General features: G+C 41.9%; 5 protein-coding genes across 7 annotated transcripts; 1 reads left to right on the plus strand and 4 right to left on the minus strand.

Annotated features, from left to right (window-relative positions):
* Nucleotides 1-17992: 17992 nt before the first annotated feature.
* Nucleotides 17993-19459, minus strand: gdf6b (growth differentiation factor 6b). The gene is made up of 2 exons (XM_071522771.1): nucleotides 19093-19459; nucleotides 17993-18885 (listed from the first exon to the last, which is right to left on the minus strand). The coding sequence occupies exons 1-2, from the start codon at nucleotides 19454-19456 to the stop codon at nucleotides 17993-17995; spliced, it is 1257 nt and encodes a 418-aa protein (XP_071378872.1). The 5' UTR covers nucleotides 19457-19459.
* A 708-nt stretch (nucleotides 19460-20167) lies between these two features.
* On the minus strand, nucleotides 20168-73987 carry pkhd1l1.1 (PKHD1 like 1, tandem duplicate 1). Of its 2 annotated transcripts, none has more exons than XM_071522727.1 (77): nucleotides 73963-73987; nucleotides 73457-73569; nucleotides 72941-73018; nucleotides 72264-72408; nucleotides 71936-72044; nucleotides 71316-71373; nucleotides 71128-71221; nucleotides 70678-70731; nucleotides 70242-70315; nucleotides 70100-70142; nucleotides 69722-69792; nucleotides 69474-69584; nucleotides 67907-67996; nucleotides 66606-66871; nucleotides 66184-66275; nucleotides 65921-66080; nucleotides 65056-65191; nucleotides 64240-64383; nucleotides 63323-63477; nucleotides 62772-62882; nucleotides 62050-62199; nucleotides 61619-61743; nucleotides 61367-61530; nucleotides 60719-60897; nucleotides 58988-59120; nucleotides 58325-58479; nucleotides 57644-57766; nucleotides 57122-57227; nucleotides 56607-56714; nucleotides 56224-56388; nucleotides 55545-55666; nucleotides 54647-54779; nucleotides 53791-53983; nucleotides 52787-52929; nucleotides 52369-52473; nucleotides 51748-51933; nucleotides 50956-51129; nucleotides 49884-50092; nucleotides 48376-49351; nucleotides 47389-47637; nucleotides 47089-47238; nucleotides 46252-46426; nucleotides 45807-45963; nucleotides 45319-45475; nucleotides 44589-44798; nucleotides 43648-43777; nucleotides 42804-43045; nucleotides 42336-42472; nucleotides 41114-42143; nucleotides 40227-40418; nucleotides 39915-40066; nucleotides 39404-39563; nucleotides 39119-39290; nucleotides 38554-38642; nucleotides 37879-38045; nucleotides 36857-36986; nucleotides 35862-35980; nucleotides 35471-35600; nucleotides 34833-35006; nucleotides 34303-34406; nucleotides 33161-33287; nucleotides 32294-32415; nucleotides 31528-31618; nucleotides 31116-31264; nucleotides 30075-30197; nucleotides 29620-29731; nucleotides 28524-28640; nucleotides 27894-28059; nucleotides 26930-27162; nucleotides 26028-26192; nucleotides 25087-25244; nucleotides 24548-24683; nucleotides 23511-23855; nucleotides 23122-23273; nucleotides 21980-22126; nucleotides 21579-21732; nucleotides 20168-20785 (listed from the first exon to the last, which is right to left on the minus strand). In XM_071522727.1, the coding sequence occupies exons 2-77, from the start codon at nucleotides 73500-73502 to the stop codon at nucleotides 20520-20522; spliced, it is 12675 nt and encodes a 4224-aa protein (XP_071378828.1). In that variant the 5' UTR covers nucleotides 73503-73569; nucleotides 73963-73987; the 3' UTR covers nucleotides 20168-20519. The 2 variants fall into 2 exon arrangements, with proteins under 2 accessions (XP_071378828.1, XP_071378829.1); XM_071522728.1 differs by having other exon boundaries at nucleotides 73457-73566; nucleotides 73963-73982.
* Nucleotides 73988-78127: 4140 nt separating this feature from the next.
* Nucleotides 78128-80055, minus strand: LOC139646960 (transcription and mRNA export factor ENY2-2-like). Its single transcript, XM_071522767.1, has 5 exons — nucleotides 80024-80055; nucleotides 79850-79924; nucleotides 79663-79733; nucleotides 79339-79413; nucleotides 78128-78404 (listed from the first exon to the last, which is right to left on the minus strand). Exons 2-5 carry the CDS (start codon nucleotides 79915-79917, stop codon nucleotides 78328-78330), a joined length of 291 nt encoding a protein of 96 aa, XP_071378868.1. The 5' UTR covers nucleotides 79918-79924; nucleotides 80024-80055; the 3' UTR covers nucleotides 78128-78327.
* Nucleotides 80056-80383: 328 nt separating this feature from the next.
* On the plus strand, nucleotides 80384-107262 carry nudcd1 (NudC domain containing 1). 2 transcript variants are annotated; one of them, XM_071522769.1, is made up of 10 exons: nucleotides 80384-80538; nucleotides 81370-81524; nucleotides 83129-83314; nucleotides 85848-86035; nucleotides 87576-87754; nucleotides 92011-92218; nucleotides 94322-94466; nucleotides 95330-95455; nucleotides 103555-103714; nucleotides 106682-107262. In XM_071522769.1, exons 1-10 carry the CDS (start codon nucleotides 80424-80426, stop codon nucleotides 106969-106971), a joined length of 1752 nt encoding a protein of 583 aa, XP_071378870.1. In that variant the 5' UTR covers nucleotides 80384-80423; the 3' UTR covers nucleotides 106972-107262. The 2 variants fall into 2 exon arrangements, with proteins under 2 accessions (XP_071378870.1, XP_071378869.1); XM_071522768.1 differs by having other exon boundaries at nucleotides 85848-86031; nucleotides 87566-87754.
* Nucleotides 107263-116202: 8940 nt separating this feature from the next.
* On the minus strand, nucleotides 116203-118389 carry LOC139646955 (thyrotropin-releasing hormone receptor-like). The gene is made up of 2 exons (XM_071522762.1): nucleotides 117616-118389; nucleotides 116203-116631 (listed from the first exon to the last, which is right to left on the minus strand). Exons 1-2 carry the CDS (start codon nucleotides 118387-118389, stop codon nucleotides 116203-116205), a joined length of 1203 nt encoding a protein of 400 aa, XP_071378863.1.
* Nucleotides 118390-120500: the final 2111 nt, after the last annotated feature.

Raw genomic sequence — 120500 nt, forward strand, 5'->3', positions numbered from 1 at the left:
AGTGTGTGTGGAGTGGAGGAAGGGCGGGAGGTGAAGATGAGGAGAAAAGGAGGAGGTGGAGGAGAAGATAAAGCCTGTCTGAGAGAATCATATATTACACTCATCTTTTAGTTCAGAGCTTTGCATTGAGATAAACAGACGAATTAAGGAGCAGATCTCCTTATGAAACTCAATCTCTTTCACATGCCAGAGAATTCGGCGCGCACACCGACCCACCCACCACTTAACAGAGATTCCATCTCAAAGTATGCAGGATGATATATCACAGAGACTCCTTGAACTCACTCTCCAACACTCAGTTTGCTTTTGTTTTATTCAGCTTCGAAAGATTGATTAAGTCAGAATCTGGAGATTTATGGTCGCGATTAACATCAAGGGGAAGAAAGCATGCTAGTATTTCAAGGAGCTTGTAGTATTGGAGGGATCAGGGGATAAACGTTCTGTTTTTGCTTTGTTCATTAAATCAATTACACACAAAGGATTATAGTTCCATAAGTCCGTAAGTTGCTTAATGTGTCCAAACAATAGATCCTGCCCCGCTCTGAACTTTTGAACTCTGTTTGGTGCAAGAGGCCTGGAAACCACGTATGCAAAAGAAAGAACGTACTAGACCCTGGAATAGTGGATTAAATATTAGATTAATTGAGAATTTGCCTAATTATAGTAATTTTTAAACAAGAATGTAACGACAAACGCAGTAGTCTAGGATAAAAACAAATGTACCGACAATAAGCTTTAGACTCTAAAGCTTATAGTAAAGTTTTGAAGAATTCCTGAGAGCGTTATTAGATGAGCTGGGTTTTAGTGTTAGTGTTAGTCGCAGCAAATCCTAAATGTCTTGACTAAATGACTTGACGGGTTCCTGGTAAATAAGGGGGGGGGGGTCTGTCTATCTTTTCACCTTAATAAAACAACTATGCTTGTCTTAATATCCGATTCTTGATCTAAGTATCTGTGTATGTATCTTTTTATCTGGTCCGTTCTGGAAGGACTAAATATTCATTTGTTTACCTCTGAGAAAAAATTTTCATTATTGAATAACTATTTACTGAAAAACTGATTTCCTCACTGGCGTTTTCAGTGAAGGTCTCTGCATCATTGCAGCTGCTTCAAGACAGGTTTCATATTCCATTACAACAATAAGAGGAAAACTAAAATGGTTATGTTTAATTAGTGTCTTACTTCATTATGACCTTATAGGTTTGGCTGCTGACTTGCCCTTTGTATTGGCACCCCTCTTTGATTGCCAGGGATTTGCTGTAGGATGGACCGCAGCCAATAAAATCCAGTGAGGTCATCAGTTTAGGTAGAACCCCAGATGGTTACAGACCCGGGAGAAAAATCCACTTCAGCTCATTAATCACAGCCTTTTTCTTTGGCCGAGCAATGGCAAAGATTTATACTAAAGCCATTAAATTCACCAATATTTCTCCCTGCCTTCCCTCCTGATTAGTCACTTTCACAGTGCTTGAATCAGCCTGGAACAACCGAGGTTTAATGTAGTTTGGCTGCACGTTGTAAACGGCATTAGTGCCTGCTGGGCTGATGCTTGGGTGCGCTGGCGAGGGCGGGTAATAGTGTTGATTACTCGTCACTCATTAGGTTGCTTTCACTGCCGCCGCTAAGCCCTCATCAGGAGGTTTTTGGCTGAGCGGCCGAGTCGGGGCCCTGATCCAATTCACCTTTAAAGTTCAGTGGAGCTGTCTGGGTTGCCGCGGGTCAGTGCATCGCTATACATGCTGTGCGCTCCCAGAGAGGCCCTCATTACCTCATTTCCTGTTACTACTGTACCAGACATGCAGTAGAATCTCAGGGTTGGTTATATAAAGTTTACGATATTTATCACAGACCGTGGGCGAAAACTCTTGAATAAAATGCTTGAATTCCCATGTGCCAACATTTGAATTTACGTCGGGGAAGAGAGAACCTTAGAATCAGCCATTATTAACAGTTTTTTACAAGACACATTTATTAGTCTGTATAGAGAAATGAAGCCCAGCTTGAAAGCCGGCCTGGCAGCACAGCGTTTAGGTCATTAACCTTTCTTCTTAGCACCTTGCTGCAGTTAACAGTCCCTGGCCTCTTCCCCACCAAGACACATTCACCTACCCGCTAATCAGGTCAACGCCACAATTAAGCAACCCTTTAAACTTGGTCAGTGGTGCTTGGAGGCCGTAAAAATACTTCCGTTTGAGTGTCAGTGGAGCCCGTGGTGGTTAAGGCGGCATTCATGGGAGAATACATTGTCTCTAGTTAATGTAGCTGGTCTGGTCACTGGGTCAAAAGGGCAACTTGACTGAAGGATACAAGGAGGTTCAGTAGCTTCCAGAAATTATTCAAGTGATTTTGCACAACCTGGACGCAAATATTTGAGTTTAATGAACGAGATAACTCAACTGTTTGAGATAAACATTGCCAGTTTAATGACGCATACTGATAGTACCAAATGGGTTTCAAAACTTTTCTTCTCCTTCACTGGTCCAACATCCAGCATTCTAAAGCAACTAAGAATTTACGGTCGCATTTCCTTGTTTGTCTGTGACCAGATGGACCGAGGTTTATTAGTGTGTGGTGCATGTCGGACACCGACATCCAGCTCTGTGTACCAGTCAGTCGGGACAGGCGTCATCAATCATGTCCTCCGGTGAATGGCAGATGGGCTGCCATAAACCGGGCCTGATTGCCGTGTGCTGTTCCCAGCGGAAGAGTTTTCACCAAGGGGAGGCATGGAAACGAAACCCGGCAGATACAAACAATGTATGTGAGGTCCTGTTGTCCTCGTGTGACAGTATGAACTGTGAAGCATCTATAAGGTGCTGTAATGTCTGTCTACTTGTCAATTAAAGTGATCCTGTTCTTTTTTTATGTATAATTCCCAACCATCTCTGAACCATTAGACACCAAATTGTTTCAGATGATTTCAGACGTACTGGTAAAAATAAAGAACAAGAAATAAAGAACCCTAACACTAACATTACAAAGAGAAAATGTAAAAAATAAGTCTGATCCATAAATGAAAAACAATCGGAAGGTCTAACCACTTAAACAAATCCGAAGTCTGATCCCTGAGAAAGAACAGTAACAAACGCTTGTTTTAGCGCAGGTAAGCTTTGGTTTTCAGATGAAATACTGAGCAGGTGTGGTTCCTGTTTGTGTCGGACAGCAGCATTCAGACACCAACATACAACACTGCCAGCACCCTCTGAAAATGGACCTGTGTTAAATATGTTTGGGTGGCTTATCGGGCTGGATGATATGAACAAAATGAATATGAGAAATTATGAAGAAGTTCTATGATGGCTTTTTAATTCTCCCAAAACAGACTAGCCGGTGAATAAAGGTGATAAATGATAATATTGAATTATTGCAGATCTCCAATTCCTTACCAGTATGCTCTTATATATCCAAACATTATGGAACATACTATATAAGTTACACTTATACAGAGTAAAAAACCTATTTGGCACAGACAGCACAGCGGGCCAGGTGAGAGCTCAGTGTGGGTATGAGTCACCTCCGTTGTCATGGTTACAGAGCATCGTCATTTGTTTATGCGCCCAAGGCTGGGTCATTAATTACAGAGTCAATTTGGGACAGCCTTAACAAATCATGTAAAGTAAATGGCAGGCATTTGTGCCAACATCTCTCATTTATGGGGCTGAAGGAGAGAAACACGAGGAAGAGGAGGAGAAGAGGGAGGAGGAGGAAGAGGAGGAGGAGAGGGAGGAAGAGGAGGAGAGTGAGGAGGAGGAGGAGAGGGAGGAGGAGGGGGAGATGGAGGAGGCAGAGGAGGGGGAGGAGGAGGAGGCAGATGAGGGGGAGGAGGAAGAGGAGGAGACGGAGGAGGAAGAGGAGGAGGAGGTGAATGTGATCCAGCTATTCTTGATTACAATTACAATTACAATTTCCATTTGGCAGACGCTTTTATCCAAAACGACGTACACATGAGATTTTAATACAACACAAGCAAGGTTCTAGTCAGGAGAGAACAACGAGAGTAAAGTGCCATAAAGCTATGAGGCAGATAAAGAGTTGGGTTTTTTTTGGTTACACAGTCCATCAGGTGAGAAGGTGTTCACTAAAGAGCTGGGTCTTTAACCTTTTCTTAAAGATTGAGAGGGACTCTGCGGATCGAATGGAGTTTGGCAACTCGTTCCACCACCAAGGAACCACAGAAGAGAAGAGTCTGGCTAGAGACTTAGGGCCTTGTTGTGGTGGCAGCACCAGGCGCTGTTAGTGGGCGGGAGGGAGCGTAGACCTGAATGAGGGAGTTCAGGTAGGTCGGAGCCGTTTTGGTTGCTGCTTTGTAGGCGAGCATCAAGGAACTTGAACTTGATGCGGGCAGCAACTGGGAGCCAGTGGAAGGAGATGAACAGCGGAGTGACATGTGCTCTTTTGGGCCGGTTGAAGACCAGACCGCGTTCTGGATCATCCGCAGAGGTTTGAGCGTACATGCCGGGAGCCCTGCTAGTAAGGAGTTGCAGTAGTCAAGGTGTGATATTACAAGCGCTTGTACTAGGAGTTGTGCTGCATGCTCAAACAGGTAGGGTCTGATCTTCCTGATGTTGTACAGGGCAAATCGGCATGACCGAGCAACAGAAGCCACATGCTCCTTAAAGGTTAGTTGGTCATCAATCATGACACCCAAATTTCTGGCAAACTTTGCGGGAGCTGAGCTGATTCGAGCTGGATACTGATCTGTTGTTGTACAGAGGGACTGGCTGGGATGACAAGGAGCTCAGTCTTTGACAGGTTAAGCTGAAGGTGGTGTTCCTTCATCCATGCCGAGATATCGGCGAGGCATGCCGATATCTGTGCCGAGACTGTGGGGTCGTCTGGCGGGAACGATAGGAGGAGCTGGGTATCGTCAGCATATGAATGGTATGAGAAGCCATGTGAGCGGATCACTGCACCAAGTGAGGTGGTGTATATTGAAAAGAGAAGGGGTCCAAGCACTGACCCTTGAGGTACCCCTGTGGACAAGCAGTGGGATTTAGACACTTCCCCTCTCCAAGACACTCTGAAGGATCTCCCTGAGAGGTAGGACTCAAACCAACGGAGAGCAGATCCTGAGAAGCCAAGCTCAGCGAGTGTGGAGAGGAGGATTTCGTGGTTAACCGTGTCAAAGGCAGCTGATAGGTCTCGGTAAAGTGTCCACGCTTGAAGCCAGACTGGTTAGGATCATACAGGTTGTTCTCAGAAAGGAATTCAGAGACTTAATTAAAGACTGTACGCTCAAGTGTCTTGGAAAGGAAGGTGAGGAGTGAAACCGGCCTGTAATTTTCAACCTGAGATGGGTTGAGTGTAGGTTTCTTTAGCAGCGGGGTAACCCGGGCTTGCTTAAAAGCAGTGGGGAACACACCCGTTGTAAGTGAGGAGTTGATGATGTGCGTGACTGCAGGGATAAGTGTGGGCGAGATGGCCTGCAGGAGGTTGGAGGGTAGTTGGTCAGGCTCAGAGAACTGATTACTGATGGTAGAAACCTTATCAGTAAAGAAGGATGCGAAGAGGTCAGCCGTGAGCAAAGTTGAGGGTGGAGGTGGTGGAGGGTTGAGGAGTGAGTTAAAAGCTGAAAATAATTTCCGAGCGTCTTTGGCGCTGCTGATTTTCTCCTGATACTAAGTGGTCTTGGCACTTTTTAGATGGGAGAAGACTGCAGATAGGAGAGTCTGATAGTCACTGAGGTCAGTGGGATCTCTGGATTTGCACCATTTTCTCTCAGCTGCTCTGAGACACCGGCGAGCCATGGACTAGTGGGGGTTTTACGAGCAGATTTGGATGAGAGTGGGCAGAGATGTTTAGAGATGCGGCTAGCGAGGAGCAGAGTGTGTCTGTGAATTGAATAAAGAAGTAGTCTGACAGATGTAAGGGGATGACAGTCAAATTTGCCGTGGAGCAGTTTCGAGTCACAATCAGATCGAGTGTATTGCTCGCTTTGTGTGTGGGAGCGGTGGAGACCTGTTTGAGGTCAAATGAGGACAGAAGTGAAAGGAAGTCAGCCGCCTGGGGTTTGTCAAGATGGATATTCATGTCCCCCATGACAATCAGTGGGGTGCCATCTTCAGGAATGGCTGAGAGTAGCATGTCCAGTTCAACTACAAAGTGCCCCAGTAGCCCTGGGGCGATATATGACAACCACAAATACTTTGACAGGAGCGGTAATCATGATTATGTGGTATTCAAAGGATGAGTTATTGCTTAGAGCAGTGATTCTCAACCTTTTTCATATCAAGGACCCCTAATTTAGTCCACATTAGAGCCATGGACCCCCATTTGGACAGTCCACCATTGAGATTTTGTCTCTCGGACCCAAATCTGAGAATATTTTTATTGCTAGATAGGATTTTGTCCAGAATTCCATGACTATCTGTATTGTAGGTAGAGAGATAACAGAGAAACTATGATCAAAACAGTCATTCTTCTACATTCTCTAAGTGTGTTAACTTCTTGTAAATGAAGTTTAACGATTCATCAATTTGCTGGGGACCCCCTGGGACCCCAGCAAAAGAGAGAAAGTAGAGTCAGCTGAAAGCGCAGCTGGTGTGGCTGTGTTTTCTGGACAGATCCAGGTTTCGGTCAGGGCTAGTACCTGAATGTCAGATAGGTTTTCAAGTGCTTGGATAAATTCTGTTATATATATATATTATTTACAGCAGACTGACAATTCCATAAGCCAAAGGAAAAAGCGGAGGAAGTAGCTGAGGCTTTTCTGAGAGAGTAGTGGTTCTCAGGATTGCGCTGTCTTTTATGACTGATGCGTTTTTTTCGGTTGCCCTGGATGACAGGGATATATTGGTAGCACATGGTGAGTGAGAAGGCAGGCCAAGAGAGTAAATAAGAGTAGCTTATCTGTGTCCTTGCTCAGTGATTCCATCCACACAGCTCTGAGAATAACTGTCGTTTCTCAGATTGAATGAGGTCACTGCAAGATTGATAGCATAGCGCAGTAGGTGGTATAGGTGATGGTGAGTGAGCTCGGCCAGGAACTCTGTGTGTGTGTGTGTGTGCATGTGTGTGTGTGTGAGAGAGAGAGAGAGAGAGAGAGAGAGGGAGAGAGAGAGAGAGAGAAAGGGAGAGAGAGCGAGAGACTGAACCAGCTCCAAATTGAAGAACTTTGTGTGTTTGTAGTCTGTGTGTGTGTGTGTGTGTGTGTGTGTGTGAGAGAGAGAGAGAGAGAGAGAGAGAGAGAGAGAGAGAGAGAGTGAGTGAGAGAGAGAGAGAGAGAGAGAGAGAGAGAGAGAGACTGTGTCTGGTCTGCTCCAGCTTAACCTCTGGATTCTCCACATTCCAGCCCAAAGTCAGGCACAAGTCTCGCCGCTGGTCCGTTTAAGGTGATTGACGTTATTTGCTACCATTAGGCACTACTATGTAATTGACCTCTGACCCCTCACAAGCGACCTGTTGAAACAGCTTTAAACCAGATCGTCTAATCTCCATGGGAAAAGCCCTCAATCTAGACTTAGGGCTCTAAAAGCAATCAACACCTAAAGGTGAAAGAGGGGAGCTGGGATCACTGCCACCAGATCGCTCTGATCAAGTCGGCGGTGATGATGATGATGATTTGTTCATACTCTTCTCACCGAGCTACAGACGCACGTTTGGTTTATCAGAAACTCTTCAATTCCATAATGTTCCATATCCTTTTTGCCAAAAAATAATCACTACCTTAAGTTTGTTATTCATTATTTCAAAATCTTTTATTTGCTTTTATTTTGTGCCATTAATCATTTTGTAGGAGTAGGTGTCATGTTTTCTCGGTGTTAATCATGCTGTAAAAAAAAACACCCCTGTTGTTTGTTTGTGGTAAAACTGAGATTCCTTCTTCAGGTTGGCATAGTAACAAGGGTATTTCAAAACATCTCGACACACTTGCTAGTTCTGGCTGGAGAGCCTTCCTCAGCGTGTGACTGTAATCTACTTTTGTAAAGTTTTTTATCGGTGGATGTGATACAGTCTGACACTTAGGAGAGATTAACAGAGGTTTGACAGCAAGACATTGTTTAAATTGATATTGATCAAAGTCCACCTCAATCCTGTTAATTAAAGAAAAGAATAACATTGAGAAAATCCACAACTTAAAAGAGAGACCGGATAAAAGACTTAATAAAAGAAAGATTTTGATCTCATAATTCTCTGTTAATGCTTTGGTTTCTGATTGCCTGGTTTAGCCTCAGTAATGCTGCCGCTTCCAGGCCGACCTCCAGAAATGTGGAGCTGATTGACAACCTTATCAAGGCCCGAGGAGCGCAGGACCTCCACCAACCTGCTTTATTAGATGAATGCAGGCGTTGTGGGAGGTCCGTCTGACTCGGCGTTAATGCCCATACACGCTGACCTCTCCCATGCCATGTGCCTCTCAAATCCAAATATGAAAAGTGGCTTACAGATTGAGTAGATCAAAACATGCTTTCATCACGGCTCTCACAGAGCTAAAGGTTGGGAGAAAGAGGCAATAAATATGTTAGACCTAAAAATGGCGTCTTTCCCAATCAATTCCATTTAATAGTGCAGCCACAGTTATGACAATAATCACTTTATAGTATAATAAGTACAATAAGTACGAAAAAGTACAGGGATTTGTCTTGATGTATATACTAGCTCATATATACAAGGAGAACAGCACCTCACATACTTTAAATAGAACTCTATACTGCAGACAATTACATGGGCACAATGTCAAACAGAGAAGATAAAAACATTATACAATCTTATACTAAACATAAGACACGATAAAGTAAGATAAGTTAAGTAGAATGTGTGAAAAGTATGAGAAAATGTATGGAGTACAGCATTAAGAGCGTGTGCAGAATAACAGCAGGAGAATTTACTGAGGCAAGAAAAATGAATCCAGAATATGTGCAATACAATGAAACATATACAGTAGGAAATGAGTGTAAAATGATAACAATATAGCTATATATGCAAATGAGATGGATACGAGAATATGAAGAAAACAAATATGCAGATTTACAGCATATATATAGTTGGCACAAATATATGCATTGCATTCACATTAACAGGAAAAAAGACTACTCACCTTGTCAATATATTCAATGTGCAGATGTTAATAACACATGTACAGAATGTGCAGATTGGTTGGATGGAGACACCACATGTTATTACATTACTGTCTGTTCTCAGTATCAACATCTGGACCATATTACATTAGGAAAACAAAGCAAAAAATGCAGTCTAAAAATTAACATTGAACATAGTGAGCTTTGCGTGAGAAGTTCAGGTGTGTGAGGCGGGTCAGGAGGCGAGTCCAGGTTCGCTTTAAGGAGTTCACCAAACAGCTTCCAATATTACAAAGACACCCTACAATTGTCATGTGAAAGTCTAACTGCTCTTGCTGAAAGTCTAAAATCTTGCTGTCTAAAAAGGTGTTTCTTTATTGTACAGGAATGTTCCAGCAACATGGGATATTATTACATGTATTATCTGGGCACTGTTTTGTGTTTTGACCCCTCAGTTTTGCTTCTAATGTTGCTGATCTAGGAATTTGTTGCATTCCTTGTAAGTAATTCTGGATAAGTTCGTTAAATACCAAAAATGTAAATGTACTAAAAAAGTGAACAATCCTCATTTAAATGTGTTTTTTTTTTCTCCTGTTCTGCTGTTCTACATCTGGCTGCTCTCCTGTCAACACACCCTCTGTAATTACTTCTTCTGTTTTTTCACCAGTGGAGAAAAATCCCAGATCCAACAGTTTATATAGTCAAAGCTATATAGCTAAAGCATAATGCTCCACTATTACAGCTATGACATGTAAAATATTTCCTCTTGAAGTTGCCATACATTTCCTCAAACAGCTTAAAAAAAAGCTGTAATTGGAAACAGGCAGCATGTGCACTGCTGAGTTACAGTAGCCTGAAATATGTTTGAATCTCTGTCTTTTTTTTTTTTTTCTTCTTCTGAGCCGGGGGAACGATACACATTTATGGATTCATGCCTTTAATTAAAGCTTTGTTTCATTCTCACATTTTGTTCTCTGGGAAACGTTGAAGTGCAGCAGCAGTCCATATCCATACTTCAAGCTTCAAGTTTGAACCCAAAGTTTATGTATATTTCTCGCAAGTATGCATGGGAAAGTGCCAGGACAGACTGAATGTGCTCTGTGAATAAATGCATGAATGTATGACTGTGTGTGTGTGTGTGTGTGTGTGTGTGTGGCATAGCAGCGGGGCTTTTCCGTCTTGTCAATGGAAAACATTAGTGTCACGGCCCCCACCCCCACCCCCCTCGCCCCCCCCCTCGCCCCTTTCCCCCTTGTTTAATTCAGTCCATCAACACTTCCTCCTTCAGCCTGTTAGTGTCACAGTGCATTTCCTCTCCGGCCTCAACCGGCCCGCCTCGCCACAATCGGCCCGGTTTTGGGTTTCCCTCAAAAGGCAAAAGGGCTTCAAAGTCAATAACTGCTTTTTTGATTTTTATTGACCCAAAGACTCACTTTTATTCCCCACCCCCCACCCCCTTCCCCAAATACCACTTGCCCACAGTTCTTTAAGGGGGAAGGAGGGGGGTTAGGTTATATATATATTACAGCAAAGGGAGGCGATTACGGCGAGGCTCGAAATCGGCGTTGCCTTGCTTATTGCACCTGCAACTAATTTCACTAGGTGTTCCAAAAATGTCCAGCCTTCAGCACCTTGGAGGACTCCTATACATGGCTGAACTGTGCTTGATTTTCACACAGAGAAGAAGAAAAAAAGCGGCAACCAAACGGGACAAACTATTTATTTGAAAAAACCTGATATAGGCCTATCCTATTGGGGAGCCAGTGTAAGGCGCCAATGAAGCTTTATGCCACTGAAGGATGATAAAAAAGCTCTCTCTCTCTCTCTCTCTCTCTCTCTCTCTCTCTCTCTCTCTCTCTCTCTCTCTCTCTGCCAGGGAAAAGGTGGAGAGAAAACAGACAATCTGTAGGTAATCAACCGCCCAATGAATGCCTGTGATCTTTTTGGGGAAATCGACTCACTAATGGTTTGCCTTGTGTCCTGTGTCATTTCCTTTTGATGTGAACGGGCAGTGATGATCTGTGATCTGGCCGCGCGCAGTAAAGAGCGCTCAGCAGGCAGTTTTAATTACCGGGGGGACTGATTTCGCCGCGGAGCCCGCGCGCCTCATCTGGTTCGCATTTCCAACGCAGACTGACTGTAAAACAACACTACCGCCGCTGTCACCGAAAACCAAGCTTCTAATGTACAAAAGAAGTCCAGGCCCTGATTATCATTCGGGCCCAAACACGTGAACGACAGTTGCCCTGTTTTTACTTACACCTCCCCCCCTCCTCTCTTCCTCCCTCCTCCTCCTCCTCCTCTCCCTTCCTTCTCTAAGTATCTTTCTCCACACATAAAAACGAATGTCAAGTGCGTACGCTACATACACTATCTCAGGCAAATCAGAGCCAGGTGCGCGCATATGAGAGAGAGTTCATAATAGAGAGAGCTATTGCAAACATGTGCGTGTTCTGCATGTCCTCATGGTTGTGATCCCTGTGTGACAGTAAAAGGCTGCAGCGGCGGGGTTAACGCTGCGGACCGGGAAGGGAACACCCTTTATAACTCTGCCGGTTTGTTCTGCTGCCAGCACGCTGACTGATGGGGCTCTCCTCCGGGACAGGGAGCTCTCGCTTGCTTGCGCACGCACACGCGCGCGCAGACACACGCACACACACACACACACTCTCTCTCTCTCTTCCTCTGTCTCGGTCCTGCACTCTCTTTCATTCTGTCTCTTTTTCACTCTTCACCCTCATCTCTTTCGCTTTCTCTCATTTTGTCTCTGCCTTTCTCCCTCCCTCTCTCTCTCCCTTTCCTCTGCTCTCTCTCTCTCTCTCGCTCTCTCATACACACACACACGCACACTGTCTCTCTCTGTCCAGCACTCTCTTTCATTCTGTCTTTCTCTCTTCACCCTCATCTGTCTTGCTTTCTCTCTTTTTTTGTCTCTTTGCCTTTCTCCCTCTCTCTCTCCCTTTCCTCTGCTCTCTCTCTCTCTCTCTCTCTCTCTCTCTCTGTTTCTCACCCCCTTTCTTTCTTGCCTCTCTGTCCCCCCTGTTTCCATCCCTCTCTCGGTTTTCTCTGTCCTTCCCTCTTTCTCTTTTTCTCTCACTCTGGTTCTCTTTCCTTCTTGTGCATACGCTCCCTCTCTCTCTCTCTCTCTCTCTCTCTCTCTCTCTCACACACACACACACACACACACACACATACACACACACACTCTCTCTCTCTGTCCCAGACGCTTTCTTTTTGTTGCTTCCTTACTCTTTTGCTTTTCCTCTTGACCTCTCCCTCTCTCTTTCTTTCTCTCTCTCTCTCCCTCTATCCCACACTATCTTGCTTTCTGCTTTGCTCTCTTACCCTTTCCCTCCCCTTTATTTCCCTCCTTATCTTTGCCTTTCTCTCTCTCTTTCACTCTTTCTGTCTCTCCCCCTCTCTCTGTTTTTCTCCATTCTCTTTCCCACTGTCTCATTTTTTTTTCTGGTACACACACACACACACACACCTCCCTCGCTCTCCTCCCATCCCCTCAGGTGGATCACGGAGAGAGGGAGGAGTGGAATCAAGGCTTTCCCTATCTCTATAAAACTTTAGCATTATGAGGTGTTGTGGATAATGTGTGTCTTTAAGCTGTCGAAAAAATGTGGATCCGCGCCCGCCGCCCTCGCATGAAAACCTTCACCCCGGGCCACAGTCTGTGAGAGACAGAAGAGATAAAGTATGGGAACGCGCAACGTGGCTGGGGCCGAACGCAAGTCCAGTAGGATAGAGAGAGAGAGAGAGAGAGAGAGAGAGAGAGAGAGAGAGAGAGAGAATTAGAGACAGAAAAAGACAGAGACAGGGCTCCACTCCATTTAATATCTCTGGGGACGGACAGGAATGAGTGGAATCGTTGCACAATGAGTCTGAGTTGTTTTGTCCTTTTAACTTCAACGGACAATAAGTGAGAGTTTTACTGCCCCAAAGCACAAAATGACCATCATGCACCTGCAGGGGGTTGATGGGGCTGTCGATCAATACCAATGACTCAATCATCACATGGCCAGGTGCTGAGGTTTCTGGCTTCCAAAACTCTGTCCTGCACTCTGTTTTGGAGCAATAACTCCAAGCTCCCTGGAATTTAAAGTCCCAATGAAACTGCAGTTTGAGAGCTTCCTTAATGTGATGCATTTCCTGTTGAAACAGGATGTTGAGGCGGGATATAATGCAGGGAGAGATCATTCAAAAGTGTAAACCAATGGGAGATATCTAGCCTGGTATCCAAAAATTCAAACCAAAATACCGTCACACATTTTTGAACTCCCCTCAAATAAAACTGCCTTTCTCTCCCTGATATCTCCTATCTCCTATTTGCATAGCGATTCATAAGGAATGAATCCCCTTATGAATTGCTATGCAAATTCGAAGAGTGCTGAAAACTGCGATTCATAGGGGCCGGATACCAGGCTAGGAGATATCAGTTAGGGAGAGAAAGGCAGTTTTATTTGAGGGGAGTTCAAAAATGTGTGATGTTATTTTTGTTTATGAGGTCATGAGGTGTTTTCCAGGAAGTAAAGGTAAAGGGATTTTGACATAAAAATACAAAAAAAGTAAATTTTTTGGCATTTATTGTTACAGTGGTGTATATTATGGTATTTGTCACTTTAAAGACCCCAGTTGTTAATTTGTACAAATTTCTGTAGATTTATTACCTCTGCCAAGGAGGTTATGTTTTCGGTGCCATTTGTTTGTTTGTTTGTTTGTGTGTTTGTTAGCAGGATTACGGAAAAACTACTGGCCCGATTTTCATGAAACTTTGTGGAAGGGTGTAGCATGGGCCAAGGAAGAACCCATTTAATTTTGGAGCGGATCTGGATCTGACTCACGAACAAGCAATAATAGCACGAACCTTGGTGGAGGTCTGCGCTCTCTGAGTGCCTTTCTAGTTTCTGTTTCTGACAGTGGCAGAACACTCAGAGAGGGCAGGGTGTGAACTGGGGTGCGTTCAAGGAGACACTGTTTGCCAACTGCACCGACCCGTGGAGGACACACCTCTCTCCCAGGATGAGAGAGAGAGAGAGGGAGAGACAGTCGCCCTGACCTCCTGCTCCTCCATCACTTTGCTTACTCACTCAGCTGTGTAATCCCTCTCTGAAACTATCAGATAGCACAGGTGGAAAAAGCACTGAAGGATTTTACTCAAATAAACAGAAGCACTGCTACTTCTATTAAATTTCTCTCATGTCATGGCTATGTACTTGAGCAAAAATCACTCACATGTTTATATATATGCACATATTTTGTACATGTTCCAAAATCTTCCCTTCAAAATGATGCTATTCTGTGCAGATAATTTGATGGATCACTTTCAGCTCAGGGTGTGGGATGCTTCCCTTTGAGCTAATATAAAAGCTATGGGATGTATAGTCCAGAATGACAGGTTTACCATAAATGCCAGATGTCTCTGCACCAGTTTTATGTTTAATAATAAATTTTCCCAAGTAAAAGGAGTAGGAGTAAGGGTGGGTCACGTCAACAAGGATTAATTTTTAACCTGGTTCAAATCGTGGTTTATCAGTAAATTCTGTTGCACCAAACCTGGTTTAAACTTTAGATTAACTTTAATTCTCTTGCTCCAAATCTTAGAAGGATCCTTAGAAAGATACTCAAGCAGAAGAAGACAAAAGCTAAAAAAAAAAAGAGCAAAAGCTTGAGGAAAGAATACAGCTTTTTAAAAACACTCATTCCTCTAGCATTCCTCTAAATGTCTAGTCAGCTAGAAGACTCACTGGTCACTTTCCTTCCTGTCAGTCAGAAGCTGCTGCCATCCGACTCCTCAGCAGAGCGGAGAGAGAGGATTTCCACTCTAAAGCCTTTCACAAGCGGGTTTACTAGAGCAAACACAGAGGTCAAGACGACAGGACGTCACTTTTGCCCGTGACTAAAAGCTAACAAGGGAGACACGTGTTGGAAATACACAGTGTCAGTGCTTCAGTGTCAGAGTGTGTGTGTGTTTCTGCCCTGAATTTCTGGGGCTTTCTTGGACATTCACCACACATCGTAAACTTAATTTGTGTGCGAAACTCCAGTAAATATCTCACTGCAGATTCTGACTCTTCCCCTTGCCTTCCGCGCTTCCTTTTGTGTTCACTTCTTACCCCTTGACTGCAGCACAGACACGTTTGACACTGTAAATGTTACGGGAAAAAGACACTTCTGGGCAAACTCACACAGAAAACGCAAGAACACACTGTATCTGTCGGGTGAAAACCTTGTATCTCCAAAAGTAAACTTTCCAGGAACTAAATAAAATAAAAACAGCCTTGTTTTAGCTGGATGGCAATGCATCTCTGACATTATCAGAAACAGGTTTTGAAAGGATGAGAATTTTCTAAACCCAAAGAAGACCGTGTAAAACCTTCAACTGAAGTGAAAATTGGAGTTACAAGGTTTTCACACAACAGCGCAGGATTGCAACCCGTTTCGTTTCCCGGCAAAATATTTCCCCATCTCACAGCAAATCTGCCACGGAGCAGAAAGGCCTCCATATGCCGCTATAGAGACTTTACATTCCAGTCTTTTGTTCTGCAGTGGCTGTTCAGAGCAGCTGCTTTAAACCGCCTCCCCTTTTTTATATCTTACCTTGTTGTATGGGGCCGGGTGTGACGGGGAGGGAGAGCATCACACACATTCCTTTCCCCTGCCCCCCCTCCACCCCTCCTCCCCTCTTGATTGCCATCCTTTTCTAAGAGGATGTGTACGCTGTTTAATGTCCACAGCCCCCAGAGACAATGGGCCACTTGACCTCTGACCCCGCGAGGAAAAGGCATGCTTAATCTGATGTTGAGATCCTCTGCTGCCATTGTCTGCGGGGCCGGGGACCCAGTGTGGCTCTAGACTCGGGGTCAGTCATTGCATCTGCCCACCAATTTGTTTGTCCCGTTAACTCCCTAACACCCCCCACTCCCCCGCGCCTTACAGACAGACAAACCCAGCCCACCCATGGAAGATGGAGCTCTCCCCGGTTGTCTGCTGACCCCGCTTTCACCCCACAAACTGTCACTCAGCCTGCTCATCCCTCTCTGCCAGAGAAGGAAAACGCATGACAAGTCTATCGGTTCCCAATCACTCAAATTCACATAGATCAATTAAAGGTACAGTACACCCAATATTCTACACAATGTTCTGCCCTCTGTGTCGGGGCAGTTTCGGTAGAATATTGGGTGTACTGTACCTTTTAGTGATCGATGTGAATGAGTGATTGGGAGCGTGATTCAGAACTTTGCCTAGATCACTTAAAGGTACAGTACACCCAATATTCTAGCTAAATCACCTCTACACAGAAGGTGTTAATGATATAAGCCGCCTGACATCTGGTTTGATAAAGTGCTGCTTTGCAGGTAAGACGTGTATCTGGTGGGAAACAGGTTTTTTTTTTTAGGAAAAACCTTTAGTGCAAGTTACTATGATTTCACAACGCCAACCAGAAAACACTGGTGAAGAATTAAGAAAAAGTAACATAAATATTATGCGATAAGCTAAAATGAACAAAATAGCAACCGAAGAATCAAGAAATTTGACATTATAACCAGAAAGCATAGTTAAAAAGACACTTTAATTTGTCTATCGCTCTAGATATCTTACAATTCACTGGCATGAAAATAGCATCATTTGGTTAAACAATTTCATTGATTATCTTACTGTGGAAAAATTCATTTCTCTGCTGTAAAAACAAGTCAAAGTTTGTATGTACTGTATTCTGATGGTACAGGAATTTCTTATTTGGTTTGATGCAAGATAGCAATAAGATAAAATAACAAAATTAAAACATATTGTGGCATAACACTGCATTATCTTTTACATTTCTGACAATCAGCGTAATATATTATTTTTGAATTCCAGTAAAATAATGTAAGATACAAACAAAATATGAGGCTAAAACATCTATCTAAATATTTAAACAACAGTATGCCCTAAAAATTACAAAAAAGGAATGCTTTGTTTTTCTTTGGTGAATAATAATTTCCTGTTTATATATACAGCAAAAACACTGACAATACTATTTCACAGTCTGTGACTAGAACAATTGTCATGTTTCGTTCCAAAACATTACTCATATGTTTATTTGAGACGTAACATCCAGATGTCTAACACATGCAGTCTTGAAATCGTAAAGGAACAATACGGACAATAAAAATGCAAATAACTTATTCATAGAACATAAATTATAATTTCCATATCAAATATTTACATATGGTAACTTTGAACATCAGTGCATTACAGACAAAATTATGTATCTCCTCCAACCCCTAATGGTGACAACAAATGAGCCGGTAAGTAACCTTGTGGTACTTCTGGTGGAAATGTACTTGAATCAGACTGGTGTTTCATCAGAAAAGGACTTCACATTCTCTCTAGCGCTCAAGTACGTTCCCTGAGTCAAAGGCCGTGTCAAGTGCTGAAAATCCTCCGTCTGAACCTGGCAGCCCAAGAGATAGAACCCAAAATACTGCATTTTGGGAAGAAAAAAAACCCAAAACATTACCTGAAGTTTATCATTCAATATCTTTAAAGTACAGAAGATACAGTCTGCAAAAGCGTAATCATTAAGTCAGCTATTATCCTTTAAAAAGAGGAACAATTGGTTTTATGTTTGTGCAACCAAGAATTTTGTAAGAGCAGATGTCTTTTCTTTTTCAAACGTTGGATATCTAATTTTGGATCAGAATGCTTTAAACGCCCAAGAGTCCTTTTTAAACCAGTTGTTGCTGTTTTGGTATTTATTGATAATAAAAGGGATAGTTCAGGTTTTTAAGGAGCCTGTCTTATTATGCATCCATGAACTGGAACTAGACCCTAACAGAACGAACAAGAAAAAAAAATCAATAAATAAAATCCATGAGGTAATAAACATGGCCTTGTTGGTACATAGTTATGAAATGCATCGGTAAATTCAAAATGTCAGATCTGCTCTCTTCATGTGCAGCCTGGTGGAGAGCCAAAGTCTGACTCTACCGACACCCGCAGGACTCCACCACCATGTCCTCATACTGCTTGTAGACCACGTTGTTTCCTGAGTCGATGTACAGGATGCTGATGGGGCTGAGTTTGGACGGGGCGCAGCAGCTGGGCGGCATGTTGCTGGGGTTCATGGAGTTCATGAGGGTCTGGATGATGGCGTGGTTGGTGGGCTCCAGGTGGGACCGCAGGGGGAAGTCGCACACGCCCTCGCAGTGGTACGCCTCGTAATCCAGCGGGGCGATGATCCAGTCGTCCCAGCCCAGGTCCCTGAAGTTGACGTGCAGCGGCTTCTTGCTGCACCTCGACTTGGACTTCTTGCCGTGCCTCTTCCCGTGGCGGTTCTTGGACGCCGCCGTCCTGCGTCTCCTGCTGGCTTTGGCGCGGGGCCCCCTCTGTTTCGCCTTCCTCTCCAGGCCCAGCAAGGCCATGCCGTCCCTCCTCTCGCTGAAGAGGGTCTGCCTCTTCCTGGACCGGGTGAACACCACCAAGATGGCTTTCTTCTGCTGGGGCCGGCCGTGCCTGTGCAGGCCCAGCAGCTGCAGGTCCAGCTCCCTCTCGGGGTTGTCGAGCACGGCCCGCAGCTCCAGGCAGAACTGCTTCCCCTGGCTCAGCCGCCGCCGCTCTTTGAATATTTCCCACACGTCCAGCACCTCCCATTTCGGCCGGTGGGAGTCCTGGAGATCCAGCGTTCTGGAGTCGAGCAGCTGCTGGTCGTGGCAGGAGAGGAGCTGGACCTCGACGGGCTCCGTTTCCGATATCCTGAAATTCCCAGACGCTTTGGTGTATATCCTGAGCTCGGCCCCCAGCACCTCCGCTTTCTCCGAGAGGGTTGAGACGTCGAACAGATACTGCTGTCTCCGCAGAGGGGAGAGTGGGAGGTCATCTGTGGAAGGCATTAAAGCAGCGGGGTCAGATGAAGATGATGCACAAGCCATGGAAATGTGGAATTTGACAGAAAAAAATCCGCTATTGTGTTGAAGTCATCTGGGAGACAAACTGTGAATCATGGGTATTTGATCCTACCTGCACGCATGCACGCACACACACACACACACACACACTTACAGTAAATAATACCAGGTCCACATACCTTGTCCATTGTCCACAAAACTTGCGATAGTGTTTGCAGCTTTTGACGACCGAAAGAAACTTGCGTTGAGTCCCAGTTTCTCCGCCGTGGAAAAAGTCTTATAAATAGAGAGCATGTAGTCGTGAGGCTCAACCAAGTCTTTAGGAGTGGCTTTATTATTATTATTATTATTATTATTATTATTACTATGTCTCTCACTGTGAAACTCCTTGAAGTATTTCGACGCCTCTTGTCCATCAAACAGCTTCGTCACCTTGCCGCTCTTGGGGGCCGACGGGAGGAAGATAGCCAGCGTCTGGAAGCAGGGGGTTTCCCAGGCAAACACGAGAGCCGCGTAGAGGAAAGAGACGCGAAGGAAATCCATTCTCCGCTCTTCTCCTTTAATCGATGCTGATGCCTTGAGTTGCGGCCGACGGACCGAGCTGCAGCTGGACTCTGCATCCACTCGCAGCAAGCGGCAAGCTCTGCCAGGAGTGAAGTGAACTGCTCGGGACAGGACAGGCGGTCCAAAGTTAAAAAAAAAAAAAAAAAAGGGGGGAGAGAACACGCCCACCTTGTCCCGTTCTTGTTAAGCCTAAATGGTGGGCGCAAATTAAGGCTGTAAAACTAATTGTTCCTCTGTCGCCCGTCACCTCTCTGCTCGGGGCAGATGTCCAGGGCGGGACGTCCAGAGAAAAGATGCCTGTCATCTTCTGCGGCTTTTTTTTTTTTGCTCTCTCGCCAAACACAAAAACCTCTTGCGCAAAAACCCAAATCACTCAAATTATTCTCAGGATTTTCCCCTCACTGTAGCCCAAGATTACAGGTTTTTCAGCTCAAATAGGAGGTGAAATCTCACTCAGATTGTGCCTCAGTGCATCATGGGTTTAGGAGAGCGGCGCGTCATGGAGTCTTCCGCCCTCTAGTGAATCACAAAAAAAAAGCACGCGCTCGTCTTAACAGAGCAAGCCTGACAGGAGGCAGCCAATCAGCCTCCTTCAGCACCATGGAGAGAGCCAGCTGCTTCACTCAGTATGAACAAACCTAATTGGATTGATCAAGTAAAACACCGATACAGCACGGGAGTATTTGACTAAGAAAAAATAGAATTTATTAGAAAGAGGGCATAGTTTCAACAAAATACAAGTTTGCATAATAGTTTCAAAACACCTGTTACAGAAACACAATTGCACCTGTTACACAAAAAGAGGTAGTGTATATGGATCGATAGAGCTCAATATCTTATATCTAATCTGCAACACTATAATATACATTTACACATAATGAAACACAGAAAACCCAAAAAGGAACAGAAAAATAAAAATAACGAAGCCAAACAATAATGTGCATAGAATTTCAAGGAATGTAATTCTTCATTTTGCCATCTTTGACATCATGTTCTGATGCGTATGAATCCGTCACCAAACCCTCCTACAGTCGAGCTCGTTTCATGGCTCCAGCAGCAGGCTCAGAGCGTAGACGAGGCTCAGCAGACACAGAGCGCCGGAGGAGAGGCCGGGGGCGGAGCCGAAGATGCTGGGGTCGGTGGTGGACTCCGGATCCTCTGTGGTGCCGCTGGTGGTGGTGGTGGTGGGCGTGTCGGTGGAGTTGGCGGTGGTGGTGGGGGGCTGGGTGGTCGGGGTGGCCTTGACGGCGAAGGAGCGCGACTGGGCGCCCCACTCCTGCAGAGTGAAGGCCATGGTCAGGTTCTCACCTGCAGGGAGGGGAGAGCACAATGTGTTGGGACGGGACATCATGGCTTTTCATTCAAATAAAAGTTAAAGCTGCACTAGGCAAGATTTTGATGTAAAAATAAGGTCTTAACATAAACACACATTAGATATTAGATACATTGGATAGATTTATAGGTGACAAAACCAGATAAAGCTTCCTTAGGCAAGAGTTTTATGTAAAAATACAACTGTTTTATCTGCCTAAATCATAAAGAGGGGCTGAAATAGAGAAGAGCATCCCATCCCCACTAACTGAGCAGCCAATGTGTGAAGTTGCGTAGTAGCCTACAACTTTAAAGTATTCTTTGGCAATAATAATAATAAAATGATATATGCTTCATTTCATGCAAAAAATTGAAAATTTTTGAATCTGTCAATAATCAACGTAATGAGAAGCCTTCCTAGCCAATGGAAACTCAGCATGATGAAGATGTTAAAGATCTTTCATTTTCAACTTAAAAAGTATTCATGTTTTTTCATTGATTGTATTTTGTCTATTTCTCTTCTTTACTGCTGCAATAACTCAATCTCCTCTAAAGTCCTCCCAATAAAGTTAATCTTAATTTGACACTTTCATAAATGAAGTTGTATAAGCCAGATAAGAAAATGTAATTCATTGTCTGTCTTACAACATATGAGTGCATACATTCTCAGTGATAGTGATAGTGCAATACTCCATTAAGCTACACAACCCCAGTTCATCTGACACAGAGTATGCTCCTAACTCTGCTTGTTGGACAGAGGCAGCAGGTGAGCTGCAGGACGAAGACGTACCGCTGTTGAGGATGGAAAGGTCGGTGTAGTTCGCCCAGCAGCCGCTGAACAGCATGGTTGTGTTTCCTGCCAGTCCGTCCACGCTGCCGCCGCCGGAGTCCAACAGGGCGGCGGTCACCGTGAGCGACGTCACTCCCACCGACACACAGTTACCCTGGAGACAAGGTCACAGGTCAGCGTTTACTCCAGGACTCCAGCCTAATGTGACTTGTATTAGTGTGCGTTCCCGCTATCTTCCCATAGTTTTACTTAAGTTTTTAAGTGTTATTCTATTTCTGGAGGTGCTCAAACTCGTTTTCACACACCTCCCTTTTACTCTAACATATAAACCAGGTTTATTGTACATAAAATGCCTTTGAAAGCTGGTAAAATGTGAATGGAATTAAAAATGAAAGCCTCACCTCCTCATCCACAGCCATGAGACTGGGCTGCTGGTAGAGAGGACCCACGTATTCCCCTGCTATCGGCTCCTCCACCAGCAGCAGGTTGGACACGCTGGACACAAAGCTGACTTTAGGCTCCTCCCTCGTCACCTCGGTGGTCGCCACCTGGGATTTAAAGATGAAAAAGCCTTCAGAAACGCCAGCTGTTATGAGTTCAGTGCTCATTATTCAACGCAAAAATGACACTGTAGTATGGTGGCCTCCAGTGTGACTTTCTTTTACATTCTTAACATGGATTTTTCCATTTTGGTACATGTGTAAATCATGTATATCGTATATAAAATTGAGTGTTTCCTGGATTTATATGTCTCCCTACACACTGTGTCTCCTAATCTGTGTTGTAGTCCAGTATTACTGGGTTTGGGACTACAATTCCCTTTTGTCACGACTGGGTTACACAGATGTTTGCATATGGCAAATTAAGAGAATATAATAATAGAATATAATATTTTTTGTGTTCTTTGTTGGCCAAGTATGCCTTGAGGAAGGTCTGTTGAGAACGAAAGCTTGTAAATGAATAAAATTCAGTGTTCGGATATTCCACTTTTTTTTTCCGGAGGATTCAGACTCTAGCACCTTAGTTAAGCCTTCAGCAGGTTGTTCTACATTCATGCAAGAATGACACTATAACACATAAAATAAATCAAGATATCTTTTTGAGTGTGGATTTCCCCTTTTTTTGGTTCCTGAATTAAGCGTATTTGAAATTGACGCACTAGAGAAGCCTTTATTTTTTATTTCTTTAGCCATTTATGGACTTTCTTAGTCATTTGCAAGAATGACTCGCTAAAATGCAACCAGACTGCATGCTGCTTTACCAAACACACCAACAGAATGATGGGTGTAAATATGTAGAGTGATATGTATAGTGCACTATCCACAGTATGTCTTGCATTGTCCCATTGCACGGCATATAAGGTCCCGTTGTCGCCCCGCATCGCCCCGCTGGATTACGAGGCGTACCACTGCTCCTGTACAGTTTTTGTATTTGGCGATTAAACTCTTCCTGATCCTGATATGCCTACTATTATGTGGCTGAGCATTTTTGTAGTTCACACTGAACAGATGTGGTTATACTTCAGTGTTGAGAGGAGCCTCACCTCGTTCCAGTCGGGGTCGGATGACGGAGGAGGAGGAGGGACGACGCCCATAGAAGAGACGTTGAAGCCGATGGACCGACTGAGGTTTCCAGAAACCGCCGCCTGGCCCAGATCATCGGCGATGGTCTTCAGCACGGAAAACTGCTCCTCATCTGAAAAGTCATGGGGAATAGCGATTATTACAAAAATCTTAGTGTTTTTCATGTCTAGACGAAGGTTAGATTGATAAATTGCCTACAGTATGTGACAAACCCCGCCCATCTGGTACTTAAATGCAAGGAATTATTAATTATTAATTATAAGTCTGATCCTTTTTCAGTAGATCTGTCACAAAATGTCTCAATAGATACCCAACAACAAATGGGACTTCTGTCTTTATCCCTACTAACCGTTGGTGGTGTTGGTGGTTTGCTGGACCGGAGGCTTCTTGATCTCCACCTCCACCGTCAGGCCCGTGGATCTCTTCCTGCGCCGCGAGCCTCCGTCCTCCCGCACGATTTTGGTGATCCGGATCATGTTCGCGGGAACCTTGAGGAACGTAGCCAGGTTCTGGACCAGGCTGTCTCCGAAGAACTCCTCCACAGTCATGGCGGGCAGCTGGAAGGCGATGAGGAGAACCGGCGAGGTTCGGATCTCCACCGGTTCGGAGCCTCTCACCAAGACCTTCAGCATCTTGTAGTCCTGGTCGAAGTAGTTGGTGCCCAGAGAGGAGTTCAGCTGGGGAACGTATTGACCTGGAGAGACAGCAGAGCAGAAAATGGGAAAATGGTGTTAGAAAAATGGCTTTTGTGTCTGGCTTTTATTTTTTTTTACCTCGATCTTTTCTATTACACATGAAACAGGGAAACAGGGATATTTGTTACATCTGTGTACTCGACTAGATCATTCTACTGTTTGCGCTTATTGTAAGAAGATCTGGGTATGAGCATTAGTTAAATAGCTAAAACAAAAGGTCAGTTTAATTTGACATAAAGATGATTTGTTTGTATGCAATGTTTTCATAAGGAAATCACTGGCTGTGTTTACATGCACAGGGAACAAAAAAGTAAGGCGCAACACGTCATGTTTTTAATGCAATAGAGTCTATATTTTTCTACTGCCTTACTGTTTTGTTCCCTTTACTGACATTGTTATAGGCAACACCTTGATTCTAGCTGTTTGAACACAACTTAGTTCATCTCAATGTGTTTACATGCACACAATAATGCAACTAGTGCCAAAAGTCCAAGCAAGACAATAGTGAGATTAAGTCATTTTCATGATTTTATAAAGTGAGACTTCCCCTAATAATCCAGTTGGTTGGTTATTATTATCAAGTTTTATGTTTTCGAGCTAGCCGCCTCTGAAAGTCCAACATGAGCTGCATCACCAAAAACACACAAACAGCTTGACATGATCAGAATAAGGTGTGCAGAACATGTTGTACCTGGGAGGACCGGCTCCTTCAGGGTGTAGTCGGAGTTGTCAGCGTTCCAGTCGGCGTTGGTCGGGGCGACCAGGCTGTTGTCGACGTACACATCGAGCCGCTGGGGGTTGGAGTAGAAGACTGAGACCACGATGCTCTGCAAGGATAAAAAAACAAGTTCATTTAATGCAAAGTGAAGAGAGTGAATAAAACACACTAAAATGCCTGCTGTTGATGTAAACAATAACACTGTATATTGATGCTGTGACAGAAAAAAAAACTGGTACTGCAGTTCTTATGATTTTCATGTTTTACTTTTGTTTTACTGAAGATTTACATTTTATTTTATAAGCTTCATGACACGAGAGCCCAGGAAACCCATTAAAAACCATTATAAAACTTAAAAAAAAAATGCATGGCTGTCAATCTGAAACTAAGGCTACTGCTTTCCTAAAATCCTTAAAAGATGATTTTATGAAAATGTAAGGTTTTTATTCAATAGCAGGAATATACTGTCTACTATAAGGAATAGCATAAGAGTGTAACATAAGAGTAGCGACCTCGGAGGGGTCGGCGTTGAGCATCATGAGGCGAAGTTTCTGCGGGGAGACGCTGGTGAAGTAGACGTCGAAGGAGCGACCGGTGGCCACGATGCTGTGGAACAGAGACACTCTCTTCTGACAGGTGTAGCCTGAGCACCAGCCGTGGTCCTGAGGGCCTGGAGACACACACACACAAACACACACACACACACACACACACACACACACACACACACACACACACCACAGATAACGGCATATTGAATCTGTTTGAATGCATTTTTGGAGCATTTTAAACAGTTATTGAACATTAAATAGTTCCACTGGTTACGAGGCTAGTTCAGTCAGTTCCCCCTCTTGGTGTGATGTTCCACTTGTGAAATGAAAGCTGTTTGGAGTTGATTAAATGTAAACATGTTAAATTCTCAATGACCAACGACTGACTCCTCCTACTGTTAGAATAGTGTGTGAAAGGAAAACTGACAGTAAAGTCAATAAAGTCAACGTTTTTTAAGCATTTTTAGGCTTGTCACAAAGTGTTTTACAGTGCAACTTAACACATAAATACAGATAATAATAAAGAAATAAAGAGAACAAACACACCACAGATTTTAAGATAGGATACCAGAGCTTTTGTGTGTGTGTGTGCGTATGCTCGTATCTGTGTGTGTGATGTGTTTTTGGACTATAGTTTTCCTATCAAGCATCTGATGGACGGCGATGTACAGGAGTGAGCACAAAATTTTCACAATGTGATATTATGATCTGGTAAAAATTCATATTAAAATAGGTTTGGATACTGTATTGAACTGATATAAAGATAATTAAATAATCTCAACTTTCATTTTGGTGCTTTTAGACGGGTTTTCAACAACGGTGCAGGCCATCGTATCAGCATCTATTCAAAGTGGACATGTTTACTGGTTATTATTGTATTAGGACTCAAACACTCGTCCTACCGTTGATCAGATCCACGAAGCCGTCTCCCAGCACGGCCACGGGGGACAGACGTCGGGTCTCTGTGTCCGAGTCCAGACTCTCGATCGCCAGCATCCTGTAGTTGAGTCCGAAGCACTTGTAGCTCTGCCAGGGAGCCATGTAAGTGCAGTTTTCCCTGATCACACCTGACAACAAACCAGTCAACAAGGCATTTAGGGATCTGGCTCTTCTCATGTCCCTCAAGAGATCCACATACATCAGCCAGAAGGTTTGAACCCTTTGAATACAATGGCTTTGAAACTGAATGTGGTGATTACTGAATTTACCTTTAAACTATAATTCAAAATTCAGTTTTCCAAATTCAAATTCAATTTTCTCAATTCAAATTCAGTTTTCCACATTCAAATTCAGTTTTCCAAAATCAAATTCGGTTTTCTCAATTCAAATTCAGTTTTCCAAATTCAAATTCAGTTTTTCAATTCAAATTCAGTTTTCTCAATTCAAATTCAGTTTTCCAAATTAAAATTCAGTTTTCCAAAATCAAATTCAGCTTTCTCAATTCAAATTCAGTTTTCCAAATTCAAATTCAGTTTTCTCAATTCAGAGCTCGCTGAGAGGCACATCCTGGGACTTAAAAAATGCAAACAAGCAAAGACTCAATCCAACTCAATCCAAAGTCATACTGGTACTAAAACTACTAATTTTCACAAGCTAGTTGAATTTTTTTTGCAGTGCAGTTCTGTGTGCGATTTTAGTGCCAGTTGTGGCAAAAATGCAAAACCAAAAAATTATTTTCTCAGCCCCAGTAAATCGCACTTAAGAGAAAATCATTCTTTTCTCTTTGAGTTGTGTGTTTCTGTCTAGTCCAAAAAAAAATGCACTGGCTTGGATTCACACTCTATCTGTTGCTCTGGTTCTGAACCTTTGTGTGGAGCGATCTGGTCCACTGGGATGCGGCTGCCGTTCGGGTAGGTGAGCATGACTTTGGGGATGCGGTAGTCGCCCAGCCCCCTCCTGGGATCTCCTCCCCACTCGAACTCTGACTGCGGCACCACAGCACCCGGTGCACCCAGGAAGGACCCATCCAAGTCCTTCAGCAGGCTCTTCTTCTTCGCATCGCAGTCCATGTCCACACAGTCAGCTGGGTTCACCTTACTGAGATATAAACACATTAACACACAGCATTTATCTTATTCTACATTATACACTTTACTGAGGTAAAAAAGCACAAACGCACAGTAGAGATCTTGACATAAGCACACATTTGATCTTATTATCTTTATAGGCGGCAATTCCAGTTAAAGCTGCACTAAGCAAGATTTTTATGTAAAAATACAACTGTCTTATCAGCCTTATCATCCCTTTCATTTCCTTTGTATAAAGCATCAAAGACTGGGTGGGTTGGAAAACATGAGCGTGCTGTGTGCAGTTTACTGACGTGAATCATTATTATTTCATGATTTCTGAGTATTGAAGTTCAGCTTTTTACATCTTGCTGCCAGTTGGAACAGCTAAGGTTGCCGAGTGCAGCTTTAACTCAGAATACCGTAAAAAAAAAAAAAAAGCAAATATTTTCGAAAATATTTTGGAGACCCTCCTGTCATTACTGGAGACATGTATAGCATTATAATATGTTAATGCTCATTAAAATATCATGATCCTTTGTTTGTAAAAGACAGAAATAACAGAGAAAACAGTTTCCGTTGTTGTCATTGCATTAGAGAATTAACTAGGCGTTTCATTTTTCAACAAGTGGCAAATATCTAAACTTTTTGTTTACATATCACTGATATTCATGCGTTAAAATTGAATCACAGAGTCTGCCAACCTGATGTGTGTTCATGTAAAGGCCCTGTGTGTTGGTAAGACATCTTGGTACGACTTACCTCAGATCAGCCCTGTGGATGAAGACTTTGGCTTCCTCTGTGCTGTTGATGGACTTCAGGCCCCAGACCTGCACCGGGTGCTGCAGGTCCTCGTTGGCCGGGTTGGTGATGAACATCACGTTGGTCTGGTTGGAGCAGACGTCTCGGAAACCAACAAACGTCGAGTCTTGATAGGGAAGACAAAGAGAAATGAGGTCAGAGAAGATTACAGGTGAACTTCTATCCCACGGCTCCACTGAGCATATTTGTTGTCTTGTCCTGTGGCTTCATATGGAGTAATTGCAGATATATCTATGTAGTTGGCCATATGGAAAAGTATGCACACACACACACACACACACACACACATCCCAGCATTCAATTCTACTTGGACAAATTGAAAGTTGGATTGATTTTTTTTTTATTGAAATGCAATGAAATGCTCTTTCATTTATTTCAGACTTTAGCTTAATTTTTTCCTCAAATCATACCAAATTCATGTTCTACGGCAAAGATCACTTGACTCGGCAACATCATATAAACTACGACAAAGGGCCGTTACGTACTGTGTAAGCAACCGCACACCTCTTATTTTCAAAACAGTAATCTAATTAGTCTAATATTATCTGCTGATCCAAAGACCAAACTCACCGAAGACTTTCATCAGTCCTTTGATGGCGTTGTAGTTGTTATTCAGGTGATGGTTCTTCACTGGAGCCGTGTTGTGTTTAGAGCCAAAGGTTCCCCAGCTGACTCCAGACCTGCCGCCTGAGTGAAGAGAATGTCAGAAAGAAAGAAGGAGATAACTGTAATCTTAGGGCTATGTTGAATTTTCCTTCATCAGCATCATGTACACTATAAATATACCATAAGTACCATATCACTGCTGTCAATTTAAAACCTCATATCTCCTTTCAGGAACTTAGAGCAGTCTTGTTTTCAGCTTGACCACCAGGCATGTTATAGTTTATCCAGCAGCGTTTAGAAAGGGTTTAATAAGATCAAGGGTTATATAATCTGGGTTCCAACGCCCACTTGGACATCATTTGGACATCAAGGACTTTTCAATGACTTTCAACGTCTTGTTTTGTGAAATTCAGTGACTCAAAATTGGCATGCTTTGGAGTAAGAGGTCAAAATTAGAGAGGCCTTATTTTGGCTTTTTTTATTGCATTTATCAGACACATGAAAGTGGAGACAGACAGGAAAGAGAGAGAGGTAACATGTGACAAAGGTCTTCAAATCCGGATCCAGATTCAAACCCATGATGTCACAGTGACATGGCATGTGCCTTAGACCACTGACCCACCAGGACTAGGATTGAAATCATTAATTTTAAACCTGCGGCTGCATCAAAGCAATTCTCCATCCGAGGGTTTTCCTCAGGATGTGAAGTGGGATGGAGAGCGAGCCAGAGAGCTGAGTGCTTGGGGGCTATATTTTAATTTAAAAAATAAAGTAAAGTGTGGAAAATTGTCTTTGGCTTCACCACAATCAACATGGATTTACAAACAAGACAACTGTAGAAAATGTAAAAACATAGAGACATAAGAAGACATGAAAAACACAAAAAGAGACAGAGCCACAGAAGAGTATATCGTTTTCTCAACCCATAGAAGAACACAGAATCCTTCAATTGACGTTATAAAACATGAAAACCAAAAGCGGAGTTACAAGGTTTCCACATGACAGTCAGCAGCGATGTGTCTGCATGTGTTTCAGTAACACCGGAGAGGCGGGGCCGTACCGTTGAGCGGTCTGGGCGCTCGGTGGCCGGAGCTGATGTGCAGGTTGAAATCACTGATGGACAAACTGTCTGAACAGTCGAAGTTGGGGCTGCTGCCAACTATTAAGGCATTCTGGGAATAGAGGAATAAATGTAAAAAAATAAGAGTTTTGTCACAAATGAGATTTCATAGCCACCTCTTGAAAAATGTAACACTCACTGTCATGAAAATAAAACTTACTATTATTATTGAAGGGATTAGCTATCATACAGCATTAAATTTTCTTTCATTTTAGCAAATATAATTACATATAATTAAGCTGAAACGGATAAGGATATACTATATAGGCTATACAGTTTTGGAATGATGCTTTTGATATAGTATGGAACAAAATAACAAGAAGACATATAGCACTTGGGCTTAAGGATGAGAAAGACAAAATAAAGGTTGAGTGAATTAAAATAAACCCTCTCACCTGGATTTGTACAGTTTTATCAGCGAACATGTGGGAGAGAGAGGGAGGGGCGAAGATGAGCGGCATGACGCCCATCCCGTTGTCCACCAGGGTCACGTTGGCCACAATCACATCCATCACCGTCTGTGAGGGCGGAGGAAGAGGAAGGAGAGGGGGATGAGAAGAGGAAGAGGAGGATAAATAATCTATATTAGATTATATCAGGATCAGGGTTTGATAACCTTTACTTTCATCTTTCATCTTGAGAAAACATTTATACATTCTCACTGTATGCAACTTGCAATGAGTGCAGAAGTAGAAGAAGCTTAAATTCCTTGACTGTCAACAACAACAAAGCAACATAAACAGCCAACAGTGAGAAGCACAAGACTCAGAGCTGCAGCAGACTGACAATAAATGGGAGTAAATATTCCTGCGTCCCTAGAAAGTTCATGTATCGTATAATAAACTTTATTTGAATAGCATCTTTCATACATAAAATGCAGCTCAAAGTGTCTCACAATTTAGCAATAAATCAAAAACAAATAAAAAAAGAGAGTGTAAAAAGAAGAATTACACATGAAATGAATACAAAAATAGTAAAAAGGAATAACAAAACAAGGGGTTCAACTAGTGATAAAAGAGCAACGAAACAATTTAATTAATAAGAAAGGGAAGACAGTACAAATAAAAGAGTTAAAACAATAAATAAAGATAGCAAAGATAGAAAATAATATAGAAGTGTTAGGAAAAGTAATTAAGAGCCATCTAAATTGACTGGATTACAATGCAACAATACTCAGAAACAATACTCATTTTGTATTGTGTGTGTATTGTGTTCTTGGTCTCGCTTTGATGTGACTCCTTTAGCTCAGAGTGTCTGAGGCCTCCTGACCTTTGACCTCTCTGGATCCCAGGTTGGGAACCACAACTCCACACTCTCAGTGCAGTCATGTTATGTCAAAAAATCATCTATGAAAGCACTTACAAAGTACTTACAGAGGAACAAAGTACATAAATATAGATAAAACAGATAGGAGGACTTGAGGTCAGTTCTCATACCTGGAAGTAGATGCCGTAGTCGAAGCTCCTCCAGACGGTGAAGCCTTGGATGAGCGTGCAGCCAGGCAGACCGTCTTTGTTCAGATAAACTCCGAACAGACCGCCATGGGCCTCGTTGTGACTCCACTGCTCATTCTCATTCCAGAAACCTGCACAGGCAAAAGTCCAGGGAGAAAACCTCTTTGAGCACTTCTCTCCTACATCCTTTTCCTCAGTTTGAGTGTTACTGCTTCAATACTGTAGGTATTACATGACTGATATACGATATGTTTATGGCTCTGAAAGAAATTAAATTTGCAAGGCCAGCACAGGAAATATTATTCACATCATACACAACATCAAACAAAATATAACAAGTTCACAAATATCCACTATTACTTTGGTTAAATCATGAACATCCCTCCTGTGTTACCTGGGCATGGTTCACCATCGATGCGATAAGCGACTCTCTCATAACCCGCCACAACGTTATGCTGCAACACGATGTTTGTTCCCTCGTTCACCTGATATCACACAGAAACAGGCAATGAGGACACATCAGGCTCAGTATACAACAGTGTTTCTCTCATCACAAAATTAACGACTAAATTGCTCACTGATGAAGGCTTTTTGCAATTATGTCGACAAAGACTATGACGAGTAAATATTCTGTCCCATGACCATGTGTGAAATTATTTTTATTTCAATGTAGTATTGATGAAAATGTTTGAAGGTATATTGATAAAGAGATTGATAAAGTTCCTGGGTCTGTAGGTACAGTATGGTATGGTCACATGATGTTTTTTTATTACCTGTACTTCTGACATTATTCTCACAAAAAAATGATTTCATTCATTAATTTTATAAGGTTGAGTGTAGAGTTCAAAAACAGAAAATCCATGTTGCAAATGTAATCTACACTAAAAGATTATGCTATTTTTTTTAAGTTGAATTGTTGAAGTGGATTTGCTTTTGTTGACTATAATGTAACTAGGCCTATTTTAATTGACTAAAATCCAGGATCATTTTAGTCAGTAAAGTGACTAAATTTAATCAATAAAGCTTGACTAAAAGCTATGTGAATCTACTAAAATCTTCGTAAATCTAAGTGTCTGCTACTACTATGACTGAATTTAAAAAAACACAGTGAAAATGAACACTAGACTAGAGCAAGGTAAGAGCAGAAGCAGATGCTGAACCTCGATGGCGGCGTTCCAGTCGTAGTTGAAGGCCTCCTCTCTGTCCTGGTAGGATCCGGGCCACAGAGTCAGAGTCACCAGGTTCCTCCGCACCGCCACCTTGTTGCCCCACACTCTGATACCTGCAAACAGTTTGAGATTTTCCATGTCAGTAGCTCCTGACCAGTGTTGAGGAGAGTTACTTTTAAAAGTTATTAGTTACTTTTCATTGTTACTAACTAGTTACAAACTGTTACAAAGTTAGAGTACGTTTGTGTTACATGCTGTAGCAATAAGGCTTATGCTGCCAAGTGTGCTGTCAATCATTCTTTTAAAATGCAAGACTGTTGAAACAAAACAATCTAATTTATATAAGCAGACTAATTGCGGTTTTTTTCAATTAGCAGCATCTTGTCTGCACAGAACAACATGCATTTTCAGTTTTTTTGTGCTTAAAAAAATACAATAAAAAAATAATGACATTCTGATTTTATAAATTAACAAATAGTGGGTTACAAGAATTGAAAAACAAATGTGTTAAGTTACTACAAAGTTACTAAAAAGTAATCTGAGTACTCTAATGCATCACAAAGTACAAAGTAACTCCTTACCCACCAACACTGCTCCTGACCTAACCTGACCTAATGTAGCCTAATCTCATATAACACAGTATAACATGACATTTGGCAGGTAGACACTTCCATCAAAAAAAACAATCTTTCTTATCAAAAGTTAGATTTTTAGCGTGGTTGGCCCCAGTGTGAATTGATCATCTAACACTGTGTTGGTGCATTGACCTGCACAAGACTACCTGATCAGCTTTGACTGAGATACAGAAGGTCATGAAATAGAGCTGTAAGAGTACAGTATTTAAACGAGTGAGTCTACCTTCTCCGACGGTGTGGTGGATGACGTTATCGTCGACGTTCAGCCCGTCGGTCCCGAAGACCCCGATGGCGGGAGAGAAGCCGTAGTGGAACGCACAACCCTGAACGTACGAGTCGTTTTCTGGAAGCTTCCAAACACACACACACACAGCACAATGTTTTACTACTGCATCGTGTTTAGACACTGAAGGCCTGTTGTTTAGTGTTAGAGCCATGGTGGCACCTAGTGGCTGTGGAAACTCCTACTGGATGTAAGGAGATAAAAAGGGACACGTTATTCTTCAGTTTGATGCTGAAGAAGAAATACTTTTCAACCACTTTTCCCTTTGCACTTGTGATTTTTGTACAATTTATTTACTTTTTTTTTTTTTATTATTCTGATGGAATTTTGTTTGATTAAAGGGTTTTTTGCTTTATTTGAACTTTGTAGGAACCAAATAATGCATCATTTGTAAGATTCATAATTCACCTATTCACCTATTCCTGAAATATACAGCGTACTGCCATTGAGACTAACAGCAAACATCAAATCCTGAGGAAATCTAAATGTGCAAAATATAGAAGCTTGCATGTTGCATGTCTACTGGCCACAACAGACAGAGATTTATCATTTCTACTGAGGATAATGTCCAGGGATTGGAAGTCCAGAGGCCTCAAGGTACAGGAGTATTCACTTAACATATGTATAAATTAACAGGCAATTTAGTGGACTCTTTTCACTGCAAAAAATGGAAAGCTATCAAGTGATTTTATCTTGTTTCCAGACCTATCAAGCTTATTTTGTGCTATTTTTAGTCAAATTATCTCACTGCACTGGCAGATAACCTTGCTGGTTTCAATAAATTTCACTTAATGCATGCCAATATGACTTCTTTCAAGAAATTATCATAAAAGTCAGATTTGTTGAAACCGGTGAAATTATCTGCCAGTGCAGTAAGATGATGTCACTAAAAAAATCCTAAAATGAGCTTGATCAATCAGGATAAAAGTGAATACAGTTTTAGTGTGGGTAATCGACCTCCCTAGTCCTCTCAGTCTTACTACCACAAGCTACCAGTTGGACCACGTCTAAATTTGATTTTGTCTCTGTCCAGTCCTCAAGGTTTTCATGTGATTCATCTTAATCTGAGCGGGTGTCTGTACCTGTCCCAGGTTGAGGAAGGCCACAGAGTAGCGGGGGTCGCTGGAGTCGGTCCAGCCCTCCTGACCGGAGCGGTAGAACTCCACGTTCCTGATCTGGGCGCTGCCTTCAGGACAACAAACAACGACACACAGCTATCATCTATCTGTTTTTATGTGTTGTTTCACTAACAGATTTTGTGAGACTTCATACTTTTACTCCACTACATTTCAGAGGGAAATATTGTACTTCTTACTCCACTACATTCATCTGATGGCTCGAGTTACTAGTTACTTTGCAGAATAAGGTTTTACATGTGAAACATACAATAAACTCATAAAATATGTTGCATTGTTAGAGTTTTAACTCCCCAACAGTATATATATATAACATTAAAATACCTCTTACAGGTTAATGCATCAATACTTTAACTCTCTGAAAGGGGCTGTTCTTCAGAATGAGTACTTTTACTTCTGATTCTTAACAGCTGTAAACATTATGCTACTTTTACTTAAGTGAAGGATTTGATTTTCAGTAAAAATAGTCGACCTACCCCTGTAGTCGATTCCAGCCGAGGAGTAGCTGCCGACCAGCAGCCTGGCGCCGAACGACTCCTCCATCATGCCTGGATACTGCTGACCGATGATCCTGATGTTTCTGGTCAGCAGACCCACATCAGCAGCCAGGCGGTAGGTCAGCGGAGAGCCTGGGACACTGTGAGTCTCACCTGCAGGGAGAGAGGGAGGGAGCCAATCACAGGTCAGTAAGACTGAAACAGACTGACAGATACAGTCCCGTCAAGATCAGACGGCAAGCTGTGGTCCCTACTCAGGAAGTTAGATTTTAGAAAATAGTCACGTTTGACACTGCTGTAAAAACAGTTTAGTATAATTATTTTGACAAATACAAAATGCAAAGCACGAATATGCATCTAAAAAGATTGTCAAGGATAAACTCATAGGATTATTTCCAATGAAGTCCTTGATTGTAGATAAAAATCGTGGCAGCAGGTTATCACATATTTTTATAAAAGTTTGATCAAAATAAAGACAGTCAGTCCATACTAACAAGCTGACTTAAATATTAATGTGCTGACCGAATTTCAGCTTCAAAACAGAAATGCATTTATACGAAAATATCACAAATTCTGAAGACATCTGCTGTGTCTACTGAGGTAGGTGTTGAACTGACCAACGTGAGTGTGGGTCAACGACTGGTTCAGGGTCAGGATGCGGGCGTTTGCCGACACAGCAGTGATCTGATGGGTCTCTGTCTCCAAGGCATTGTAACCAGTGGTGGAAATGACGATCCTGTCTCCAACCTGCACACACAACAAACAAGCAGACAAACAAATAACTGAGTACTAGCAGTAGCATTGGTAAAAGTAGTAGTAGAAATAGCAGAAGAAGTGGTTAATTTGATAGCTGAAAAATATATGCAGCCCCATGTAAAGGTAAGATTTAAACGTTAGTGCCACTGTAATATGTAAAGAGATGATTCCTTAAATATATTTGATTACTTCTGCTTTAACCCTTACATCTGCTTGTACATTTCATTGAGGTTAAGTGTGAGAGAAGCAGACCTGCCAGTCGACGGGCTCCTGCAGGCTGAGGGTGTTGGAGCCTGCAGCAGCAGTGGAGGCCAGTTTGGTGTGGTAAACATTATGAGGCTGTCCATAGAGCTCCAGTGTGCCGAACACACCTGTTGTACAGCAGCAAACACACTCAGTCAGAGCTCCAGCATGCATCGGCACATCAACACACAGGCTGGAATTATTTCTTCTATTTCTTCACATTACTTTTTTGTCGACCATACAAAAGACAATTCCTGTCAATATGTCTGTTAAACACAATGAAGCTTGAATTATATCTTTCCCTCTATTTATTTCAGTGTCATCAGTCACAGTCTTAACTGAAATGAGCATGAACTCTGAAATGCAGATTACATGTTGTGGACACGAATAATGTGAAGACTTGCGTTTCTCCACTATGAAAGGATTACAAATTGGCAACGGCACTTTCATGTGTTCGACATGTGAAAAGAATAGCCAACCGTTAAGTTTAGGCTAAGTAATTATTATTTGTTTAAGGTTAGGGATAAGTTTAGGCAACTTAAACAATACAGTTACAGTCAGGGTCAGGTTTTGGTCATCATTAAATAAGAAAAACTTGCTAAAAATTTCACTCACAGGAGCAAATGAATTGGGAATTGAACCCGGGTATGTCAGAGTTGCCTTCCACACTTTTATTTTCCACCGCACTATTTCAGTGTCAAACTGTCTCCTACATATTTCTCTCACTTTTTGTCCAAGAAACACATTATTTGCATTTTAACACCATTTAAGACACCAGTGGTCATTTTTCTTGAGTTTACTGAGCCACCAGTCAGTCAGTCTGGGGCTTCAGTGCCTTGCTGAAGGGCAATCTGACAGAAGTTATTGAGGGTGCAGAGAATAATGCTCATTTACTTCCCCCACCCACATTCTCCCAGCCGGTCTGGAGATTTGAACCAGCGACCTTCCTCCTGTCTTCAGGCTCCTGCCACCACACAGAACTGGACATCACACTGTTTCCTTACCCAGAACCTTGGATCCCTGGTTGGGCCCGTTAGGCAAAGGCCAGTCAGGGGTGCGGTGATTCCCCCTCAGTTTGATGTGTAGCTGACCTCTGAACGGCTCATCAGCCCATCCTGCTATCACCCTGCCTCCCTGAAACAACAGGAGACACACACCTCACTTCAGGCTGGCATTATGGACTGTCAGAGGTAGGCATAGTTACTATAATCAAAGCCATAATTAAAGTGGTAATCTGCGAGATCCTTGTTTTTTTTTAATTTTTGTGACATCTTGGGTGCTAAGCAGCTCATTGCTGTGGTGTTTATGCACTGCACTTCTCACAGAGCACCTGTCAATCAAACAGTGTAGGCGGGACTCATGCTAACTGCCCAGTTCTTCTTCTATTGATTCAAAATAAACCGCTGTTGCTGCTGCCGGAAACATAAAACGCATCACTTTTCCCCAGGGAAGACCGATCCAATACCAGGTGTTCAGAACAGAAAATGTAAAAGCTTTCATGAACTGGATATATAGATTGAATCACGATTGTGTGATATCCATCTGTGACAGAGGCTAGAAAAAATGCTATTTACTAGAATTTATAACCTCCTCCTCTCCTTGTCTCCTCTCTCCTCTCCTCTCCTTGTCTCCTCTCCTTTCCTCCTCTCCTCTCCTTGTCTCCTCTCATCTCCTCTCCCCTCTCCTCTCCTCCTCGTCTCTTCTCCTTGTCTCCTGTCCTCTCCTCCTCTCCTCTCTCCTTGTCTCCTCTCCTCTCTTCCTCTCCTTGTCTCCTCTCCTCTCCTCTCCTCATCTCCTCTCCTTGTCTCCTGTCCTCTCCTCTCTCCTCTCCTCTCCTCTCCCCTCTCCTCTCCTTTCCTTTCCTCTCCTTCTCTCGTCTCCTCTCCTCTCCTCCTCTCCTTGTCTCCTCTCCTCTCTCCTCTCCTTTCTCCTCTCCTCGTCTCCTGTCCTCTCCTCTCTCCTCTCTCCTCTCCTTGTCTCCTCTCCATAGTCCCATATTAAAGATAAAGTTGAGCAGAGCACTGACCTGGATAGAGATGTAGGTGGCGTCCAGCACCACAGTCCTGTACTCGGGTGCGGCCCGACGGCGTCTGCTGCTGGACGAGTCGTTCAGGGTGTCGGGGATCTCCAGAACGCCGATGACCGTCAGCTTATTGAGTGGAGGAGTGTCTCCGTCCAACACCACCCATTTCCCTGTGGTGTGGTGGAGAAACAGAGGTATTGAACGAGTAGTAAACTACCAAGGAATCCCTCTGAAACTGAATTTGTGGTTGTTATTGTGCATTTTCCTGAATTTTCCCCCTTTTTAAAAAAAATGTATTTTGAATTATTGGCTCCTGAGATAAAGGCAAATACAATCTTTTGTCATCATCTGATTGCATTGCCTGAGATGGTTGAAAGATGATCTAATAGACAACCTCAAAATGTCAATTTTGGTGGGATTTCCCTTTAATAAAATGTGTGAGTTATTCACTATTCACTATATTATTTACCCTAAAGCAAAGGGAAATTATATCATATGAATCATGACATCATACTGTATGTATAAGGATAAAATCAAGCACATCTCTGATATGCACTACAAAAAGGATGAGAGCTCATATATGAAGAAAGAAACAAGTGCAACATAATTAACACTTCCCAATTCATTCTATCTTTCACTTGAGTCCAGATGAATTCTCTGCAGCGCTGAACCCATTACCTGATGGGACGACCACATCGGCGCCCTCTGCTGGGGCAGTGAAGTTATTCTCTGCTGAGCTTTGCCAGAAAGAGGCGTTGGACCACAGACTGGAAACGAAAGAGAGAAGCAGGTAAGATATTTTAACACTAGAGAGACCGCAGTCAAGAACTGAAATATCTCAGTTTTTCAAAGTGTCCCTCCATGACCTTTCTTCAACCCACATTCTGTACAAACCAGTGTAGTACGATTTCCAAAATCAAGCAAGGAAATAGTAGCTGTAATTATATTCATCTCCTTCAGGTAATGGCTTGTTGATCTTGTTTTGTGTCCTGTCTTAATTTTTGTCTTTTCTGTGATGTTGCAAATGGAGCTGCTGTGATGCAAGAAAAATTTCAGACTGGATCTGACAATAAAGTATTATCATCATCATCATCTATCTATCTATCTATCTATCTATCTATCTATCTATCTATCTATCTATCTAACTGTGTGACCTCAAATCACCAACACTATCAGACTACAGCTGGTGAGTGTGAATCAGTCTGGTCCCGCTAATGAGTGACAGTGTTTGCCGTATTCGTACATGAAGTCGTCGGGCCGGCGGCTGGGTACGGGGGCGAGCGTGGCGGGGGGAGGCGGCGGGGGCGGGACGCAGTTGGGGAAGAAGCAGCGGTAGACCCTGAAGTTCACTCTCACGTCGACGGTGGAGCGGTCGGCGCTCGAACGCCGCCTGCGCTCGCTTCTCTTCCCGGACACTACAGGAGCAGAACAACGAAACCTTTGAACTCTTAATGTTTCACCCATGGGATCACTGATGTGTCTCTGATGTGAGGAGATCCATATTAAAGTGTCTAGTGAAGAGTCTGACCCATGTAGTAGAGGTTGTTGGAGCTGTCGTCGAAGTACCAGTCTCCGTTCTGGTTGTCGCTGTAGTTCAGCGGTGCAGCTGAGCCGTTCCTCAAGTCCACGATACGGAACTTGTCTGGACTCTGGGTGAAGTTGTGGTTGATGATCACATATTGATCTGGCTGTGAAGAGGGAGAAAGTACATGCAAAACATTAGTGTAAATAAACTCTGTGGATCGCTGTAGCTTCAGAGGAGCTGAACTATTGCCTAAGGTTTAAAATCTGGTCTGAAATTTTAAAGATGTGTAAATATTAGCACCAAAGTAGTGAGGTTTATTGCATCTGGGCAATTTTATCATTCTAATTGCACTGTACTATGTGGAAAACCCCACACATATAGCATTCTAGTAATGTCAAAACAAACAGGATTATTTACTATAATTTCAATATTTGACCCAGATCTGACTGATTCAATTTTTATACAAATTCTAAACAGGGGCATTAGACAAACATAGGAATGATCTTGTATGTACCTTGAAGCTGTAGAACTTTGCATTGTAAGTGATGTTTGTAATCTGGTCCACATCATCAAAGTACCAGTTGTAGGTGTGTGTAGACGGCAGCAAGGCCATCCAGCCGAACTTATGGGTCAGTCTCTTCTTCAGATAGGGAACCACACTGCTGCCTGTAACAGTGACAGATTTTAACAATCACAACACAGGCTCCACAGCATATAAATAGATCTGTGTAAGATTTGTGTAGACTTGTGTAGGAGGAGATCAGCTCTATCAATGTTGTTAATGTATGGATTTTTGGTTAGTAGTACTTCTGTGTGTTCTTAATACCAAATGAGTTGGTCAGGATGACATCCTTGGCCTTCAGAGAGGAAGGCGAGGGATTGTTGAACGACAGGCGGTGGAAGTCGACGGTGTGGTCGCACACGGCGCCGGGGAAAGCCACGCTCCACTCGGCGCTCTGGGAGCAGTGTGCCGGGTCCAGCAAGGCGCTCAGAGGCACCACCTTGTGGCCGGCGGTTCCTACGGGCAAGGTGACACCGGTAACATGGAGGTTAGGGATGCAGGAAGATAAACCCTTAAGCTCCATTAACCCACGTATTAAAGCTGATATAAACCTTTATGATATGAATTCATAGTAAGTAAGTGCCATCAGTCTGAGATGAGTTACACGAAAACCAGAAGTTTTCAGTAAAATTAAACATCAGTTATTGCAGTTTTGAGAACACATATTTGTGCTTGTTTGCTATTTTGTGATCCTTGATTGGACTGCATAGTTTGTTCACAATGTATTTTACCTCTGCATTGGAAATGAGTTTACTGTACCAACACTTAACTAACTAGACAACACTGTTAGTAATTGGACAGCACCTGAGATCATTCTGAATTCTGAGGATGTGGCATTCCTATAATAAGAGTTTCATCATATATAATTCCTTTAATGGTAAGTCTTGTTTTCTGTCTCACTGATGGAAATCTGTTTTTACACCCTGGCTATTAACCACCTTGAGCTGCATTCACTTTATGAACTGTGCTGTATAAGTAAAGATTGATTGAGACTGATTGATTGAGGCAGTGTTTAAAGATATACAGTTTAAGAGACTAATAGGAATTATATGAGACTAATGTGACTGATGCAGACTACAATGACAAATAAGAGGTTGATGTGACTAATATGAGACAAATATGAGTAATAAGAGCCTAATATGACTCATTACCTGTGAGGGAACCATCAGTGTCCACCAGCTGCACCTCATGCTCCCATCTGAAGCCGGCCTTGTTGGGGGCGTTGAAGTACTGGACCCCACTAAACCTGACAGCCCAGCCCCCACAGTCATGCACGCATGTCCCGTCGACCGCGGTTACCCCAATGGATGCGCAGGAGCTGCGGTCGAAGTTGATGAACTTGGTGTTCAGGACGCTCATGCCGTCGTCGAACGGCGTGATGACGCCTCGGTGCGTGCAGTAGTCGTCTCCCAGGCCGAGCTCGTCCACGTGGCCCACGATGGTGCTGTCAGACACCGTCGCCCCTCCGTCTTCTCCGAAGCCGCTCACCGCCCACTGTACGATGCGCTTGGCCTCAACGCCGGCTTTCTCGTTATTGACCATGACGAAGCCGCTGAACTGCACGGCGCCCACGTTCACCCACTCGGCGCCCTTCTCACAGTTCCAGGTGGTGAGGCCGCGGAAGACGGCGGGCTCGGGCGTCCGGGAGCGACAGCCGCCGTCCTTCATGGGGAAGAAGTCCTGGAAGATCCAGAGGCCGAACCAGCCTTGAGAGTGCACGGTGTTGTTGGCGAACTCCCCCAGGGGAACCTTCTTCTGGCAGATGTTTCTGTCGTAGGACGGGCCGTCCGGGTGCTCGTGCATGCGGTACCAGAAGCCGAAGTGGGTGCCCCCGGCGGCGGCGTTGTGGCGGATGATGTTGTTGGGATTGGTGACCCAGTAGGCGGCGGGAGTGACGTCGTCGTTCAGCAGGCTGGTGCTCTGCTTGACAAACACAGCCAGGTTGTACTGCAGGATGTTCTCCGTCTCGATGCCGTCCTCGATGAAGAAGGCCCCGCCCATGATGTTGTAGATGACGTTGTGCTCCACCAGCAGGCGGTGGGTGTTGTGGATGGTCACGGCTCTGTTGAAGGTCTGATGGATGGCGCAGCCCCTCACGTACGACTTGTAGTCGATGTTTCCCATCAGATGCCAGTGGATGGGATAGCGCCCGAGCCTAAAGGCCTGGCCTGCATGGAAGATCTGTGGGAGAAAAGCATACATGAGGAGTTTAGAGTTTATCATTTCTATATGTGTAAATAAATAAATAAACAAGGCGGAACAGAGAAAATAACAGATTGAGAGGGTGAGAAGAGGTTTATAAAAACATCTCAAAAGGATCAGCATAGGTTAGGAAAGCAATCTTAGTAAATGCATGTGTAAAATGTATTTTACCTCGACATATTCCAGTCTTCCAATGGCCAGATTCTCATTTGGCCTGGGTGCGTGGAACATGATGCAGCCTCCAAACTGGTCGCTGCCGACCTCCTCGCCAAACCTTCCCTGGAAACAGGTCTGGGTGGCAAATTCACCTGAAGCACAAATACATTAACATGACACTGTTATTATGTGACCCTAAAATCTGTTAATTGCTAAAAATGTGCAACAGTATAATAGGCCCAAATTATTTGATCGCCAACATTATGAGCAACTAATTGGTGCAAGGAGTGCAAAGGTCAGACTATAGCACCCAGAGAATAGATGTAACAAATATTCGTGTCCTAAAAGTATTCTTATAGCATAAAGAAATGTAAAGGAATGAGAGCCACAAAGAGTTAATGCGCATATTTACTAAGAGACATACAATATGCTTATACAGTATGTTTATGTCACTTGTCTTAAATGTTAACCACCATACAGCACCTGTGTTAAAACCTTCAGGGCAGGCCTCTATCTTGTCTTCCCACTCCTGGTGCTGGGAGCCTCGCACCACAATGTTCCTGGTGAGCAGACCCACCTCCGCCCGGCCCTCGAACACCGTGCCGTCGGGCAGCGTGACGGACACCCCGAGGTGAGTGTACTGGAGCGGCTCGGTCAGGGTGAGGGTCCTGCCGTCACCCGACACGGAGGCGATCCTCCTCACCTCGTTCTCTCTCTGGCTGTGCCTGGAAAACATACCAAACAGAAATAAATGAGAGCAGAGATAGACGAGTGGGCAAGTTCCTGTGGCTTGCCTACTGTCTCACCCTCTCTACTTTATGTGTCTAAATAAGCAATAAAAACTAGTTAAGGTGAAAGGTCTACCCACTATCCTTTATAAAAAGGAATTAAATGAAGCCATACACTTTTAACTGCCTTTCCAATATTTCTTGTGACAAAAATGCACAACATTTTCATCCAAAATGGTAAAATCATTTAAAACTAAAATTGCCTGTGGATGGGGATGTGATTATACGCACTCTAGTTGTGTGGGATTTTTAATCTTTATACTTTATGGGAGGCAAGTGGGGATGAAATGTGGTTATTTTTTTCCACATTACACAACTTCCCTAAACATTACCAAGATTTATTTCTACTTCATGGGATTTGATTACACAGATTTAATCCTGAAATCTTTTCAGCCTCACACACTCTGTTATACAACATCCTCTGTCACACTTCAGCCTGCAGGTGTGTGAATGTGCATGCATGTGGGTGTGTGTGCACATATAGTACACATGTATAATAATTTTAAATAATGTAACATAAATCTGAGGCTCTGCTGCACCTGTGGCCGGTGGAGGCGATGACGATCTGGTCCCCGGCCCTCCAGGTCACCTGCTTCATCAGGTTCAGGGTGACGGAGCCGTTGGTGGCGGTCTGGGCCAAGTGGGTCCAGGGAACGGGAACCGGAATACCTGGAGAAACAGGTTCACAACAATGACTGGTACCTGAGGTGGGTGGGTGGGTGTCACTAATAACAGCATCCCTGCAGGACACTGAGCTCAAATTACTCTGTTACCTGCCCATTATGTGACATTATGACATGCAATCAGGGGTTTTTAGAATATGTGTCACATCTATTTCAAATTCTCTGCTGCTGAATTTTTAACATGGGTGAATATGTGACATTTTTGGGTCTGCAGGAGATGACTGTCATTATACAGTAAGCTCTGTAGGTTTTTGCTGAGCGGCATGTTGTTTGATGCTTTGACTCCATACTATTCATCATTTTGTTGGGAAATGACACAGTTACTGCAAGGATAAAACTGCAGACTGTCAGGTTTAATATGAGGGTATTTTCAGCCATATTGAACGGTTAAACATATATATATATATATAAATATATGTATATATATATATATATATATGTTTATGTATATGTATGTATATATATATATATATAAACAGTATATATCTATTTTGAAAACAAAACAAGCAAAAACAAAAAATCATAATTTCAAGAAAATACATGTTTATATCCTCTAAAATGGTATGATTTTAAAGGAAATGTATTATGGTAGGTGATGATCTTCATTAAAATTCAATAGTACCTTTAATTTTCAAGTATCTCCATTTGGAATGACATTTTTCAACTTTTCAAATGTCATAAACCTACTGTACATGGATAAAAGATGGAAAACATCTCTCAAGATGAGTGTATGTATGTCTTGTATGTGTGTGTGTGTGTGTGTGTGTGTGTGTGTGTGTGTGTGTGTGTTTCCATACCATGCAGATCCAGCACCCCTTCTCTGACAGCCAGTGTCTTGGTTCCATAGACAGGGAGTTCCTGGGACCGGAGGTTTCCGTGAAGTGTGATGATGGCTTTGTGCTGGAACGGCGCCCCCTCCTGGCCGATCTGCAGCCGCCCGCCGTCTGTGATCAGGATGTTTTCTGCCTGCAGCTCGATGTCCGCTTCGTCAAAGACCAACGTCCCTCCTGACAACACAGAAAGAACAGCAGGGTACAAACTGAATGTTGATTATAGAAATATATATATATTTTTCATCTTAAATTTCCCCTTAAGTAGCTTCAAAGTTATAAAAAACATTTTTTCCATACTGTGTGACAATATCACATACATATTCTGTATCTGCTAGTTCCAACGCTTCATTGAATCTATAGCTGCTTATACTGAGTGAAATATTCAAACCCAAGATGCCATTTCTGTATGGTTGCACCATTACATCAATTGGAAAAATTTGACATGTCTTGTGCATCATTTTATACACATTTTGCTGTAATTTAGCACGACATATCTAATATCTTTGGAAACCTTGGGATCTCGACTAGAATTTAAAATAAAGTTCTGTGGGTTTGAATAAAGCTTGGCTGTGCAACATGCGTTTGTAATGATGCCGGTGGAACCAACAGGGTGGAAGATGTTACTCCTAAGAAATAAACAACTTCCCAAGTAGGCCTACAACCAGAAAGTGTTATTGAGAAGGTTTTTTAATACCTTGAATGAGGAGCATTTTCAGCACGGGGGTGCTGGTGTCCAGCAGGATGGTCTGGCCTTTAGTGATGACAGCGAATGTGCCTTTCTCTGGAGGAGACAGGCCGCCCCATGTGTACCGGGACGACCACACATCGATGTAGAAGAAATTTGCATTATCCTGAAAGAAGAGGCAAATAATAGATCATGATGGGAAAATAAACATACGCCGAAGAAATGAAGAACATCAGATTATTTTATGAGTAACATGAAGATGAAAAGACACAATATTTGGAGAAATTGTGGTCCAAACACTGAGAGGTGATACGGTAATGTGATACTTCATTGATCCCTGTAGGGAAATTCCCTTTTCTCTTGCTTCCTCTTGCTGACACCGGAGCTTGAACAAGGCCGCCCACACTAAAAATCTAGACACTCATGGTACTGTATGACACTTTGCATAAAAAAATGTCCACCAAACAACATATTTACGTTTCTCCGTCCTTTCTTACCATCTTGGCGATGCCTCGGTCTCCGATGCTGACCCGGACCTTGGTTTCCTGGGACCTCGGCTGAGCGTTGGTCACGCAGACGATGACTGTGTCGTTGGCGGACTGGACGTCACAGACGGATCCTGCGATGGTCACTTTCACCTCACTGCTGTTGGTGCTGCAAGGTGAGAGGACGAGCCAACAGAATGAGATTCAATTGTGAAAGGAGGTGCATGAAAACGAGTGAAAAGAAGGAAGGAAAGTATTTATTCATTATGACTGAAAAGCAAAAGCAAGAAAACGTTGAACGCAATGAAAGCGGAGTAGACCCGTGCAAAAAAAAGTGATTGTGTTGTGTAAGTTGAGCGTTTAATTCTGAACCAGTGGGCCATAATCTGGGTGTGCCGCTCCATTGTGCCATTTGCACACTGTGTCATCACTGCAGAGGCTCTTCCTGCACACTAACCTGAAACCAGAGCCGGTGATTGTGAGTCTGGTGCCTCCAGCGGTGCCGCCCCTGCGTGGGGAAACCTCAGCGATCAGCGGAGTGAGCTGGGACTTGTAGGTGAAGCCATTTGATATGTTGACGGCATCCAACTGGTTAACGACAGCTACCACACAGCTCACCTCCGACTCAGTGCCTGAGGGTAGACAGCACGCACACACACACACACACACACACACACACAAAGCACAGGGAGAATCAAGATGCGTGCATGCAGAGAACAAGCAGCCTGAGACGTCTCGCCATCTGTGACGAGTTATTGTCTTATCTGACATGTCTGTCATTTTCCGCTGCGTTTTACAGGCCAAGAACATTCCTCACAGAAAAATTCAAGCTCCATTAAAGCTTTTAAAGTTCAGCTAAGACAGGACTGGTTGGGCTCAAACCGTAATCAGATGGTATCTAGAGACCAAAAATAAACCAGCAGGAATGCATTGTTTCCAAACAAAAACTTGCAAAATTATAGCTAGGTATGTTGCAAGAAGGGTGGGAAAGGAGTTTCTTAGAAGATGAACAATCTCTTCTATTCTAAGACACAATTTGGCTGGTAATTCGTCTCTTGCACGCATATATTACAGCATTATCTTGTTGATTGTTGTCTGATGAAGGCTTCCTTGGCCGACACATCACGTTTTTAATATTCTCTAGGTAATAAACACTACTTTTAAGGAAGAGAGTGTGGCGCCCATCCATTTTGTACTTCAACAATAATTAAAATGGCCATAAAATTTTGGAATCCACCAGTTAGTTTCCTGCTATGATACATGTATCATTTGTAATAAATCCCGCCATACTCACCATTGTTGAATGGAGAGCGGCAGTAGAGACGGGTGGATGTGGACATCTCTCTGTGGACTTCACATTCCTCCCCGCAGATGAGCACAGTGGAGTTGTGAGGGTCAAACCCAGAGCCTCGGACCGCCAGCAGAGCGCCGCCGCCAAAACTGCCTGGATCCCAGACAGAGACAGAGCGCTTATTAAAAACACTTTAAGATAAGATGAAATGTTTGATGATCACTATGGGGAAATTGGGTCATTCCAGCAGGAAAGAATAGGATATAGAAAACAACAAGTAAAACATATTGTCTCACTGCTTACCCTCACTGGGCTGGACCCCGCTGAGAAGCAGCTCGTAGGTGAAAACAGCATCCGACTGGGCGCGACCTTTGACCCGGTGGTGGAGCAGGACCGGGTACGGCCCCCCTGGGTTTTCCCCCGCGGTGCACTGAACCTCTGTGTCGCTGACGGCCGACACGTTGCAGGACACGTGGTTTACGGTCACAGAGACGAGCTGCGGGTCGGTGCCGAACCCTGATCCTGTCAGAGTGATCACCGAACCGCTGGAGCCTGTGGGACGCAAACAGAGGAGGGGGGAAAGGGGAGAAGGGAGAGAAAAGGGAATGAGAGAAAGGATAAATGTAATATGAGTATGATATATTGCCTCAAAGACATTATTTAGTTCCTGATACTGTATGTTGTTGTCCGCCAGATCCTCTGATTTATGGGTGTTGTCAGGAGAAAATCTTATGACTAAATACGGTGACTTGATCATGTTTTTACTGGAATTGTAGGATTACATGATGCTCTGTGGGTTGAGAAAATATTCTGGCGTTTGAGTTTATGAAACCCTTTTAAAACCCCTCTATCGTTTCGAAAAACACCATCATCAATCTACAATAAGATAATTTTTTCCTGATCTCTGAAATGCTGGCATTTTGGAGACACAATGTTTTCTCCTGACACTGCATTGCAAAAATCTCCATCTTAACAAGTCATTTAGTCTATTACTGAGCCCTAAAATCGGAATTTTCTTAAAATACGTGAAAAAATCTGCCAATGGGGTCAAGTTTTATTTTCTTCATAGCAGTGCAGTGATCTGCTTTATTCTGACTTGTTTCAAGATATTGACACTCATTTCTCGGAAATTCTTGAAACAAGTAAAACTGCAACTGGAGTTATCTCACCTCATTGGCAGAATTGATCTCTTGTTTTAATAAAAAATTGATTTGAAGGCTGACTGTGAGACTAAATGACTTGTTAAGATGGATGTTTTTGGCAGTGTGAGACATGTTGGACCCTACTCACCGGTGTTGGGGCTGACGGAGCTGATGCTGGGGGTGTGAGCCTGGGAGTAGGTGAAGTTGAGAGGAGGATACTCCACGGAGAAAACCTGGACGCTGACGGTCACCATCCCCTCATCGTGAGGCGGGGTCAGGCAGCGCAGCCACCCTGGGGTGACCTCCTGGATCCTGCAGGGTGCGCCGCCAACCATCACACTGGTGTTCCCCGGGGCAAAGCCGTTTCCGGTGAGGGTGAGAGGGGTTCCTCCCGCCACGCTGCCCACGTCTGGGCGGAGGGCCGCCTGGGCACGGCTGTTCAGGACGGCTTCACCGGACGCCAGGCCTTTACTTCTCACAATCACTTGGATGTCGTGGGTCCCGGCAGGCAGAGCGCCGACCCTCAGCATGATGTTGGCGTCTGTTACCGCGGTGACCTCCAGCTCCAGGACGCCGGCGAACACCGCCACGTCGTCCACGCTGCTGCCGAACCCCGCTCCGGAGACGGTGACTGTGGTGTAGTTGCCGTCGACGCTGTCGGGGGAAACGCCGGTGACCGCGGGGGTGACAGAGGAAGAGTAGAGGAAGGAGCAGTTTGAGTGACAGGAGCTTCTGATCCCGTCTGCCCGGAAGACGGCGTCGCCGGCACGCGGCTGAGAGGGGGCGGTGTCGCAGATAATGAGGGTGTAGTTGACTGACAGGACGGAGCAGGGCATGTCGGCTACAGTCACCGCCCCCTCCAAGAAGCCAGAACCACGGATGTGGAGCCTGGTGTGGCCGGTGGGGCTGCCGACGGGCGGCGTGACGGAGTCGATCACGGGCAGAACCACGAAGCGGCGGCCGAGCTCGTGCGGCACGGTGACGATGCCGCCGCCCAGGTTTTTGACTCGGACCGCCACGGGGTGCGGGACGCCGACGGGGGCTCCGCTGTCCGGCCCGAGCCTGCAGCTGATCTCAGAGTGAGAACTGTTGATCACGACGCAGGGAAGACCGCCCACTGTCACCTGTACGGAGGAGACAGGTGAGAAACACAGGAAGCACCAACTGAACACAGAGCTCAGATGAACACAGCTTGAATGATACCAAGCAGAAGTCATATTTTTTCAAATATCTTTGAAAGAACAAGTGAAAACTACACACAGAAAAATAAAGGTGCAAACTAGAACCGGAAATGGTTGGATGGAGTGAAGCCATAGAAGAACCATTTGAGGAACCTATTAATATCCCAATAAGCATATATGCTTCTTTGGGATATTAAAAGGTTCTTCATTCTTAGTTATTGGATGGTGGGTGATGACATAAATGTGGAAAATATTAATGGATTTCCCAGACATGGATACAGACATATTGAGATTGAAAGGGTTTGAAGTAGAAAGATGTCAGTAGAAAGTCAGTATTTACAGTAGTTTACAGTATTGGATAACATCATGACTACTGAGTGACAAGATCAATAGTTTGGGCATACAGAGCAACAAAATGTATTGATAATCTAATTTATGAAACCCTAATAAAATGAGCCATTAAAGCCCGCCTAACCTCGTTGGCGCAGGCGGTGTCGCTGAAGCCCGCGCCCTGGATGTGGATGAGCTGGTACGCTGAACCCTGGCTGGGGGAGATGGAGTGGACCTCGGGGGTGGCGCAGGCAAGGAAGCTGAAGGAGAGGCCGACTGAAGTCTGATTGGACGGCTGGCCGCACTGCGGGGAGGAGACGCACTGCGGGACCGACCTGCTGACTCGACGTGAACCTGCAGGAGAGAGACGCCTCTAATGTGAGTCATGAGTTCACAAGCCTGAAGATCGATGGAACAATATCACACTTCAGGATTGACCCATATAGATAGGCTGTAGGATGCTGAATGCATATTGGCAGGGTCGTTACCACTTCAGTTCTCAAGTCCATTATTCTGATGTCTTGGACTTGTCTCGGCCTTGTGCCTATTTGGACTCGGATCTGTCTTGCTCCAACTTATTATCTTATCTAAAAATGTTCAAAGATATATTTTTTTCTCCACCTGGTCCACCTTTGTTTATTTTCTCCTTGGCACTACAAACATTACATCTGGAATACATAATGCTATGCACTAATCAGTTGCAACTTTTAAGCATTAGTTTTACATTTGGAAAGACATTTACACTGTTTACTGTTTATTTTGGTCTTTGTCTTGATTAGGACTGTATTTGCTCTGGTCTTGGTCTCAACTTGGTCTCGATTCAAACTTGACTGGACCTGGTCTTGGAATTGACATGGACTCAACTAAGATGGACCACAGCCCCACATTTTGGGGCCTGATTTGTACAGTCTACAATCTATTGTGTGTCTTCCACTGACCCTCTTGCACTAGGTCAGGTCCTGTTGTCCCTGTACCATATGTGCAAAAATGTACTGTGTTAATTGTCTCTGCTCCAATGCCACCAAGACAAATTCCTGCATATTTACTGTACTGTAAATTAAATGATTCTGATTCTGAGCATCAAGGACCTGCTGATGATGTAGGATCAAGGGCCCAAACTGGGAGTTCATTCATTCTCATTTGGCTTCTTAATGCAGGAATCCCCCTACAGCTGACTGTCTGTATCTATCTATTATCTATTGTATCTATATATTTACCGCCTGTCATGTGTCTGGCCTCCATGCCTCCCACGCTGACAGAGACTCTGCTGCTCCTCTCCTCCAGAGGCTTCACTCTCACAACGCCCTGCAGCAGCCTGTCGTTGGCATCGTCTATGTAGCCGCTGCTGTAGTAATACACACCGGGTGCAGTGAAACGGTAACCGAAAAAGCCTGAGGGCAGAGAGAGAGAGAGAGAGATAGAGAGTGTAGAGCAAATAATATGTAGCATACTTGGACACAGTGTGCTCTTGTCCTGTTCTGTCTGTCACACGTTTGGATGGGTGCCACTTCCCACCACAATAAATCACATTCCTGGTGTGACTGACAATCATGCCAATGTAAAAATCCACCCTAAAACACTTTACCACTGTTGTTTGGTGGTGTATTTTTTCTTATTCCTGTGGATATTCGGCCAAACGTAGATGACGCGACTGCAGCTACAATTTGAGTTTGATAACACAAAAATGTTCAACTACTCTAAAACATCAGCGGTAAACGTCAGGTTTTGGTGTCAGAATGAAACCATTTTGAACCGACATTCAACAATCACACAGGGAGAAATCCATATGTAGAAGAGGCAGAGAGATCAATTTCTCCACTGACAGTAGCCTCAATAGACCAGAATGCAATGCAGCCGCAAGACATTTTGCGTAGAAGCGTAATTCTCACTTTTCTTGACTGGAAAAACTCGCTCTCTTGCTCTTACTCATGTTGCTATCGCTTTTCCTCTCATGACCTAGATGTATAACTATAACTCTATGGGGGCGGGGTGGGGGCTCTGTACTGCACCTTTTTCGGTCTTGGTCTCTCCGCTGGTGAACGGTCCCCCTTCATAGGTGTTGCCGCTCGGGCTGGAGACACTGAAGACCCGGTAGCCCACGTTCTGGAAGGCCGGTGCCTCCCAACGCCAAACCACCGTATCTCCAACAGACACTGTCAGTGCGGCAGGTCTCCATGCAGTTCCCTCTCCAAAATCTGGACAACACAGACAGAAATAGACAGAAATAGAGTAAGACATATACAGTCCTGTCATATAGTATATACAGTATATACATGATACATACAGTATACACATACATACAGCAAAATAATAAAAAAGAAAATAGGTTATTGTCTGTGGGTGTGCAACATGTAATCTAAATAATTACAACTCCTATTCAACATAGGAATACTTATGGAAGAACTTAAAGAATGGAGCAGTCAAACTAGTTCTGTAACACTTGTTGTTTTCCCATATCACATATTGTCCCCTTGTTCATCCTCACAAGTCACATTGTGCTCGCAGCCACAGGTGACAGTTTCCTCCCTCACAGCAATTCTCCACAAGTTAATCCTGTTTCTGTTGTTCTCAGTTTTAGCCTGCTGAGCTTTGGTTTGACAGGTGCACAATGGGTGGAGACGTGAGCCTACCGCGGTGGGAGCCTCGGTTGGTGACGGTGTGGGTCTGCTCCTCCGACTGCACGACACATTCCAGCTCGTTCTCCGAGGCGGCCGTCACTTCACACTCTGCGTCTCCTGGCACGCCCATAACCCCCCAGAAAGATGTGTGAGATCATGTATGAAACCACCAGCAATTAGTTAGATAGTTTCACTTTTCCATATCTGTGTGTGTTGCTTCACTGTAGACTCATGGAGGGAAATTACCAGCAGCTAGCCGCCAACATGCAAATTGTGGTTGTGGCTGGGAATTTTATCTCGCTGCCAACCATCTGATTCATAACAAATCTAGTTGGCTGGTAAAATCATGAAAGTGGCTGGTGATTTTTGGGGTACAGCAGCCTCGGTGTGAAATAGATTATGTTAAATTGCTTGAACTCATGTTGCTTACCGACAGAGACTTTGTTGTCAGAGGTGTTGTTGCTGAAACCAGAGCCGGTAACGGTCAGCCTGGTTCCTCCCAGCAGGGAGCCGAGCGCCGGGGAGACGCTGTAGATCTCCAGGATGTATTCAATGGTGGCGTTCACGCCACTGCTATGAAACGGAAACCAGAAAAGAATCCAATAAATTCCTGATTGAAGGATCCACCGGTAACACTTTACAATAAGGGTATATTAATTAAGGGTTAGTTAATACTTAATAAGCATTAACTAACCCTTAATTAACAGTTAACTAATGTATCTGGTAATAATTTACTAATGGTGTTCATGTTAACTAAGGTATTAATTTATACATTATTTAAACTATTAAATAATGTATAAATGAATACTTTAGTTAACGCTTATTAAGCATTAACTAACCCTTAATTAATGTACCCTTATTGTAAAGTGTTACCGATCCACCATTTGAAAAACATGCTTCCTTCTCTTACAAAATGTTAGCTGTCTTGATGGTAAAACTGACTATGGAATATTTTCTGAATTATTAGAGGACTGAAGACCTATGCTTATAAATACATAATATTTTAGAGGGTATAATCGGTTGTATTTGTGAAACACTGATCAATAAACATCAGGGAACCTTTTTTCCCTAATTTGATGTGTAGAATTTTAGAAAGAAACCTTTGTCTTCTAATCAAAGTCAAGTAAAGACAAGATGACAGAAGGAAACAAGCATCACTACCTTCTATTACATCTTTTTTCATGTACAACACCAAAGACAAAACACGCAACAAAAGAGCATATGTCACTTTTTTGACGTGTACACAAATATTCAAAACACTTGGGGACTGTGTCTGTCAGCAGCTAACGATCACTTGATAAAAATAACATGCATGGTTAGCTCTCAGTGAGAAAGCACAAAAGCAAGTGTTATGTTTTCTCTGTTGCCTGACAGAGTATTTCCAAATGAGGAAACTATGTCTGGGAAACATCTTTTAGTCTAGAGTGATAGTACCTTGTCCTGGGGTAGCCGTTGTTCCCCACCTGTACGTCCACCTCATACAGGCCGGGGGGAAGCACAGGGAGCAGACAGGTGATGTTGGTTGCTGTCCACTGCACAATGGGACACTCCTCCCTGCCGACGAACACAGCGCTGTCATTGTCTTGGCCTCCGAGGTTTGAACCCAGGATGGTGAGAACGCGGTGTCCTGCACAACAGAAGAAGAAGAAGAAGAAGGAGAACGGAAATGTCAACAACACATCTTTCCGTGTAGGAGTTCAAGCCATTGAAGTGCCAAGATAATTAACACTTTACAACTGGTTTGACAATGAGGCTGGGTAATTCCAGAGCTTTCAAAAGTGTCACTAATGGTCCTCTGGTTTAACAAACACGCTTGTTGTGTGGACACTTCTCTTTTGAATACTATAATTAGGTTGGATGACATGCATCCATTATCTAATAGTTTCTGATCTCCAGCTCCGTCGCTCAGGCTCTAGCAAGAGAAACGGGCACAAACAGAGAAAAATAGGTTGGGAAACATTACATAAACAAAATGAACAAATGTTGAATCCTATTATTTTCCTAAACAAAGGAGCTATAGGCCAAACGGACAATGGATTTTGTACCAGTGCATTCATTAGACATATAAGATTTCTATTGACCTTTGGACAATAGATGCCCATCCCGCACATTAAGCTTGATTCTCTATGTAACCACATCAAAGAACATAATCCACGGACTCTTCTAGTTTTACCAAGCTCAGAAACCCATTACAGCGATACTATCTCCTTTGAATGTTTATTAACTGAATGAATCTGTGTTACAATGGCTCCATTTAGAGTGGCATTTGAAAAAGTTCCTCTCCACTCACCGATCACAGTGGTAGTCTGGGGACTCATGCTTGTGATGAGGGGTGTAAGGGAGTTATCGTAGGTGAAGGAGCTGCTTGCTGTCTCACTCATGTTTCCCACCCTCACTGTGACCGTCTGCGATCCTGCAGTTCCCTGAAATAAGTAAAACAGGTAGATATAAAGAAGTCCAATAACTCTGGAGTGTCTGGAGCTCCTTGAGGTGCTGCAAAATAGAGGAAAACGTCCATAAAATGTCCATAAAAACTAAAGGTGTGCCGTGCACCTCATCATTTTGTGATAGAGATAAAAAAAAATGTGTCATTTGCTCCAGCGTTTTTAGTTGCCTTATGAAAAATTAAGCATTTGCACAATGATATTTATGATTGATTTATGAAAAGTACAATAAAGGTGGATTGCACCAGCACAGTTGAATTAGATTTCAAATTAACTAGAGCTGTGTTGCACAATTTAAATTTAACCCTAGCTGAGTAAATCTAAAATGGATGATTTAAAGCTAAATTTAAATGATTCAAACTAAGATTATCACCTCAACAAAAATGCAATTATGAGAGTTAAACCACCTCAGCTGTCAGTTTAAAGTTAACTCTTGATCAAAGTTGAGTAAACTGGAGTTGATTTGTTTTTCGAGAACAGGATTTAAGTCAATCTATGATTAAAGTAAAAACTAAACAGAGATGTAAAAGACGGTTTAACTTTAATCGTGCTTATGGTTAAACTAGGTGTACAGTTTACAACAGAATTTATTGATAAACCATGATTTAATCCAGTTTAAATTAATCTTTGTTGGTGCAACCCAGCCTAAGAGTACAGCGTCCTGTACTGTAGCTCTTTGAGGAGCTGGGAAACGCAGGACAACAATGTCCATAAAATCTATTGGTTTTCAGTCTGTTCACTTACTGCTGGGGTTCTGCATTTTAGCTCGGTGTCACTTGCATGAACCATCATGCACTCCTCACTGCCAACCGTAACCATGGTGTGCCGGCTGAAGCCGAAGCCTGTCACTGTCAGCAGAGTGCCACCTGTGAGAGAAGAACAGAAGATAACGCTTATAGTATATAAAACATTATTGGTGAGTGTGGTCATTTGCACATGTACTGTGTATGTGTGGTCCTGCTGACCATATCTGTGAGTACTGTATGTACTGAACTCTCTGACTCATCTGTTTTTCCCATGTCATAGTCATTGCCCATGTTCTTGTCACTGTTTGCTTCCATTTTTTTCCTAACAGGGTTTTCTTGGAAGTTTGTCCTAGGTAGGTTAGGCTATGTAGAATAGATAGGCAGATAGATAGTTATGTCTTGCTAAAATCTGCTACTGTGTGTCTTGTGCTTTTCCTGACATTTATCCTATTTCATTGTGTTCTATGATTGATTGTTGCTCAGTTAGATCTAGTTAGGCTCAACTATGTACTGTGAAACTCTGTGATATGTCAACATGTCTGCACTGATGCTACCAAGACAAATTCCTGTGCATTGTCAGTTAAAGTGATTCTGACTCTGATTTTGTGACAAATATTAACAGGGATCAGGGTTTTTACACTTTGTACAGCTGTTATAAACTGTGCGTAATAATATACCTGCCACACTTCCAGACAGCGGGGAGAGAGAGGACACAATGAGCTGGTAGGTGAAGTTGAGGACGTCGCCCCCTGAGTAGCGGGACCGGCCCAGAGAGGGGAAGCTAACTGACACTGGGTAGGTGCCAGCACTGGCTCTGCCCAGCCTGCACACCTGGGTGGTATCTGAAACACAATTCACACAATCCGGTTAAACTCCTTCCAACAAAAAAAACACGAAGAAAGAAATATTGTGGAGTCTATTTCATTTTGGTGAGCTGTGGGCATTTGATTAATCCAAAGATATTCCTTGTACCTCATTGATATCCTCTAATCTTAAAGACTGGTGAAAAACACCATGACTCATAGCGGGCTGTTCCTCTTTCCAAACATATTTCACTCACCGGTGACTTGTTCAACTTGGCATCGAGCGCGTCCCACCATGATGGAGGCATTTTCACTGCTGAACCCAGTCCCAGTGACAGTCAGAAGAGTCTCCAGGCCGTGGGATCCTGAACAAGACAGTGACATTTATTAATAGATACAAAATGCACCTTTTCTTTAATGTTTTATATGTACAATAGGGCTAAATGTTGAGTTTTATCATAGGTTGTTGTTCTGCAAAATTAGACATTTTACTATTTTTTCCCCATCATTTTAGAACAAGTATTGAATTTTTGATATATTGGAACCAGTTTTGATATCAAACATTTTCATTAACACTAATCCCTATCCTAGCTTTTCTAGATCGTTTAATGTTAATTCACTCTTAAACTTTTGCAGTACTTCTGCAAAAACACAACAGTTTGCTTTGATTAAAAAGAAAGGGAAATCGGTTGTATACGGTACGCCTCAGAAAATGAATTAATAACCAATTACGCCTCATGTTGAATGAACCAGGAATGTGTTAGGAGGGCACCTTGGGACGGGCTGATTCCAGTCACAACCGGGGTCGATTCCTCCGACCATTCAAAGCCACAGTCACCAGAACACTTAGAGGGAATGCCATTGATGTGAACCTCCACCTGCAAACAGCATGACAATACCCCCAGTCAGTAATGAAGAGTTTAGGAAAAGGTTTTGCACCACAAACATGACACACTGGTGTGAAATAACCACTGAGGGTATGAGGTTACTGCTACTAGAGTCATAACAGAATAATGGAAAATGGAAAACAGTAGCTGTCAATTGCTGCAGTATCTCCTGTGACACAAAGCAGTTCTTTAATAAAATGCAAACACGGATTAAATCCTGCCTGGAGGCATGCAATATACAAAACTGTAATGTTATGCAACACCACAGATATGAATGACACGTGCTGTACATAATTTACATTCAGCAAATACATCAAATGATCAACAATGGCCACAACGGACAGTCGACAGATAATAGATAATACTGCAACCAAATGTTCCTGAGGCTCTTTGCATCTCAGTTGTACCTGAGGTTTGTTTTCCCAGACACGGAGGAAATCTCCTGTCAGGCTTCGCATGAACAGTCCTCCCTTTGTCTTCTCACGTGCTTCAACTACTGGATTGATGCCGACTACAGATGAGTCATTGACCTGTAATGAGAGTGACTCAGCATCACAAACTGACTCCTGTTCTCCGATTGTCTGGAGAAACGATCATTATTGGAAAAGGAATAGGAAATATAAGATACAATCAGTAAGAATAAATACTAATGCTACTATTTCTACTGCAATTAGAAGTATTACTACGATTGTTATGACTACCACTACTACTGCTACTACTACTGCTGTTACTACTACTATTACTACTAGTGCTATTACTACTACTACTGCTACCACTACTGCTGCAATTATTACCACTATTACTACTACTATCACTACTATTGATATTTTTACCACTACTACTACTACTACTACTACTACTGCTATTACTACTGCTATTATCACTGTTATTACTACTACTGCTATTACTGCTAGTACTACTTCTACAGCTATTATTACTGCTATTACTACTACTACTGCTACTAATAATAATAATGATAATGTGTGTGTTTCACAGGCAATAGATCAATATTAAATAAAAAATAAATAAAAATAAATGATGGAATATGAAGTATGTATGTTCTAGTACACATCAGGCTGGAGTCTGACCTGCATCAGAGGCTGGTCCCCAGGCTTGGTGAGCCACTTGACTTTCCACTTGGGGCGCCTGCAGCCTCCTTCCCTTCTAACCCGGACCTGTCCCATCCCCGGGATTCCCTCCAGGGCGAACTTCAGGTCGTCTTCACTGATGTCCACCGACAGACCTGAGAAGAAACACACATGACGCTTCTCTGTACAGCTGCAACCGTACTGTATGCCACACTGCTTGAAGGCACATAGTTGAATGTTGAATATGTATATGTAGAGTGATCCATTTTGGAAAAAATCTGCACCTGAATTCAATGCACCCTGTTATAGTGTTATCTAATATCCTTTGGAAAGTACTGTAACCTACTTTAATTGTGTGCTATGAATCATTTTGTAAGTGTAATGTCACTCTTTGCAAATGGTGTATTTCTTGTTTCTGAATGAGAGATTTCACATAATATCAGGTTCTTGTTAGAAAAAATGTCATGTCATGTAGCTCCAGCATTGGCATATCTATCAAAAAATCAGACTGCAAACTATCTTTCAAGAGTCAGTCTCGGGTCACGGGGAGTTGAACCTGGCGGGCGATCCTATCTGTGGAGCAGTTTGTATGCAGCTAGGACAGCTCCAGCTGTTAGAATGCAAATCATGAAACAAACGTCACTCGCTGCCCTTCAGATCTACCTTCAGCACGGCTCCCATAAATCTCCACATCAAAGGTGCCGTTGAGCGGCGGGCTGGCCCTGTGGCGGCGGCTGACGGTGACGGCGGCGGCTCCGTCCCTGAACTCAGCCGTGTCCTCGCTGCTGTTGGACATCTTTAAAAGGACAGTGGAGAGGAAGAGAGGGTCAGACAGATCCGGAGGACACACTGCTGACATGAAACCGTTCTCACAACCCTAAACTAAATTTGTCATTCTTAACACATCTGTGTGTCTGGTTTGGGACAACACACATTTCTGTTACTGTTCAAAATTGCTGTCGGGTAAAAACCTTGTATCTCCAGAACGTCAACTTTTCAGGAACTAAGAAAAACAGACTTGTTTTTAGATTGAGCAGCATGCTTTTTTGACTTTATCCCACAGAGTTTGAAAATAAATAATTTTCTCAATCAATAGAGGAGCGTGTAATCCTTCAACTGAAGTTAAAACATGAAAATCATCAAAACTGGAGTTTCAAGGGTTTCACGTGACAACAGTGGTGTGTTAATATCAGCACATACTGACTTTCACCAATCGTTTCAGACAAAGAGTGTCAGATTTCAGTGTAACAACAACAAGTGACACACACACACACACACACACACACACACTACTGTATGTACGTGACTTTTCCGTGCCAGTCCTTTCAGTCTGTCACTGCTACCTGCAATCTCTTAGGCAAATGTCGGATTACTATACATTACTGCCCATGGCGCCCATTACTGAGGCGTCAAGTCTGATACAGAGTTCTTCATTTTGTCGCCTCTCTGTACTCTAGGCTATCACATGACCATGGGCCACTAAATACATCCTCCGGTTGAACTAGGCACACTATTAGTAATCACCTTTAAATCTTACACAGGTTCACCTTGAGGAGATTGACTCGTCTTTGTTGCTTTAAAGAACAAAAATCGAGATAAGTCCTAGTTTTCTGTTCTTAATGAATGGTAATGGCCCTTTCTGGGTGGAGTTTGCATGTTCGCATGGGTTTTCTCCCACCAAGACACAGTTCAGGTGGTTTAGAGACTCAAAATTGTCCATAGGTACAAATGTGAATATGAGTGATTGTTTGTCTTTTAGCCCTGTGATGGACTGTCAACCTGTCCCAGGAGTCTCCCTGCCTTCTGCCTGATTTATGCTGACCCAGAATAAGAATAAGCGGGTAAAGTAAATTAAAGTGTAACTTCGGTATTTTTCAACCTGGACCCTATTTTCCCATCTTTTTGTGTCTAAGTAACTAATGGGGACAACAATTTTTGAAATTGGTCCAGTATGGAGCGAGATCGCGTCAATGTACGTCCACTAAAAGTGCTTGTTTTTGCCACTGACAGGCTCAGATTGTTATTATAAGTGTCCGACAACATTATGGAAAGGACCCTACAGAGGAAATAAAATGTTTTTCTTTACCTTTCGCTTGATCCGGTCTGTTTGTTATTGTGTGTAACCAAGTCAATCTCCTATTATAATCAGTCAGTGGCAAAAACAAGCACTTTTAATGGACGCACATTGACGGTTCACTTTTGCCCCGTCGGATTACATTGCAGCCCGTTTTGCGGCTGCCGGCTGACGTGCTTTCGCTCAGTACTGTACCAATTTCAAAAATTGTTGTCCCCAATAGTTACTTACACACAAAAAGATGGGAAAATTGGGTCCAGGTTGAAAAATACTGAAGTTACCCTTTAATGAATGTCCATATTCTTTAATATGAAACTCACCTGTAGGAAACCGACGTCTAACAGCGGGAAACCGAAGGCGCAGTCCAGCGGTGTGGCTGTGATCTCGTAGCTGATCCGTGAAGCGTTTGTCTCTCCGGCTGTGTCTTTGAGCACAGAGATATTCTCAAAGAAACGGCCAGATCTCTCAAAGGGTGGGGGCCTTCTCTTTTGGGTAACAGCTGTGAGAAACAACATGGTATATGAGCTATAACATTAACTGCTTAACATTTACGGCTGGGTGTCAGTGAGCAATATCTGCACAGTACTGTTTCTTTGTATCAATATTGAATTTAATGCACTGAAAGGTACTGACAAGCTTCAAAATGAGCTATCTAAGTTTTGGAGGTTTTTTCTGCAATATTGTTGAAAAACTAAACTGAATGTGGTTTGTATTTTAACACAGAAAATTATTTAGTCAGTCATATAATGAAACATACCTTCATTCAACAAAGAAAGGTATAAAAAAAGCAATGTTTTAGAGTTGGCATTGTTATATCAGAACTGAGTTTGGTACTGAAAAATTCTCAACAATACCCAATTCTAGTAACTATTCTACATGGCTTAACCTTAATTCACCTCTGCAACATAACAATTAGCTTTGACATTACAGAAAGGCAAACCCAAACAAAACAATACAGACTTGTTTACCATTTTCATCAGTTGTGGTGGCTCTCTTTCCGAGGTAAACGGCGTCCACGTAGAAATCTTCGCCAGACTCGTGTTTGTACAGGTAGAGCTGCTGCAGCTCGTACCTGCTGCCAAAGAACTCCGTCTGCAGAGCGCTGAGCAGGTCCACGCATTTGTAGCTCCAACTGTGGACAATCAAACACATTTAGATGCTGTATAATAATGCTGTGTAATCAACTGACAAATCAAAATCATGCCATGGTTGCTACTAACTTGTGCCCCTTATTGAAAAGAGTTATCATCTTTGCTGTCTCCGTGTCGGTTTGGCCCTGGCTGTTGCGGTAAGTGAACCTGATTCCGATTTCATCCTTCAACATTCCCTTGTATGCGAAGCAAAGCTGGGAAGAAAGGAGAGGAAAATGTATATTTTTGTTAAAGAAAAATGAGGAGTGGTGACAGTCCAGTCCCTTTGGTGTTTTCGTCTTCAGTGAGATGGGGGGATAGCGAATAGGGGAGACACAGGAGCAAAGGTCCAGGCAGCGTTTCATCACAGACATCATCATCTCAAAGCATGTTTCCCCACATTTAGTAATTTCCTTGTTGATCCCTATTCCATTTACATTGTAAATTCTGCACACTGACGTTAGCAATCTAACCAGTTGTACAAAATGAATAAATAAATAAGGCAGGTATGTCTATTTTACCATGGAATACTTTTGTAGTGCAATTTTTCCATAGGTGCCACCGGACTCTTTGGGATAATCGCCCATGAAAACGACCTCAGCGTTCTTCAGTGACCAAAGGCCACAGAAAGCAGAGTTCTCCACTGGAGTCCCTCTCTCATCGCCGTCGTACTAGCGAACACAAGACATCAGAAAATTGGGAGAATGCAAAGCAAACACTCTCAGAACATTTACTGTCTATGTGCTAAAAACTGCTTTTAAAATAAGACTGTGTTCAAGTAAAGAAAATGTATTTTGCCAAGAAAATTGCCAAGCAAGGACCAAAGAAATTCTTCTAGAAAAAAAGTTATTAAATGCCTTCATTTGTGGGTTAGTTCAAGGTATGAACTCAAGTTCAAGGTATGAACCTGCCACATAAATACTTGCTTCCAAATTAGTTTGCACTATTCAGATTTTTTGAAAAGCTTTTAAATTTGCTTCCCAAAGACTTGTATGGTCACTAACAACAGTATTTTTTCTGCATCTATCAATACACAGGATATGATGTTTCTATCCCTCGTGCCATAATCCAAGGTGAGCATTCATATAGAGGCCTAATGCAGAGTTTAACAGAATGATGCACTACCATACCAATGAGTACCATACAAGACATCAGGCTATACCGTCATAAATCTGCAGCACCATAAGACAGGCAGCAACAAGTCAAGTTATCATTGAATTGTTAAGTTTTTGTCTCCACTGACCTGAGAGCGGTCGTCTTCAAAGTCTGCGAAGTATTTCACATCAGCACTTTCTTCGGTCAAAACCTCACTGGGACACTCGGCGCTCAGCATGGCCTCCAGAGCTGCCTGCACCTGCTCACACACACACACACGTTAGTATTTACTGCTTTTCTACACTACTTATATTCAATTAAAGTACAAGTTGCCAAATCTAAAAATTAAAAGGTTTGTTCCAAAATGAGAAAGAGCCCCCATTCTGGAGAAGTGTCACCTCACCTACTTTGACAAAATAATTACTGATATTAAAGTAAAGCTTGCAATGAAATATTATTGAAGGTATTAGCTTTCTTAAGACTTTTGTTTATAAAAATTTAAAGTTTTTGAGGATGGGTTTGGATACATTTTTTTTCAGGATTGTGTTCTGAATTTTGTTTCTTTTCTCAAACTTTTTTGTGTTTTTTTCATTGAAGCCCTACAAAATATTATCCTGGTTTGTGTATAATCATGTAAGCCCAAGGAGAGACAGTTACAGTTTGAGGTTTTTTTTAAAGCATTTTAAGCAAAGAACAGACCTCAGACTCAGTTGCGTTGAAGGCGATGGGCTGTGTAGGAATCCCCCCCCACAGCAGAGTGAAGGTCTGCATGTTGCCTCTTCCTTTGGTGAGCTCAGCAACAGTGACGTTGGTGTCCGAGCCAAAAACCTCAGAGTGAAGGGCTTCAAAGTCACCTGCAGCCAATAAACACAGATTTGGTGATTTCTTAGGATGTCTTCAGCAGAGGTAATCAATGGATTTATTGTACTTTTGCTGCTAGAGCCCGATGGAATATCAAATGTCGAATGTATGTCAAAGTATGTCTGCACTTGCATTGTGTACGAGGTCCTGTTCTTCTTTGGCAATGTGTCTGTACTGTGAAACTGTTAATATGTCTCTGCATTAATGTCACCAAGGCAAATCCTTACATATATATGCTCACAAGTCACTTTATACAAGTCCAAGTAAAGTCTCAAGTCTTCGAGCTCAAGTCAAGTCTTTGGTTTTAAGTCTTAAACTATGACATAGTTGTTTCTAAGAAATTTACAGAAAGCTGATTAAATTATAGTATATCAGGCATTGGCTGAATAGAATGACTTTCAAGTTTTTTACATTTTGGTTACCAAAAGCTATTTCAAAACGTACTGCATGCTGATGTCATGCTGCTGTTGTGTTTGACAGAACTGTGCATCGGAGTTACATTTAGCCTAGACCTAGAGTTTTGCATAAACGTCATGCAAAACACTTAACATACTTTCTAAAATGCAACAATGCCATTCCTCTACAGACACTCATTGTTCACAAGTCACTAATCTAGAGTGAATCTGGAGAATTTGGAGTGAAGTAATTTGAAGACAAGTCCAAGTCGACTCTGAAGTTGCAAACTCGACTCCCCATCCCTGGCATATGTTGTACTGACTCTGATTCTGGTGAGTATTCCCCAGCTTCTCTCTTACCTCTGTCAGAGCTGAATGTGACTGTGTAGTGCGCTCCTTGGCTGTGGTCCTGCTTAGTGACCTGGACCTTGTCGGGTTTAATGGACCACAGGCTGTTCAGAGCCGCCTCCACCATGTCCGCAGAGGCGCTGACAGGGATCGGTCCTGAATAAGACAAACAAAAATGCTTTTGAACATACAGTATGGTCTTATATCACTCAGTGTCAGGTTTAATGGTTCAATTCTCACTGTTGTTACTAAGCTAAAAATCTAATGGTACCATAGGTGTCATTTACACTGGGGACGCTGGGGACATGTCCCCACCACTTTTTGAAATGGCCGATTTTGTCTCCATCACTTTTTAAAAGCATAATTTGTTAAAACTGTTCTGAAAAATAGCTTGCACCAAGAAATGTTAACTAACACATGAGAAATATAGAAGAAACAAATGCGCATTGTCCAAAAAAAGTAACATAAGCTAAAAAAAAAAAAAATCCCCCCTAGCCTACTGATTCTAAAATGACCCAAAAACGTGCATGCGCCGATCAGTAACTGTGCCTAAAATCGCATATGTTGAAGACCGTTTAAAAAATGTTTTTTCATCTGAGCCCTTATGTCCCCACCACTTTTCAGCACAAAGTGACGCCCTTGAATGGTACTGTAAGGCACTTTGGGTACAAGTTACAAATGCATCAAATTATATTAAAACATATCTTATCAAAGGCAAAAGTTGATCATTACTTTTCGAAAAGGCATGAACTAAAGGATAACTGTAAAGAACAAGTGGATTTTCCTTTCCTCTCACTACAATGAATATTACAGTACTATCAGCATTACCTGTCTTTGCTTCAGCGTAGCCCAGGCTGAAGAAGGTGCTCCCACACAGATGGCTGGCACAGCTGCTGCTGACGCTCACCCTCTGGACCTCTTGGACCGGGGCGGCACGGCTGGGCCAGGATTCAAACGTAACCACCTGGACAACGGGGAAAACGACAGGAGATGAGAGATGAGACTCAGAGGAATATACTGCTGCGATGTGCGGAAAAATGACCAAGAATGAAGAATCCACCCTCAGCTACACTGTTAGATATCATCAATCTGTGATGTTCAATATATTCTAGGAGTTATTTTGTGATCAAGTGTTGTAATTAACTTTTTTGTTGTACCCACTTTCTCTCAACCTGCCTCGTCTACTTCTACTTCAGTTAGTGATTTCTTACATTTCCCAGGATGCCTTTCGACAACCCCAAGAGAACGGGCCTGAACTTGCTCCATTCAGCTGTGGGTTATACATGCAGCTGGAGTGAGAGTGATGCGATAGTGATAGCATGGTAAGAGCAAGAGGGTGAAAACATGCCCTGTGGCTGCATTGCATTCTGGTCTACTGAGGCTTCTGTCGGTGGAGAAATTGGTCTCTCTGACTCTTCTACGATGGATTTCTCCCTGTATGATTGTTGAATGTCTCCTGGTGAAAAATGGCGGCTCTAGAAAAAAGCCCTCGCTCTTTGATTCTGAGGGACTGACACCAAAACCTGATGTTGATGTTTCAGATAGCTGAAACATTTCTGCATTGCATTTTACACCTATAGACTCTTTATTTTTCATTGTTCATGGGGCCTGTTGGGAGGTTTTGCAAGCTCCCTGTGAAGCGTTTATTAGGTTTATTACTGAGCACATAGGTAATATGTCAGCCACCTCATACCTGTGTCTCATCGGAGACGTCATACTCTGCCACAATAGCCTGCATCTCGTTGACGGCATCGTCCGTCTGGTCTTCTGTGAAACGGCTCTCTCCTCGGAAGAAGGCAATGTTAGCACGGGCTCTTCCTCCATATTCTTGGTGCACCATTTCCATGTAGTAGCTACAGAAAAAAAAACAGATTTAAATTATTGTCAATGATACCAAGCAATCGTGCATATGGTATACTATGAATGAAAGATTCATACTTTTCAAGAGCTACTTACGCTTTTCCTTTCTCTAGAGCCATCACTTCAGACTTCTGTGATGCCAGTGAGAGGGGGCTGTACACATAATACCTCTGGTATGCAATTCTAACCTAAAAAAAGAGGTTGTGACATAATGTAACATCAGAACTGTTTTGCAGCAAAACTAGGTACTGTAAAGCACCAGTTGCAAGAAAGATATCAAGAAAGATGTGAAGAGTTTGATTAAAAAAAATTTAATTACCTGAAATGTATCACTAAATACATTTCTAAAACATTCAGCATCTAAATTAAAAGTGTTACAATTTTGTTTGTTTTTACTATCAATCTATTTATAACAGTAGGTGTTTGTGTTTTCAAATGGTTGAACAAACACCATACTGTACAGCAGGAGTCACTAAGTAATAAAGATTTGTCTTCAGCAGTATTGATCCAGTTGATACCTTGTCTTCTGGGCGGCTGGAGTTGCTGAAGTAGAGGTCGCATCGGTCGTCACAATGGACGTACAGGGTGTAGTTGTCGGTTGTTGGAGGGACGAAGAAGCCTCTGGTTCGAGTGGCAAAGAAGTCATATTCGATCGGGAAGATGTGAGGCATGGAGTCGACCCACTTTGACCAGTATCCAGTTTGGTTCTCGCTGTAGCTCAGCACTTCGTCCAGTGAACGGGGCTTTGTGTCGTTCCAGTACTCCATCTTCAAGCCTCTGCCGCCTGCATGCGGGTTGAGGTAAAGAAGTACAAAATGTAAGTGAGGAGCGACCATGACACTGACAGACGTGTCCAAGAAGAGTCATTTTTGTTTAGGCAATGTTTTCACTTGAAATTTAAGGAAAATTTAATTTATACATGTGGATAGTAGATGAAAACCATTGCTATCTTGTCGCCGAAAAAAAAAAAAAAAATGGATCTATTAATCAATATACCAATGGCCAGCTGTACTGTTGCCCACAATGCTCTGCTAAAAAATCTTTATTATGATGATGCAGACTTAAAATAAATAAGTACATGACAATTGTATAAATTCATAAATTCATAAGCGCATTTAAAATCCGATACATAGATCCAAAATATCACACTTGTTTTTGTGTTTGGTCCATTCAACAAATACACAATAAGTAATAATTTTACTTAATTCACTTGTTGATACAAAAAAATCCTGATGCAAGCAGTTCTATAAATTAAACACTGATCGCAGAATCTGTTGCTTTTGTGCATACTTCATTATACAGTAGGTACAATGTGATACACATGGGGACTGAGGAAGGCTTTTCCAAAATGTCTGCCCACTGGGTCATGTAAGATTATGCTTTTGTTACTAATGAAATAAAAAACAAGCAATAAACTGTGTTTGAGTGGAGAGTTGAGCATCCACTTCTTTTTTGATTCTTTTTCTATGAATCTGCTGTCGACCTCAGCCGTGTTGAGCAACATTTTGCATGATGCTTACTTCAAAATAAGTGCCCTCGTCACAATTTGCATGGCAGATTATCTTGTCCCGCTAAACAGCACATCAAAGCCCCATGACTCGTGATGAACTGTGATAACAAGTGATGGCACTAGATGCACTTTGTTGACAAGCAGAAACACAGACGCTTGAAATTCCTCCGCCCATCAAGATGCCAGCTGAATGCTGATGTGTTAATGTTCTTCAGATAACGAGACAGCACAACATAAAACAATGAGGCAGATCGAGACAAATGCTGGTTGCGTCACATCAAAAGACAGTGGGAGGAGGCGTGTTCTCACCCGGGAAGCCTGTCATGTTGCTCATCTGCTGCTCTGCGGTCTTGCACATAATTCTGTCATCAGACACACTCTGGATTTCACAACGCCTGCCTGAAGAAAATCAGAGTTACAGACTGTAGGCATCTCTTGACTCATAGCAGCATTCCACAGACACAAATAAAGGCTACACACAAGCTTAACTTAAAGGAATAGTTCGCCCCAAAATGAAAATTCAGTCATTATCTACTCACCTCCCTGTCAGTTGAAACTCCATTGACATTTGTAGGACTTAACTGTGTTTGGTTTTGTTAAGAACTGCAATGGAGTTTCGACTGACACGGAGGTGAGTAGATAATGACTGAATTTTCATTTTTGGGGGGGAACTATTCCTTTAAATATAACTAAAAGTATGTCACTGTACAATGTGAAAATGACTCCTGTATACCTGGGTGAAAGTAGAAATCCCCTTGACAGAGAATGAGAAATGTATTTTAATACCCTGTTTTCTTGGAATTACATGTGTGAAAGCACAGGATGGATAAATATATAATTTAAGAAGGTCATTCAGACAAGGATTTATAAGTTTGCTATTATTCTTGAGGAATTGTGATTGATTTATAATTTTTGGGTTTGGCTTGATGTCTGGATGACAATATTGTTTCTCTTCTGTATGTATTTGATTGTTAATTCAATGAGATGAGCTGTTTTGTTTGTTGTGTTTATGTGGTTACAGTGTGTATAAGTGTGTATGTCTGTATGTGTGGTGGACCCCAGGAAGAATAGCCAATGCTTATGCTGGTGCTAATGGGGATCCTAATAAAGACATAAAGACTCCAAACTATCTATGAATAATGATTCCAATTAGGCGAACCATATTTACATGACATGATTTATCACTGTGTGTAAAAGAGCGTAGCTTCAAGAATAACAAGTAACTCTTTTATTACACACCCAAGTCACAAAGCATGTATCTCAGAGTCAACAGAAGGTTAAAGGCCTCACAAAAGCTTGTGAAAGACTATTGTTGAACACAATGTACCAGCTAATTTGTCATGCTCCGCCGTGTTTCTATGCTGTTTGAAGATTCATTCTTCTACCTAACTCCTTTGCTGTCCTTTGTGTGTCTCTCCGGCTGAGTTTTAAAGTATGCACACATTCTGCTCTGGTGAAAGGGATTATCACCATTGCATGACTCGACGCTCGCACGACACATTTTGTAATGATCTGTTTGTCGAGACGCACATCGCACGCTCATCTATTCATGATGAACACTTTGTACCATCTGATAACAATGTCAAGAAATCTATTATAGGACTGGAATAGAGAACATCATTTGATTTCAGATGTGTTAGTCGCCCACGTTTTGTATTGTTGTCTTATGAAATAGTAAAAATCCCCTTTTTTCATACACCGCGAGTTTCCTTGCCACATTCGGTTTTTAACCAGCCAAATCGGTTTTAAGAGTAAAAGATCGCCTCTGAATGTTGGTTGGGTGTCTGTCAAAGTGGCTGGTGGAGGAAACTAACACACTTTACTAGCAGTTGGCTGGTGGCTGGTGGTTAACTCCCAGCCCGACAGTGATGATTACCTCCGACAAGCACGACCGCATCGGCATCTGTTTGGTCGAAGAAGCGGCCGTGGACGGTCAGGAGCGTTCCACCTAGAACGCTTCCCTTCGACGGAGAGACTCCTGTCACCTCTGAACGAAAGGCACAACAGACATTTTCACTTCGCTGTAGTTAAGTATGAAAACTGCAAAATAACTATATATGAACACTGTCCCACTATGAGCGAGTATGAGTAATGTATAGGTTTCTCTTTCTGTCTCTACTGTACCTGCAAAGGTCTGGAACATGGAAAGCTTGTCCAAAGCTGAAACCCTGTACAGCTTCTTCTCTGGTAAACTCCTAAAAAATTATGGCAAAGGGTTAATAGGATGACAACACTTATTTCCATAATGCTGTTCTCGGGTGAAAGCCTTGTTATCTCCAAACTGCCAACTTTTCAGGAACTAAGAAAAACAGCCTCGTTTTGAGCCTGAGGGACATTCACTTTTGAGTTTTTCTAATTGGTTTTGAAATGGTTCCATAAACACAAGCGTTGTAGAATTTTCTCAAACCATAGAGGGGCATTTAACTGAAGTTAAAATTGGAGTTACAAAGTTTTCACCTGACAGCAACGATGAGAAATTGAAGTGTAGTGCCTTGACATTACCTTCCATATTCACTGTCCAGAATGTAACTCAAGTTGTGATGCCCTGTTGTGAACAAAACACATTGTATTAAAGGACAATTTGGAAAAGGCTGTTACGTTTCATTGTTAACAGCAACTTTACTGTTGAACCAAACTGGCTTACCGACATACGTCCCCGTCATTTTGCAGCTCATGTGTCCCCAGTGGGAAGATTCAGAGTCCAGTCTCAGGCCATAGCTTTGGAAACAACAGAAAAACTTAGAAACGATAACAGAAATGATAACAAAAGGCCCTCCAATGCTTGTAATTTGTTGTATTTATTGCATTTACTTTATTTAACACATCTAATTTTATTCAGTATAACTTCCTCATTGAACACAAATGCACTATTGGTCACTCACAACAGATTGCTCTACAGCTAAAGTTGCTTTAAAACGTTTAATGTATATACTGTATGTAGACTGATGTGTCTGCTGTATGTGACGTCCTGAGGTTCTTGTGCTGTGTGTCACCAAGACAAATTGCCATATATTTACTGTATCTGCTGAGTAAAGAGACTCCAATTCTGATCACAATCCACCTACAGACCAAATACTTACAGTTCATCTGAGTCCGGCTTGAGGAGCTCACAAGGCATTCCTCCCATGTAGGCTCTGCAATGAACAAGGCAGCGTGTCACTTTAAAAATCTGTGTTTCAATGGATTTGCCTGAATGAAATTCCTTGTAAGCAAGTAGGGAATGAAAAAAATATCCATCTAAACAAGTTATTTAATCTAGTATTAAGTCTTAAAATCTTATTTTTTTCTTCAAACAAGTGAAAAAATGTCAATGGGATGAGATAACTTCACTTGTTTGCAATGCAAATCAACTTGTTTCAAAAATATTTCTTGAATCAAAAGTGATTTTCTTGATACTTGTGGAGTGATCTGCCATATTCTGCCTTGTTTCAAGAATAAAAAGTTTTTAAGACTGAATATGAGACTGCATGGTTTAAGATGGATATTTTTTCAGTATATCACTTTGTTTTCGTCTGTTTTATTGTTCTTACCTCAGAAATCTGACATTGAGGCCATTTGAGCTCTTGGCCGTGTTGCTTCCATACACATTAGTGTAGATCCTTCCTCGCAGTGTCACCAAGGTGCCTGTGTTTGTGATATAGGATACAGGTTTAAGGCTCAAGTTCAAATTCAACAGTTATGTGGTATAATGTACTGTTGTTTAAAAGAACAGCTGTACCTGGGGGGCCACTGACTGGACTGACAGAGTTGATAGTAGGAGTGCGATACCAGAGAGTCTGAGAAGAGTAACATTACAAACGGGAAAACATTAAGAACCAACCAGCAAGCCAAATCCCCCTCCAAAAAAAGAAGACATAACTGATTAACTAACCCCTTACACCTGGACTTTCCCCTTAAATTTCCCCTTAGCTTTTTACGTTTCCATACTGTCACATATATTCTGTATCTGCTCGTTCCAACGCTTCATTGAAGCTATAGCTGCTTATACTGAGCGATATATTCAAACCCAAGATGCCATTTTCTTATGGCTGCACCATTACATCACATGGAAAAATCTAGATGTCTTGTGCATCATTTTAAACACTTTTTCCCTGTAATCCAGCATGGCATATCTGGTGTCTTTGGAAACCTTGGGATCTGGACTAGACTTTAAAATAAAGTTCTGTGGGTCTGAACAAAACTCGGCCAGGGGGGGAGAGGTTAATTAACCAGAAATCACGTCAAATTCTTAACATTGCATATTATTGCAACCATTATTGCAATATTAACATTAATATCACATATTATATTTTGCTTCTGTGTTGCATTAGATCCTGTGGTTTGTTTTGAAAAACTTACATAGATACTGCAGTGGTACGGCTTGTATGTCCCGTGGCATATTCTGCTGTCAGGAATGGGAACGCCGTCCACACTGACATGGGCCACATATTGACCACTGGGCATGGCTCTGTGATGGACATAAAACAATTGATACACATGAAAACAAACTGTGTTAAGGGTAGCAGGTAACTTATAACCTTGGTTGACAAGATGATAAGACTTTAACAGCCAGGATCCTCTGTACTTTAGAGCTACTCCATATAATGATTCCCCCCCCAAATGGATATGAATTGGAATCAAGGTTTCAAATATGAGTTTTATATTACAGCGCCTTTGGCTGGGCTACCTGGTGTAACACATGATCTGGTTGCTATGTGTGGAGTCTCTCTCCACATCACAGGGGATGGACAGGGTGTCTGACACCAGGGTCACACGGTTGCCGAATGTGTCGTCCGCTGGATTCAACTGGAACTGTTTTTCCTGGGCAAAACCTGTTGGATACAGCAAATAGTCACTAAAAAAAACGTAACATGCAAAATGTTTCCCTGGTTAGAAAAGTCATTCAGGGAGCCAGCAGGAAGAGAGGATGAGTTCAGATGAATGAAACCGTTTTGTAGGCCTGTCATATAAACAGGATTGACAAACATCAGATTCAATCCTTCAAATTCTGGATTCCAGTTGGACTTTTTTCATATTTTGGAAACAGATAGGCCTACTACTACTACTTCAGTTAGCCAACTGCTACTAGCCTACTTCTTATATTACTGCTAGTAGCCTACTTCAACTACTAGGCTCATTGTTAAACTTGACAAAACGACATTTGAACTAGCCTACTTCATAGGCTGCTGCATATGCAAGCACGGTCCATCGTGACTTTTTGACCGTAATAATCCTTAATAAACTATAGTTTTAACTATGATTTTATATCAACCACATCCTATTTTTGGATAACTTAATCCTTTGCCAAGAACAAGCTGTGACCGCCGTAACTCACTTGTTAACACAAACAATTCAATCTCTTACCTTCTCCCGAAATAGTGAGTCGTGTTGCTCCATTCGTGCTTCCTCTTCTTGGAGATATCCAGTCAATTCTTTGGGCATCTGAGAAAAAAAAAACGAAACCTCTCTTTCTTTCTCTCTTTCTTTCTTTCTTTCTTTCTTTCTTTCTTTCTTTCTTTCTTTCTTTCTAAATAACTGTTGTAATCCCATCACATTTTAGAAATATTACAAAAATATATAGCACAGAAAATCTATGCTATAGCTAGTAATACCATAGCAGATAAAAAAACAAAACCAAAAAACAACAACAACAACGACAACACAAAAACACAAAAACGCGCCACTGAACTATTTAGTAGCTACCACAGACACGCCATAAATCCCTGCAGGAACATTATGGTGATTTATCATTAGGGAACATTTGGCTATGTTTTAAAGATTTAAGAAAAAATGAATCATAGTCCAAGTAGCTAATGAAAGCGATTTAAAAGCACTACTCTAGGTGTTATTGCATTGTCCTTATCCTTATCCAGCACTTACTGCAGCAACACCACAGCGCGAGGAGGAGAGCCGCCGGCCTCTCCATCCTGGAGGTTTCTCCGGTCCGGTCCGATCTGCTTCTTCTGCCTCACCTTATCCTGCAGAGTCCACTGCTGGGAGAGAAAAACATAGGAGAAGTACAAGCTCAAATTAAAAAGTAGAAAATCAACCTGAAGCAGAAACCGAAAAATAACAGCCTTTATACTAAAGTTTAGAGGGTTACTATGCAAATATAACAGCCACTATAGGTAAAAAAAAATCTACCACTGAAAATCCTATAGGAGATAATTACCATAAAGTATGATACGGTTACTATTGAGTAACACAGACGCAGTTCAAGTCCCTATAGGATTATTATAGGAATATTACAGTGATTTGTCTTTAGGGATTAGAGGCTAATCAATAATAAATAGGAATGTCAAGAAATGTTGAATGGTCTAATAATTGCAAACTGGAGTGAAGTGATGATAAAAAAAAAAGTAGCCTATGGAAAACCCGTGTCCTACCTGTAGATTCAATCGTCCAGAGAGAGAAAGAGAGGGAGATCCACTGCCTGAACCTGCACGAGCTCTTTATAGTATGATGTGACGCCCTTCACCTGAAACTGGGAGGAGACTGTTGGGACCGTCCCGTCCAGACACTTGTAACCCTGGAGATTAGGTAATAATAGCCACAAGACCATAAAACAGTTGTGCAAATACCAGAGTGGATGTTTAAACACGTTCAGATTCATAAAATCATGTAAAAACCCTTTCAGAGCTTGAAGTAGGTTTCTGTGTGGCACTTCTGTATTTACACACATATGTAGGCTATTTGCCCATATTACAGTTTATAGGACTGGAATTCACATTATTCTCTAAAACAGATTTTGACTGAAGTGTCACCTATTCTTCCCAATCAAGAAGTCAACCTTTTTTTTTTTTTATTTAACCATACATAGAAAGACAAATACAAGGCATCAAGACATCATCACATGTGGAAGAGACATAAAAACAAGACAAAACATGACAAGTGAACATAATATGTTGAGGACTAGGGGTTATGGGTGTAGTTAAAGAGTTATCAGTATGAAGAGCTGGGCAAATACTATATGAACAAGACATCAAATTTAGGCCTACTTTTGACACTGGAGCAGCAGCAGTAAATTAAGTAAAGACATTCTGCTGCTATGGAATTTTTACAAATATATGTTAACACAAATATTTTGCAACAACCAAAAGGAAAACCAAACAAAAAAAACAAAAAAACACAGGACAAGTTTGACTATTCATACTGTCCAAGGCACTAAAACAGTTTTAGTATACCACAACATGCTGAATAGACAGAAGTCAGACTATTACTGTCACTTGAGCATTAATCACCATGTCCAGTCTTTGACATATCGTCTGTGACCTTTCGTCAACCCTTCTCTCTCATATCCCCATTTCCTTTGCAATCCCTAATTAGCACAAGGGAGTGTTACAACATTTTTTTTTGTATATGAATAAATATCTAAAGAATACAACTTGGTTCTGTGAGAGCAGAGGAGGAAGATGACTAACAGGCAGATGAGCAACTTGGGTGATGTGTTGCTCGATTCTGACCGAGAGAAGAGGCTCTGACTGCATCTATGTATAGTGGTCTGTGGGCACAAAGTTTTTAAAGGTCAAATCAAGTTTTTTTTGCTGCTTTGGTATTGCATAGCTATCTAGCAAGCACTAAAAAAAATCTATAAAATTACTTAAGAGCTTATCGACCCCAAAGATGGATGCAACCGTTCTCCAAACATCACTTTTTTTTTTTTTTTTTAGATGTTTATTCCTGTAGTCTTTCAAATTAAAAGTTGAAGGGAACTGGGAATCTTTGAATGGCTGTATTCCACTTCTAGTCCATTTTGCACTTGCCAGACGGAAACTGTAAACAAAACGAAATCACATAAGCAGGGAAACAAAGAAGCTGATCGGCAGTTGACAGCTAAAGTCCTTTGAGACATGCTTTTTGATATAAATAAACTTGACTTGACTTAGTTTGGTTTCTGAACTGCTGAATAGGAAGTTTCAAGCACGGAGTCAGCTGTTACATTAGCCTGTGATTGTTGGCATGACTCACTGAACTTGGGCCTATACTACGAAGCAAGTTCAACAAAGTCAGGGTATCTTTGCCCGAGCCGGCTTCACTAAACCTAACATTGACGATCCGGATAACTGGTCTCACCTAGCTGGTTATCAACTGGCTCTGTCAACCCAGGATTTACCTATCCAGCTATGAGCGCGTTCACATGAAAGAGGCGGGGTTTGTAACAAATAGCCAATCACATGCAACATGGACAGATCTAGATCAGACAATTCGGATAAGATAAGATGAAACTATTGATCTCCGTGGGGAAATTAGATTGTTGCACAGCAAAAGTAATATGATTCAGCGGGGAAAAGAACATGTAATAGGCCTATAAGCGCAAAACTATAAAACAATAGTCTAAAAATAGGCGAAAATAATAAAATAGGCTAATCAAACAATAAAAGCCATAGAGAATAGATAATTATAGGATGATACAAGCCCTAATATTTCCTGCTGACATTTTCAATCGGAAAGAAATGGATAGCAACTAACATTGGGTTCTTCTCTCAAGAAGAACAAATTCTTATAATGAATAACTGTCAGTATTACAAAACATAACCGCGAAAAGTAAACGTTGTTTCTGCTTCCAAGCTGGAGAGGATTACTGGAGGAACTGCCCCGTCATCAGGACACAGTGGGCATATTTTTCATTGATCAAATAGTTTGCGGACACACTGAGGCTGTAAAAAGATTTTCTATTCATAAAGTCGGCCTCGTGTTCTTCGGGGCTGCGGTAATGGAATATGAAATAGCCTACATTGAACTAGGAATGGTGACTCCCTGTTTCCAGAGAGCTGATTGGTCAGAAGGCGGGCCTTTCATATATTTTGATCCGATACCCTGAACCTAACCTGCTCCGGAGCAGGTTAGCCGTGCAGCATAAGTTGCCATGGTGATCTACCCTGGTAAGAAGTGAACCCCCTTCGTGAGACTGAAAACCCAGGGTTAAACCTGAAGTTACCTCGCTAACCCCAAATCCTGCTTCGTAGTACAGGCCCCTGGTGAGCAGCCTGTTTCAAACCAGTTAGGTCCTCCATCCCATTAGTCTCTGATTGTTGGAACAATCCTGTTTCTAAATCACACAGTGAGATGTTGTGGCTGGTTCTGGGAGTCCAAACCTTACTGCTGAACCCTCTGGAAGTGTTGTGGGCCGAGTTCTGGTGTATTGGGAAAACTCTCTCTCACACACACACACATTCACTGACAGAGCCAACACACAAGGCAACTACACATAAACACCTACACATGTAAACAGTAGTCGATTTGTGCACAAATTTCAAGGGGGATGGTGGGGTCTTATGGAGACAAACAATTTGATAGTGAGGAAGACAGCATGGAGGGTAGGGGACCAGCTGTTCACCCTTTTGTTTATATTGTAACAGCACAAAGGTAATTCTATATTTAAAAGACATGCAAGTTAGGGATGTTAGGTATCAGATAATGCCCTTAACCAAGGCACTGTTCCCAGAATTGGAGTTGGTCCCCGGGTACTGCACTGTGGCTGCCCACTGCTTTTGAGTAGTTAGGATGGGTCAAATACAGAGGACAAATTTCCCCAGGGGGATCAATAAAGTGTAACTTAACATAACTTAATACTCATGGCACTTTTTTCCTATCCAAACTTTAAATTTACCGTTATCAAACCTCTACTCATGCTCGCCTTGTCATCCTCTCCTGCTTGCTTTGCCTCTGCTGCATCGTCTGTTAAAACATCAACCACACACACACACACAAGCTCTCACACCACACACATACAATAAAAGTATAAATAACCCTGTCAGACGAGTATTAGCAATTGTACAAGGAGTGTGAGATCAATCGACTTTGCTCTTTCCACAAGGTCTGAAGGTAAATGGAGAAGGGAACAAGAGCAGATATGTTGCTCAGCAGGTTCAGAAATTGATGTGTGATGTGAGTGTGGGCTTCAGTGCATCTGAGACAAAACACACGGGGAAAGTTACATAACTCCATTGTTGTGATGTAAAGCAATACAGCGGCTTGAGCTGTGTGTGAAAATTGATTGACCACAGCAATGGATAAAGGATTTTTTTCCCCTCAATTTATGTTACAAGATACTATATTCTATAGTTCTAGCACGAAAAAAAGAAAAAAAAGGATGTGTATTGGATGCTTTTTGACGGTAAAAACTTTGTAGATTGTTTTTTTATTAAAGAAATAGACATTTACAAAATGTATCAGGAAGGACAATAAATCATGCATACTCCATGACACTAATAGTATTTACCCAAAGAAATTTCTGTCTTCTTACAAAATGTCCAGCAGAACTGCACTGCTCCACAAACATGTGTGACACAATAGCGTTACATGTTTGAAAATGTGTGAAATGTGTGAAAACAATAGCATTTCTGTCACACATTGTATTTTTAGCTCAAACCACCAATCATGCCATTTACAAAGAATAAGATGGTGAAAGAAAGATAACCTGTTGTCAAAAGTTAACATTGTTGTCATTCATTCATCCAATAAAAAGGGTGGTTTTTTTTTCCACTCTAGCATTTGTGTAAAAAAAAAAAAAAAAAAAAAAAAAAAAAATGACAGGACCCTCAATGACCAAAAATAGGCATGGCTTTATTTTTTTAATTTTTTTCCAAAACTGTTGCATAACAACAAACTAAAATCAATATCAAAACACATGATACAAAAGAAAAATAACACTTCAGCGTTGCTCACAATGAGAACAAACATCTGCACTTGATTTTAATTGTGGGACCTACAGCGAGTAAAAAAATGCCTATAGACCGGAGCCGTCTCGTTCACAGGGTCGCGTGTTGGGCTAGAAACGCTCTGATTCTCTGCAGGAGCTCCTTCTTCACGCTATCAGGCACGAGTGCTGCGGAGGAGAGAGGGGAAACAAAAGATCAAAAGGAAAACGTGTTAGGAAATTATTACACAACTTGACATAAACCAACGCCTGTGAAAACACATTTGGTTCAACGTTTGCTGCCTATATTTACAGAGTTGACTGTCTTTATGTCTCAGTGTAGCTCAGAATGGAAATTAGTGCTGATATTAGTGCTGAAACGATTAATCGATTGACAGAAAATTAATCGATTATAATTCTGATAATCTATTAATCGTTTTAGCCATTTATCAAGTAAAAATACCAAACATTTCCTGGTTGCAGCTTCACAAATGCTAAAATTTGCAAACTTTTTCTCATTGCACATCATTATAAAATGAATACTTTGGGTTTTTTTTGGCTGCTGGTCAGACTGAGTGAGAAATTTTAAGAAACACTTTGAGCTCTGGTAACTTGTGATGGGCATTTGTCATTATTTTTGACATTTTATACACTATATGATGAAGCGATTAATCGAGAAATTAGGGCTGCAACTAACGATTATTTTCATTGTCGATTAATCTGTCGATTATTTTCTCGATTAATCGATTAGTTGTTTGGTCTATAAAATGTCAGAAAATGGTGAAAAATGTGGATCAGTGTTTCCCAAAGCCCAAGATGACGTCCTCAAATGTCTTGTTTTGTCCACAACCCAAAGATATTCAGTTTACTGTCATAGAGGAGTAAAGAAACCAGAAAATATTCACATTTAAGAAGCTGGAATCAGAGAATTTTTACTTATTTTTCTTACAAAATTACTCAAACCGATTAATCAATTATCAAAATAGTTGGCGATTAATTTAATAGTTGACAACTAATCGATTAATCGTTGCAGCTCTAGAGAAAATAATCGATAATGAAAATAATGGTTTGTTGGAGCCCTATTACATATATTTTATTGTATATATTAACCACTGTACAATACCTCTGCCTTTTGGTGTGACTTCTGTGACCAGGTCCTCCACTGTGACATGCTCCAGGCCCTTTTCCCGGATCACATCTGAACAGAAGATTTAGTTTCTTTACAGATTCAGTTTGATAAAAAAATAAAGAGTTTACAAGTGTTTCAGGAAGTCTCCATCACTCCCTCCCTCCCTTGCCAAGGCATCTTTGTATAGGTATCACTGAATCTGTATCCTTCACTTCTCTCACTTCTTCACAAATGCACCAAACATCTTTGATTTTACACACACACACACACACACACACACACACACACACACACACACACACACACACACACACTTACCTTTGCAGTGTGCTTTCAGCTGATCCCTCCATCCACATTCCACCAGCTTTGCCCTGAGCAATTCTTTCAACCTGAACCCAGACATTTAAAAATTTAAGTATGGGATTATGTAAATGACTGCTGTCTCCACACCACTGATTCATCACTACAACTGCACGTCAATCACTGCAGAGGAAAGCTCGCTTACCGCTCCCGTTCACCCATTTCTATCAACTTCTGATTTATTGCAGCCCTCATTTGGGAATCTTTGCTCATGGTATATCTGAAATCACATACAAACAAGAGCGATGTTTGGGTCAAACAATCTTATGGCAAGAGACAAAAAAGGTATTATTTCATCGATCAGGTAGCCAGACGTTACCTTTGTCGATCTGGATCAGCTGGGGAACATACAGTCCCTTTACATAACCGTACCGTCGTCGCACACAAAAGCTTAACGGTTCCGCTCGCGCATCACTGAATTCGCCACCAACCGACCGCATCGCTGTTTAAAAAGCTAGTATGGTAATATAATTCGTCTTGGGGGGTATATTTGTTGGGAGAATACGAAATAATAACATTTTATCACGATATAGGAAACATTTTAAGAAGAATAAAACGAGAACTCAACTTCCCATAAGCCACTACAGTTATCCGTGTCCGTTCTAAAATGGCGCCGTGTGCTACAAAACAGGAAGCGCGTGCCTTGCCCACATCATCATAATCTTGCTGTACAGACTGTTATTTCCACTTGTGAAGAAGCCAGTCAGATTTATCAAGACATGGCTGCATCGAATTACTCCCTGAAGGTCAACAGGGAGCTGTTGGATCCTAACTTTGAGAGTTACAGGTTGTCTCTGGATCCCATACCAACTTACAACGTTGAGCTGGATGCTGGTGAGAGAAACTACATAGCTACAGTTAGCTGGGAAGCCTCATAGCACAAACTGACACCAGGCTAAAAGCTCTGATACAACTTCTATCACTGATGTTATTAAACACCAGTCAACATGCTGACTTTACTTGTATGTGTGCCTATTATGGAGCTACACATTTCCAGAGGCTGCAGATAATTAAAAATCCACTTTGGTGATGCTATTGCATGAAGCTACTCTAGCTCTACTCTAACACTCTAGCTCAATGGTGGTCAAAGTGGGGTCTGGGGACTTCCAGGGGGTCCTTGGGGGGGTTGACAGGGGGCCCCCACCAAAGTGAAGAATAGTTTAATTTCACTTTAGTTTAATTCACTCTATTATTACATTTAAGGAACAGCTATTCTAATCCTAGGTTTCATCTCAACACTATTCCACATCAACAGTGTAGACAGACAAAACTAAATCGACAACAGCAACAAGCATCTTCCCATATATGGTGCCAGGGGAAAAAATCCTAATAGGAATCTGTGAACTACTGTGTCTATTTGGGGGGTCGGTGACATGAAAATGTTTGAGAAACACTAGTGTAGCTCTACTGTAACTGTCAAAAGTTAGTCTGTAGTAGATTTAGACTATAGAGACAGCTGCACTGTGTAGGCTGCAATGTAGTTACATCATGATGAGAACAAGAAGCCAAGAAGAGCATTATCACACTCTTTGACACTTAACTTGACTACAGCATGTTGACAATGCTGTAGATAAAAACAGCCTGGAAAAAAAAAGTAAACATTGTAGAGTGCTCCCTCGTTTTCATGCCATATCCTAACCTTTTGCCCTTTCCCCTGTGCTGCAGCTGTGGAGGAGGTCAAGTTGAAGGACAGTCAGTACACCCTGGATCATGTGCGTGCTTTTGGCATGTACAATTACCTGCACTTAGACCCCTGGTATGAAGACAGTGTTTTCTTTGTGGACTGCAAGGGACGGGTTCTCAATCTCACCGTCACTCTGGTAAGCTTGTGAATCCCTCTTGCTTTTTCTCTGAAGTCCTCAGGTGTCAAGTGATTCTGATTCTGCTGTTATAGTGTTGTTGTTGATGGGTTTTAATGCATGTAGCAGACCAGTAGGTGGCGACCAAATACTTCTGTAATAGCAGCATCAGCCTGACATGCATCTTTGGCTGGTAATGTTAGATCCAAATGATCTTTGCAAAAATCTCACAATGTTGAAGTTCCAAATGTTGCATAATTTAGTCTGGCTTGTTAACATTACACCATCTTGCTTATTTCCTAAAGAAGACACTGAACTGTTAGAGAGAGGGAGACAGAGGGACAGAGATGCAGTACTATTGATGGGGAATAACTCTGCTTTTTATTTTACTTTTTGTCCGTCATATGATTTTGCAGAATCTCAAACTCAAAATGCAAAGTCCTCAGCGTGGACCAATTAAAGAATTGATAAGAGCTACTGATCGAGTTCTGTTACCCAATACCAAGACACTAAGATGAGGAGCAAAATCAGGACAATGACCTTCTCAACTGAGACTTCTTTTATGTGTAAGACAGACAGCATTGTCCATGATTAAGGATAATTGGTGCCACATTGCCGTTTTCTGTCCAAACTGGCCTGAATGATGGCCATCAGACTATAATCCTGAGAGGCAGTATTACTGGCTTTCAGTGGCATTATTAAATGACTCTTTATGGAAATGTGTTGAGCAAATTCTAATTACAATCATCACATGATAATTATCGTTCCTGGCAAGTCTTTTGTGTACATTTGCAGGGACGGTGGCAGGCATTGTATATGGGCAATTCACATTCTGCTCGGGTCACTAACAGCACGGCTGCAGGAGAAAATGATCTCAAAGGTGCATCACACATTAAGGCGCCTCTATAATACACAGTATCACGCTCCATGGCAACGACAGGGCAGTTGCTGCCCAGTTCTTTTGAAACACTGTTACCTCACGCAATGAGTAATTGATGCTCATGTGGTGACATATCTGTCGATTACTAATAAGGCTCTGAAAAAACAGGTGTGATTCACATGTGAAGCACAGTCACATGGGGGTTGATAACTTTATTTTTCTTTGATGGACACGTCTTCTCTCTCACATCCTCCTTGGCAATAAGAGCAGTAAGCAAATTATGTTTTTACCATGAGTTTTCATATCAGACGTCAGTGGCTGAATTTTCTTATGGGATTAGATTGGCCAGTTCAGTATGAAAGCAATAACCTTTTCCTTCTTTTGTAGTTCAAAGACCGCTGTCATTAAGTGTCCCCATTTGAGTCTTTGTGAGACATGAGACTAGACTCCATAAAGAGTGTAATTTGATAGGTTGGTTGAACTAAGCAGAAGTAAGAATGGACATGTCATCCATTTTACATTATTATACAATCTTTCTCTTAGCTTCAGTGTAGCTTGCAGTGCAGTAGTGACAGCATCCGTCTCACCATTCCATTTTCTCCACTAACACACAACTGACATTCAACTTTCCTGCCTGCAGCTATGCAGGAATCAATTTCTTATATTTCTGTATGAAAAACTGATTCCTGCCATGCGTTTTGTGAATATAATGCTGACTGACAGGTGTGTTGTTGTGTGAATCCAGGACACGGCCCTGGGGAAGCCTAGAGAGGTCTACCGTATGACCGCTGACTCCAGCCGGTGTGAGGATCGACTGTGCGCCTCCCTCAGCCTCACCTCGGCGACCTGGGCAGCTCTCTCCGACGGCACCGGCAGGCTCTTCCTCCTCCGCACCAGCAAGAGGGGAGAGAGCTCCCACATCAAGTGGGAGGTAAGAAAAAAATAGCAGCTGGGTTCAGTTTGCAGTACTGCACAGACAAATTTTGTGGCAACCGTGTTGTGTTTTCTATAAATTAGAAGAGTTGTATATATCAGTTGCTATGTAATCTAGTAGTGTGTGAAGTTAAAGTCACACTGAAATAAAAAATGCATTTTTTGTCTTTTTAGCTCATTCACACTATCATACGCCTAGTTAACAATTTATGCAAATGACAAAAAAATGACTTTTTTTTTTTCTTGTGTATGTATATCAAAATCTAATTATTTTTACTTCCTGGAAAACAAAATCTTTAGTGGTGACATCATCGTGTACCGGGAGGCGAACATAAAAATTCAATTTCTAAAAAAATAAAATAAAACTGCATTTCTGTCCCTAACTGATCTTTACATTTTTGACTGATCCCTCCCTGTGTTGAGTCCCGCCTCAATGTCACATTAAGGAAGCAAGATGCTCTCAAAATGTTTCATTGTCACTTTAAAGGGGAGTTAAGTAATCTATGATCTTTACTGACCTCTATTGGCGACTAGTAAGAATTGCAACAACATTGATAAAACTTTTCTGCTCCTACACACTCTCTGGCACAGCAATTCAGCTATTCAGGAAATGTTACAAATCTTAAGCAAAAAATACTTTTCTGTCTTGTATAATGAAATGTCCTTTCATTTAACATAGAAAGGTATCAAAAGAAGTGTTGTTTTTGAACTAGTATCCAAATTTAAGCATCAGAACCAGTTTGAGTATTAAAGCAGGATAGCCAGACTTTAGAATTGCCTTGCAGCAGTGAGGGATGAACTCTTTGATTAGACGAGTCTTTGTTCACTTAATCCTGATAACAGGCATGAGGTTGGGATTGGTTACAAATGAGAGTTCACTCTCTGACCAAGCAGACTTAATGCAAATCCGAATGCAAAGTTCAAGAGTGGAATGTGTAATGAAGGATTAAGCCTTTGAGTCAGTAACTTCCTACGTTCTAATGTTACCAGGTTTAAGTGTCAGTGCTCATGGATCAGAGCTGAGCCATGTTGCCTCTTTCACTTTGTTTTGTCAAGCTTCTCAGCACCTTTTTCAACCAGATAATGGTGGACACTGATTTATATAATACTATATCAAATTTACATTTTACTGACAGAATATAAACATCACTTTTGTAAAGCACAACAATATAGACCATTTCAATCCATTTGGCAATGTTTGATCATTTGGTGCTCAGGGTTTATAGTCAATAATATTTTACAGCTACATTAACTTGGATGTTGCTCTCTCTCCTTTCTAATCATGAAAAAATAGTGCACATCCCTCATCCCTCTGAACTTAAGTGCTTAAGTGCAGAACTGAAGTTTTTTGGGCAAGACAAGATGTCATTTAATCGATGTATTGCTCCTCAAACTATCTGCCTAAATGCTTTTCACTCTCCCCCAACCTCCTCACAAGTTCTACATTTTACAATTACACTTTAAGGTATTTAGCTGACGCTCCCAGACAGAGTGATTTTACAAGGAGTGCAGTAAAATAAACTCCTAGATCACCCACACATTATGAGTAATCAATAATAAAGGGAGCAGGGTCAGAGACAGAGCCCTGACAAAATTCCTGTGACGATAGAATGATAATGTAAGGGAGAAGTGTTAGGAGAAGAATTCAATAGAGATGAATAACTATCTAAATAAATAAATAAGATTAGAGATGATTAAATAACCAAGGACAGAGCTAAAAGGGAATTTCTCGTTATTGGGTGCTCAATAGACCTGCAGTGTTTGCACCATATGAACTCTGAGTAGTTATCTGTGGTTTTGATTTAAAAATGGTTGTGGAAATGTATTTGTGATATGTGCAGCAGGCTGACACAGTTCTTGAAGAGACCATCCTCTAACTGAAAGTTTGATGCCCACAATGTCCACCAACAGCCAGAAAGTCACCTAAAATGTAAAAGGAAATCTAAAATTATATTGATTTTTAAAGTAGTAATCCGTGAAATTCTTATTTTTTATTTTGTCTCCATCTTTGGTGCTAAGCGCTCATTGCTATGGTATTTCTGCACTGCACTTTCCAGAGATCACCTGTCAATCAAACAGTGTGGGCGGGACTGTGACGTCTTTTTCCTTGGATTTTCTGTTAATGAAGTTTGAGTTTCTGTAGGTCTCTTCTTTTTGTCTGTTCAGCCACGGTGGCTATCGCTGCTCATGCTAACTACCCAGTTCTTCTTATATTCATCCCAAAAAAAACGCTGTTGCTGTTTCTGGTAAAGTAAAACGCATCACTTCCTGTGCGGCAGAGGATTTTTCCCAGGAAAGACCTACCAGACACCGAGTGTTTAGAACAGAAAATGTAAAAGCTTTCATGAGCTGGATATAGGTTGAATCACTATTGTTTTATATCAATCGGTGAAAGAGAGTAGCAAAACAGACATTTATTTATATGAAAACATAGTGGATCATTACTTTAGTTATATCTTGCCCACCGTTTACTGTTTCTTTCACTGTCATCTGTGTTAAAATGCCCTTGTGTGTTGATTCTGTGCCTGTAGCCGCTGTTCAGTGAAGAGATGGGTGAGCCTTTCACCATCCTCCACAGCCTGTCCCATGTCCAGGAGGGAGTCCACACCCTGGAGGTCCTGCTGCTCCGCATCCAGAAAGACTCGGAGGAAACCAAGGGAAGTGGATACTCGGTGTCTCTCGAGTGGATCACAGTGGCCGACGCCGCAGGACAGGGTGAGTGGAGCGCCGACCCATCCTAACGTTGGTAATGGATCATGAAGTAAGATTACACAGGCGTGTGATTAATATTTAGGTGTGAATTAAGATCTACATTTCAATCCTGTTATTTCACCTTCATGTGCATTTTTACAATTATAGTCTGTGTGTCCATTAGACTGCAGCCGTCCTTGTTAATTAAGGCATGCTGGGAAGTTAGTCATAGTCGGCCATCGATTGAGTTTAATTATTATGTCCCTGATGAGATTAGTGTAGTCTGAAGCAAACACTGGCACGAAGAATTTTCATTAAAGTTCTTGGCGCTTGCTGTGAATGAAAGACAATGATTAATGACTCAAAGATCGGAGAGACAGAATGAAGAAATTAGACGCAGCCTTTTGAGAGTCCCTTCCTCGTTTCATAGGATTATTTGATACCTGCTAGCTGTAGCTTAATCTTTTGTTGTTGGTTTAGTGTCTCTGTGTTAGACTAAGACCACCTACTGTTTGTACTAATTAGCTATGCTGGGTTTTCACTTTTCATTTTGTATTTCCGCATATTCTCTGTTCTAATATGAAACAGCCGGGTTAGATTATCACTGTTGAGGGAATCTTTGGTCTTCAAATTAATTTTGTCATATAATATGCTTCAATACAATGTAACACCAGTATCAATATATTCTACATATACCCGCATTACTATTCTTGTGATCTAAGACAGTTCAGTCAATATTTGCCAACATGAACAACTCTCTCAAATGTCAAAACCAGAAAGTCAATGCTGTAATATGAGATGTATTCAAGATTTTCTCAGTTAATATTGACATTAAATTGACATGTGACTTACGTGTTCGATTAAGCTTTGTTTCCTTGTATTGCTAACAGGAATAAACCTGAAAATGTGCCGATAACCTGTCACAGATTTGAGCTGCCACTCAGTGTCAGCCGAGCAGCTCCAGAGTTTTGTCTCTTGATGGTGTCTGGTCTCTCTTGACTCTCACTATAGGAGAGACTTGTCAGGGAAAAAATATTGCTACTCATTCAATATCTAAAATATGGAAAATTCTGTCAGCAATAATGTTATTATTTTTCAACCAATAACTTTAACTGCTCTCCTTTAAAATGCATCATGATTTGTTGTAAAATGAGGTAGTCATCATTCGAAAAAATATTGACACCTAGTCTCACAAATTGATAAATATGATAAAAATAAAACAAATGTTCTTTTTAAAGGATAGTAGGTAACTTCAGTCTGTGGTTGACAAAATGTGAACACTTTTCCAGACTGTTTATCATTTTTCTTTTTTCAAAATAGATGTGTAGCGTTTTTAGGAATGAACTCTCCACTATGATTTTTGTTTTTAGGGTGAATGTTCCTTCTAAAGTAGGATTTTTACTGTTGCATAGCATAAAATGAGGTTCACAGAGTTTTTAATCAATACCAATGAATTAACAATTACTTTGTCAGTTGCTGAGATTTCTGGCTTTCAAAACTCACTTTCTAGATTACTTGGCATCTTTAACACTCTTATCCTTTGTTTTCCCGCGCTCAGGTCAGGAGAGGAAGTACGAGGTGAGGAAGAGGAGGGTCCTGATGGGCAAGTCGGTGCCTCATTACGCCGCAGTGGAGCCACAGGGTAAAGGGCTGATGGTGGCCTCGGAGAAACCCTTCGTGTTCACTCACGTGGACGGCCGGCCTGTGGAGCAGCCTGCCGCCGAGCCCATGGAGGTGGAGACGACAGGTGGGTCCGAGGTGCTCATGGGAAAACCAGCCACACCGGCTGCCAGCCCATGGCTAGAAAACTAGGACCGTGGCTAGTGGTTTCTCTACCTATCAAGGCAGCTAGACCAGGTGCTTTGACAGGTAACCAACTTGTCATTTCGAGGTCATTTTCCAAAGTTGGCTCTCCTTAAACACCTTTTGGCTCTTTATGGGGTTTCTGTTTGGTCTATTTTAGTGTAATTGAATTGTTTGGAGTGGATTTCTATTCCCAAACAACATGACAGTGAGACCCAATGCCTACTTGTTATCCTTTTTAAATAATCAATATCCAGTTGCAGTTTGTTGGTCTTCAACCCACCGCCCAGGTTATGTTTCAGCCATAGCTGTAGCAGCCGTAATGTAGGCAAAGTCGTGATGTCATGTTTCAAGGTCTGACATGATCTCCCTCATGCTTGAGACTTTGATAAAACACTGAAAGAGGCTTTGACATGGATTGGCATTGATCATATTTACAGCGAGAGAGCGACATCTTTTTTTTTTTTGTTTGTGTGTGTGTGTGTGTGTGTTAAGATCACAGTCTGAAACCGGCCAGAGAATGAACAAGCCAGGCTGTAAAACTGTTGAAACAAAGTGAAATATAAACATCATCTGGGCCCTGAGCTACAGCCTTCCCTCATGAAAGAACTGATATCACCATACCCGTCATTTCTTTGCTTCTCTCTGGTGAGACTCTTTCTGGTTAAGATGGGATTCATCATGCGGTTGCGGTTGCTTGTTTTGAAGGCATATTTCAGTCCTTCCGCTCATTATCCTCAAGAGCTCCAGGTTGAAGACGCAAACCGACTAGTTGGGTTGTAGCCATAGAAACAACAGAGCAGGCGAGCAGAATATTTTCAAATCAGAACGGGTTCTTTTATCAGACCTTGTAATCTGTGTCTGTATACATAGACATCCTTCCATGCCATTGATTTGTGGTCCTGGATGATGTGTGTCGGTGATAAACTGTGTCCCTGAAACGCCTACGTAACAATATTTCTTTTCTTAGTTGGCGTGGTGGATTGAAATGTCTGATTTGTTTTGTTTTTTTGTTGTTTTTGTAAGATCTCTCCAAAACACAAGTCACTGGGGTAATATGGTAACATAGAAATTGGGATTATTCTTCATTTTGTACTCTTAGATTCTTGACTTGGCTTAATTTTAGTATTCCACATGCAATTATAATCATATCTTAGAGGTTTGTGATTAAATTGGAGTTTGGGTTTCGTAGAATCCTTATTCCTGTATTCAGCCCTTGCTATCAAACAAATACAAAAGAATGAGCGATTGCCACGAGTTGCGAGTTTCACAAGTAAACTTTCAAATCAGACCGTATGTTTCCATTTCCCCTCTTACAAATACACTCACAAACGCCAATAAGCAGACAACGGCTATCCACGCTTTCTAAAGATTTGAAAGACCCAAGAAAACCCAGACGAGGTAAGATGCATGTGTGTGATGGTATAGAGGCCGGATAATGGCAGCTTTGTACTCGATCCTTTTATCAGTGCTCTGCCTTTCTCCTTATGGAGCGGAAGAGTGGATTAGATGTCAAGAGGGTAGACATCTTCAAAGAGGTGTGTAAGTGATGGGAGAGGAAATGCAAAGGGGGCAGGAGAGATGGATGTGACCTCATGCCACTCTGATGGTGAAGGGGGGGTATCAACAAATTGCAATGGGATATTTGGTATTTAAAAAGAGAGAGAGAGAGATCATACAGTTAATTATACAATACCAAAATCATTAGTGAGTGTATGAATCGTTTATGAATGTTGTTTGTTATGAAATTTTACATTTTCTTCACTGCTTTGGAACTATATGTTTCTGTTCAGCAGTCATGCCAATAAAGTAATTAAGTGGGAAAGTGGGAGAGAGCGATAGAGACGGAGAGAGCGACAGAGAGAGATGGAGAGAGAGAACATTCAAGACGGAAGGAGATGGGGAGCGAAGAGAAGGACTTGGCAGCTCACTCCTCTCCTCCTCATTAGTTTTCTTTGTTGATTGAGCCGACAACAAAAGTGGATAATGAACTTGTCTCAGTTCCTCACATGCCTGCCAGAAACGGAGCATGTCTGTGTGTTTGTTTGCGACGTCGTAATTGGACCAATTTCAGTGCTTAGGCTTTGCCAGCAAACGCAGAGTGTTGTATGTGAGCGTTTTGGCAGATAGTTCTCTAGTTAAGAGTGCTGGCAGACAGGATGACTCGAGTCAGGAGAGACCCCTCCCCTCTCTCTCTCTCTCATCCTCACATCTTCCATAGCTCCCACGTTTCTCTGTCTCTTGTTTAGCTTAAACACAACAGTGGACTGAAACATAATTTTTCTGCCCTGGTGAGCAGTTATTTTAGTTTTGAGATGAGTGGAACGCACTTATAACAAATGTGTAATCAATGCCACTGTGCTATACCCATGAAAGAAAGAAAAAAATCCTCCACAGTCCGCACATTTGTCTTCTAATTTTATTCTTCTAAAGCTCCTCTTGATTAAGTGATACTGAATTAAGTGATACTGAAATAAAACCAAACAAAGAATATCAAAAAATGATAAACGTTACACAGATTGTTAAAAAGATAGCTTTGGTCACATTACAAAAGTAATGCTGTAAATACAATAATGATACAAAATGAATACATTTGACCTCGTAACAATACACACAACATTTAATATTTCAACTAGCCTAACAGATGAGTGTGAGGGAGTTAAACAGAGTCTGGCACTCTGATGTCTCCTGACAGGCAGTTTAGGGATGTGAATTTTAAAACTGAGATCCCCCAGGTCTTCGGTGTAGCTGCCGCTAACCATATGTTGTTTTGAAAATAATATGCAATATTTTTAAATTAAATTTGGACTCTTACTCAGCTGTCGTAGCCAGTGCAATGAAGCTAAGTGTTGAGTGATGTGGTCACTGTTTAGTTGTTAAAAGCCTGGCAGCTGCATTCTGCAGGCAGGAGAGACTTTCAGCTGAGGCAAGAATTCAGTAAGAAGAAAACAAAAACGGCCTGAAAGAAAAAGTGTGTGAATCTCTCTTCACATCAGCAATGGATAATAGACTTTGCTTATCTGCAGAGATTCAGAAGGGCTTTATTTTATATAAATATTTATCAGCCAGCAGAAGGAGCATTGAACAACCTGTCTGACTTGTTTTTCAATTTAGAAGTCAGAGTCAAGAAAACCCTAAACAGAAGGTTTGATATGAGACTGCAAAATTGTTTTTTGATCAGATTTGTGGTAGGATATAAAATGTATCATTATGTGCCTGCCAGCCGAAGTCCTTTTATCAAGCATCTGTGGAGTGCTTGAGTTGGAGAGAGAGACAGAAGCCCTGCTGTTCAAACATATTCCAATAAAGGAGGTAGTCAGAGGCCAATGCCTGGATTAATTTGTTCTTTTACAAGGGGGGGCTACAATCACAAAACATGTCATCCTGTGTGTAACTTTAATTCATCACACTCTGTGGATCTGCGCTGGCTATTACCCTCTTAATAAACGTCCTTCTTAATTTGTAGTTACTGGGTTGTGTGTGTCTGGTTTGCCATTTTATGGCAAAGGATTGCCTATTTGTGGGTGATGAGGGTAAAAATCTCATTGTCATTTACTGTTGCGTCCATGATCCCGTTCCCACTAAGATTTTACAATTGAAGCCTTCAGATTAATTTTTTTAACCGTTGCATATTCAATCCAAATCATTTGGAGTGTAACTTTTATGTGAAAGTGCAAGGCCTCTACTGTCTTTATCAGTGAATGTGCACAAACAAATAACTAGCCGTCTTTAGAAATGAGATCTCAGGATGTCACTCATCTGAAAACTTATAATTTTTTTTTTATGGTCTGAAGGCTTCAATATTAGAATTGGTTGTAGGGTACGGTTAGAAAAAGACTTAAGGCTGCATACAACAGCTTCACAGTCCTGGGCATTGGAGAGGAGAGGTAAGAAGCTAATGTCGCCTCTGGCATTGAAACACTGTGGGTTATAAAATTCAAATTGTTGCGCAACCACTGCAGGAGAATTTGCTTAATAACCTCACTGTGAACCAGGCCGTTGGAGTCCCACAAATTGCAATATGATAATTCATTTTTTAAAAACATTCTCACATCTTCCATGTATCTGAATATTCAGTAGTAATTCCCTCGTACATTGTATTACATGTTTTATGTATGACTCTGGAACAGCTGGGACACTATATAAAACAAGAATCTCATTGATATTATTGCCATACATTTCTTCCCTATTTCAATTCAGATCCCATTTACTTCTGGCAGCAGACAGAGGAGGATATCACGGTGTGTGTGCGCACGCCCGAGGGCGTCACCAAAGACCAGGTGCAGTTCAGGCTGACGGCGGACAGCGTGAGCGTTGGGGTTCAGGGTTTCCCTCCCTTGCTGCAAGGCCAGTTGCACGCCCCCGTCGACCCGGACGCCAGCGCCTGGATCATCAAAAACGACAAAAGGTTAGCAGCCTGGCCCGAGCGCTGCTGCTGTTTCCGAGTTGCTCTTCGACCTTAGTATTGGCAGTGACACAGGAAACCTCTCAATACATTACAGCGATATTTTACTTTGCTAGAACATTGCCTCCAAATGAGCTCTGCGAATAGTGAACCACAAACTGTAGCTCCCCCCTGGGGATCGGTTTACAGCTGCAATCTTCTTCTTTTTTCACTCTCCATTTACTTTCATTGCTTGAGAACCTAGTCTTAAAGCCATAGATCTCACACAAATATGACCTACGCTGACAGGGATCTCAGAAAAGGGAATTGTTTCACGTTTGGGCAAGTATGAAATATTGAACACACAGTATTCTTCCACCCGCCCAGGGATTAGAGAGACATGAGAGTTGTGCTGTTTATGGGTTTAGTTTCCAGAGTCAGAGTAGTTTACCTACTTTCATAATGGCTTTTACAGACACATTTAGACACAAGGTGCAGGCTATGCAGGCTTGGAAATGTATTGAAAATGAATTCGATAATTTCCAGGTCATAAAAAGTTTGGGAATTGTGCAGAAAAGCATGGGGAAATAGTGCTCTTCCTGCACATTTTATGTAGTAACCCCACTCTCATTTCAGATGTTGTGATATTTGTTGTTGTGGAGAGTAATGCTTCATCTATAGAGTGATATGGCCAAGTTGGTAGTCATTTTCCTCAACCACTATCAGCAGACTTATCCTCTCATTGGACACTAAAATATCCAGGTCCAGTCAAGAAATTCAGATCTTGAAAAAGTATAGACAAGACTTTGATGGATTAAAGCTGCAAGATTTGTTTTTGACTGATAGGGAATGGTGCAAGCATGCAAGGGAACCAGGAACAGGTTTGCTTATATTGACTAATGGCTTATTAGATACATGAAGAAGACATGAAAGGATAATGTTGCGTCACACCCTCACTTAAACACCTCATCTCCGTCTCTGATGTACTCCACATCCCTGCTTCCTGCTCTTCTCAGATAAATCCTTCAATGCTCCATTCACCATAAAAACATGTTACACAGTCTGTTTTTCACTTTTCCGATACATGTTGATTCAGTTAAATGCTCTTGCCTGTGATCTCACGTGTGTGTGTGTGGGGGAGAGAGATAATTTTACTGCGTATGTAAAAATAAAAATCTAAAAATATGTGGTTTGGATGAGGATCTGTGAGGTGGACAGGAGTGTGTACCTGTGAATATCTTAGAGAAATGCCAAATCCACTGTGTGTATTGATGTGTTTCCATAGGGGCATTATGACAGCCAAACAAAAATACAAAATAGATGTTTTGATCTGGTTCCCTGACGAGCTAAAAATGCGTGGTTTGGATGGTAATCTAGCTGGGGACAAGTGTGTGTGTGTGTGTGTGTGTATGTGTGTGTGTGTGTGTGTGTATACTAACTGCATCTGAATGGTCTTTTACAGTGTGAATGTCTAAAGAAATATCACTCCAATTTTTGTATTGGCAGTATTTCCATAGCCCTTTATGGACAGCTGAGCACCATCCTCTTTTCCTTTGGCCGGAACTGAATTAAGAAGCTCACCTGTTATGTGTCCTTCACATCTACTCACCATTGTCTAAAGACCTATTTATAATCTATGACATCAGATAGTATAATAGGGTTTGATGTTAGTCTTTTTGAGGGCCGATACCGATATTTTTCGTTTGAAGCTGCCGATATGTCGATATTTTGTGCCGATAGGCATAGTTTTGACCATTTTTATACCAAATCATTCCCCCAAATCAGGAGTATTCATTATTTCCCCAAGAATTTTAGTTTTGCCAGGGTGGAATAGCTTCTGAAACAGCATTAAGACCATCATGGGACACTAAAACTCTCCACTGAAACCCAGGATGTGGCAGGTTTCATTGCAGGTTTTGCAGAGTGACATCCTGAATCTGTTTTTATTGAAAGGCCAAAATCTACAAACTGATATCGGTTTGACCCCAGCATCATTACATTCTCTATGCTTGTCTACCATGTGCCCTGCATGCTGATGTGTGTGTGTGTGTGTGTGTGTGTGTGTGTGTGTGTGTGTGTGTGTGTGTGTGTGTGTGTGTGTGTGTGTGTGTGTGTGTGTGTCTCCAGCCTGGAGGTGACCCTGCAGAAGCGCAGTGAGGGACCCATGTGGCCGGAGCTGGTGACGGGCGACAGGAGGGGGGAGTATGTGGTGAGCGATGAGCAGGCGGCCCTCATCCACCAGAGACTGACCCACCTCACCTCTGAAGACCTGGTGAGGACAACTCTCTGTTAACTCCACTAAGATACATGCAATGTGTAATCTCTCTCATCTAGACACCATTCATACTTTGAGTAATGGTAGAATTTGTTTTTAGCTTAAATTTAACGCACTAATTTCAGCGTTTTAAGTGGTATCCTTGTATTTTTTTAATTTTTTTTTATTTTGCAATGAGCTAAGCGTTCATTGCTGTGGTGTTTCTGCATTGCACTTCCCAAACAAATCACTGTTGCTGTTGCTGTAAACGTAAAACAACAACTTATCACTTTGTGTGTTCCAGAAGATTTTTCCTGGGAAACTCATCAGGTGTTTAGAACAGCAAATGCAGAAAATTTAAAACCTTAGAGTATCAAAATAGTCATTTAGTTATATGAAACTATTACTTTAACATCAAATTTTCATAAAGCACAGCCTTGGATTTCTGAAGCAGAACATTTGTATGCAAGAACCTTTTATAAATAAGGCCCCCGGCTTCTTTGTAATGATCTTTCTCTCTCATCACCCACATTTGTTCCATACCAATGTTATTAGAGTCCACACTTTGAGCATTTAACATCCCTCCTTCCTCTGAAGTCCTCACCATCACTCCATCCCCTCCCCCTCCAGCTGCTCCAAGCCCTCCTCTCCTGTCCGTCTTATACACAGATCATGCTCTGGTCTCCAGAGTCCCCTGTCCAGTCTCATGTTCAACATCATTTTTAGCCACCTCCTCTCTCGCCCTCACCCTTCATTAAAGTAATCTCAGACCCACTTGAGGCCCTCTGTGCAAATCAAGCCTTTTAGATGTTAATAAATGCAAAACAAGGCGTGTAAGCGCAGCCTCTGTCTCCCTCTCATTATCCCCTGTTTGTTCCCAGAACGCGAACCCTGACAGGGACAAGCCCCCCTGCAACTCTCAGGAGCTGGAGGACTGCGATGGGTTCCCAGAAGACAGCTCCAGGCTCACACACTTTGACGGAGAGTCGCTGAAGCCCACTCAGGTGGTGAGTAAGACGCCGATAAACACCTTTGTTCTCCAATCCTTCAAAACCAAGCCCTCCCAAGTAACATTTTCCATCCTTTCCCAGTGGCCTCTTCTCATCTTTCATTCCCCTCAAGTACACTGTTGGCTACCTGATGCTCGCTGCCATTATGAGACTGCATTTTTTATTCCATACTACCCCCAGTGAGCGAGCCGGTGCTGGCCTTGCCTTTTAGCAACCCACTTGACCAAAGAGATCCACAAAGGCCCAGTAGAGAAGGAACATGTGCACCCTGTTCATTTGCATCACCTCTCCTCGTGATGTGAATAATAAGAAGCTGAACCATTGGAATTGGGGTCTATTTTTATTCATACTCATTCTCAGAATATATTCATTAGGGTTCCAATAAAACACCTCACTGGACTGTCGCATAGTTGAAAAGTCACAGGGTGGATTAGAGCTGGGCAATATTTACAAAATCAAATATCACAGTATTTTAGACTGAATACCTCAATATTGATGTGACGATATTTTGGGGTTGAGTATTTGTGCTTTCATAAGATATTTGCACACAAGAAAAATTAGAAAATTAGTAATGATCATTAGTAATCAGTAATGTGTAATCAGTAATAAGTAATATGGATATGATGAGCAGGTAAAGCCAATAATTGTTCATTTTACTCAGCCAGAACAGGCTGATAAATTCAGAAAATTGTGTCACTTTACTGTAACACAGACCAGGAAGAAGTAACATTTACATTACGATAACCAAAATCCCAGACGATATCTAGTCTCATATCACGATATCGATATTATACGATATATCGCCCAGCCCCTGGTTAGATCCCATCAGTTTCCATCAGTATCAAAGTGGTGTCAGGTTTACCTCTTTAAGTCCAGATTCCTGTTTTTTTCCTCTCCTTTTTGTGATGATGTTGTTTCCAGATTTCTCTGTTGTCGTGCGCAACACAGCTGAGTCACGCTGACTCTTTGCTTTTGTTAGGAGAAAGGAACAGACTTGTTGACGTGCTTCCAAAGATATGCTATCACTCCATCTTATAAAATCCGCTCCGTATCAAGGGGGTTTTATTTGTCATCGTTTTGATGAAATATAAGATGTTTTCCTACCATGGTCTGACAAAAGAATCCGTCTGCCGCGGTGTCAAGTCTCAACTGCAGAAAACTTTATTCATTCCAATCCAATGCAGGCATTTGAAATCAAAGAATATATACATTTTCATAATGCATGCATTAATATGAAATCATCAATCTATTCCTGACATTTACTCCAATAATCTGTACCCAGGTTTTTAATTTTTTTTTCTCGTTATTTTTAATACGCCAACTTGATGCATATAGCGACTTTTTAAAATGGTTTACTAAGCGCTTCACAACAAGAGGATAAAAGAAAAAAATACATGAAAGACATAAAAACAACTTTTAAGGGAAGACAAACTCTTAAAAGCCATCTTAAAATAACACAGTCATACACATACATAAAGTAAAACGCATTTACAAACCCCACTATGATAAAAAGGCCAAACCTATACAATATGCACATCAAATCATACATACACATACATTTCTAATTGCAAACAGGCAAAATCACCACAGAAAATGTGGTATATCATGTAGGTGACATTATTTCAGTTTGTGATATAAGTATGACTTTTTAAGCATGGTTTTCAAATGAAAAGATGTGAATAACAATATAACAGATACCCGAGGTAGCAAATAGCGGCAATTCACTGTTAATGGATTCATGAGGCGGTATGTGAATATGTTGTTCCATTTTTTTTTTTTGTAATTCTTATTTTACCAGGCAAGTTGAATAGGACACATTCTTATTTACAGCAGTAGCCTTGGAGAGTAGCTGTGGAGGGGAGGAGGGCTGCAGACACACACACATTCATACTGGGAAGCTGCACAGTGCGACCGCTGCCTTGTATTGCTGTCTATTTTGCTGCTTCTCTGGAGTATTTGGAGGTTCAGCGTCTTGCTCAAGGGCACTTCCACAGTGTCTACTGATGGAGCGGAGAGGCTGTCTTGTTCACTTCCCCCACCCAGATTTTCTCTGAGGGTCTGGGGGGGAAAAACTGGCAACCGTCCGTTCACAAGCTTCTCTAGCCATTATCTACCCCAAGGTGAAACATTACTCTGACACATTTTGCAGTCTTTCTTTGAGAATGTATTTTAGTCTATTTAGTGTATTTTAAATCTGATAAGGAAAATGTGAATTTATTGATGTTTCAGAGAACAAAATGATGAATCACATTGTCCCTTTTTCACCTCATATTCCTCATGGCTGTTCTTGGATAAGTTGCATTTGAAATGTTTTGTTCCATAATGAGATCACTTTAATTTAAGAAAGTGACATGTTCTTACAAAATGATTAATAGCACAAAAATTAAATCAAATATGGTACTCCATGATGTGATACTGTACACCCATATTTTATAAATATTGAAGGTAATGTAAGGTAATGTGTTTATCCCCAAAGCAGATATATAGCAGTTTGGAACAGACTAAATTTGCAGACATTAGTCAATATCCATCACTGATACTCTCCTTTTCAGTTTTGCTGTTTCATTCGCACAAAATATTCAATCAATTTCTGTGTTTATTTGTTTGAGAATTGCCCATCGCACAGCCTCTCACGATGGTCAAAAGCGAACCCTTCCATTGCATAATGACAGGCTGATAATGAGCAGTGAATGTAAAGGTACAGCGTCTCTGCCCAGGCTTAATGAAGGACTTGGTGTGAATAAAAGGCCCCTAAAAGGTCTGGGTGTTTTTCCCTCCCTTTACTCTGCAAATAGAGCCGGGCTAAGCAGCCGCTCTTAAGTGATCACACCCGTACCATTGGCCTTTTGCAGGCAGAATGGGTCTGTTTGTGAATACTTATTATTTGTACCACATCCAAGAACCTGTGTGTGTGTGTGCACGTGTATACATGTGTGTGTGCACGCTTATGCCTGTGTTTATCTGTAGCTCATCCAAGAAGCCATATCCCCCTATTCTTCCCTTCCCATCTGATGCTTCAGTCGCTAGCCTGCCAGGATGTACGCTGACCTTTTATTAAAGCTCTCGGCTTAAAATTGCGGCACCTCCTCTTACTTTGGCACCTTTGCTTCTCTTTGGTTCCGGTCCAAATTGAAAAGATGGAGAATGGTCTTTATGCCCCACACAGGGAGGCTGTGAGTCATATCCGCTGGCTATATCAGTAATACCTTTTTACAGTGGAGTATAGCTATACATCCGTTCACTCAACATATATATGGAGACTTTCATTCGAAAACGAGATATCTGCAGAAAAAAAGGTTACAGCTCCTCTCAAAAGATGATTGATAGCGCAAAATTAAACGTTTTAATCATTTTAACAGGATAGTAGGTAATTTTGACAAAATGATAACTTCTATATTTTAGATATATTGAATGATAAAATTCAGGTAATATAAAAGTGATGTAGGCTAGGTCTATGTGTTGCATATTATTTTTATGGGGCGGCTGTGGCTCAGTAGGTAGAGCCGGTCGTCCACTAATCAGAAGGTCGGTGGTTCGATCCCCGGCTCCTCCAGTCCGCATGTGGAAGTGTCCTTAGGCAAGATACTGAATGTATGACAACATCGATGTATGAATGTGGGTGAGAATGGGTGAATGTAGGCTTTGGATAAAAGCGCTATATAATGCAGTCCATTTACCATTGTGTGAATGGGTGAATGTAGGCATGTTGTAAAGCGCTTTGGATAAAAGCGCTGTATAAATGCAGTCCATTTACCATTTTAATTCTTTGAAGATATTTGAAATAGTCTGCACAACAGGCTGCTCCCGTTTAATTCAACAGTGTGACACTTTCCTTCATACCATGTCAGCATCTTGGATATTCTGTCATGCATTTATCATCATGTAGTAGACTGAATGATATCAAATGTCATCTTGGCTGGGTGTTGTTTGACACGACAGGTTTCTTTACAATCAAACAAAACATTTGGGCGGTTTTTAAAAGTCAAAGTTCAGCCTCTGAGACAAGGAGACAGTCCAAATAAACAAAGACTTGTCCTCACCGGCAGCGCGAGGGGAGCGATGATGACACGGCGGCAGAGGGAGAGCTGGCATTTCAGCTATTATTGCTGACATCTGGCCTCTTTCTACCGATGCTTTTGCTTTCTTAATGCCACTTTCTCTCTGCCTTCGCGCTCCCGCTCTACAAGCCTTTGATTGAAAGAGAAGAAGAGTATTTCATCGCACACTGAAAGGCTTCAGACCCCGTTTCATATTTGAATAATGTGACTACATAGCAGAAACAAAACACAGTGGAGCAAATGATGCGTTTTGCCACAAGGGGAACGCAGGCATGAAGGAGCCTAGTGGCAAAACACTCCAATGCATTCTGTTTCTGCTGTATAGATACATTAAATATATTGAAATCTGCCTTTCATGCAGTGGAATACTTCATTTTTTTTGTGTGGGCAGGTGCTGAGCGACACCTGAGAAGATACTGCTGTTCACAGGGCACCAACAGCTTCTGATAACAATCTTCTGCTGCTTAAAAACTGAGCTTAGCTTTCCTGTGTGGCTGCTAAGTTCTTTATCGCTTTATTCTGTATTGTGTAGCGTATCTCACTTTTTGCAGGAGCGTAGGAATTAGGGGGAATCGAGATTCTGGATTCAACAGGTTAATCTGCTGCTGCGCTCGCTCTGCTGCTGGCGGTTAAATCCTTGTCATTCAGTATTGGCTTTGTGAAGAAACAGAAGTAGAAAATAAATTTGTTTTATGCTTATCTTGTTGGATGTTTGGCACCTGTTTTTCTTTTTCTGTAGAACTTCTGATTCTTTTGATTGGCAGGTGTCTTGGATAATAATGAGATAAAAGCCTCATGGTCCAGTTTTTCCTTGTGTTTTAAAAAGTGTTTCATTATCGAGCTGCTGAATTTCATAGGATATGGTTTCATTTTACAAGGCCCAGGTCAATAGTTGAGTCATAGGAGGGGGAATAATGAGTCACTGACTTCAAAGATGTCTTGACTTGGAACATGAAGTAGACTTTACAGTATAGTGCCAGTATGAGGCAGACCTTCATAGAGAAGCTAGTTCAGGGTGCAGAGCATAAATGAGTGTGTACATTTTATTTTATCTTTCTAGAAACTTTAATGCTGTTGTATGATAGGGAATGAAGTGTGCTGTCAATAAAATGGAGGCTTTTACATAGATCTGTTGAGTAGAGTATAAATTAGTCAATTAGTTTTACTTTACTTCCCAGATAAGAAACGCGTGTGGTCAGGTAATTTACAGGTGTGCGGTTGTTGTGCTAAGATGACAGTGTGAACCGGATAGAACCAGATTTGTACCAGATAAGTTAAAGATCACCTCTCAAGGCAATGGTCTCAAAGTACGGAAGAGGATTAGGGCCACATGTGAAAAATGTATTTGAGTTCTGAGAATCTCACAATTCTGACTTTATTCTCAGAATTCTGACTTTAAACTCAGAACTCAAATACATTTTTCACATGTGGCCCTAATCCTCTCCCGTATTAAAGGGATAGTTGACATTTTGAAATTTCATTTTGTGGATTATTATTTTCTTTACCAGGCACTTACCACAAAGTACAACAAAGGGTTTTGTAGCATTGTTCCCACCAGTGAGTCAGCGTGACTTCACTTGTAATTGGGCCGTGTGAACCTAAACGAACCAAATACAGAAAATGCAACAAAGTAAACTTCCACCATGGTTCAGTCTGGGTCTTGTGTTCTGTGGATATCCGCTAGAAAAGATGTATGTCAGCGCTGGTGAAACTAAATGGCAGAATGAGACTTCAGCAGCTCTCTTAGAAGTCTCTGGCAACAGATCCGATGTAAATTCAGTCATAAAATTTCAACTGGACAAAATGCAATTTTTTCCTTTCAAAGTTGTCACTGCTGAGTATTGTGTTGTGTTAAGCGATCTGCCTGCAGTCTATTTTCACTCTGTCAGGCTGACAGCTGAGGTGAAGTCCTGACCCTCCTCACGTCCATTTTCAGCTGTGGACAAGTTTCTTTACTGACTGCCAGTGATGTGGTAAATATTATGTTATAGGGCCTTTGTTTTGTGGTTACTTAAAAAAGGGCTATGCTTTCCTGAATAGTAATTTTTTTTATCATCATATCTGTATCAGCTCTGATGTTTGGCTTTTTCTTATTCTTTCATAGGTTTTCGGGGGGAGATTAGTTTGTCCATGTATTATTGAAATATGGGTTTATAAGCTGAGAGGAATGATGGTTTTTATACCTGCAATGAATAGTTCAGAAGATATACTGTATCTGTATCTGCATTTGCGGTGTTACACTTTTGCATCAAAATGACCACTTTGTTATCACAGGCTGCAAAGGAAGTAATGACATAATTTCCATCATTTTGGTTGAATATGCTAAGATGGAACCATTCATAACTTTTGAACTATACATGAAACATGGGGTTTGGGTCATCATTTTGTTCTAAGTGGGTTTAATCTTTGTTTAGGGTGTAATATTACAGACGTAGGGCTTGCTAAGTGTATGTTGGTAGTAATGGTTGTTGTTGTTAAGATGTGGCAGTAAGCTATTATTGGTGATTTTATTTTATTTCTCATCTTTATCATGAGAAATGAAGACACACTCAGCTGGCAAGCATGTAACCAGCACTAACCTGGTTACTTGCTTACTTAGAGATACTTAAGTGTTTTTTAGGGTAGCTCTAGGATCAATACTGAAATTATTGTTCTTGACATGGCAAGTGTCTGAAGAAATGGAATTCAAACTGTTAAGATGTCTCTTTCATGAGTCATGACTAAATAAAAGAAAAGGTTAATGCCTGATACTGAGCAGGCCACCGAATGACGTCTCCCAAATCAGGAAGAAAGGTCAAAGAATTTTCCGTTAGGTTGATGGCAAATCCTTATAATACTTATTCTGTTGGGTCGTGTGCTTGTTCTGTTGTTGCTCATCACACACCGTGACCAGAGCCATCACCGGCATCATTGTCAGTCGGCTCACACACACATAGACCCTACAAAAGCATGAGCGGATATCTGGCATATGTTGCAAGTAAAACAGAGGTGTCAAGAAAATGAGTTTTAGAGTGGAGGAGTGATGGCTTGCTGAAAGGCTTGTCATTGTGCAGAACTGTCAGCTTGGGCTAGTTTATGCTGATTTTTTTTTTCAATGCCTGTCAAGTGTGTGTTAAGATGGGGAGGACAGCGCCGCCTGACAACCTATGAACAACGTTGGCAGTTGGATTCGCAGGATGTGGGTTGACTGTATGCTCGGCGCTTGGTGTGAACAGTTAGATGTCGAGGAGCGAAGACGTCACCGTGGTCATTTTTTGCTTTCCAAAACAAATGGAGGCAGACTGGAATAGCACCAAGCCGCACACATACCTAGTTACGTCAAGGACATTCATCAGGATGAGGTCATGTGTGGCAAAAACATGGACTTTTATGGCTGTTATTAACTACTATTCAATGATAACCCATAATCGCTGTGCTGAATTTGAGTATGGAGAGCTGCCACACACACACTGTAAATCTCTCTGTTTAACGCTAGCAGTCACCATGTGGGAAGAAACATGGAGACAGATGACATTCTGGGGAAATTGCGCACACATCCCCAGATGCAATCTAGATGGATTTGATTTTCTGTCCCGCTTGATGAATGTTCTCCTGATCTGTTAATAGACCATTGATTTTGAGGGTATTGTTGGGTGTTTTATGTATGAACTCACAGCTTAAATCAACCTGATATACCCTGGGACTGATACAAGAATGATACAGCTTCTCACAGTTGAGGAAGCACACAGGAAATCGCCTCGAGCATGAGGAGATGATGTGTGAGACGGTGATTACAGACTGTCTGGAAACTGGACAGTCACAGTCCATCCCCCCAGTAGCCAACATGTCCATCACTGCCTCTGTCCTTGAGCAAGGCACTGAACCCCAACCTGCTGCAGTGTTAGTCCATCCTTATCCCATCCATGTTTGTGTATCACGGAGGGATATGCTCAGAAACTAATATCTAAGTACAGAGTGTAATAGGGCGATTAAAGGAATCTAAAAATGAGCTAATTCTGTAATCCCACCAATACGTTTCTGTTCTGTCTGTCTCTGCAGGTGAATCTGGGGAGCCACCAGTACCTGTTCACAGTCGACGTGAACCCGTCTGACATGCCTTGCCTCTGCCTGCGACACGATGTTGACGCCCTGGTGTGGCAGCCGCGGCCCGACCAGCCCAGCAACATGTGGGAGCACGTCGCCACATTCAACGCCCTGGGTAAGAGCTTAAAGTAATAATTTGATATAAATAAAAAATAACTGAAAGCTTGTACATTTGCTGTTGTAAACACCCAGTCCAGGAAAAATCCTCTTGTGCACAGGAATTTATGTGTTTTATGTTTCCAGCAGCAGCAACAGTTGTTTGTTTGGAATAAGTAGAAGAAGAACTGGGTAGTTAGCATGAGCAGCGATAGCCACCATGGCTGAACAGACAAAGAAAAGAGCGCCACCACCTGCAGAAACTCAACAGAAAGTCGTCATAGTACGGCCCACACTGTTTGATTGACAAGTGATCTCTTGGAAGTGCAGAAACACAACAGCAATGAGCACTTAGCACCAAACATAGCACTAAAATAAAAAAAAACAACAAGAATTTCATGGATTACCGCTGTAACAGTTTGCATCACTGTCTACATTTACATGCATGCTGACATTTGGATCTTGATGCTATAACAACACTGTGATTAGGTCATGGGCCATGTAAACATCTTAATCTAATTATGTCACTTTGGTTAAGGTCATATTTGGTTATTACTGCTGCCATTAAGGTCTGTGGAGCGCTGCGGTATTAGTCACATTATGTGTGGGTGGTTTAAACATGTAAACACCATACTCCTGTCTGCATTTTCACTTTCCACGAGTTGTGACACTTGCCCAACTTACCTTGAATTATTAATTCTTACAGCTATTAACTTTGTTTACACCCAGCTGTCATGCCTGTAGTGTTGGCACTGGATAAATGACAGAAAAGTTAAACACAGCTGCAGCTGGGAGGACAGGAGGGAAATTACTGACATTGCTTGCAGCCTATAGGGGAGCAGGCAACAAATTGCAGCATGCAAATTTGTATTAAAATGGGAACATTAACAGAACCATCTTCTGTTATTCATGTAAACCATTGAAATGCGTCTTAATAATAAAACTAAGTGTGATAACTTGATTATCTTGTGCATGTGAACTTAGTCACTTAGTGTTGTCTTAATATAACACCTGAGCACTCAATCCATTAACCAGTGTGCCAATCTCTAGAGCCTCCAGGATTCTGTCTCTCTCTCTCTCTCTCTCTCTCTCTATCTCTCTCTCTCTCTGTTTCTCTCTCTGTTTCTCTCTGTCTGTCTGTGTGTCTCTCTCTGTCTGTCTGTCTCTCTCTCTCTCTCTGTCTGTGTGTGTCTCTCTCTCTCTCTCTCTGTCTGTCTGTCTCTCTGTCTGTCTGTCTGTCTCTCTCTCTCTGTCTGTGTGTGTCTCTCTCTCTCTCTCTCTGTCTGTCTGTCTGTCTGTCTGTCTCTCTCTCTCTGTGTCTGTCTGTCTGTCTGTCTCTCTCTCTCTGTTTCTCTGTCTGTCTGTCTGTCTCTCCCTCTCTCTGTCTGTGTGTGTCTCTGTCTGTCTGTCTGTCTGTCTGTCTCTCTCTCTCTCTCTCTCTCTCTCTCTCTCTCTCTCTCTCTCTCTCTCTCTCTCTCTCTCTCTCTCTCTCTCTCTCTCTCTCTCTCTCTTCAATTTCAATTTTCCCCTTCGACAAGTATGACATCTCCATTTTTATTTGTATTTTTTTTTTACACAGGAGAGTTTTACCGTTCTCTCCAATTACATATGCAATGCATCATCCAATTTGAGAATACAGAGGATCTCTAGTGATACTTTCAGAAATTACCTCAGCGAGTCAACTGTGGCTTGAAGGAAAATATATAAAATATGCTCAGAACATGCAGGACCATTAACATCAAAGTCAAGCTTGTTATGGTGTGATAGAAAGCAGTGTGCCATTATATTATATATTAGTATTCCCTTTGCACACGAATGAGTGAATATTAAAGCTCCAATACAGCATTTATTTGATCATCTTGTCTGTAAATACTGCACCTTTTTTCTTGTAATGTTTACAAACATCACTAGTGTAAACAAATCTTTTACAGCCTAAAAATGCATATAAATACATATTTAGTCACCACAAGCTGTAACAACAAGTTCATATATCTAAAGTTCAGATAATACATTTTGGTGAAACATTGGCCCCAATGCAAGACATCACCAATTAAATTAAGCCATAATGTGGCAGTTATGGATTGGGCTCTTTAAAGCTCTAGTAGGATTATTATATAAAAATACACCTGTCTCATCAGCCTAAATCAAAAAAGTTGGGCTGCAGTAGAAAAGAACGTCTCTCCCCCCTCATGGAGACGCCCAAATTAAATTCTGGTGTCTGGTATGGACTCTTCTAACCTTAAGAGTGAAATCCAAACTGTCTCCTAAGCAGCGCTTTGTCCAGAGAAAGCTGGACTCACCAACGTTAGATCTTTTCCTCTCTCGTCTCTTTGTTTCCCTGAGGATAAAGTGATCGCAGACCTTCTGGGTTGGTAAACATGAGTGTGCTATGTGTAGGTTACTGATGTCACATGATTTCACGCTATTTAATTTTAAACAGTTTTCAAACAGTTTTCCTCTCGCTGCCATTTAGAGTTGCCAGTGTTGCCTAGTGCAGTGGTTCTCAATGTGGGGTCCAGGGACCACCAGGGGTCCTTGAGGTGGTTCCAGGGGGTCCCCAGCAAATTGATGAATTGTTAAACTTCACCATTATTTCATTTACAAGAAGTGAACACAATTAGAGAATGTAGAAGAATGACTGTTTTGGTCATAGTTTCACTGTTTTCTCTCTACCTACAATACAAATAGTCATGGAATTCTGGACAAAATCATTTCTAACAATAAAAAATATTCTCAGATTTGGGTCTGAGAGACAAAATCTCGTCAAATGGGGGTCCGTGGCTCTAATGTGGACTATATTAGGGGTCCTTGATATGAAAAAGGTTGAGAATCACTGGCCTAGTGCAACCAGAAAATGAAAATTTTTAGGGCCTCTCCAGCAGATTTTTGTTGGTAATTGTGCAATCTCAAGTAATTTCATTGCATTTTATTTATTTATTTTTTTTTCATTTTAGTTCTCTTTTCTCACCCCGTCTTTCTTGTGCAGGTTATGTCCAGGCGTCCAAACGGGACAAGAAGTTTGCGACCTGCGCTCCAAACTTCTCCTACGCCACGCTGGGTGAGTGTCTGCGCCGCGCCTTCATCTACAGACAGCCGGCGCCCGTCGACACCGTCCTCTTCAACAGGAAGCAGGGTCGTCAGGTAGGACAGGTTGCCAAGCAACAGGTGGCCAGCCTGGACTCCAGCGAGCCAATCCTGGGCTTTCGAGCAACCAATGAGAGACTGTTCGTCCTGACCTCCAGTAACCTCTTTGTTTTAAAGGTCAATAATAATTAGATTTGGGACTAGTTTTAAAATTTCTTCTCCTTCCCCTCCATGAGCTCGACCATTCCACAATGAAGATCTGTTATCTGGAATAATGACTCTCTTCTACTTGTGTAATTATGTGCTGCATCGGTCTGTGTTGAGTTGTGTGTTGAGTTCTCATAATGTTTTCACTTCTTGTGTTACGATACATGTGTGTCCATATGTGTGGTGACACTAAGAAATAAGAAATCATATTCTGAATGTGACAGATAAATGATAAATAATGTTAATTTGTGCAGAATTTTCCCAGGAAATCCAATAAGAAATGAATGTAATGTAAATTCTCAAATAAAACCAATCCAACAAACCACATCTTTGATGTGAAAATCTTTGCATAAATGATTTAATTCAGCACATTAGGCCAGGCATTCTTAAGAATCATTCATTTAGCTGATAGTTGTTGACATTATACCAGGTGTTTCAAAGGTAAGTATACTTTTTTTATATAGGCATCGTTAGTACTCACTGTATTAAGTATCAAGTGTTTCCAGGTGCACCTATTATTTATGACTATGGAATTGTTAAAATGACTGAATGAATAAGTTGAACATGACTAAAATTATACAGCTTTGTTTTTCATTATGATGATTATTGAAAATTGTATACCTACTTTTAAAACACAATATGGCTTATAACCACATTTGTTTATTTGTTTATTAGTTTAATATTAGGATCCCCATCAGCTGTTGGGGCGTGCAGTCTACAGAGAAAGGAGAGAACGGACAAAAGAAAAATTAAAATATCACAATTGGCGAAAGGTGAAACTAAAAAAGAAGAAAGAAGGAAAACAGAGAAATGAAAGCACATGCTGATGAGTAGTTCTGTTGGATGGCTGGTTGGACTGATGCTCGGTTGTAGCATTGTGTCAGATGGTCAGTGGAAAGTGAAAAAAAAAACCAGGAAGGAAATCCCACTCCTTGGCTCATTTTGCAATCATCACAGTGGAAGCACGAGAAAAAAAAAAGAACATTAATTTCCATAAATTTACATGAGGACATTCCACACAGCCTCCTCCTGGAGGATTGAAACATTTAGCCTCAATCTTGGATGGATTTTTTTGGACTTGAAGCCTAAAAATTCAATCAATTCACAATTTTTTTTACTTGCACTTTTCCTGTTTGGCTTTGTTGGATGAATGAATGTTGAAATGGAAATACTAAACTGCTAATATAAGCTGAGGAAGGTGTCAAATTTATGGCACTTAATGGCTTTGCAAGTATGATATTAGACCAATACACAGGTTTTGATGTAATTTTGCCTTGTGCCATTAAACTAGGGTGAATGCCAATGTAGAAATCTGGGTTTGGTGATGGAGAAAAGTTAGGTTTTAAACTTCTGTATGTTTCTTCTAGCATCAAACATGAGAACAGCAAGCTTGGTTATACAGTTTGTGTTCACTATTGATCTCATCATCAGCAACACTCATTCTACTCAATACATTTTTCACGTCTTTGTGCTAAATTTAAAAATCTCATCAGTAAACAAACGGTTCTGCCTTGCTTGTTCAGCAGTGGCATTTTGTTTTTCCCTCCTGAGAAACAAACACACTGTCCTGTAGATGGATGAGACACTAATGGACTCTCTTTTTTTTTGTAAAGAATGGCCAGTCCACTTCCCTTAATATTTTTGTTTCTTTCATTGAAACAGAAGAAAAGCTGAGCGGGACACAAAGCAGAGGACACACGGGGCTGAAGGTTGTAACAGGATTAGATCCTCAGACAGCAGGAGTCTTAACCCCAACACCGTCTCTGGCCACTACAATGTATAAATTAATTTAAATCAATCCATTTTCCTCTTTGAGCAAATGCAATAGTAAGTGGAACCCTGTCTGGTTAAAAATGGCGAGTGATATTTTTGAAATTACAGAAGGATTGTTGCTCCAATTTGAAATTTCCAGCCTTATTTGAACTGCAGCACACAAGGCATATTCTCTTGATATTCCTTTTGCAGTGTAACTTATACCGAGAAAACTAGTAATTATGAGTCACGGTTAATGTTTCTGGCAGTCTGGGGGGTTTGATTGAGTTGACAATTCAACAGTTCTCATTAGCTGGGCAATTTTGTGAAGACTCTGTCTGTGTTTGGTGTTCTCAGCTCCATCCAGTCCAAACAATTTCAGAGGCAATTTGCTTTCCTGCGCTCAGCCATGCTGTTGGAGATGGGTTATCACCCGTTTCTCTTGGCAGTCATTGTTTCGCTGAGGAAGATCTAGTTTTCCTGTCCGTTCTTATTTAATTATTGGTGTGCAATCGAATTAGCCTGCACTGCTTGTTCTTATTATCTGCACCAGCATCCCCAGATTAGTTGAAGACCCGTCAGGCTCGCCGCTGCCTCTGAGGATCGGCTCTTTGTTTACTCAGACGCAAAGCGCAGCGCGTCGCCGAGCCTTCTGACCCCAGAGAATTGGATAATGGTGGATAGTTATTGCTTCGGTTCTACATTTCCCAAACCTTCATATGGCTGCTGTCGGGTAAACACTTCATATCTTCAAAAAGTCCGCTTTCTGAGAACTTTATTAAAAGAGCGTTATTTTCTAGATTGACAGACATGCATTTTTAAAATGTAATCAGCACTTTTGAATGGGTTTCATGGACTCTAGGGTCATGAAACCTGATCTAGCAAAAACTTTAAAATCACCTGTTCTTCTGAGACAGCAGCGATATGTGGCCAATATAACCAATATTTCTATTTTCTTAATTTTCTGAGCGGCTGTAATGGTTTTTGTTTTGAATAAACAATTAGTTTGTGATTAGAGCTCAACATGTTAACGATTGCTCATGATGAGACGGCTTTCTTTCTGAAGGATTAATTGCACCATTTAAATGACTGAAGTAAAAATACCCACGACTTTCTCGAGTAAAAGAATGATGCAGGCACAATAAACCATTATTTGGTTGATTGCCCATTCTTTGGTAATGAATAGAATTTCTCCCTCATGGGATCACACACAGTGTAATTAGTCACTGTGTGTGCAATACCTGATTTACAAGGAAGAGGCGCTTTTACAGCTTGGCCTTTATCTCTGCACAGGCTCCCATGTGTCCTGTGAGCTGAACTGCTGCTGCTGTGGAGTTTCACTTGTTTCACAACTTTTCAAACAAGGCAGATCATTAGTATCAAGAAAAAGACACTTGAATGAGGAAAACTCTCGAAACAAGTGGATTTTCATTGACAGATTCATGGATGTTTTGAGTTTAAAGATTTGATTTGAGTTACTCTACTGAGGACGTTTGTTTCCTCACACTGATGGACTGAAGTGTAGTTCTAGGCTGTTGGAGGTATCTTTACATAGGTAATATTTGGAAACAAAGTAAAAACTGACCTTTATTTTGATTTATGATGGGTTCTGAAAGTTGCATGAAGTTTATTTCCCATCCATCTTTAACTCAAACTCCAAAAATCTCAGTGAATAATTAGATATGGCCAGATGCATTCTGGTTCGAGGGCTGTAAAGCACTTGGCTTCAGTATTGTAACTGTATGGCATGAAAGAAGTGTAAGTGTAGTTTTCCTGTACAGATGTTGGAGATAAGAGGCTTTCTCTGACTCGTGTGATCAATCCATCTGTCTTGACCACAGAAAGAGCATCATGTTGGTGGAGTTTTCATGTGAAACATGATTGTGATGACAAGGTGACTCCCATATCAACAGCCACTCCACACTGCGCATCTCCTCCATGCATAATTATTCATAAAAGCTGAGGCTGCTCCCTTGTTGCAGGCGAGCTGTAATTACACCGCGCTCGTCTCTGTTGCTGTGTCGAACCCGGCGGCCGTAATGAGCGTTACCTTCTCATTATCACAGAACAACCGGCTTTTTATTGTGCTGAAACACATTCTCTCTGGAGTTAATGATCCAGAGAATCAGTTTCTTATTCCTACCTTTCTGCATCTGCCTCCACTGCAGCTCCACCTGCACCTATGTGACTTTCTCTGCTTCATCCTCCTCCTTTCATTTTCTTTCTCTCTGACTGTTTCATGCTCTCTCTTTCTGTCTGTCGCTCTCTCTCAACCTTATTCTTCGTTCTTCAGTGTAATGCTTTGCACTTTGTCTGTTTTGGCATTTGATGAAGCTAAATTCAGGAGTTGATTTACTGTTAATGCAATTACATATTGTGATCCTACTTCCCATGAAGGGCCTTATATGATACTGGATCTAATTCAAGGTCTGAATCCACAGATCGCCTGCTAACTGTATCCTCTCATGGAGAAACATTATTTAAAGTGGTAATCCACAAGATTCTTGTTTTTTTTTCCATTTTGGTGACATCTGTGGTGCTCAGCGCTGTGGTGTTTCTGCACTGCACTTCCCACAGATCACCTGTCAATCAAATAGTGTGTCCAGTACTGTGACGTATTTTTCCTTTTCTGTTGATGAAGTTTGAGTTTCTGTGGTCTTCTAGTGGTGGCTGGGCTGCTCTGCTGTATGATGGTTAATGGAATTGTTTTGGGTTTTTTTTCTTATTTTTACGCCACATACAGTGTAGCTACTCCACATGGGTAGTGGGAAATCATCAAACACAGCGACGTTAGCTTCTGTTTATTCAAAGCTTGCAATCTCCAACTGAAGCTAACATGATACTAAATGCTTTCTGAAAAGCAGCCTGAGTCATATCTACAAACAGAACTAGCGCCTGTAACTTCTGTTTATGCTAAACTTGTAATCTCCAACTGAAGCTAACGTTAGAGCTAACGTTAGCTATAATAATGTAGCGAGTGTGAGCCACTCCTCCAGGCATGTGCACTTCAAAATGTTAAAGAGCAGGCAGGGCAATGGTAACATGTTAAACATCAAGGCAGTGTATGATGCTGAGCCTGTGGCCCAGCCTGAAAATATATATATATTTTTTTTAAATATGAATTTAATATGGTGCAAGATAGCAATGTGTGTTTGTCTCCTGTATACTAAATACAGTCTCAATGGTCTTTTCAATCAAACTACACAGCAGGATATAAATCAATACCACAGCAACACATCAGATCTTTACAAGTGGTGTTGTTACAAGTCCTTGGAAAACACATTGGCATTGATTGATATCACACACACACACACACACACACAGACACACACACACACACACACACAGGTATGGCCTCAAGGCTTTGTGTTAGAGCTGAATTAAAAAAAAAGAAAGAAATTCTTGCAGGTCGATGATGTTTGGATCAGTTCTTGTTTTCAAAGCACAATTGACGTCTGCAGACACAATCGCTTACCTGCGTTATATGTTTGCTTTTCTTGTGATTTATTTGTTAAATGTGCTAAGTTGGCCTAAACACAAGTGAGTCACAAGCTACTGAGTGAGTGTTATTACAGGCAGGGCGAAGGAGAGGAGAGGCTCACTGTACCTGTGAGGCTGTGGGGCCATGGCAGTGGTATAATAAGGTGTAAGACAGACCTACAGTGGGCAGACCGGTATCTGTGGACGGAGATGTGGATACAGGAAGGGAAGACTAGCATCAAAGCATTACTTACACTCCAGAGAAATTGTATTAACCTGTTTAAAATTCCAGTCACAGAGTCTCGTCCTGGCAGTAGCATTAAATTAGCAGTTAGCTGAAAAGGTTCCCAGAGATTATACGGGCGATACTGTAGGCGGTATGATGACAGAATTTGCATTTATTAGGTTATTTATGTTGTCATGTACGCTGTCAAGGTAAATGCCATGTAAGGAATTAGCTAATTTGAATGCATATGAGTGATACTGTTAGGTCTAATGTATGCTGATGAGAACTCCATACTAAATGCCAGAAAATTTCCGTACCATCAAAGTGCAGGTTAGTGAGCTGTTCAAATGGCTTTTTAACTTCAAACTTATCTTAGTGGGAATTTATTGGTTATATTGTCAAAGGCGCTGTATGTGAATATCAACAAAACAACTTATGGCATCTAGCATTTAGCAACAATTAATAATATTCAGCTTCACCCATGTCAGACAACGGACAGATATTGTCTGGGTAAATAAACGATATAATAAGATAACCAGCACTCAGTGAAGATTTCTTTTTCCTTCTTCGTAAGGTTAAGGTTAAGCTATTCCTGCCCCACCCGCCCCTCCTCCTTTAAGCCCTCTATAGATAAATGACTGTTTGCTTTTAGTCTCATGTCTGTGTTTTTTTTATCCACAGAATGTCAAAGAAACAAATTTCATTTCAGGAACACAGGATTTGCCCTTTTTATCCTTCTTTGCCCTTTTAGCCCTCCTGTCATTTGGCTTGATGCTGGTTCCTGCTTTGTGTGGAGGAAGAAGGATAGACAGCTAATGGAAACAGAACAGATGAAGAGAATTTTCCTTCGTGAGCCAATATATAAAACAGAAAATAAAGAGTGTATTCCCTAAATGTGCATTGCTGTGCTCAGAAATACAAAATTGCATCGGGCGCTGTCATTTCAGAACCAACTTTATTTGGAACGTAACGGTAAAATTTACAAATTAACAATTTCCAGATAACCATCAAGTGTATTCACAGCATCACATTCACTTTAAAAAAGCAAGACCAAGGCAACAGTTTCCAAATAGTACATCACAAAATAATATTGACTCTGTATTGGTTTTAATGGGCAATCATGAAAGCAACAGCTCCATAAAAATATACAGTTAGCCTCTCCATTACACCTGACGAACAAAACAGTTACATGACATCACTTTTCATACGTACACAGGGAACGGACACACAAGAAGGCGTGAATCTACTAAAAGTTTACATCGGCACAATCATTAAATAAAAGCTGCAGCTATTACTCCACATTCCACATATTCCACATATTGAATGAAACCCTGTCAGAGGCGATTACAAAGCGAGAGCTTTATCTTCCTCCGCTGTGGCTGCTGCCCAATTATGTTCCTTGTGTGTCGGGCGGCGCTCAGAAATTCACGGACAGCCGTTGATCTGGCAGTGAACGCCACACAACATCAGTATATCTAAACATAGCATGTCCAACCAGCCATGTTCCCCGGCTCACTGAAGGCTCGCTGAACTAAAAGCGGACGAGCGAAGCGATGGTTTGATTAAACTCCACAGCACACATGATACAGCACACCGACCAAAACCATCATGACACTCTTGCCGCAGCATGGAGGGGAAATACTGAGCGCTTGGATGGAAGTTATAGAGCGGCACTTTAAATTTATGAACATATTTCATAGGTTACACTTAAATCTCTGTAACGATATATACAGTCTTTCATATTGGAAAATACTGAGGTTTGCAACCAGGGTCATTGCTCAAACTTTAAGAGTGATGGTTGATGGTGCAACTGCAAAAAACATCTTAACAAGTCAGTTAGTCTCATATTCAGCCTTCAAATCTTATTTTTCTTAAACCAAGAGGAGAGATAACTCCACTTGTTTCCAATGCAGCTTCACTTGTTTCAGGAATTTTCTAGAAATGAGTGTTAGCATCTTGAAGCAAGTCAGAATAAGGCAGATCACTGCACTACTATCAAGACAAAATTCTTGAAACAAGTTGATTTGCATTGGAAACAAGTGGAATTATCAAATGCCATTGGCAGACTTCTTCACTTGTTTTGAGAAAATTACGATTTTAGTACTCAATAATAGACTAAATGACTTAAGATGGAGATTTTTTGCAGTGTGGCGATCAAAAATAAACTTTTATGTGGCACTTTCTGAAATAAAGTTACAAAGTGCTTTACATACTTTACTACAGCAGTATAACCACCACCGATCCTTCCTCCACATACACTTACATCAAGACCTTATAGAGGTGAGCCCCTCTCGCCACAGCGAACAGCACAGTGTGTCTTGGCTCTCACATTGTGCTGGAGGCCATGCATGTCCTTCACAGAGAGAATACATGCTGTTTTTCACTGAGGGTTCAGATGCGACTCGATGTTCACCCTGTTAAGGACTGCCTGCCTGAACGCAGCAGGAGCCAGGATCGCTTAAGGCAACACATACAGTTATTAAAGCTGCACAAGGCAACATTTTTACGTTAAAATAAACTCGTCTTATCAGCCTAAATCACAGACGGGCGCTGCAGCAGAGAAGAGCGTCCCATGCTTCTGGATTGAGACGCCGTAGATTTGCCGCATTTCCCCCGAATTAAATTCTGGTGTCGGGTATGAACACTTCTCCACCTACAGGATGTGACAAATTGAAACTTAGAAACAAAATGCAGCACTTTGTCCAGAGAAAGCTGGGCTCCCCAACGTCAGATCTTTTCCTCTCTCGTTTCTTTGGTTTCCTTTGGTTTAAAGCATCACAGATCAGCTGGGTTGGTAAACATGAGCGTGCTGTGTAGGGCTGGGTATTGGTACTCGATACCTTTTAAGGTATCGACCGAAATAACCTAGTACCAAATAGTATCGAAACTTCTCCAGTCAAACGATACCTGCATTCGATACGTTTTGTACACAGATCTAGACAAAAATGACTATTTGTATGGTTTTGCTCGCAGCCAATCACCACAAGCGTTCTTTGATTTAATGCGACGTGTGATTGGCCCACTACCGCAGCAGCTACAACCCATACAGTCTGTGGTGGTGAAGTCGAGATGCCACCAAAACGTAAAAAAAAAAAGGTATCGAATGAAGTACTCTCTTGGTATCGGTATCACTTTAAGGATACTGGTATTGGTACTGGTATCGTAATTTTTTTTAAACGATACCCAGCCCTAGTGCTGTGTGCAGTTTACTGACGTCACCTTACAGGATTTCTGGGTATTGAAGGTTTTCAGACAGTTATCTCTCGCTGCCATCTGGAGGAACCGACATATGAAGTTGCCTGGTGCAGCTTTAAAGAGAAGAAATGAGTCTCCACTAGATTGACACTCAGCTTCAGCAGATACTCAAAGTTGCGTACTTGGAATTGGCGATGGGAAAGTGGGAACGACTCATGTTCAGTATCTTATATGCTCAGGTCCCAGACAGCAGCTTTGTGATGAGACGGCCCTTACTGCCGTCGTGTATTTACAACATCTTGGGTCATTCTTGTTGACGAAGAGCACGTTTGGCTCCGGGACTCAAACGCTATCATCATGCATCAGTGGCAGTAATCGCTGTGTTTACATGTCAAGGACCGCAGCCTGGCTGGGAAAAGGTCAGACAGCAGGCACTCAGGAAAAACACCATTCCACTTGACAGACTCCATTAAGCGGCAGTTCTCGACTCTTTAACTTCACGCCAGATACCGCACACCGGCCCTCATGTCGACTCCTTCCCAGCCTGAAGCCTCGCTCTGCACTCAGGCGTCGCTGAACGTCACCTTCCCGTAGACACAAGGGTCCGGGAACATCATCTTCTTCTTGTCAGGCAGCAGCTCGTCCGTGACCGTGAGCTCCTCCAGCTCCGTGGTGAAGTGGTCGGTGCTCTCCACCAGAGACGTGTCCTTGACGGCGCTGTAGGTGAGCGCCACGCTGTAGGCGGCCGGCTTGTCCGAGCCCTTCCGCCCGCAGCGGCAGATCTTGCGGAAAGCGGCGCGGAACTTCTGGGACATGGCGTTGTAGATGACCGGGTTGATGGCGCTGTTGAGGTAGATGCAGCTCCGGCAGAACAGCAGGAACCAGGTGTCCAGGTAGGCCCGGTCCAGGAAGGAGTTGACCACCACTAAGGTGCGGTACGGCATCCACAGCATGGCGAACAGGATCACCACCACCGCCAGCATCTTGGTCACCTGCAGGGCCACAGGAGGGAAATATGGCAGCTGTCATCGCAGTAAAGCCGCAGTAAAGCTCTCATGGGAGCACTTGTGGCAATAAAACCAGCCAGATCAATAATCTTAAACAAATAAATAATAGCAGTTATTACAGATATACGTAGATCTAAACCTGCCATAGTGTATGGGGGATCAGGGTTGAAAGATTTTCCAACATGCATTTCAGTTCTTACTCTCTGACTTCACATGGAAATCCATAAGGACAATCGTTTTTTTTATCAATAGCGAGCGAGTGTTGGCCATCTGTAGTCTCAGATGTCAAAGAACCTTTAAGATGACGTAATGTAACTTGTTCAAAACTGTAATTTACAATTCTTAACCTGTTCTCCCTGGAAAATGCCTTGGACTAAGAGGAACTGCAAAACAAAAGGTTACCCAAGAGTTTTATATTGTGTTTGTAGCCTGACCATGTAATAAAAAAAATGTTCATTTCAACAAACCATTTATTCCAGCATTGATTTTTTTTAAACATTTTCTTGAATCAAGTGTCATTTTCCTGACATTAGCAGAGTGATCTGCCTTGTTCTGCCTTGTTTCAAGACATTTCTAGTGAAACTGCGCTGGAAACAAGCGGCATTATCACCATTGGCAGAATTTTCCCTTTGTTTTAAGAAAAATAGGAGACTAAATGAAGATGGACATTTTTGCAGTGGGAGTCAGGGCAGCTGTGGGATGAGAGTCTAACACAGTTTTGGCATAAAGAATGGTCGAGTGTGGCTGTGCCAGGCTCTCTCTCTCTCTCTCTCTCTCTCTCTCACACACACACACTCACACACTCACTCACTCACACACACACACACACACACACACACATACACACTCACTCACTCAGACACACACACTCACACTCTCACTCACTCACTCACTCACTCACTCACACTCTCTCTCTCTCTCTCTCTCACTCACACACACACACACACACACACACACACACACACACACCTGTCTGCGGGAGGTCGCAGTGGAGCTGGAGTGCCGAGAGTTTTTACAACTTGTCTTATTAGCCGCCATGTTGCCGTTTTTCTTCTTCTCCTTATGGTCGGATGGCAGCGGGTTGAGGAAGAGGATTCTGGCGATCAGTCCATATAGGATCGCAGAGAGCAGCAGTGGCAAAACAAAAAAGATGCCGAAATCAAAAAAGTAAATGGGCAGATAAAACTGCCTGGGCACTTTGTAGCCGCAGGTGACGATGGTGATGTTGTCGTACACCAGCTCCTGGATGTCTGACAGGTAGAACCACATCACGCAGTACAGCGAGGTAAACACCCAAACAAACAAAATGATTTTCTTCGCCCTGGACAGCGTGCACAGAAACTGAGCTTTTATAGGATGGCAAATGGCGATGTATCTTTCTATGGTGAAAGCGGTTATGGAGCAAGACGAGGCGTTGATTCCCAGATACTGAAAGTAGGTGATGCCGAGGCAGCCGTAGTGTCCAAACACCCAAGATCCAAAGATACTGTCCGTTATACTCGGCAGACCAGCCGCTGTCAGCACCATCAGATCTGCCACAGCCAAACTCACAAGGTAGCAGTTGGTGGGAGTCCTCATGTGTTTGGTGGTGAGCACCACCAAGATGACCATCACGTTGCCAACGATCCCTAAGGCGCATATCAAGAAAAGCAATAAACTACTTAGCACTTTGTATTGGATGCTGTGGTCCATCCAAGTCCCCAAAGTGTTGTTCAGTTCTTGAGCTGTGGTGAAGTTTTCCATCTTGGAGAAAAAACCGCTGTATCGGAGGAGAACAGCGACTTCACAGTGTGCGTTTAGTTTCCCGACGCGTCGACCAGGTTTTACGCACGACAGAAGCGGCGACTCTATCGGTTCTACAGGTCTGGAAAAGTGTGTGTCGCTGTCAAATGCCTCGCACCTGTATCCAGACGCGTGCTATGCATTAAACCGACACAAAAAACCAAAGTGCTGGTCGTACACTCGTATAATACCCCGATAATTCATGGTCAGGTGGTGCGTAAAAGTGATGCGTCGCCGTGTTCTCGTCAGAGTAAACTGTCTGTCGGACAGATAGCGGTTTTGATCCTTCTCTTATGGCACAAGCTCTCATTACGCATGCGAGCTGATCAGCCCATCATTGCCTTTTCCAGCTCAGACTTCGCTGTAAACAAAACTAGCTGCTCAAACGATAAAAACGAATAAACTATCTGTGTTGTCTACCTGTTGTTAGTTAGTTGTTAGATATAACCTGCTGGTAATTTTTTTGCAGATTAATTACAAATAGACTACAGAGAATGGCAAATAAATGTTAGTGCTGAGCCTATAGATGATTCATTTCAACTTGCAACTAGTCTGCTGAGTCTTTCCTATTCTGTTAGTCAATTCATTTAGGTCTAACTCGGGTCTTACTTACGTCTTAGATCTTACTTTTATTGTTGATTGTTGAGCTGAATGTTCAAAGTGACTTTAGCCTAAATGCCAGAATTCACTTTGTGTGTTTTTACAGAGCGGTTAACCTCCGGGGCTTCCTTCAGTCTCAAGTCTAGACCATCTCAACTCAACAGGCAACCATCTTTACTATACTTAATGGAAAGAACTGCAGGCCCTGCTATAAGATGAAGCTGGTCGATATAAGTGAACCTTTTATTTGTAGGTGTGTAGAACAACTCAAGGTTGACATATGGAGTCTACAGTGGATGCTTTGGAAGATTGCGCAGTAGTCTAAAGGCCTAAAGGTTTTGCAGTAACGCAATTGCAAATGTCATCAAGTAATCTTTTTTTTTTCTTTTTCTTTTTTTTTCTCAACAGTTGAATTTTTCTTACTCTATATTTCCTGGTCATTGCTGATGCATGAAATCGTGGCAGCAAGCTGAGGTCAGGGAGGCTATTCCTGCTGGCAAGTGTAGGAGCCAAGTGCCCATATGGTCACTACATAGCCTAGAGAATGGCATGATGGGAAAATGGTTGGTTTTGCCAACTGCAATGAAGATACTGAAGAGGGTTTTGTTTGTAACAGCTAAATAAGAATCAAAATTAGTTAAGAAAAGGGTTTAGTTTGTAAGAAAAAAGAATAAAAAAAAAAAAGAAAGAAGAAAGAAAAAAAAAGGTTTAATAAAATCAGTTAAGATTCGTTGTCAACAGGTCATTTGTTTTGCCTTTTGTGATTTCCTTGCTTTCAATTATGTATTAGGACATAAGAAGATTAGGACATAATAAGAACACATTGTGTTCGTGTTATAACCTCAGGCCTTACATGTGTCGGTAACATTTAACCTTACAATGGCTTTACTTCAGTGTATTAACCTGTGTTAATCTATGAGAAAGTATTGTGAGTAGGCTATGCAATAATTCTGTGCAGTACTGACTGAAAATCTCCCCAAAACATAATATACTTATAACATCACAAAGTAAGTACAAACCTATACATAAAAATATATATAAGATATATATATATATATATATAGCCTATAAGAATTCCAGCACCTGACATCTGTGCTGCTGATGTGATGTACCAGCATTGGCTGTTATATTCTGTACTGAAATCATTTAATGTGTCTCACTGAATTGTAAGGTGATAGGTTATTACACATGAGGTGATATAAATAAAGCCGATAAACCAATAAACACAGTAAGGCTATTGTAAAGTGAACCGTTCAGTGTATCTTGAGTAACAGACACAGATCTACACTGTAACCTGCTTCCACTGCCATGCTGTCCTTTATGCATCTAACATGGGAATTTGCAGTTGCCTGTTCTCCACACAACACTGTGGAGGTGGGAAATCTCTCTCCTCCACACCAACTGTGCACATGCTACAGGAACTGAATGGTGACGATCACGCCAACACTTGACTTTATTCATGTGATTGTGTT

The sequence above is a fragment of the Centroberyx affinis genome, unplaced genomic scaffold (genome assembly GCF_046629955.1).
Source record: "Centroberyx affinis isolate AG114_WGS23_722 - 3 ecotype Tasmania unplaced genomic scaffold, CSIRO-AGI_Caff_v1 ptg001025l_1, whole genome shotgun sequence".
Classification (NCBI taxonomy): domain Eukaryota; kingdom Metazoa; phylum Chordata; class Actinopteri; order Beryciformes; family Berycidae; genus Centroberyx; species Centroberyx affinis.

Excerpts from the sequence above, each read along its gene's own strand:
- gdf6b (XM_071522771.1), bottom strand. The coding sequence starts at position 19,456 with ATGGATTTCCTTCGCGTCTCTTTCCTCTACGCGGCTCTCGTGTTTGCC. Across the intron at positions 18,886-19,092 it reads TTTTGTGGACAATGGACAAG|ATGACCTCCCACTCTCCCCT; the intron begins GTATGTGGACCT and ends TGCCTTCCACAG.
- pkhd1l1.1 (XM_071522727.1), bottom strand. The coding sequence starts at position 73,502 with ATGGAGAGGCCGGCGGCTCTCCTCCTCGCGCTGTGGTGTTGCTGCA. Across the intron at positions 59,121-60,718 it reads TAGACGTCGGTTTCCTACAG|ATGTCCAACAGCAGCGAGGA; the intron begins GTGAGTTTCATA and ends GTCCTTTTAAAG. Across the intron at positions 51,934-52,368 it reads CAACCGAGGCTCCCACCGCG|ATTTTGGAGAGGGAACTGCA; the intron begins GTAGGCTCACGT and ends TGTGTTGTCCAG.
- LOC139646960 (XM_071522767.1), bottom strand. The coding sequence starts at position 79,917 with ATGAGCAAAGATTCCCAAATGAGGGCTGCAATAAATCAGAAGTTGATA. Across the intron at positions 79,414-79,662 it reads GCTGAAAGCACACTGCAAAG|ATGTGATCCGGGAAAAGGGC; the intron begins GTAAGTGTGTGT and ends TCTTCTGTTCAG. Across the intron at positions 78,405-79,338 it reads AGTCACACCAAAAGGCAGAG|CACTCGTGCCTGATAGCGTG; the intron begins GTATTGTACAGT and ends TCTCCTCCGCAG.
- nudcd1 (XM_071522768.1), top strand. The coding sequence starts at position 80,424 with ATGGCTGCATCGAATTACTCCCTGAAGGTCAACAGGGAGCTGTTGGAT. Across the intron at positions 81,525-83,128 it reads TCAATCTCACCGTCACTCTG|GACACGGCCCTGGGGAAGCC; the intron begins GTAAGCTTGTGA and ends GTGTGAATCCAG. Across the intron at positions 92,219-94,321 it reads ATCATCAAAAACGACAAAAG|CCTGGAGGTGACCCTGCAGA; the intron begins GTTAGCAGCCTG and ends GTGTGTCTCCAG.
- LOC139646955 (XM_071522762.1), bottom strand. The coding sequence starts at position 118,389 with ATGGAAAACTTCACCACAGCTCAAGAACTGAACAACACTTTGGGGACT. Across the intron at positions 116,632-117,615 it reads CTGCGACCTCCCGCAGACAG|GTGACCAAGATGCTGGCGGT; the intron begins GTGTGTGTGTGT and ends GTGGCCCTGCAG.